At 32.0% G+C, this 144,179-nt stretch overlaps 12 protein-coding genes and 2 long non-coding RNA genes across 19 annotated transcripts; 5 read left to right on the forward strand and 9 right to left on the reverse strand.

Moving 5' to 3' along the window:
• Positions 1–15,837: 15,837 nt before the first annotated feature.
• On the reverse strand, positions 15,838–18,240 carry LOC107953556 (probable pectate lyase 18). The gene is made up of 4 exons (XM_016888896.2): positions 17,784–18,240; positions 16,959–17,699; positions 16,317–16,455; positions 15,838–16,239 (listed from the first exon to the last, which is right to left on the reverse strand). The coding sequence occupies exons 1-4, from the start codon at positions 17,885–17,887 to the stop codon at positions 16,018–16,020; spliced, it is 1,206 nt and encodes a 401-aa protein (XP_016744385.2). The 5' UTR covers positions 17,888–18,240; the 3' UTR covers positions 15,838–16,017.
• Positions 18,241–19,082: 842 nt separating this feature from the next.
• Positions 19,083–20,138, reverse strand: LOC121219338 (peptide methionine sulfoxide reductase). The gene is made up of 2 exons (XM_041097287.1): positions 19,571–20,138; positions 19,083–19,485 (listed from the first exon to the last, which is right to left on the reverse strand). Exons 1-2 carry the CDS (start codon positions 19,892–19,894, stop codon positions 19,231–19,233), a joined length of 579 nt encoding a protein of 192 aa, XP_040953221.1. The 5' UTR covers positions 19,895–20,138; the 3' UTR covers positions 19,083–19,230.
• Positions 20,139–32,389: 12,251 nt separating this feature from the next.
• LOC107953557 (peptide methionine sulfoxide reductase) lies at positions 32,390–33,499 on the reverse strand. Its single transcript, XM_016888897.2, has 2 exons — positions 32,972–33,499; positions 32,390–32,885 (listed from the first exon to the last, which is right to left on the reverse strand). The coding sequence occupies exons 1-2, from the start codon at positions 33,293–33,295 to the stop codon at positions 32,631–32,633; spliced, it is 579 nt and encodes a 192-aa protein (XP_016744386.2). The 5' UTR covers positions 33,296–33,499; the 3' UTR covers positions 32,390–32,630.
• A 1,667-nt stretch (positions 33,500–35,166) lies between these two features.
• Positions 35,167–39,715, reverse strand: LOC121219339 (alpha/beta hydrolase domain-containing protein 17B). 2 transcript variants are annotated; one of them, XM_041097288.1, is made up of 6 exons: positions 39,207–39,707; positions 38,215–38,251; positions 37,880–38,116; positions 37,744–37,791; positions 36,132–36,203; positions 35,167–36,041 (listed from the first exon to the last, which is right to left on the reverse strand). In XM_041097288.1, the coding sequence occupies exons 1-6, from the start codon at positions 39,506–39,508 to the stop codon at positions 35,478–35,480; spliced, it is 1,260 nt and encodes a 419-aa protein (XP_040953222.1). In that variant the 5' UTR covers positions 39,509–39,707; the 3' UTR covers positions 35,167–35,477. The 2 variants fall into 2 exon arrangements, with proteins under 2 accessions (XP_040953222.1, XP_040953223.1); XM_041097289.1 differs by lacking the exon at positions 36,132–36,203 and having other exon boundaries at positions 39,207–39,715.
• A 10,427-nt stretch (positions 39,716–50,142) lies between these two features.
• On the reverse strand, positions 50,143–51,025 carry LOC107953553 (uncharacterized). The gene has a single exon (XM_016888894.2). The coding sequence runs from the start codon at positions 50,768–50,770 to the stop codon at positions 50,348–50,350; it is 423 nt and encodes a 140-aa protein (XP_016744383.2). The 5' UTR covers positions 50,771–51,025; the 3' UTR covers positions 50,143–50,347.
• Positions 51,026–61,045: 10,020 nt separating this feature from the next.
• On the forward strand, positions 61,046–63,762 carry LOC121203594 (protein-L-isoaspartate O-methyltransferase 1). Its single transcript, XM_041097290.1, has 4 exons — positions 61,046–61,425; positions 62,589–62,859; positions 63,051–63,215; positions 63,363–63,762. The coding sequence occupies exons 1-4, from the start codon at positions 61,213–61,215 to the stop codon at positions 63,611–63,613; spliced, it is 900 nt and encodes a 299-aa protein (XP_040953224.1). The 5' UTR covers positions 61,046–61,212; the 3' UTR covers positions 63,614–63,762.
• A 120-nt stretch (positions 63,763–63,882) lies between these two features.
• Positions 63,883–67,167, reverse strand: LOC107953551 (28 kDa ribonucleoprotein, chloroplastic). Its single transcript, XM_016888892.2, has 4 exons — positions 66,532–67,167; positions 66,316–66,417; positions 64,399–64,680; positions 63,883–64,168 (listed from the first exon to the last, which is right to left on the reverse strand). Exons 1-4 carry the CDS (start codon positions 67,012–67,014, stop codon positions 64,103–64,105), a joined length of 933 nt encoding a protein of 310 aa, XP_016744381.2. The 5' UTR covers positions 67,015–67,167; the 3' UTR covers positions 63,883–64,102.
• A 9,589-nt stretch (positions 67,168–76,756) lies between these two features.
• On the forward strand, positions 76,757–77,107 carry LOC121219486 (uncharacterized). The gene has a single exon (XM_041097734.1). It carries the CDS (start codon positions 76,757–76,759, stop codon positions 77,105–77,107), a length of 351 nt encoding a protein of 116 aa, XP_040953668.1.
• A 6,171-nt stretch (positions 77,108–83,278) lies between these two features.
• Positions 83,279–86,025, forward strand: LOC121219340 (28 kDa ribonucleoprotein, chloroplastic). Its single transcript, XM_041097291.1, has 4 exons — positions 83,279–84,023; positions 84,136–84,237; positions 85,273–85,554; positions 85,784–86,025. The coding sequence occupies exons 1-4, from the start codon at positions 83,508–83,510 to the stop codon at positions 85,847–85,849; spliced, it is 966 nt and encodes a 321-aa protein (XP_040953225.1). The 5' UTR covers positions 83,279–83,507; the 3' UTR covers positions 85,850–86,025.
• A 164-nt stretch (positions 86,026–86,189) lies between these two features.
• Positions 86,190–89,582, reverse strand: LOC107926658 (cytochrome P450 71A9). Its single transcript, XM_016857551.2, has 2 exons — positions 88,441–89,582; positions 86,190–86,942 (listed from the first exon to the last, which is right to left on the reverse strand). Exons 1-2 carry the CDS (start codon positions 89,332–89,334, stop codon positions 86,334–86,336), a joined length of 1,503 nt encoding a protein of 500 aa, XP_016713040.2. The 5' UTR covers positions 89,335–89,582; the 3' UTR covers positions 86,190–86,333.
• Positions 89,583–95,523: 5,941 nt separating this feature from the next.
• LOC121219341 (uncharacterized) lies at positions 95,524–106,406 on the reverse strand. Of its 2 annotated transcripts, XR_005916023.1 has the most exons (4): positions 105,907–106,406; positions 105,527–105,802; positions 105,235–105,324; positions 95,524–95,760 (listed from the first exon to the last, which is right to left on the reverse strand). It is a non-coding gene; the product is annotated as an uncharacterized lncRNA (long non-coding RNA). The 2 variants fall into 2 exon arrangements; XR_005916022.1 differs by lacking the exon at positions 95,524–95,760 and having other exon boundaries at positions 105,144–105,324; positions 105,907–106,404.
• A 2,306-nt stretch (positions 106,407–108,712) lies between these two features.
• Positions 108,713–112,134, forward strand: LOC121219342 (serine/threonine-protein kinase AFC2). Of its 3 annotated transcripts, XM_041097292.1 has the most exons (12): positions 108,713–109,016; positions 109,534–109,747; positions 109,993–110,019; positions 110,131–110,284; positions 110,391–110,439; positions 110,534–110,648; positions 110,905–110,996; positions 111,129–111,285; positions 111,376–111,440; positions 111,537–111,634; positions 111,712–111,814; positions 111,892–112,134. In XM_041097292.1, the coding sequence occupies exons 1-12, from the start codon at positions 108,915–108,917 to the stop codon at positions 112,036–112,038; spliced, it is 1,323 nt and encodes a 440-aa protein (XP_040953226.1). In that variant the 5' UTR covers positions 108,713–108,914; the 3' UTR covers positions 112,039–112,134. The 3 variants fall into 3 exon arrangements, with proteins under 3 accessions (XP_040953226.1, XP_040953227.1, XP_040953228.1); XM_041097293.1 differs by lacking the exon at positions 109,534–109,747 and having other exon boundaries at positions 108,807–109,016; XM_041097294.1 differs by lacking the exons at positions 108,713–109,016; positions 110,391–110,439; positions 110,534–110,648 and having other exon boundaries at positions 109,535–109,747.
• Positions 112,135–113,831: 1,697 nt separating this feature from the next.
• Positions 113,832–119,645, forward strand: LOC107926621 (cytochrome P450 71A1). 2 transcript variants are annotated; one of them, XM_041097297.1, is made up of 3 exons: positions 113,856–114,209; positions 117,142–117,800; positions 118,807–119,645. In XM_041097297.1, exons 2-3 carry the CDS (start codon positions 117,189–117,191, stop codon positions 119,422–119,424), a joined length of 1,230 nt encoding a protein of 409 aa, XP_040953231.1. In that variant the 5' UTR covers positions 113,856–114,209; positions 117,142–117,188; the 3' UTR covers positions 119,425–119,645. The 2 variants fall into 2 exon arrangements, with proteins under 2 accessions (XP_040953229.1, XP_040953231.1); XM_041097295.1 differs by having other exon boundaries at positions 113,832–117,800.
• Positions 119,646–127,792: 8,147 nt separating this feature from the next.
• LOC121219343 (uncharacterized) lies at positions 127,793–134,161 on the reverse strand. Its single transcript, XR_005916024.1, has 3 exons — positions 134,029–134,161; positions 133,631–133,880; positions 127,793–127,847 (listed from the first exon to the last, which is right to left on the reverse strand). It is a non-coding gene; the product is annotated as an uncharacterized lncRNA (long non-coding RNA).
• Between the last annotated feature and the right edge of the window lie 10,018 nt (positions 134,162–144,179).

Genomic DNA, 144,179 nt, shown 5'->3' on the forward strand with positions numbered 1-144,179 from the left:
ATTGGCGGCACCAATGGTGCCAATACCATTGGCGGCACCACTTAATAATAGGGGGGTCGGTGGTGGGGGGGCAGAAGGAGAGGGAAAGAAAGAAAGAAAGAAGGAAAGAAAGAAAGGAGAGGAAAGAAAAAAAAAGAAGGAAAGAAAAGGAAAGGAGAAGAGAAAAAAAGAAAGAAAGAAGAAGAAGAAAAGGAAAAGAGAAGAAAAAAGAAAGAAAGAAGGAAAGAAAAGGAAAGGAGAAGAGAAAAAAAAAGAAGAAGAAGAGGGAAGGAAGGAAGGGAAAAAAAAGAAAAAAAAGTAATTTTATTTATAAATTTAATTTTTTTGTAATATTTGTGTAATTAAAATTTATGTTATGTATATTATAGTTATTTTATTATTTTATTTAGCATATATATTTTATGAAATATATTTAGAATGAAAAAATAATGGTATGTACATTCTAGGTTGATTAGGGATTTTTTTTATGAAATTTACTTAAGAATTTGAAATTAAAATTTTAAGAAAATAGCATTAAAAGTAAAATGACAAAGAAGTATGTTTAAGCAAAACATAAAATACGAAAAGAAAAAACGGGAATTGTATATTTATCGAAAATAATAAAATGCAGAAAAAATGTGAAAAATGCACATGTAATAGATTGAAATAATGTAAAATTATAAAATAAAAAATTACGATATTTAAAAAAATGCGGATAAAAAAATACGAACAAATGACCGAAGTAAGAGTGTATTAGTAAATTTTTTTAAAAAAATTCAGAAATAATTTATACAAATAATTGAAACAAAATGTACTGAAATAATATAAAATAATAAAATACGAAAATAATATAGTTTTATTGAAAGTAATAAAAATCGAAAAAATAATAATACGACTAAAGGGCAGAGGAAAGGGTTTATTGCGGGTTTATTGCGGGTTTTTTAGCAAAATATTTAAAAAAAACCAAAATATTATAAACTTTTTCTTTATTTACCAAAATAATAGAGAAAAAAAAGGGTGATGGAGGGAAAAAAAAGGCGGCACAAATATGTGGCTAATTACCTTTTAATCCCTCCTTATTTATTATTTTCTTTTATTCTCCCTTAACACACTAAATTAATAAATTTCAAACATGATGCACTGAAATAATGTAAAATTATAAAATACTAAGTTTATGATATTTTTTAAAGTAATAAAATGCGGAGAAAAAAATACGAACAAATGGCAGAAGTAAGAGTGTATTACTAACTTTTATAAAATTCAGAAATAATTAATACAAAATATTTCAAAGAAAATGTACTGAAATAATATAAAACAATAAAATACGAGAATAATATATTTTTGTTTAAAGTAATAAAAATCGGGAAAATAATACGAGCAAATGGCATGGGTAAGGGTTATTTTTTTACACCAAATTAATTTAAATAACACACTAGAGAAATAAATTTCAAACATTATGCAATGAAATAATGTAAAATTATAAAATTAGAAATTATGATATTTTTTAAAGTAATAAAATATGGAGAAAAAAAATACGAACAAATGGCAGAAGTAAGAGTGTATTACTAACTTTTATAAAATTCAGAAATAATTAATACAAAATATTTCAAAAAAATATACTGAAATAATATAAAACAATAAAATACGAGAATAATATATTTTTATTTAAAGTAATAAAAATCGAGAAAATAATACGAGCAAAGGGCAGGGGTAAGGCTTATTTTTTTACACCAATTTAATTTAAATAACATACTAGAGTAATAAATTTCAAACATTATGCACTGAAATAATGTAAAATTATAAAATTAGAAATTATGATATTTTTTAAAGTAATAAAATGCGGAGAAAAAAATACGAATAAATGGCCGAAATAAGATTTTTTTACTAACTTTTTTTTCAACTTGCAGGCATCGCAATGACTCGATTGATACGAAGAGATATTAGACACATATCTGATACGGTTTGCTGCTGACCCATTCTTGGCATCTGGTCGACTTGCTGCTGACCCATTCTTGGCATTAAAGTAGCCAGCCTGTAGAAAGTAGCAGAAAATACCGATGCAATCGGAAGATGACGTGTTTTCAACAAGACAGCGTTGATCCCCTCGACTAAATTTGTGGTTATGTGGCCATAACGAAAGCCCTCGTCAAAACTTTGAGCCCACTGCCACGGCTCCATTGTGCGCAACCATTGTCGGAAAGATGTGTTTGTCTGCCCCTCCATGTCACTCTCAAGTCGGATCATTCTTTGCCGAAAAATATGTGGCTCTAACTCGTACGCTGCATACGAAAAATAAGTTCTAGTAAGTCGATAACATCAAACATTACAACTTATATTGAAAAGATAAGGTTATCATTTACCCATTGCCACGACTTGTCTCTTCCAGTCTGCATTCTTATAATCTTTATGAAAGTTAGACGCAATGTGACGAATGCAGTAAACGGATCTCCACAGCACACCAGAACGCCTAATAGCTGCAATTAAACCCTTCCCTCTATCGGAGATAATGCAAATGTTATCGTTCCTAATAACATACCTCCGCAGGTTTGTGAGAAAGAATTCCCAATACTCCATGTTCTCTTTATCTACGAGAGCAAATGCTATCGGGAGCACGTTTCTATTACCGTATTGAACAACTGCAAGAAGCAGTATCTGTGTATATTTTCCATACAGGCAGGTCCCATCCACCTGCACAAGTGGCTTGCAGTGGGGAAATGCCCGCACACATGGATCGAACGTCCAGAACATCCGATGGAAAATCCTTTTTACCGGCTGTAATTGGTCATCCGGGCCGTAATATGGACTTGTCTGCAACTCAATCACAGTCCCCGATACGTACTCCCGCATAGCAGCTATCCAACCTTAAAGCTCGTTATACGACGAATCGTAATCCCCATACAGTTGCTCCATCGCCATCTACTTAGCTATCCATGCCTTCCGATATGAGACTCGATACTGGAATCGTGCTTGCATTTCCGCAATGAGTACCGAAACTTTAATGGTCGGCATGTCCTTCACCATTGGCATGATACACGTACAAATAGTTTTCGCATCAAGTTTTCTATGATCTTCTGTCATACGTGTTGATGTGCATGTATGAGGAACAACAAATTTTCGTATTTTCCACATCTGAGAACTTCTAATGAATGCGGCTCGTACCCGCCAATTGCAGCCTTCCGCCGCCTTCCAACACTCCCCAACATATATTGTCGGAGTAGACACAGAGACTTTATAATCCACCGATATCTTCATACTGTACCGTTTAATGGCATATACGCACTCTTCTTTACAGCTGAATCTCTGGCCTATGAATAACTCATCATCATCATATGTTACGGCCAGCCCGTGAGAATGAACTGTTTCAGGGTACTCCGGAAACTCAGCTACATACGCTGCGTCGGGGTCTATGAGCGACATTTGTGGCCCAGGATTATTGTGTATCACAATACCCGCATCTGCTCCCCGACCGAAGAAGCGTTAATGCCTTCATCGTTGTTGACATATTCATCGTCAATATCATCAGGTACATCGTCCACATCGGGATCAGCGTCACTATCGACCTCTTCATTCCAATGATCGCCACCACCTTCTTCTTCACCACCAACCATGTCAACATCGGGTGTAATATTCAGGTCGATACCCATCCCACCCATAGTTGATTCACTATCAACGTATGATATTGGAGTCACCATGTAATAGCCCGATTTTAGGCTTAGTCGGAACAGTGGTTTCGGGACCACAAATCCGACGAAAAAAAAATGTAATGGCTTGAATTTTCAGAGGTGTTGGAACGGTGATTCGAGATCATTAAATTCGACAAATGGGTAGAAAATATTATTAATTTAGTAAGTATAAGTTAAATATGAAGTTAGGAAAATTTTTGAAATAGTGAATAGTGCACTAGAAATAAATATTAAAATAATTAGAATCGAAATGAGGTATCAAGACCTCGGGGATTTTAAACTGAGCCATAAATATTTTTATAAATATTTATGGAGTGTTAAAAAGTTAGTATTAAAGTTTCGTTAAGAAATTTTAAAGTTCCGATAATTAATTGAACAAAAAGGACTAAACTGTAACAAATGCAAAATTTTGGGAAATGATTAAATAGCTTAAATGATAAAAGGAAGAGGGCTTAAAAAGCAAATAGACCCAAGGTCAATTTGGTCTGGACGGCAGAGGCATGAAATCAGCAAGAAAGTAAGGAGAATTAAGGGCAAAATTGGAAAATTGCAAAATTTGCTTAATAAAGTTAGGACCCAAGTGGAATTATCTAGATTTTCTCTTCATTTTTCTGAATTCTCATCAGCTAAAACACCATGGAAGGGCTTCTTCAAGCTGGTTCTTCATATTTTTATTACAAGTAAGTTCAATTCTTGACTATTTCTTGAAATTTTTGTATTTTTATGACTTTTACAACTAGGCCCACTTGTTAAATTCATTAGTTTTTGATTTTATGAAAGAAGTTGAAAGTTGATATGAATATGTGCTGGAAGTATATGATGATTTAGCATGAAATTAGAGCTTTAAATTGTTCATATGCTGATTTTATTGAAAGAATTGAATAGAAAGTGAATGTTTGGGACCTAATAGTAAAAGAGTTTGAAGATAGAGTTATATGTGGAAATTCTGAATTTCAATAGTTGTGTAACAACTTATAATGTCTAGTAAAGTACTAATTGAGAAAATTAGATTAATTGAGGGGTTAATTGAGAAAGGACCGAATTGTATAAACTGTGAAATTTGGGGCAAAATGGAAATCAACTAAAGCAGTTTTGGACAGCAGCAGTAGTGTAACTTTGAAAAATCACCAAAAATTGTAGAGATTGAATTAGAGGATGAATAAAATATGAAATTAAAGCTTATTGAGTCTAGTTTCTTATAAAAGAAATGATGTGAGCAATGGAATTGTAAATCATGAGATATAATAGATTTTGTGAGACAAGGTCAGAATGAATTCGGGTTCCCCTGTTCTGACTTTGGAAAATCATTAAAAATTGTACAGAAATTATTATGAGTTATAGTTTATATGGTTAGAATCCATAATGAGTCTATTTTTAGAAGAAACAAGCTAAAACATCATCCGAATTCTGTACAATGAGATAATTAATTTTTAGTGAAGAGTGGTCGGAACTGTCAGACAGCAAAACAGGGGAAACTTTAAAGAATAAACTGTACTATTTGGCTGAACCAAAAATTATGAAAATTTTATGGTATGAAGATATGTGAGTCTAGTTTCAGGGAAAATTAACGGATCTTAATTTGGAGCTCCATAGCTCCGGATAAAAATAATTTAGTGACTCTGACTCGGATAAACAGCTTTGAATATACATGTTAGTGAATATTGAAATTATGGTTAATGTTGTTTAAGTGTGTTATACACATTAAGGTTGTGGAATGGAGAGGAGGAGGAGGAAAATTGGGAAATATATGAATGATTCGTGTATAAATGGTCATATGTTTGATTATAACTCATAAACGATGAAATATGAATGATGCTTATTTTTGTGCATTATTGGTCATGGTTTCAGCTCATGTGTGAAAATAAAGTTTCATAGTATGTGTGTATGGTATATTCAGTATATGATTTGGCATGAAATAATACCATGAATGGTTTATGAATTAACACATGTTGGTAAGCCTGATATATGAATAAATGATCAAATTGAGCGGAACGCCGGATTTGAGTACTTCAGATCAAGTGATAAAGTGATAAGTGGTAGCTTTAGCTACACTTATCTGATCAAGTGACAAGTGGAAAGTGATAAGTAATAGCTTCGGCTATACTTATCTGATCAAGTGATAAAGTGATAAGTGATAGCTTCGGCTATACTTATCTGATCAAGTGACAAGTGGAAAGTGATAAGTAATAGCTTCGGCTATACTTATCTGATCAAGTGATAAAGTGATAAGTGATAGCTTCGGCTATACTTATCTGATCAAGTGACAAGTGAAAAGTGATAAGTGATAGCTTCGGCTATACTTATCTGAACAAGAGACAAAGTGATAAGTGATAGCTTTAGCTACACTTATCTGATCAAGAGACAAAGTGATAAGTGGCTGCACTTATCTGATCAAGAAACAAAGTGATAAGTGGCTACACTTATCTGATCAAGAAACAAAGTGATAGGTGGCTACACTTATCTGATCAGGGACAAGTGATAAGTGATCATACGTAAGACCATAGTTATACTATGGCAAAGTGAAAGTGAAGTACTCAATTTTCCGTGACCGTTCTCTAATTTGATTAAGGATGGTAAGTGACAAATGGGCCCAAAAGAATTAAAGTAAATGGATAAGTGGTAGTGTATTTATATCAGGACGATGTTGTTATTCAAACTAAAGTGATATTTTCATTGCTAAATTGAGAATTTCATAAATGTGTTATTGAATGGTATAATCAATAAACATTGAGTTAAATGGTAAATACGTATTAGTTTTGAATTTGATGTCATTGAATTGTACGTGAATTAAATGGAAATTTCTAGTGATATGATTTAAATTATGAGCATGAGAAATTGCGAATTGAATGAAATAGAAATGAAGCATTAAATTGCATGAGTATGTATCGGGTCTCGCAGGCCCTAATTATTATGATTATAATATTTTGAGGATATATTATGAAAAGTTATAGAAACATGTTAATTATTTTTGAAAGTTTTAATTTTGATGAAATTTTATAACTCGGTTAAATACGTTTACAAGTGTATGTGTTTTGGTAATGCCTCGTACCCTATTCCGGTGTTGGATACGGGTAAGGGGTGTTACACACCATCCGCGATTCTTCAGCCCCGTCTTATTCATCAGATGCATTAACATCTTCATTTTGCTCAATACCGACTAACTCAGCAAATAAGTGAATCGGTGCATTCTTTTCACTCCATTCCCACAGTAGAGATCGACCATTGTCTCCACGTCTTCGTCGTCTACAAGTTCCATTTTGACGAATTTGACCGGATTTGTCGAAACTGGAAACTTGTAGAAAATTTTTGATACCCTTCTCCCACAACGTCTATAGATTTTTGCATTAATCATTGCCTTCATTTCATCGAACGATACATTTCTATTAAATCTCATTGCTATTTGTTGCCGACATTCAAATACACATCCAACACTTGTTGTCAAGATGACTCCATCGAAATAAACGCATACAAGAAACTTAGCATCCATCTTCAATATTTAATCTGTCAAAAAAAAAACCAAAATCTCATAAAAATTCTCGAACGGTAACTAAATTACTTAAAAAAAATTTAATGTTTAACCACTAATCCTTATAACTAACACACTAATAATATTAATAATTTTATACGAAAAATAATACACACTAAAATTATTAATTTGGTAAATAAAAATAATAAGTAACCATAACAATAATACTAGTTTTTTGCTAACAATAATATTACTAAGTTACATCTTAATACATTAATAACATCTTAATATTAACAATAACAACAACAACAACAACAACAACAACAATAATAATAATAATAATAATACTAACTAATACTATTATTTTGAGTTTGATTAATCTTAATAACTAAACTAAAACAAAAAATATTACAAAATATACAAAATAATAACAACAAAAAAATCAAAATTTTTTTAAAAAATACCTTCTTTTTCTCTTCTATTCTCTTCTTTTCCGGAGCAACTCTTCTTATTCTTTTTTTTTTCTCCCTTCAGCTGGACAGATCTCAATATTTATAATACGAATAGTGCCGCCAATCAATATGGCACCATTGGTGTCGCCAATGGTATTGGCACCATTGGTGCCACCAATGGTTTTGGCACCTTTGGTGTCGCCAATCCCATTTGCGTGACCAATGTGCCGTCACATCGGTCAGATTTTTTTTGCAGGTTTTTTTTGTTTTTTTTTTATATATTTTGGTAAATAAAAAAAATTATATATATTTTGATAAATAAAAAAAATTATAATATTTTGATAAATTTTTATTTTTTTATAATATTTTTGTAAAAAACCCGGCACTTGATAAAAGTTCTAGCAACTCTTGGCATTACAATATGAGCTATATATAGCCACTGGCAATATCTCTATCAACAAATATCAACTAATTAACACAAGTTTTTCTTTTATATAATTATATAAATAAATTAAGAAATTATTACGTATTCTTAATCGATATTTTTAAAAAATAAACAGGAAATATTCTGATTTGTTAAATATTTTTTGTAAAATTAAAAGAACTTCAGGACTTAAATATCAAATAATGATATTTTAAATTATCATATTATCTCATGATTTATATATAATCTTTTCTTAAATTAAACGTCTCACATTTTTTAATTAATTTTAAAGTTAATATCGAGAGGCACCCAATTTGGTTGGTTGAATTTTGGTCATGACCAAACGTGAGGGGCATGGACAATATATATTTAAATACATATTTAAGTAGGTTAGGATCGAGATTTCATTTTGTGTGTGACAAGTTGAACTTTAGGTAAAGCTTAAATATTAAAAAAACAATTATATGACATAACGATATTTTTTAGTTTAAATATTTAGCATACAAAGAATAATTTCCTTTAATGATCCCCTATTAATTGACATGATTTTAAAATTAATTTAAATTTTTTTTTCTACTTTTAATAATTTTTAGAATATATTTAATTGACACGATCTTTTTGGAATTAAAAACGATTTTAAAAATATTAAAACAATTTATTTTAAATTTAATGTTACCATACAAGTACAATTTATACAAAAATAAATCAAATTAAAATATTATAATAATATTTTTAAAAATAAAATTAAAGAATTTTTTCAAGTTTAAATGTCATGTCAATTGTCACATCATTATTTTTTGTGCTAGTTATTATGTTAATATTTAACAGCCCATTAAGGAGCTTCAAAGAAAAATCATATTATAGAAGTTGAATTGACTAAACTTTTTTTCAATCTAAAATTAATTGAAAGATTAAAAAGATATAAATTTATTTTAAAGAAGCTAATCTCATTTTGTTTAATATATAAATATATACTATTTAAATATTTTCAAAAGGGATAAAATAATTTTTGGTCTTTGAATTTGGTAACTAGATCTATTTTAATTCTTGAATTTGAATTCTGTCAAAATTTAATGATGTAATTAGTGTTATTGGAGCAGATCAGACCGACCGAGAACTTATTGATATAACGATATGAACAAAAAAGTTAAATCAATTGATTAAAAAATTACATGAGATTGATAAAAATAAAAAAATCGAGAAAAAAATCAGCAGTTAAACAAGTTGAATCGATTTAATAAAATTTATATATATATTCTTTATACTTTAAATTATTTATTTAATTATTGTTAGCTCGACAATCAAATTAATTGAATAAGATGGATTAAAAATCGATAGTCTAGTTTATTCAATCACCTAAAATTTATATAATATTTTTTTAATTTTTAAATAATAATGTATTTTTTTTTTCAAAATATGAGGGGACTGCCCTGGTTATGGTCTGCGATTGCTGTCCAGCATGGGGCAGGGTTGAATTATTGGGAGCCTAAACATGAATTATATTTAGAAAGTGGTATTAACCTGACCTACACAAAAGGGTGTGTGGTTGGTCAAAAGGGCCAGGAAATGTGTTGAATTTTGTGCTTAAGATTACAAGGAACACACACTTAACATCCCCTTAGGACAGCTTCACCTTTCAATGCACCTGCCTCGGTAGCTCTTTCCCCACTTCTTTCATGACTTGTTTTAGTTATTTAAGAGTCTATTTGAGTGGGATTGGATCATTGATAAAGTGTTAAATAATGTATGTTGAATCGGTATGATTAGTTGGTACAATCAATTATTAAAAAGTTCATTAAAAATAAAAAAAATCAGTTCAATCGGTTTTTGACCTAATTCAATCATTTTATATCGATTTGTGCGTTAATTAATTCGACCTCGTTTTTTAAATCAATGTACCGACCAGCCCGATCCAATCCTAACAACCTTACGTATCTCATGATTTATTTGATTGAATTTGTATTTGATAAAAAAAAGTTGATCTTTTACTTTTAACGGCTATATATATATATAGTCTTGGTTTAACTTGTGTTCTTTGAAGCTTCAACTCTTACTCAGGTCAAGTTCAAGATTAATAAAGATCTGTTTAAATTTGTTTATATGATAAAATGAATTTGTCCTCATACTAATTTTAAATTCTATTTTTTATATTTGAATTCAAATATAAACAAATTCTTTTAATACTAATTAAAAAAATAAAAATTGATTAAACTTACGAATTACTTGAAGCAAGCATTAAAATTCTCAAATTTTGACATTCTCTATAGCTTGAGCCTATATTTAAATAAAACTATTTATCATGAAAATAAATCCAGAAAGCCACGAAATTTAACCTTAGCCCTTGCAAACCCTAATGGAGTTGGGCTTACAAAAGTTTTTAAACCCCGGAGGTCAATGGTTGAAATGAACCATTTATTCTACACCTAAGCCCTAACCAGCTGGGCTGATAGAAGCTATTTATGAAAATCAAGTGGAATATAACTATGGGTAAACTTCACCCAATTACATTTTAGTCATTCAACTTCAAAAAAATTACAAAATAGTCATTAAATTATTTGAAAGTTTTCATTTAAGTCACTGAATTATTTGAAAGTTTTTATTTAAGTTATTGGGCTGGTAATTTTTTTTAAAATAATCTGGCTGATGAGTTTCAAACAATGATTTGGCGATTGGTATAGTGGATTAGTACCCATCAACGAGTAAAAAAACATACCTTAAAATGTGAACAATCGAACCCTTGATCATTATCGTTCATAATTTCTCTATACTACAAACCAATAATAAAAGCAATGTTGCAATGGTGTCCCTTATGTGGAAGCCAACAGGACGTGATCAACATTTCAAATACAATAGGATTTAAAGGCAATATGTCTTTGTATGAGGTGTGACGTGATGGTTGTTTACCTCTTTCCTTAATTATGTGTTGGGGATTTTGATAATTACTTCTTTGAATAGAGCATTTGTAACGAGGGGATTAGTCATTGCTGTCGACGATAGATACAACGATTTCAACAAAAAAAAAGAAGCAACATTTTTATTTGTTTAACCAGAGGTCTCCTCACTTGTTTTATAGTTTGAGCCTAGTCTTATTTAGATTGGGGTGGTATTCAAGTAAAGCCTTCCCAAGAATATTGACGTCTGAATTCGAATTTGGTCCAAATACATGAAGAATAAGTTTGCTTACACTTCTTTATATTTGTTACTATATACTACCTAAAATTTTAAATAAAAAGATAATTATATTTTTATATTATTTATCATGTAATTTTTAATTATTTTATTTTTTAATTATAAAATTATATTCAAGTACTATAAAAATAATTTCTAGTTAATTTATATTTGACTTCAATTACGATTAAATATTTTAAACTTATATGTAATTCAATTATATATTAACTTTGACATAAATTTATTAAATTATTTCTATCTAAAACAGACTGATTTATCATTATTTATAAGGGTTTTGATAAAATTAAATAAATTTATTAAAATATAAAAGCAGAGGAATAAAGGATGTAAAAATGAATTCATCATAAGTTAATATATAATTCAATCAAAATTAATTTTAAAATGTTTAATGTGTATTTGCATAAAATGATTAAAAATAAATAAATAATAGAAAAATATAAAAAAACTACATATACTAACCTGGGGTTTTTTATAAAAATAATATAAAAAAATAAAAAATTATCAAAATGTTATACATTTTTTTATTTACCAAAAAATATATAATTTTTTTTATTTACCAAAATATATAAAAAAAACCAAAAAAACAAAAAAAAAACCTGGACCGATTTGACAGTTCCCTGGGTCAAGGGAACACTGTTGGCGGCACCAAACAAGGATTCCTTGTTGGCGGCACCAAACAAGGGTTCCCTGTTGGCGGCACCACTCGTGTTATATACACGAACTCTGTCCAGCTGAAACAAGAAAAATCAGAAGAAAAAGAAAAGAAAGAAGAGGTGCTGCGGAAAAAAAGAGAAAAAGAGAGAAAGAGAAGAGAAAAATCAGGTATTTTTTTAAAAATATTTGATTATGTTATTGTTATTGTTTTGTATAATTTGTATTTTTTTGTTTTAGTTTAGTTATTAAGATTAAAATCAATAAAACTCAAATTAATAGTTTTAGTTAGGGTTTTATTATCAAAATATTACAAAAAAATAAAAATTTTATATTATTATTATTATTATTATTATTATTATTATTAAGATGTTAGTTAGTATTATTGTTAGTAAAAAATTAGTATTATTTTTGTAGTTAGTTATTAATAATTTTAGTTAGTATTATTTTGTATATAAATTATTAATATTATTATTGTGTTAGTTATTAGGATTAGTGGTTAAATGGCTTTCATGTACAAAATTGAATATTGAAACATTAGTTTTTTTATTTAAGTTATTTATTATCCGTGCAAGATGTTTTACGAGATTTTATTTATTTTTTGACAGATTCAATATTGAAGATGGATGCTAAGTTTTTTGTATGCGTTTATTTCGACGGATTCATCTTAACAACAAGTGTTGGATGTGTATTTGAATGTCAGCAACAAATAGCAATGAGATTTAATAGAAATGTCTCGTTTGATGAAATGAAGGCAAGGATTAATGCAAAAATTTTAAGTTCCCCGTCTGGAGCGCACATTGCGTGTCTGGGAAAATGAGTTCCCCGTCTTGCCTGACCTATCAACGTGGGAGGTGCCTCTTACGACTTTTGAGCTTCTCCCAGACAGAGGGCTGCGGAGGAATCCGAGAGGTCGTCCGCAGTCAAGCAGAATCCGTAATGAAATGGACATCAGGGAGAAGTCTGACGGAAAGCGTTGTGGAATATGCAGGTTAAGTGGTCATAGTTGGAATAAATGCCCTAACCGAAACTTTCATGTTGGACAATCGTCCGGATCGGGTCGTAATTGACCTAATATTGTAAAATTTTTATGTGTAATTATAAAAAACTATACAAATGATTATGATTACATTGTATCCAAATTAAGTTATAAAATAGTATATGGCGTTTGGAATTATTAATATTATATCGAAAATTGAGGCATATAACCTTAAATTAAGCATTAATATAATGCAACTTTAAAATAATTAAATTGGTAAAAAGAAATTGAACAATAACCACAATAACTGAAAGTAGAATAATTAAATTGATACAAAAAAGTACAAACGTGTTAATGTACAAACATGTGCCATCCACCCCTAAAATTGATGGTTCGATGGTGTAGTCCTAGGGGTATACCTATTCGGAGGTTGACGGTCACGTTCTGGGTGCCCGCGACGACCGACATTATCATTTGGCGCAGATGGTGGTGTAGTAAAAACAGGTCCCTCGTTCGGCAGCGACGAACTTGATGCACCTGAGGGAGTCCCATAATGCTACGGATATGGGCCGGGCGAGTAGGATTCGAATAGTTCAAAGTCGTATGCATATTCTGACCCTGAGAAGCTCGGCAAATTGTCAGTGCCTGGCAATTCCGGATGATAGCTATCTGAATCGACAAACCCAGATTGTTCCGGATCTGGCTGGGGCTCCTGCTCGGGCTCTGGTGGTTCCGGAGAATAATATGCCATGGGATATGCATCACGCTCGGCCGATGTGGACGATCCCCCATTTGTTCGTATTTTTCTCTTCGCATTTTATTATTTTAAAAAATATCGTCATTTTAAATTTTATAATTTTATACTTTTTCAGTGCATTATGTTTACAATTTATTAAAGATATAATTTTTTTCACATTTTCTTACTTTCGGTGAATATATAATTTTCATTTTTTCTTTTCGTATTTTATGTTTTCTTAAATATATTTCTTTATCATTTTACTTTTAATGTTATTTTCCTAACAAAACTAATTTCAACATCCTAAGTCAATTTCATAAAAAAAATTCCTAATCAACATATAATGTACATACCATTAATTTTTTTCATGCTAAATATATCTCAAAAATTATATATCCTAAATAAATTAATAAAATACGTAAAATGTACTTAACATTATTTTTTAACACACAAATATTACAAAAATCTTAAATTAATAATAAAAATTACCTTTTTTTCTTTTTTTTCTTTCCTTCCTTCCCTCTTCTTCTTCTTTCTTTTTTTTTCTCTTCTCCTTTCCTTTTCTTTCCTTATTTTTCTTTCTTTCCTCCCCTTTCCTTTTCTTTCCTTCTTTTTCTTTCTTTCCTCTCCTTTCCTTTTCCTTCTTTTTCTTTCTTCTTCTTCCCCTCTCCTTCTTCCCCCCACCAACCGACCACCCTTAATATTTAAGGTGGTGCCGCCAACAAGGAATCCTTGTTTGGTGCCGCCAACAGTGTTCCCTTGATCCAGGGAACTGTCAAATCGGTCTAATTTTTTTTTTTTGTTTTTTTGATTTTTTTTATATATTTTGGTAAATAAAAAAATTATAACATTTTAGTAATTTTTTATTTTTTATATTATTTTTTGTAAAAAACCCTACTAACATGAGAATACATTATATTTAATGTATAAAAATATTATTCCTAATCATATAATAAAAATATATGAATAAAACTCCAGAAGTTCAATCCAATGTTTTTAAGTTGATAGTCGATGTTTTCAGACTGAATCAATCAATCAGTAGCAGGGCAGCAAATGTGCCCCTTGAGCCCCTCAAAACAAGACCATATACCCTAATCATATCCTATCTAAAGAGAAAACCAAAACATTATCATGTAATGGTGGATGATGCATGTGGGAGAGGTATAGGACATGATGGCACCATAGAGTCAAGGACTCATTGAGTGCCTCATTTAAATACGTAAATAAAGATATAAGAGGATAGTGGAACATGGGAAAGACAAGCATGCAATGCGAAGCAACCTTAGTCAAAGACAGTTCCATCAAAAGCTGTTCCAAACAATGCCTTTGCTTTTGTGTTTTCTTTCTTTATTTTGTCTTTTACATTTACTCTCTTTGAGAGGGAACCCCATGAAACTTCGACAAATGTTGGGAGTGTCTTTCCTTTGCCGTAAATTTCCTGTTAGTCCACGTCTTGGTGGAAGTGCTTTCTTCCTTCTCAGTTTTCAGGGTAAAAAGTGTACCAAAGGCATCCCATCGCCAATCTGCATATTTTATATTTCATTTGCATGTTAAACTGTTTTAAATAAATAAAAATTAATTATTTAATAAATATTAATATATAATACTTTAGATCGATATAATAGAAATATTAGATCAATTTGAAAATTTATATGAATTACAGATATAATTATATCAATAGATTAATAGTTGAATCATTAAAATATCAATCATAAAAAATTACACAAAATGGTGTAATGCTACTTTAATTTTACACTGATGTAAGTAAATTCCTCTCTAATATTTTATTTGTTACTTTGTAGATTTGGGTTGTAGATACTAAGTTATTAGTAAAAGTACCATAGAGACATTTGAATTAGAAGCTTAGATTGTATTTTGCTTTCTTTTACTTAAAAAAAGAATAAATTAATCTTTACATATTAGATCAAAGAATAGATTAATATTTTTATTTTATCGTTAAAAATTAATCCATATATATCAACATAAAATATATGTGATGCGACATGTTATTGTTTGATTATTTCGTTCAATTATTTTATTTTAGTGTACGGGCGTTACTTTAATTAGTGACAGTTGTGGCGGGTGAACTTTCCTACTCAAATCAATTCAAAACTACTTGGAATGGAAGGCTTTTCATATATGTGTACAGAAAAAATGCATTCTTTATTTTCCTTTGTCTTTAGTGTCGGCAATATTTACCGTATTTTTTCATGGTTTCCCACTTGGGGTTTATGGGAGAAAGAGAAAGATCAAAAGAACAGAGAGATTTAATGCAAAATAAAGTAAAAGATAGAGTTTATAGATATTTAAATATTATATCAACACATCTGCACTTGCTTTCTCAAAGTACTTGAGTAACAGGCCGAGGTTGTAATCATCGAACTCGAATTTAAAAAGAAAAATTCGAACTCATTTAATATATTTGAAGTTCGAATTTTAACATCTACAACTTTTACTATCAGCAACGAGAGCCTTTCTTGCAATTAAGTGCACCGGCATTAGTTGTTATCGTAGCGACATGCGATGATGGCCTAGCACCCAAGCTAGAGGCCTTGGCATAGCTTGAAGATGCACCAGCACCCGACCGTGTGAAAAACGCACCATTTACCATCAGATCGCCTTCCGATCTCCAGTTCCAGTTCTTCCATTCACTCTCAGGCGCATCTTCATGCTTGGTCACCTACATCAAATATGATTATTACAACCATAAGTCATCAAATCTCAATACATTCAAAGTATTAAAATGGGGTTACTCACCTCTTTGCTGAATATATCATTTGGTGCAGTAAATCTATTCCCTTGGCTGTTGATGGTTGGATTAGCACTCCCTCCAATTGCATACATTTCCCAATGGGTGTAGTCATTGTTCACCACATGGAAATACCCATGTCTACATCTGTAAATGTGTACTATAGAATTATGGTCCAGGGTGAATATTTGCTTAGACTCAAATTAAATATATCGAAAAAATGCTGTCACTAACCCAAACTAAAGTACAGCAAATATATGATAGGGTCTGAATTTAACTTTTTTTCATATTGGGACCTGAACTTTTTTTAGTTCAAGTTAAGCTTTGAATTTAACAATTATTCTCACATTAGGAGTTAAGCTAGGCAACCGTTTCCACATTGAAGGTTGAATTCTTTTTTTTTTTTTGTCTAAGTTAGTCCCTAAACCTGACAATTATTCTCATATGAGGCTTAAACTCTAAGGTTTTCAAGGATTAACTTCAAAAAAAAGTAAAAATCCCAATGTGAGAACAATTGACAAGTTCAGTATCTTGGATAATATAGGAACAATTGTAAAGTTTGGGGCCTAACTTGAACAAGAAAAAAATTCAGGCCCCAATGTGAGAAAATTTAACCCTATACAATAGGAGTACATATATTTTTGGGTTACCTTGGCATTCTTTGGATGAGCCCTTTACCGAAGTGATTAAAGGCAATGGTGACTTGCATGTTCTTGTCTTTCATATAGGAATCACTGTGCCCTAGTAACATAACTTTATCATGGTGAGTCATGTGGTTATTTGAAATGGTGATGGCAGTGGATCCATAAATAGCATCAATCAGACCATCCTTGCAGTTTGATAACGAGTTATGATCCACCCAAATATGGCTACCACCAAAGATGGACACACCATCACCATCTGATGTCGTTCGCCAACCGTAGTGCCGCGGGGAGTCCCTCACCATAGCATTCCCTCCTTGTTTGCAATCATGAATGTGCAATCCATGGATGATAATGTTGGTCACAAACTGAATGGTAATGCATGGACCCCCAGCAATGTGAACACTAGCACCTCTGCCATCAATTGTTTTGAAAGAGTTCATAATGAGTTCTTCCTTCAATTGAATGGTCATATCATGAGCGAACACGATCCACAACGGTTCGTCTTGAATCACAGCGTGTCTTAAAGTTCCAGGTTTTGGATTCACGGGATCATCATCACTAGAATCAGTGACAATGTAGAGTTTACCGTCTCTTCCACCAATGGCATTCTTGCCAAACCCGATTGCACAGTCGGCTAGCCTCCGTCTGTTCTTCTCCCAGTTAGGGTCACATCTCCAGCAATCATCTATGGGGTTACCAGTTGCACAAGAGAGATACTTAAGGTTCCTCCTAGACACATTAATGGCCCTGTCCAAAAACCAAAACAAAACAAAGATATGGTATTCATTATATCCACAATCACGATATATACAATGTGAACCGTTTGTTTACCTGTGAAGATCTTGAACTACAAGTTCAGGATCTTTAACCGGCGAAGAGGAAAAAAGAGGAAGAGAGGTGAAAAGGAAGAGAAGAGAAAGTGAAGGGATTGCCATTTTTTTGGTTGCGATGAAAATGGAGGGAGAGTTGAGCTTGAAAGGAGAAAATGGGTGATTTTATAAAGGGATTCAAAGCATGCTTCAATGGTGTGATTAAACTAAACATGTGGGCCCAATAAGCTTCGTGATTTCAGGTTTTATGGGATTCCACAGTTTGGGTAGTTTTTGGCCGTTAATTAACGTCCTCAATAAAGCTGCCCCCAAAACAGTAAAAAAAGTTACTCCTATAGTCCTATAAGCTTGTAGTGATGGGCAATCAAATCCAAGTACTAATAGAATATAGTAAAAAAGTCAATAGTATAGAGCACCACATTTCTGAAACTTTAAAAACCCGAAGTGATAAGACCAAAACTAACTCACCGTGTTCGGAACTAATGAGGATGCCCATTGTGCAGCCATAGGCACCTGGATTCAAAATGAGTGCTAGATATGAGTTTGTACATAACTTAAAGTGATTGTTTATGTGAGTACAAGAAAAGTTCATACCTATTCGCATGTTCGAATTTGTCTAACATAAGGATGGACTTGGTGGTATTGCAATGGAAGCATCGTATCCATCAAACTATTCATTCTAGCCACTGATTTCCGCATTGTTCACAATTTCAAATTTGGTTGCATTGCAACACAATCAATGATTCAATAACATTCACTTTCAAATTTTACCTGTTGCCAAGTTATATAAAGAAACCAATAAACCTAAGACTCCATTGGTATATATCTCTCTATTGAGGGCGAGTATCTGCTCACTCCCTCAGTAGAAGGTATTGTCCCTGTGGGGAGTTGTCTCCCATATTTTGAGGAGAGCCAAAAAGGGTTCATGGAGTTTAAGGATGAACATTTTGCATAACACTGACACCTTTCCTGTGAGCTTTCAAATCGTATCTCTTCCAGTCGAGGCAATTCCTAAATTCCGTGAATCCCTTTGGACTCTCTTCAGAAAATGGGAAACAAAACCCCCCACGAAAACAATACCCTCTGTTGTTGAGGGAGTGAGACACTCCCTAGCAAATACTTGCACTCAACAATCTCCATAACACAACAAAAGGCAACATGATAACTTGTCTATCAACGGACAAGAAGCTAAGTGCTCTGTCATAATAAAAGCTGAAAAAAGATGCATACTTTTAATATCACAAACATGCACAAAGGATGGAACTTGACAATGTTCTATCTGTTACAATGACACCTCAAATTAAAAAGAAACCAACAAACCCAGACTCCATTGATATATATATGTCTTCAGAACACAACAAAAGGAAAACATGATAACTTGTTTATTACCAGACAAGAAGCTTAAGTGCCATCATGATATTAAAAAAACATATTCAAAAGGGCTTTCTTCAGCCATAGCACCTAATGGGGTCAGTGCAACCTTTTTCAGCAGACTGTTTATCCCCTAAACCTCCACCTTTTTCCAAATATTGCTGATGGTACTCTTCCGCCTTATAAAAACGTTTCGCCGGAAGAATCTCAGTTACAATTTTCTTATCTTTTAACTCTAATTGCTTAGCTTCCATTGACTCTCTTGCAAGACGAGCTTGGTTTTCGTTATAGTAGTATATCCCTGATCTATATTGTGCTCCCACATCTCCACCCTGAAAAAAATTATAAAAAAAAGTACTCATTGATTGAGGTAAAAAGACGAACACTTAGTGTGAATTTTAAGCAAAGTCGAGATACCTGACGATTGAGAGTGGTGGGATCATGGCGGGACCAGAAAAGAGAGAGGAGATTAACGTAAGGGCAGATTTGAGGGTCGAATTGGACCCGAACCACCTCGACGTGGTTTGTTGAACCGGTGCATACCAGTTTGTAATTCGGGTCATGAACATGACCTTGGGAGTAGCCAACCGTTGTTTTGATTACACCTTCAACTCGTTGAAACGCTAATTCTACTCCCCAGAAACAACCGGCTCCAAACTGGGCTAATTCGTGAGATGGGTTAATTGGGCAGTCCTCGTCGGCGTCGAAAGCCGGGTTGTTGGTGTCGACGGTAGTGGCCATTTTTTAGTTTTGAAGCTATTTTTCTGCAGATATAGCAAGCAAAGTAACGTTCATTTTGTATTTATAAAGGGAGTTTTTTTGTTTGACTTTTCTGATGATGAACCTATCACGTTTTTCCAGCCAAATTCAAGGCCGCTAAACCTGAAACGATTTCTGGGGGAAAAAGAAAACCTTAAAATGAAAATCTATAATTAAATAATTGTGAATAATAAAAGCTTAACGCAATTATTTTCTGTCTTGCTATGAATCTCTGACGTTGATTGTGGATATTTAGTTTTACATTTATGCTAAGTTTATGTTTTGCATTAAATTATTCTTAACAATTTCATTTAAATTATTGGACTATTAAAATTATTATTGCATTTTTTTCTCTCTTTGCATCATTTGTACCAATCGAAAGGTCTTCTCCCCTCTCTTCTAACAGTTCAACTTTTAATGTCATAAATCTGCAAATTAAAATCCAAATAGCTTTATTCTTCGATATTTGACATTGACCATTAGATCGACCTGGACCTAAAGTATGTTTTTCTACTTGTTGATTGGTATTGATCCACTGCACCAATCGTTGAATCGTCACTTGGAGCTTGTTAGCTAGACTTAAAAAAAAAAAACTCAACAGCCTATTGAGTTAAATAAAAACTTTCGAAAAGTTTAAGAACTATTTTGTAATTTTTTAAAGTTAAGTGATTAAAACATAAATTTATTAATAGTTTACTGACATTGGGTGTAGTTTGTCCTTATTTTTTGTTAGATAAAGGTTGTATTAAAATATAAATAAATATTTTATATTTCTTATGTATTTTATATAATTTTAGATTTTTTAAAATATATTTTTAATATTGTTATTTTGAAGTTTCGTATGTTTTTTAGAATCAATACTTAATTGACAGATGTGTAAATGTTGATGATTAAATATGTTGAATTTATTAGAATTATGATCAAATTGATAAAATATGAAGAGTTAAATTTATTATTGTACCAATAAAAAAATGAAATCAATCTTTTGTTAACAATTGAATATCACAAACCAAAAAATCAAATTTAAAAAACTTTAGTGATTAAACATTTTTTTACTTATCTAGAAAATTAAAAAAAAATTAAAATTGAGTGATAAAAATAAAATATTTTCGTAAATAGATAACTATTCATGTAGTCTACCTAATTCATCAATATATATAAGAGGATTTCAATTATATTAGTCTTAAATTATATTTAATTTATATACTTTCAAAACTCCTCATATAATTAAAATTTCAGGAACTCGATAATTAGAATTTATTAATATAATTATATTTATTATACTTATAAAATTTTAAATTAATTTGATATTTTTATTATAATAGTTCAACATCTTATCAATTTTAAATTTTAAATTACGAATACAATTATATTTATAAATTTAATGATAAAATATTAATGGTAGGAAAAAAATGTGTAAATTAATTATAGGTTTACACTAACGTGAATGGATATAATATGTATGGTTTATATGAGAAGTGTCTATGGATATGAGGTGAGTAGCAACATAGTCCATATTGGCAACCTAAGTCAACACTACTAAATTTGTAAAGGTATACTTTGAAGGTTTTTGTATTAAGTGATACATTGTATTTTATTTCTGTATTGAGAGTTATATTGCATTTTGCTCATTTTACTAAAAAATGAATAAATTAGTCCCTATATGTTGATAAAAAAGAAGAAGCAAATTGATCTTTTCTATTAAATATTTTATCCATTTATATTGTTAAAAATTGATGTAGTTGATAGAATAATTAGATAGCAGTGTGCCACGTATAACTCAGGCTGATATATAAAAGACCTACAAAGACTAATTTTAAACAGTAAAAATTGGGGGGATTAATAGAAGTACCAACTTGCTCTTTGATCAAATGTATAGAGACTAATTTACTAATTTTTTAAGTAGAAGAATCAAAATACAATTCAAATCCTAATACACAGACATTCCTAATACTTTTATCACGTTAGTTAGAGGTTATATATGATAACAACATAAACAAATAACATCACTATACGTTTGTCTTGACATTTTTATTTTCCAGAATTATATTTAAAATAAAATATAATTATTAATATTTAAAATAAAATATAATTATTAAATATAATTATTTAACTTATTAATATTTTAAAATTTATTTAATTGAAATATATTTACTTAATATATTTCATAAAATATAGAAATTTGACAATAAATATATAAGTACAAAAAAATATTTTAAAAATATTAATAAATTCAAAATGATACACCAAAACACATTAATATCTATTGATACAGAGTTTCAATGAGAGTGGAGAAAGGGTCGTATAGAAGAAGGCCGATTCACCCACAACGAGTTGAAAAAACTGAGAATGGAGAGGACTTAGCCCCTTAGGATTTGTTGGGAGAGAAGGAGAGTCTCCCTTTATGTTGTGTTTTGGGGTATTTATAGGTAACTCATGGTTCCCGAATAGTCTCCTCTTAAAGAGATCGCACCCGTTAATAGTGAGTGGCCTAACAAAGAGTCCAATCAAATGGTTAAGGAAAGACGATCCCTTACCAAATTTAGCAAAATTTCAAAAGAAAAGCTCACCAAATTTGCTTGTATGACTTACGGAAATTGTGAATGAACCAAGGAAATTTTCTTTTCTTTCTCAAAGTATAAATGGTGGAGAAAAAAAATAAAAAGCTCAATCTTTGTTTTTCTCACTCACTAACCATACTTTACCAGATTAAATATTTATTAAATTAAATTTATAGGGTGTGCCTCGTATTTTTGGAGAAACAGATGATGCCATCGCAATGAGGAGGATCACGACGTTGCGACAATGCAACTCGGTACATCACGACGTGTTCTCTCATTTGGCAGACGCATTTTAAACTTCAAGCAAGACTTCTTCTCCTAGTTAGACTTTGATTATTCCAGAGATATTTCAGTATGATTAGAACTCTAATCTTAGCCTATTTAAAGGGGTCATTGTATTCTTATTTTGTGAGGCGAATCAGAAAAGGACTTTTCTTTGAGGGCAACAAAATGTAATCACATTTGAAGTTTTAATGGTAACTATGGAGAGAAATTTGTTTCCAAGTTAGAGTTTTGTTTTTGAGGTTTTAGGTAATGTACGTTTAGTACATTTATGTAATACCCCTATCAACAAGTTCTTGCAACTGTGTCTTTAACTCTTTTAATTCCGTAGGAGCCATACGATACGGAGCTATGGAGATTGGAGTAGTTCCCAGAATCAGATCTATAGAAAATTCCACTTCTCTTTCTGGTGGCAACCCTGGTAATTCCTCTGGAAACACATCAAAAAATTCACATACAACTGGCACTGCCTGTATCTTTGACTCGGATACCTTAGTGTCTAACACATATGCCAAATAAGCATCATACCCTTTTCTGATACACCTTTGAGCTATTATCACTGAAATCACATTAGATAATTCCTCTGTCTGATCAGATTTAATCCGAATCAATTCTCCATTCGGACACTTCAGAACAATATATTTCTGTTTACAGTTTACTACTGCATCATGCTGAGTTAGCCAATCCATACCCAATATCACATCGAACTCATCAAAAGGAAGTAACATCAAGTCAGCCGGAAAACAAATACATTTTACCATCAGTGGACAATTTTTACAAACTTTATCCACCATCACAAACTGACCCAGGGGGTTCGAGACTTTAACCACAAATTCAGTAGGTTCAACAGGTAAATTTTTAACAAGTGCAAGTTTAACACATATATATGAATGCGTAAAACCAGGATCAATCAATGCAGTAACATCAGTATCAAGTAAAGAAAATGTACCAGTAATAACATCGGGTGCTGAAGTATCTTCTCTAGCACGGATGGCATATGTCCTAGCAGGTGCTCGTGCCTCAGGCCTGTCTGCAGTATCTTTCGTAATTCCTCAACTACCACTGACATTACTAGATGGTCGAGATAGTCTACCCCTCAAAACTGGATTACTCGGCCTTGATGTCTATTCAGTTTCTTTTTCACCCCTTTCTGGACAATCTCTGAGGAAATGATCGAAAGAACCACATCGGTAACAGGCCCCGCTCTTTAATCGGCATTCACCAAAATGAAGTTTATTACAGTACTGACATCTCGGCTTAGGGGTGCCAACACTGCCAACACTGGTTACTGATGGAGTGGAAGGTCTTGGATTAGCGCGTTGAAAACCTCGCTCTCTACCCGAATGCCCAGTTGCTGAGGTAAAACGATCCTGGTATTTCTTCAATTTCTTTGAAGCAGAAAACTGGGATTTTTCCATCGATCTTTTACTGAAAACCCGAGCTTCTCTTTCAGCTTGTTTTTTTTCTTTGCTTAGTTCCTCTGCTTTATAAGCTCGCTCTGTAAGGGTAGCAAACTCTCGAATTTTAAGAATTCCAACCAGTAGCTTAATCTCTTCATTCAACCCTTCTTCAAATCGTTTGCATATTTCAGCCTCTGATTATACCCATTCCCGAGCATATTTACTCAATCGGACAAATTCTCTTTCATACTCAGATACCGATCTGTTGCCCTGTTTCAGCTCAAGAAATTCTTTTCTTTTCTGATCAAGGAACCTATGGCTGATATATTTCTTTTTAAATTCATTCTGAAAGAAATCCCAAGTAATTTCTTCTTTCAGAACCACCGAAGCTTTAGTGTTCCACCAATGATAAGCTGTGTCTTTTAGCAGTGAGACGGCACATTTCAGACATTCCTCTGGTGTGCAAGATAATTCCTCCAAAACCCGAATAGTATTCTCTAACCAAAACTCGGCCCGTTCGGGATCATCATCAACTACAGCTCTGAATTCTTCTGCCCCATATTTTCTGATTTTATCAACTGGAGCTTTCCCTTTTATGATAGATTCAGTACCTGTACCCTGTGAAATCTCGGGAACCAGTGGAGGAAGAGGAGGAGGAGCTTGAGCTTGCTGCACTACAGGGTTAGTTCTTATATACTATGCAAACCATTCATTCATCATTTGATAAAAGCCCATTTTAGCCTCTTCACTTTGGTCTATTGTCTCGGACCTTCAACTAGTAGTAGCTTCAACTTCTCTTTGTTCTGAAGCCGGAGTATGACTCCCGGCTTCCTCGGGTTGAGCTCGGTCGGTAGACATTTACTATAAGAAAATCACATTTCAAATGGTCAGGAAATATCACACTATCAATAATAATTTAAATGGCATGTATAGCTAATCTTATATTTGCTAGTCGGTCCGAGAACTGGCTAAACCGTAGCTCTGATACCAACAAATGCAATACCCCTACCCATAGTCGTCGCCGAAATAGGATACGAGGTATTACCAGATTTTATTGAATTTTTTTTTAAACCGAGACCAATCCAACACAACCAATTCATTCCAGAATATTTTTAAGATAGATTTACCGTATTCATAAGATAATCTTATCACATACCAAAACCAAAATTTGTTAGCCATACCGATGGCTAACCATACATTCATTTCACATTAACATCTACTTTACTAGCTTATACATGCCATTGATTTCCAAAATAAGTTTCTTTATATACCGAGATCTTGAGGCTGATAGTGTGATGCGTCTCCGACCAAATCCAACCTCCGAGCTCTTAACTCTATAAACAGGGGAAAAAGAAACAGGGTAAGCACTTTGTGCTTAGTAAGCTCATGTAACAAGAATTATACTTACCTACTATTTTCAATACAATGCAATAAACATTCATACATCCATTCAATACATTATTCCCCTATCATGCACAAACTCAACATTCAAATTAGTCCAATAATTTCCATGTATTAAAGATATTTATCATGATTGATGAGCTCATCAATTCCATGATTTTCCATTCCCTTGTTATTTTTCCATATTTATCCCGTTGAACTACTTGGAATTTCGATGGATTTTCAGGGGTACACCTAAGTGTACAAATCCGGGTCCGTCAATTCATATTCGTGTGCGCACATTTTCATTTCAGAGAGCACACTCCCGCGAACCTCATCATTACAGCGGGATTACCAGTCCAAGCTAAATCCCCTGTAATATAAACTCATAGAGTATTGTCAGGATTACCAGTCCAGGCTAAATCCCCTGCAACGACAATTACTCTAATGAGCTTGGATCTGAATTACCAGTCCAGGCTAAATTCAGACCTTAATTCGGATTACCCGTTCGGGCTAAATCCATTTTCCGTATATTCTTCGGGAGGGCTATATCAGGATAGGATCACCCGTCCTGGCTAGATCCTTTTTACCGTCAATTCCTTTTCAGAGATCCATCAAATTTTCCTTTCATTCAACCGGGATTTATTTCCTCTTTTCATCAAGAATATCGATACTTCATCAATTATCATACAATAAACATCCAAATCATATTCACATCAATAACAAACATTTCAAGCATTTAGGAATATAATTCAAGTTACACGAACTTACCTCGACAATTGTTCGTAAATAAAAATCTACTAATCCCGAACTTTTTCTTTTCCTCGATCTTGCTTCGTATTTGAATTTTTCGGATATAAATAAATAAATTTAATCATTAATCTAATACATTTCATGTTCATATGTAACTTTCTCTATAATTCCATTATTATTTATAGTGCATTCAAAGCTGTCTCACTGAGTCATAGTCACTAAATTATTTATATCTTGAGCTACAGAACTCCAAATTAAGATCCGTTAATTTTTCCTGAAACTAGACTCACATATCTTCTTACCATAAAAATTTCAGAATTTTTGGTTTAGCCAATAAGTACAGTTTATTCTTTAAAATTTCCCCTGTTTCACTGTATGATAATTCTGACCCCTCTTCACTAAAAATTAATTATCTCATTGTACAGAATTAGGATGACGCTTCCTTTATTTCTTCAGAAAATAGACTCATTAAGGATTCTAAGCATATAAATTATAACTCATAATCATTTTTTACAATTTTTAATGATTTTCTAAAGTCAAAACAGGAGAACTCGAATTCATTCTGACCATGTCTCACAAAATCTATTATATCTCATGATTTACAATTCCATTGCTTACACCGTTTCTTTTATAAGAAACTAGACTCGATAAGATTTAATTTCATATTTTATTCATCCTCTAACTCGATTTATACAATTTTTGGTGATTTTTCAAAGTTAGACTACTGCTGCTGTCTAAACTGTTTTAGTGCATGGTGTTAATTACCATTTTTCCCTAAGCTTTCAACAATGATAATTTCGTCCCTGCTCAATTAACCTCTCAATTGAGCTGATTTTTCTCAATCAACACTTTATTATATCACTTTAAACTACCTTATAACCTTTGGAAATAAGAATTTTAGCACTAAGCTTTAATTCCAAACTTTTTCACAATTAGGTCCTACAAATCAATTTCTATTGGAATTACCTAATAAAATCATCTCATAAACAAATTAAAGCTTCAATTTCATCCTATTTCCTCATAAAATTCCAGCACATATTCATATCAACTTTCAATATCATTCATAAAATCAAAAACTAATAAATTTAGTAATAGGACCTAGTTGTAAAAGTCTTAGAAACACAAAAATTACAAGAAAAAGGCAAGGATTAACTCACTTGGTGCAAAAATTATGAAAAACCAGCTTGAAGAAACCCTTATGACATTTTTGGCTGATGAGAATGCAGAAAAATAAAGAGAAATCTAGATAATTCCACTTTAGTCCTAACTTTTAAAGCAAATTTTGTAATATTCCAATTTTACCATTATTTCTTCAATTCTCCTGATCTTTCTCAGCTTATGCCGCCCAAAATATCTCCTTTTGGGGTTATTTACAATTTATGTCCCTCCTCATTTCACAATTGAGCTATTTAATCCTTCTAATAACTTTTACATCTTTTTCAATTTAGTCCTTTTCACTTAATTGACTACCCAAACATTAAAATTTTCTAACGAAATTTTAATACCATATTACTAACACTTCATAAATATTGATAAAAATATTTTTGACTCGGTTTTACGAGATCGAAGTCTCGATATCTTATTTTTACTTAATTTCTTCAATAATTTCTTTTTCTAACTAACCACTAAATCGGTAAAATTTTTCTATCGATATTTTCATACGATTTTTCCTATCATATCAATATTCATGCAAAAACATTAAAATAAATTTCTCTTTAAATCAGATTTGTGGTTACGAAACCACTATTCCGATAACATTGAATTTGGGCAATTACAATTTAGGTTTATTTTCTCCATATTATACTTTCGTTTTGTTTACTCATTTAATAATAATTCGATGCCTCCTTTTCCCGTGGTTTTTCCCTCTTTTAGGGTTTTCCATGTAAAATATTTGTGTTCGCTCTTCTCTATATTTTCTATTTCGTTGTTTATACAGGTCAATTCTCAACAAATTGGTATTAGAGCTACGGTTCAGCTTCCGCAGATTGACTGGTTTGGTGGCACAACAATGTTTTTGGATATCGAGAAGTTCAACGAACCAAAAATTTCAGTTTTTAATAGTTTCGGATAATTATGGAGGTAGATAATGTGGCTGAAGACAAGGGTGATGATTTGTTGTTCTCCACATAATCTGTTTGAAGGTGGAGTCGTGTCAAATGTTAGGCATGTGTCTAATTTAGAGAAGAATCTCATCCCTTTTTTATCTTTAAAGACTTAAATAGTTCGTAGAGTATTTGAGGCAAGGTTGGTCCCAGAGGGTTATAGTCAAGGTGGAGAGAGTTAATGCTTTCTCTCTTGTTTGGGTATTATTGGTCATTGTTGCATTATACAACTTCGATTTAAAGACTAGGAGTGTTTCCAAGTTCGAGCACAGTTTAGACTTGGTTGACATTTTGCAAAATTCAAGTTTGGCCCGTGACGGGGCATGGAAAAGGAGGCATGATAAATACGAGTCAATGTAGAGATTTGTAGGGTGTGCCTTATATTTTCGGATAAATAGATGAAGATGTCACAATGAGGAGGATCACGACGTCGTGATAACGCGACTTGAGATGTCACAATGAGGCAAAAATGACATCACGACGTGTTTTCCTATTTGGCAGCCGCATTTTAGGCTTCAAGTAGAACTTCTTCTCCCAGTCAGACCCTAATTATTCTAGGGATATTTTAGTATGATTAGAACTGTAATCTTAGTCTATTTAAATGGGTCATTGTATCCTTGTTTTGTAAGGCCAATTAGAAAAATTGTTTTTCTTTGAAGGCGACAAGATGTAGTCGCGTATAAAGTTTTGGTGAGAGTTTTAGTGGTAACTATGGAGAGAATTTTGTTCTTGCGTTAATGTTTTATTTTCAGGATTTTGGGTAATGTACGTTTAGTACATTTAGGTTTATTTTTCCATGTTGTACTATCGTTTTGTTTACTCATTAATGATAAGTCGATGCCTCCTTTACCAATGGTTTTTCCCTCTTTGAAGGTTTTCCATGTAAAAAATTTGTGTTCATTCTTCTCCACCTTTTTTATTTTGTTGTTTATACTATTTGATCCCCAATAAAATCAAATATATAAATCTAAAAGCTATGATTCATTCTTACAAAACCTAGTGGAAGTCACTAGAAGTCATTAACCTCATCCACTATCAACATTTAATCTATGGCTAAATTATATTTACGACCATGTCTAATTGCTTAATAAGGACTTGCTCAAAGTCTAAATCAAATATCCTTATATCTCTCGTCTTGTAATTTAGTCACTGTACTATATATAATAATTTAATCAAATTAGTTCTACTTAATAATTTTCCCCCACAATTCTATATTCAAAACGTAATTATTTGATCCTAATTTTTAGCGAACTCGATTTAGTAAATTTGACCTTAAAACCAAGTTTTTCGACATCGTTGAAAATTGAATTGTTACAAAAGTGGTGGGTTGTCAACTAAGAACAATGTTAGAGCCGATGTGAGAGATTTCAGGCCTAGGAAGGTGATGGATTAACAAGTACTGGCAGATACCCTTCCCTATATATCTTTTGGGGATTGTGTGGACCTAATTTATGTCATATGGTGTTAGGCTCTAAGACTAGGCTTCCGGTGAAAACAAATTTTGCCAAATTCTATCTTCAGAAATTGAGTGATGTAGGTTGCATGATATCATGAGGGTCTGGCATACTTAGGTATAACAATTGCCCCTTGAATGAAAGGTAGGTTAAAGTGGCTTAGGTTGAGTTGAATTTCTAAGCTTTAGAAGTTTTGATGAAGCCTAAAGGACTTTTAAAGCATCATGATTAATGTTTCTATCATTGTTCCTATGCATTAATTGTTCTTAGGCACCATTCATCTCTAATTGGGGTTTTTGGAAATAGCATCATTTCTTTGTCACATTTGATTCTTTATGAATCCAAAACCTTTATTTTCTTCTTATCTATACTTGACCTTTTTTCTTCTTTTTATTGTATTTTGTCAAGAGATTTCTTATCTTTTCATGCTTGATTGTTTGGAATTTCAAGTAAGAGATGTCTAGTAGTGAGTGAAGAACATTGTGTTCCACTATTAAAGTAGCTAAAACCATGATGTCTTAAACAACCTCATTGTAAAAATAAGTTCTCAATTCTGTTAGAAGCATATTGGGTAACTAAAGTTACAGCTAATAACAGAGGCTTCTATTTCCCTTTACACCTGTTTGAAGTGGGTTTTCATTTACTCCTCCATAATTGGTTTGTAGAGATGCTATGGTTATCAAGAAATTCTTAGCGTTTATCAATACTATATTTTTAGTTTGTCAAAGGTGTTGGAAACAACTTCTTCTGCCAACTTTAGTAACATGTCCACCTTTAATTTTGAAGGTTCTCCTGGTGTAGATTATTTCGTTCCATGGGGTAATCATAACCTTGAGGTGAACAAATTTTCAAAAAATCTTACTTTTTATCCCCCCACAAGTATATTCTTATAGAAAATAAGTTTGAAGATTTCCTCTTTCAATTAAATTCATCATCCTTTCATTTATAAGGCTTTTGCCTCATTTATTTGATGGAGGCTTTACCGAGGATCATATTCATAGTTTGAGATAAATTCATCATTTGAGATAAAAGTTACTGAGATTTATCTAAGTATGGTCCCAAAATAACTTTTAAAGATTTTACGTTGAAATTCGTAATCCAAATAGTGTGACTTCAAAAGAAGTTAGTTTGTTTGACAATATGTTAGAACTTTGGCCTTTGTCACATAACACATGACCTTTGAAGAGTGAAAACCACTTGAAGAGGAAAGGGAACATCTTTCTTTTGTTCGCCAATATGTATGTTATCACTTGAATATTGAACTTCCTTCTACATTGCCTAAAGGAGGAGAGAGGAACGTAGAGACCTTTTGATGTGGGTATGCGCGAACATAACTCATGTTTGTAGCATCTAATGTCCAAACTTCTTCCTTATTTGTAGAGTGCAACCCCTATTGATGTTTCTCGTGCTTTAGTCTTAGTAGAGCCTTGTCTTGAAATTATTGTTCTAAGTGAGGCCCAAGATATTGGCAATGTATGATAAAATATTAAGTTACACTTTATATTCATCTTGAATTACATTTTTATTGTAATTTAAATTAAGGTAAACTACTTAATTCATTATTCCAATTTTTCGGATATTTTCATTTTAATCATCTAAATAAAAAATATTTACAAATTAGTCACTGTTGTTAGAATCTTTTTCATTTTAGTCACCTAAACGTTAAATCCTTAACGGCAGTTGGCTATGCATGATGCATTATCATTTTTGAACATTTTTTACCCCCACTACTACTGCTCATCATCTTCTTCCCCTCCACACCACCCCTGCTTCCACCACATTTCAGAAACTTTAAAAACCTGAAGTGATAAGACCAAAACTAACTCACCGTGTTCGGAACTAATGAGGATGCCCATTGTGCAGCCATAGGCACCTGGATTCAAAATGAGGTGCTAGATATGAGTATGTACATAACTTAAAGTGAGTGTTTATGTGAGTACAAGAAAAGTTCATACCTATTCGCATGTTCGAATTTGTCTAACATAAGGATGGACTTGGTGGTATTGCAATGGAAGCATCGTATCTATCAAACTTTTCATTCTAGCCACTGATTTCCGCATTGTTCACAATTTCAAAATTGGTTGCATTGCAACACAATCAATGATTCAATTACATTCACTTTCAAATTTTACCTGTTGCCAAGTTATATAAAGAAACCAATAAACCTAAGACTCCATTGGTATATATATCTCTATTGAGGGCGAGTATCTGCTCACTCCCTCAATAGAAGGTATTGTCCCCATGGGGAGTTGTCTCCCATATTTTGAGGAGAGCCAAAAAGGGTCCATGGAGTTTAAGGATGAACATTTTGCATAATACTGACGCCTTTCCCGTGAGCTTGCAAATCGTATCTCTTCCAGTCGAGGCAATTCCTAAACTCTCTTCAGAAAATACAAAACCCCCCACAAAAACAATACCCTCTGATGTTGAGGGAGTGAGACGCTCCCTAGCAAATACTTGCACTCAACAATCTCCAGAACACAACAAAAGGCAACATGATAACTTGTCTATCAACGGACAAGAAGCTAAGTGCTCTGTCATAATAAAAGCTGAAAAAAGATGCAAACTTTTAATATCACAAACATGCACAAAGGATGGAACTTGACAATGTTCTATCTGTTACAATGACACTTCAAATTAAAAAGAACCCAACAAACCCAGACTCCATTGATATATATATGTCTTCAGAACACAACAAAAGGAAAACATGATAACTTGTTTATTACCAGACAAGAAGCTTAAGTGCCATCATGATATTAAAAAAAACATATTCAAAAGGGCTTTCTTCAGCCATAGCACCTAATGGGGTCAGTGCAACCCTTTTCAGCAGACTGTTTATCCCCTAAACCTCCACCTTTTTCCAAATATTGCTGATGGTACTCTTCCCCCTTATAAAAACGTTTCGCCGGAAGAATCTCAGTTACAATTTTCTTATCTTTTAACTCTAATTGCTTAGCTTCCATTGACTCTCTTGCAAGACGAGCTTGGTTTTCGTTATAGTAGTATATCCCTGATCTATATTGTGCTCCCACATCTCCACCCTGAAAAAAATTATAAAAAAAAAGTACTCATTGATTGAGGTAAAAAGACGAACACTTAGTGTGAATTTTAAGCAAAGTCGAGATACCTGACGATTGAGAGTGGTGGGATCATGGCGGGACCAGAAAAGAGAGAGGAGATTAACGTAAGGGCAGATTTGAGGGTCGAATTGGACCCGAACCACCTCGACGTGGTTTGTTGAACCGGTGCATACCAGTTTGTAATTCGGGTCATGAACATGACCTTGGGAGTAGCCAACCGTTGTTTTGATTACACCTTCAACTCGTTGAAACGCTAATTCTACTCCCCAGAAACAACCGGCTCCAAACTGGGCTAATTCGTGAGATGGGTTAATTGGGCAGTCCTCGTCGGCGTCGAAAGCCGGGTTGTTGGTGTCGACGGTAGTGGCCATTTTTTAGTTTTGAAGCTATTTTTCTGCAGATATAGCAAGCAAAGTAACGTTCATTTTGTATTTATAAAGGGAGTTTTTTGTTTGACTTTTCTGATGATGAACCTATCACGTTTTTCCAGCCAAATTCAAGGCCGCTAAGCCTTAAACGATTTGTGGGGGACAAAGAAAACCTCAGTCAACACTACTAAATTTGTAAAGGTATTTTGAATACTATTGTATTAAGTGTTAGATTATATTTTATTTCTGTATCGAGAGTCATATTACATTTTGCTCATTTTACTAAAAAATGGATAAATTAGTTCTTATATATTTGATAAAAAAAAAGTAAATTAATCTTTTCTATTAAATATTTTATCTATTTATATTGTTAAAAACTGATGTAGTTGATAGAATAATTAGATAGCAGCTTGCCACGTATAACTCAGGCTGACGTATAAAGACCTACAAAGACTAATTTTAAATAGTAAAAATTAGGGGATTAATAGAAGAACCAACTTGCTCTTTGATCAAATGTATAGGGACTAATTTACTAATTTTTTAAGTAGAAGAATCAAAATACAATTTAAATCCTAATACAAAGACCTTTCTAATACTTTTATCACGTTAGTTAGAGGTTATACATTTTTATTTTCCAAAATTATATTTAAAAAAATATAATTATTAAATTAAATTAAATTATTTAACTTATTAATATTTTAAAATTTATTTAATTGAAATATATTTACTTAATATATTTCATAAAATATAGAAATTGGACAAATATAAGTACAAAAAAATATTTTAAAAATATTAATAAATTCAAAATGATACACCAAAACACATTAATATCTATTGATACAAAGTATCAATGAGAGTGGAGAAAGGGTTGGCCAATTCACCACAACAGGATCGAGAGTTGAAAAATTGAGAATGGAGAGAACTTAGCCTCTTAGGATTTGTTGGGAGAGAAGGAGAGTCTCCCTTTATGTTGTGTTTTGGGGTATTTATAGGTAACTCATGGTTCTCTAATAGTCTCCTCTTACAAAGATCGCACCCGTTAATAGTGGGTGGCCTAACAAAGAGACCAATCAAATGTTGTGTTGGCAGTTGGCTATGCATGCCGCATTATCATTTTTGACCCCCACTACTACTGCTCATCATCTTCTTCCCCTCCACACCACCCCTGCTTCCACTATCGTTTGCTGCATTCTTCTTCAATGTTTCAATTTATAGTTGTTATTAACTAAACCGAGCCTTTCTACCCCAATAAACTCTTCCCTTCTCTCTACTATATTTTACCTTTTGTACAGGCAAAAATGCTGCAGGGCACGTACCCCTGTGCTAAATAGCAAGTATTATAATCTTCTCTGTTCTGAATGCACTTAATCTTTTATCAGATTTCATATCTGATGGAAGTACTCAGCATGTCAGATGTTTTTTACAGACTAATGTTGTAGTTTAATGGTTCAGAAAGTTCACCTTCATTCATTAAACAAGTGACAGAAAGAAAGCAGAGCGCAAACTGTATGATGCTCGAAAAATGATATATTGTATTGCATTCCTATTATCCAAGTTTGCAAAAAATCAAATCAAATACCATGGCTGAGGCAAAATGATATATTTTTGGCATAGAGGGGAAGAAGATGGTGAACAGTTGTAGTGGGGTAAAAAGATGGTCAAAAATATGATACGTAAAATTTTCTCTTAACACAATGATCAAATTGTAGGTATTTTTATTTAGGTAATTAAAATGAAAATGCCAAAAAAATTGGGTTACACCTTTAAACAATTGAAATCTGTAAATAAGTAATACATTATTATAAAATATTTTAGTTATTTTTATTACATGAAATAAATAGAGGGGAGTGACATACTAAACTAATATATAAAAATAAAACAAAAATAATATATTATTAAAACTTTGAAAAAGAGTACAAAACCCACAAATTTCTCATTCACCCCATACAGTGGTTAATTACAAGCTTTGAGATTTCCACAACAGAAACAAACAGATTTGATTCTTTCATTAAAGATCAAATGAGAACAAATCTCAAGAAAATGATAGCAAATTCTACACTCCACACTGTTAAACTGCAACTTTGAATAACAACATTCGAATTCTACAAACAATTAAGTTATTAGTGGAAATCAATCCCAATTCCCCCCTTCCACTTTGAACAAACTTTTACAAAAAGAAAAGCTTCTAATCTGCTCGGATTCTATCTAACCAATCAACACTTTTCCTTCCTTTTTCGAGCTGTTGATCGTTGCTTCTACTCGATTTATCATGGTATTCGACACTTCTCCGTGATCTCTCCATTCTTTCCATACAATCTAATGATACTTTAAGCTTTTCGAGCTTGTCAATGCTGTTAAATTTCGTATACTCATGAAACTTCAGTCTTGGGGGTCTATCAGTGCTTTTCCTCGGTTTCTCCCTGGTATCAGTGCTTTTCCTTGGTTTCTCCCTGGTATCGGTGCTTCTTCGTGGCTTGTCCCTTTGATCCATACTCCTCCTTGGTGGCTCATAATGGTCGGTGCTTTGCCTCAATTGTTCGATGCCATCTGTGCTTCTTCGAGAACCATTTCTTCGTGAAGGTGTTTTTTCGACTGTGGATATAAATTTCTTAACATGCCTAATGTACTCGGGGTAGAGTTCCAAATCACAGTGGTTTCCTCCTTTGACCCATAATGGTTCATACTTTTCTTGGCAAAGTTCCCACAGTTGCTTCCCGTGAGAGCAGTTGACCACATCGTCGTTAGTTCCCTGAATTTCAATGCTGGAAGTTAATATCCATTCCTGATATTCTTCGCAAGTTCATAATAGCCATGAATAAACTGAACCAATAGGCAATACCATGGAGGCCCTGGGACCAGTAGTCGGATTGCATTTTACCTCCTCTCCCCAAAAAAATGTGCAAATTAACCCCTGTACATTAGATCAAAGAGCAAATTGGTCCTTCTGTTAAAACTTTCACCCACTTTTATTGTTAAAAACTGGTGTGATAAATGAAATAACTAATTATATATGGCATGCCACATATACCTTATGTTGACGTATAGGGACCAGTTTTTAACAATAAAAATGAATAGAATTTTTAATAAAAGGACTAAATTGCTCTTTGATCTAATGTACAGGGACTAATTTGCCCATTTTTTGAGTGAGAGGGAGGCAAAATGCAAACCAACTACTAGTACAAGAGCCATGGTACTTATACCTAAATAAATATATGCATATACATACATACATACATACATACATACATACATACGTACATACATACATACATATGTGTATATATATTCACATTTAAAATTGTTTTCCCTAGCTGAATTGCATTTATCCAAAAGGAAGCCAGCGTCTATAGTTGTAAAAAATCAACAAATTTCATGGCTAAACAAATAAATGCATACATATATGTGTATATACATATTCACATTTAAAATTGTTTTCCCTAGCTGAAGTTGCAAGTACTTGTGCATTTAAAAGAATACAGTGTCTATAAATATATGTACTTATTCACATTTAAAATTGTTTTCCCTAGCTGAAGTTGCATGTACTTGTGCATTTAAAAGAATACAGTATCTATAAATATATGTATTTATTCACATTTAAAATTGTTTTCCCTAGCTGAATTACATGTACGTGTGCATTGAAAAGAATCCAGTGTCTATAGCTGTAAAAGATGAGCAAATTTCATAGCTAAATAAATGGTAAATGTACTTGAGAGGTCCCTCTATTATAGGGACCTGATCAAACTAGTCCTAGTATTAAATGGATCAATTTAGTCTCTGTACTATTAAAAAGAATCAAATAAGACCAAATTGGAATAGAGTTTAACATTAGTCCCTTGTACTAGGTGTCATATTGCAAATTGATCCTTTTTATTAAAAATTTCATTCATTTCTACTGTTAAAAATTGCAATGGCTGCCAAAATAACCAAATAGTGACACGTGGCATGCTACGTGTACCTCATGCTGAAATATAGGGACCAATTTTTAACAGTATAAATGGATGAAATTTTTAACAGAAAGATCAATTTACTCTTCGATCTAACGTATAGGGACTGATTTGCCCATTTTTTGAGTAAAGGAGACAAAATGCAATCCAGCTCCTAGTACAAAAGCCTTCATGATACTTTTACCAAAAAGACTTTGGTGTCTATAGCTGTAAAAGATAAGGAAATTTCATAGCTAGGTCATAACATTTTAAGTTGTGTAAGTCGTTCCTTTTCTATTTGTGAAAAAACATATAAGAACGAAACGAAGACAGTGAAGACACTAGAAATCTAAGTATTTATACACGATTGATCATCGCTGGTCAAACTGAAGAAAATCAACATGCCTAATGTAATGAGAAAATGCAAATGCAGATTTTTCGCACTTAATTAGAAATAACTCGAATAAGTAACATTCCTCCTAATGTTTCATGCATTAACAAATGCAAAATATAGAATTTCAGACTTACATGAATTATCAGCACAGGAGACTTAACCATCGAGATTTTGTCAATATTCTGCAAAAACAAACATGTAAATCAAGCTCATACACGTATGCACCCTTTTTACATTAGATAGAATAGAATAGAGAGCAAAATGTTGAACCTTGTAGATGTCGAACCAATATGTGCGTTTTACAGGATACATGACTCTTAAACCCGATAGTATAGGACTGTGCAGAACAACAGCTCTTAGTCGAGGTAAACGAGAAGCGAGATCTACGGTAGGACCACTTCCTACAGATTGACCGTAAAGGATGATGTTTTCTTGCTTGGCACCATAGCTCTCTTCAAGACACTTGTATGCAGCTTCGATGTCGGCATACGTATTATGCTCACTAGGCTAAAGAAAGCCGTATATATAATTCAGCGAGAGCTGTAAGATTTGACTAGTTGAGTCATGTAGTAAAGAGTAGAGTAGAGGATTCGAGCTATAATTACCTTTCCCGATGATTGTCCATAGCCAGAGTAATCATACCTGCAAAGATTTTATACATTATGTTCAAGATTTCAATATGTTACACTAATGGAGAAAATAACACCAGTTTCACGGAGACTGAAACAACAACACCGGTTTAACACAAAAACGAAGGATCCGTATTCTTCTATATTTCATGTCAACTATAACTTTACATATAACAATATCATGAAAGATGGTACTGCCTAGATAGAAAACATTTGCTTCCTCATGCATGACGAATATAACCACCGAGTTCTCTCATAAACAGTTCGAAATTACCGTTTTCCATTAAACCCTAGATTCAAAAATTCAATATATATGTCTATATAAATTCCTAAAAGATAAAGCAACAACCATGAAAGACTAAAAGATATGGATCCCTAATTGACACTATTGTACTAGAGCTTGCCCACTTATCCACCATTCGATCATCAATTTAACTGATAAACCAAAGTATAAGCATAACAACAAAGATTCCTTAAATACCACTATTTTGCACTATTGTTATGCAAACAGATCTGTAATAAGAAACCAAGAATAGTAGGAAGTCAAACTCCTAATTCAGTTCATCTTATGAACCAACCTAAAGTGGCATATCTCAAGCTCTCACTAAATGAAATAATTAGAACAAATCTAACCCTCAATCAAGGCAGTACAACAAAACCAAGAAAACCCCAAGACTATAAACACTTTAATCTTAAAACTTTTTTTTCCACAAAATATGGCCCCCAAAAACATCATGTATGTACAATAATCATCCACATCAAAAAAGTACAAGGAACAATAAATTTGATCTTATGAATAATCTAAAGTGGTATCTCAAGCTCATTAAAACTAAGAAAAAAACCCCAAGAATATCAACACTTTGATCTTAAAAATTATTAAATTCTTCCACAAAATTTTGACACCAAATCCATTAACATACACATAACGTACAAAATTTGTTCTTAAGTGAAAACTGAGAAAACCATACCCCATGAGATTGACTCTTAAATGGATGCTGAGTTCGATGAAAAGCTCATACATTTGACCAATATCAGCGGCGTTCCCATGTGAATAAAGCAGAGTGGAGGTAGCCATGGGGTTCCTAACGTAAACGGCAACGATTTCGTTACCACGGCGAGTCGGGATACGCAATACGTCGACGTTTTCACGGTGAGGGAAAGGGTCTAAAACTGAAATCCCGGTTGCTTCGTCTTTAACCAGCTTGTATGAAGGTGGGTTGGGTGGGAAAAACGCAAACTTTGCAGCCATTGATGACGTCACCCCACCCATAGTTTAAGATTTTACCTGTGAAAAAAAATCGGGTTGTTTTGGGTTTTTTTGGAATTAGAATCTAAAAGAAGAAGAAGAAGAAGAAGAAGGGGATGATGATGATGAACATTCCTTTGTAGTTTCGCTTTCAGAGGATGTTTCACACTCGCTGTCGACTCAGTAAATGTTCATATGTCATTGGTGATTGAGCTCAGTTTTTCTTTTCTTATTTCCCTGCTGTTAATCATATATTAATATAAGGCTTAATATGATATTTGGTACCTGAACTTGACATTTTTTCTAATTTGGTATCCAAAATTTTTTTGTTTCAATTTGGTACCTAAACTTAACACTTTTTCTTAAGTTGGTACTTAATCTTTAACCTAAACTTGACTCTTTTTCTTAAATTGGTACCTAATCTTTTTTTGTTCGATTTGGTATCTTTTTCTTAAATTGGTACCTAATCTTTTTTTGTTCGATTTGGTATTTGAACTTGTCAAACGTTTTATAAATTACTCCGATATGCTAACAATGTTATTTTGTTATGAGGTAGTAAAAATAATCAATGTATGACCGACATGTCTCAAATGATATGATATTTTTTTTGTATTTTATATGTTAAATTATTTTTAGTTTTATTTAATTATTTATTTTATTAATTGAAAATAATGATTTTCTTTTAATTTGGGTTTATAAAAATATTTTTTTTCTTATTTAATATGAATTCGTTTAGCATAGTTCAATACCTTTTTTTTACATGAATTTCCTCTAATACTGACAATATTTTTGTATCATAACAAAAAAATTAACACCGTTACTGTTTTGCATAATTTGTATAACATTTAATAAATTTATGTACCAAATTAGGAAAAAGTATGAAGTTCAGATACTAAACTAGGCTAAAAAAATTTAGGTACCAAGTTTAGGTACCAATTATTCTATTAAACCTTAATATAAAGGGAGTAATATAATTTTTTGCTACTAAACTTTACAATTAGGTCTGATTTGGTATTTATATATTTTTCAATGTTTTTAAAATTTAGATAGGTAGTTGAATAAATTAAATTACCAATTTAACTGCTAGTTCAATAGTTAATTAGTTAAAAATTAATAAACAAAAATTAAAATATTTATATATTGTCTTATTTTTCAGTTTTTTTATAAATTTTAAGAGTTCGCTTAAGAACTAGATCAAACCCTTTTTTTCAAACGGGTATCTATTCAACCAATTTAATCGGCTAATCTAGTTTAGTTCCAATAAAATTGTCTTTTTTTGGTCTACTTTGATACTTGGACTTGACAATAAAATCTACTTTGATCTATAAATTTAGATTATGTAAAAATATGATGACGTGTCACCATGAGATTATACAATGTCATCACCCAAAATAAGTGATGATATGGTAATCTTAAAGTGCTACATCATTATATTTTTTAAAAACTCAAGTTTAAGGGCTAAAGTGTACCTAATTACCAAATCTAGCCGCCGATTTGAACCTATTATTAAATTTAAATGTAAAAAATTATATTAAGCCTAATATTGTAAAATATATGAAAAAAATCACAAATAATTTACATATAATATAATTCAAGTCTAGAATTTCAAAGTTGTAAAATGTTGACCTTATCTTAAGTGAAGGATAATATTATCTTGTTAAAGTTATCTAATAAAATGAGACGATTAGTGGTTTGGTCTTTGTAGTGAGACATGAAGAGCCTAAATTAGCAATATCATAGAAAAAGAAAAAGGAGCAAAATAGGCAAAATTTTGGTATTTTCTTATGTGCAATAATAGAAAAATTAAAGGACTAAGGTGCAAAAGCAAAAAAAAAAAACTAAAAAAAATAATAATATGGGCGTTAGTGTCCAGGTTGTCCCAGTTTATTACTCGTGGCTCTATGATTTCAAGTTGAAGCAATTCCCCCAATGTTTTTGTTTTTTCATTTTTTAGTTAGGGGACCACCTTCTTAAAAATAATATCAAAATTACGTTACAAAATAATATATTTTATTTATTTAAAAAAAGTTAAATTAAAAAATATAATATATTAATAATATTATTAGTAAATTAATAAAATTTATAAATATAATTTTACTTATTAAATATTATTTTCATTTATTAAAATATATTGACGTAATATCTTGAATAAATTAATTTTATCAAAATTTGTGAAAACAAATTATTATAGAAAATTAAATCGGTAAAAAGGTAAAGCTAACCAAACGTTGTAAACCAGCTTATCTTTCGAAATAAAGTCTGATCTAATTCAACCTCAAATTTTAGTTGAAATACTTGTAAATACGTAAATAAAAAATATATAATAACGATTGATTTTTTATTTTTATTAATGAAAAAGTTGGGGAAAACACTTTAAATGTGAACAGTAATTGTGGACGGTTGAGATTGAAAGATGGATAATAATCACACATTAAAACCAAACAACCATATATTGGTAAGGGAGATTGTTGTGATTTTAATTGGTGGTGATTCAACCAATGGCTGTGATTTCCTTTCTTTATTACAAGATAGGACGTTAATTGTCATAATTCCATTCGCTACTTCAAATTGTTCTACCTTTTTTTAATAAATAAACTGTCCATTTATTTGATAATATTACTCTTCTACGTAACGTGTGTTGCACGTGAGCACACACATTTAATTATTTTCTATTTTTATTTAGAGGAAAAATATCAATTTTATACATAAAAATTAGTTTAATGTGCAATTTGATACATGAAACTTGATTTGTGGTTCATATGTATTTTTGGAACTTTGATTTTAATTCAGTAGCACACATTTAATTTAATTTTTTATTTGAACGGGTAGATGTTGGGTGAAGCAATGAGAATGAACGGTAGAAAGGTTTGTGTTTTTGAATCATGATAGTTGGTTTTGTATCAGTCCTAGTCATACTGACCTACGTGTATTGTTTCAATTCTCAACCAATACCAAGTAGTTAGGTTTCGGTTAAGATTTCGGTTAGTTTCAACCATTCCAATGTGTTTTGGTTGATATTGGCTTGTACTAGAACATACCAGTCTGTATTGATTGGCAATATTGTCTGAACTGGACTAGTTGGACTAAGAACCAACTAAGGTACCAATCTAGTTAAAGGTAAAAAATTGATTGACTCATGAACTACTACTGACCGACTAATTCAAGTTAAAAAGGTAGTTGAATCGGCTTTTCTATTTTTAATAATTTTTTTAAATTGCTCAGATTAAGAATCAGTAGTTTGACTGGTTTTATCACTGGTTCGGTTCCAAAAATATTGTTGGTTGATTCAACATTTTGTTATCTTAAACCTAACTTTTAATTTTTTATCTTAATTTTTTACTACATTTAAAATTAAACTACAATTATTAAATTAAGTTATTAAGTCTATTTAAAAATTTTAACAACTGTATTTTCATATAAATATGTTTATATGCATGTAATATTTGAGACTTGTTTGCATGTATATATAATATATAATTTATTAAATTAAAAATTAGACTATATATACATATATCTCAAAAACTTGATATGGTATACCAAAAGGTACTGGTATTGATTTGTATCAACACTAAGGCAAAATGATATTTTCATCGGTACGGTCCTTACTATCTTGTTTCGAAGGCAAAGTGAATCAATAGAAAAAAAAATTCTTGTAAAAAAAAAATTTTGGATTTAAAAATCCAAATTATTTGTTTGGATAACAAATAAAAAGTTGAATTTGAATTTGGATAAATCTAAGTATAATTTCATAAGAGTTAAATTTTGGGTTTCAAAATTTATTTTAAATCTGAGATTTTCAAAATCCAATTTTGATTAAAAAAATAAGAGAATTTTTTTGTTCCCTCTTCTTCCTCACTTCTTTCAAAACCTAAACAATAAATAAATAATTTTACAAATATACTATCAACAAAGCTCAAGGTTTTCAAAATTAGACCGATAGGCAAATTTGTCAAACCACCAATTTTCAGCTCAATTGGTTTGACCGATCCAATTGAATAAATTATTAAAAATAAAAAGTACTTAAAAGTAGATAAAATCGACTCGATCGGTTTGACTGTCGGTTCGACCAATCCCATCGCTTCACCTTGTTAACAAGTCAATTAGTTTGACCCCTTATTCTAAACTAGTACCCCGATCGATTCCCGATCCAATTGGTCTGACTGTTTGGTTCGGTCTGGTTTTGAAAACAGTGACGAAGCTTCATGCATTTAATTTAATACGGTATAAATATTCAAAAAAAATATTTATACCATAATTTCCACAATTTTAATTTACAAACCCCAGACTTTTAATTTATGATTTTCATAATTAGGCCACAAGTTTGTTGATCCAATCAGTTCGATCGATTCGATTGGTTTGTCCGATTCCATTAAATAAATCTTTAAAAATTATAAAAATAAAAAATAAAAAAGTTGGTTCAACCGCCCAAACAATCAGTTTGTACTTGTTCTCGGGTCAACCGGTCTAATGTATTTCTCCAAACCAGCATCCTGGCTGGTTCTCAGTCTAACTGATCGGTCTAGTCCGATTCAAATAACAATATTTAAAATCCTCCTAAACAATTAAAATTTAAAAATATATATAATAAGTTGAAATCCAAATCTAAATTTTGAATTATCCAAACAATGAATTTGGATTAATTCAAAATTTTGACCCAAACAAATAATTTGAAAATAACGAATTCAATAAATAATAAATTCCAAAGCTAAAATTTTAAAATTCAAATCCAAATGAATGAATTTTAAAATCCAAAAATTAACTCTAATAAAATTCAAATCTGTTTTTTTTTAATATCCCAACAAAAGATTTAGATTTGAAAATCTAGATCAAAATTTTTTCTCTCGAATCTTAGTTTCCAACAAGGGCAATTTATTATAAAATAATAATAAAGAAAATGGGAAATTGATGCATGCACAAATCTCAAATCTGGGGAAATATTGTTGGAAGTCCCATTCCCATTTACAAAGTCAAAGATGAAAGCATGACGCCGCCTATGATTGTGAGGACAGAGGAGTATTATGCTTAAACGTATGACATTTCCCTTCACCACTTTCATTTTTAATGTGTCATATAGAGGTACTTTGGATCCCATTTTTTTTATTATTAAATTCAAATTTCTTTTATTTTTAAATCATAAATTATATTATTTAGATTTTGAAGAATTCATGTCAAAGCCTAGATGGGGTCCTTATATTACTATATCATCATGATATCGTTAAATTTTATTATTAAATTACTGATAATTTAGATAAAATATATCATACTCAACTAATTTATTCGTGATCCAATTTGAGAAAATCAAAGATAATAATTCAAAGCATTCATGAAGATAGTAGGGTGTTGGAAATTGTTAATTGGTGACCTTTGCTTGAATCTCACTATATCCATTAACTTTTTCCATTGATGATTTCTAATTTGATGTATTCAATTGATGATTTTTGAATTTTTTAACCGTTCGTTATAATTCAGTTTGGTTCTCGATTTTTCAATATTAATTTTTTATTTTTAAACTTGTTTTAACAAAATAAATTTTGTTTTATAGCTTTTGAATATTATTGGACAAAATTTCAAATTCTTTTTCATAAATATTTCTAAAAAAACAATAATTTAAAAAAAATTATTTTAACTACTTTTAATATAAAATATTTATTTTTATATAATAAAAACTATATATTAATTATACATTATATACAAAATAGAATTTAATTCAATTTTTAAATTTACTTTATCATAAACCATTCAAATAGCTGGAATCAAATTGCTGAACCCTACCTCTGATGCGCCGCTAGTTCCACCCAGATGGAAACCAAACAGCGGGTCCTGGTGACAATGAATGCTTGTTATTCTAGGGGTATATATATGTTGGTTATCGCTCATTGTTTCAACATATTTGCTCCTTTCCTTCAATTATTTATATAGACAGAATATATAAAAAGGCAAACATTATCATGATATCTTTAAAAAATTAGTTAATAATTTTTAAATAAATTTAAAAATTATATCAAGATAGAATGAATTTGTATAAATGGGATGTTCAAATCCAAATGGACTTAATCAACTATTTATCCAGATTCATCCTAAACTTGAATTTTTAAATAATCTTTTGTTAATTGGTACTGTCTTGTTAGTATCCGTTGGTTGGCTCGGCAGTTGGTGATGGTCATGTCAAGAGTTTTGTTAAAAATTAATGCTCAAAGTCCGTTTAATGACTGATTTGGTCAATTTTGTAAGTTTAAAAGTTGAATTGGATATAAAAAATTTTGAGGAGTTTAATTAACTTTTTCCTAATAGTTCAACCCCATTCTTCTAAATTGATTTTTTAATAAAATTTCACATTTAATAAGAAAATAGTAAATGAATGTATGAAAAAATAAATATAATTTTAATTTTTAAAAAAATATTAATATAAATGATAAGAGTATTTTTACTTTTGAGAAGATGCTGATTTTTTAGGAGACAAATATTATTAAGCATTTAAGTTAAAATTATGATAACTTGTATAATAATTGATAGCATTTCAGTTTGAAATTATGATAACTCCTTTAATTATTAAAATGTATATTAATTGAAAACATAATAATTCTAGTTATGTAAATTACACAAGATATTAATAATAAATAACTTTTATACTTATAACTATCAAATTTTCAATACCATTTTATTATAATTATAATTTAAAATTTTAAAATTGTTATTATTTTCACTCTTCTTTATACAAAAAATTTCTATCAAGTGAAAACTTAAAAAAAAAAAAAAAAAATTTCTCCAAACCTTTGCTGCTTCTCATTTGTTTTGCTCAATGGCGATGTTAGTCTTTGAGTTGGCTACTGCTCTCCTTTTTCTCCCTCCCTCCCACCAACCCTCTTTTTCTTTTTTCTCCTCATTCACTTAATGTGCCTTCTCTGTTTTCAGTTTGCATATATATATATTATGTGGGTATTTTGTTGTCTTCTCAAGTTGTAATGGACAGATGACGGTGCTTATCGTCACTAAAACTCCACCGGCCACCTGCAGTTTCTCCTGGAAAGTGGGTGGCTCTTCGTCGGCTTCTTAATTTGTTTTTGTTTTGAGAGTATTTTAAAATAATAAATGATTTCATAAGTCGATTTGGACCCGTATTGCCTTAATTTTTATGTTTTTTTCATTGTTTAATAAGTTTTCATTTTTAGAAATTTTGTCTGCTATTGTAGCACATTTTTTAGTCTTACCTATACATGTAGTCTTGCCTCTTCAAATGATTTTAGGGATGGTTTTGTCGCCGTCCTCTCCAGTTTGGTGGATGCTTGGTTCTTTTGTTGATTTTTCTTGTCGCTTTGGACTATCTAAGGCTGGTTTTCTTATTGTGTTAGTTGCTTACAATTACTTTAGATCTGTCATGTTTGAGTTATGACAAAATCAGTTGTCAACAGGCTTTAATGTTCTATTAATACCGAGGTTAAAACTTTTGTTGTGTTGATAAAATTTATCCTTCACCATTGACAACAAATATTTGTTATTTTTTCTTTTAATTGAATTGTATAAATGAATTTTCCCGAAGTTTTAAAATTGTTTTGGTTTTCATGTTTCGCAACTTAGAATGTTTTAAATAGTTGTATAATAAAATCTTTAAAACTAATAAAATATTAAGTAATAATTACTTGGTTAAAAAATAATTAAGAAGATTTTGTGACGTATTAATATTATTGTAGTGAATAATGAAAAACATAATAATTAATTCATAATAAAGTAAGAAATTATGATAGATAAAACAATAATTAATAATTTCATCATTAAAATTTCTAAAAAAATTGCCTAAGCTAATAATAAGAATCATTTTCTTTTGTATATTTTCAAGTAACATCAATTTTAGATTCCAAATTATATCAATTTTCCAAGTAAATTGCATGTTTTTAAAATTGCAAGCCTTTTGAAATAATATTATTAATTTACTTTTATTGGAAATTTGGAATTAGTTTAAAGATAAGAACAAATATTGCTAGCCACTAAATATCAGTAAATTCGTGTTTTAGTTACTCAACTTAAAAAAAGTTACAAAATAATCATTAGACTATTTAAAAATTTTCAATTAAATCGCTAAACTATTCAAGAGTTTTTTTAAAAACAAAAAACTGATAAATGAGTTCCAAGCGATAATTCGACAATTGACCTGTAGATCAATACCCATCAACAAGTAAAAAAATCTTTAGATTCAAGTTGATTTGATGATTAGTTTTAAAGATAAAAAAATTTACTTGAATTTTATTTCGCAGATTCGTAATATTCAAAATTGTTTCATGAAAAAAAACTGAACTATAAAAGATGAAGAATAGTTTTTTATTGGTGCAAGTAGTATGAACAAAAAAAATGTTATACAACAATGACTCTAACTACTAATGACCTACATAAAAATTTTCAATTAGTTCAATGACCAGTTTGTAACATTTTGAAATTAGATGATCAAGATATAAATTTATTAATAATTTAGTAACTCTGAGTGCAATTTAACCTTCGAGTTTTTACTAATTTCACTTGATGAATCTGGTTCTATTAGCAGTCCAATTGTTGGATCCACCGAGTTCCAAACCGAACCAACTTGTCCGATTTAACCTCTGCTTTCCCAACAAGCACTTCTTTTAACTCTAACCTCGATCTCATCTCCTCTAAAGTTGCATTGTCGGCTTAGTATAGAAGGCAACGATAGATGGTGGGGATGTTGGTTGAGAGCCGAACTCGAACCTATCACCATTGCAAAAATTTCCCATTCATTTCCTCACATCAATTTCTTGAAGACAACTTCGGAGTTCGATCATTCCAACAAAGCTATTCTCAAACAATGGTCTAGAGGCTTGGAATCATTCTTACTAGGACTAGAATTAGAGACAACACAACTTCAAATCCGTCATTCCAAATAACTAATTGTAGGTGAACTGATACTTCTACAATTTTAAGCTGCTCAGACACTTCATTAAGCTTTCGATACATCGGATGAGAATATCACACTCTAAATATAAGGAAAAACCAAACATATCTGTCAGATGCTTGCACTTGAGTTCGAGTAACAAAGTGTACGTTGCCTAAAACCAAGTAAAAATATCATGAAAGCCTTTGTACGAAAAGTTAAATTAAATTTTGCCTCCTCTACTAAAAAAATGAACAAATTAGCCCATGTAAGTTAGACCAAAGAATAAACCGGTCTTTCTGTTAAAATTTCCATCTATTTTTACGGTTAAAAACTAGACTTTGTACATCAATATGAGATAGACATGGCACACCATGTCACTGTCTGATTATTCTATTAATCACATCAGTTTTAACAGTATAAATTGATGAAATTTTTAACAAAAACAATCAATTTGCTTTTTGATCTAATGTACAGGAACTAATTTGCTCATTTTTTGGGTAGAGAAGACAAAATCTAGTCTGACTCCTACTACAGGGGCCTACATGGTACTTTTACCCCCAAAACTACCAATGCACATTCAACAAAGACCATCTTCATTCCTACTCAAAGATTCAATAGGCATTGGTCCTTGTTGATAACAAAATCTAAACATCCCTATAGCTTAGCATAAACACATTTCATCAAAAGTTGACAACAAAATATCATATTATGAAAAGCATAGTGAGTGAGATCCATATAAAGAAATAAGACCATAGTATGAAAGATATCAGAACAACAACAACAATATTTGAGAATCATATAAACTTCTTGCTCTTTCCCTATGAACATCTACACATCCTACCATAGCAACAACCAGTCCATTCAAAAGTCAATAATTTGACAACAGAATATCAGTAACACAAAGCACATATGTAAATCAAAGCAAGTAAGATTCGTATATAGAATAAGACAAACTTGAGACCCTTATTACGAAAAATATAAGACAATCTTAGAGAATGATTTTGCTAATATACTCTTGTTTCTCTTTCCTAGTGAACATCTAAACATGCTTATTATAGCAACACTAATTTCATTCAAATGTCGATAATTTGACAGCAGAATATCACTGACAGTAAAAATACCACGGAGGCTCCTATTCTAGGAATAGGATTGCATTTTGCCCCTCTACCAAAAAAAAGGGCAAATTAGTCGTGTACTTTAGATCAAAGAAAAAATTGGTCATTTCTATTAAAACATTTATCAGTTTCTACTATTAAAAACTGACATGGCTAACGAAATTACCAAATAGTTACACATGGCATCCATGGGTACCTTATGTTGAAGCATAAGGGCCAGTTTTTAACAATAAAAATGAATGAAATTTTTAACAAAATGACTAGTTTGCTCTTTGTTCTAACCTATAGGGATGCAATCTGACCTATAGTACAAGGGCCTCCATGATACTTTTACCTATCATTGACACAAGGAATATATGCAAATCTACACATCCTTACCATAGCAACATCAAGTTCATTCAAAAGTTGAAAAATTGACAACAGAATATCATTGTCACATACATGTAAATCAACTCAAGACCCTCATATTATGGAAAAACATTAGAAAACAACAATATTTGAGCATCATTTTGCCTAATATACACTTGTTCGTCTATGTTCAACCCTAGTACTTTGTCTAATAAAGAATAAATCTCACCAATAAACCACTTCCATAGTTATCCTATGACATAAAGCAAAGCTCCCAACACATATAGACAACCAAGTGAACTCCTACCACAAAGTAAGCAAAGCTCTTGTTGATTTTCAAGATTCAATTCAGCTAGTTTATTGTCAATCCATTCCATTCATCACATTCAAGTTTTGTTCACTAAAATCTGATAAAAATTTAATCCAACATCCATTAATTCCAAAATCTTTGAATATATGAAAAAAATCAAAGGAAATAATACAACTTCCCCATGAAATTTTTGCCATAGGAAAAAAAGCCTATGTCTTTCTTCTCAGACGCTTCCTTAGCTTCTTGTACTTATGCTTATTCATCTTCTTCTTCCTCTTCTTCTTCACACTATCAGCCCAAATTTCAGTCTCTGTTGTCCCTTCGTCCACTTCCATTGCCATTAATGAATCAAACCCAGATAAGCTAATGGGGTTTAACAAATACCCAAAAGGGAAATTGGGGTAAAACTTCGAAGGTTCAGTAAAGTTGCCATCTTTTGGGGATTTGGGATCGAGGAAAAAACTTGGGTGGTTGAGGAAATCAGGTTTGGTTGATGCAAAATCATGGAGTTGATTGGGAATAAGTGAAGGAGTGAGTTTCGGGAGTGGGTTTTGAAGTTGTGGGGCATTGAAAGAGAGGATGAGTCCTTGAGTGGATCTGGTTTTGAAGAGTTTATGGATGAGATTCGCCATTGTAGCATAGAAGGAAGGTGAAAGAAGTGAACTTTGAACTCAAAAAGAGTGAGTTTGATGTCTGGTTCGAAGCGGTCGTCAAAAAAGGTTTGAGGAAGAAGGGCGCTCGAGAGTTTTGGGGGTTTCTAAGGTTTAACATACTGTGCAAGAGATATAAAACGATGTCGTATTGATTAAAAGGGTTAAAAAATAAGACTGACGCTCTACCACTGAGCTATAAGGGCGTCATGTCTCTTTTGTGAAGTGTTATTATTATTCTTGTATATTGTTTTTGTTTCAAACAGTCTTTTAACAATTGGGAGCCATCCAAGTTCATCTCATCGATCTGTTGTTATTGGAATATCCAATCTTATAGTGAGTCCAAGATTGAACATTTGAATCCTTAATGACATGATATTTCCGAACCCTACCACTCTTGCAAAGATGCATTGCACGAAGAGAATGTTCCAAGGATTCATCACAATCACTGCGAAGTGGACAATAACTCGTTGTGATAAAATTTTGACATTAGTTCGTCTTTTCCACCAAAGAAAGAGAAGGATCTGTTAGATATTACCAGCCAAGAATCACGGGTCTTTAAGAAATTTCGAAGAGAATCTGTGTGGTTGTCGCATCATATGCCCATGTGATGGCAGTATTATTCCTTATTCCTAGCTCATACGTCTTTTCCTAAATTACAGACATCCTTTCATGCCACTATTCCCTTCTAGATCCAAGAGTCAGAGGGTTTTGTTTTCATGGTTATACGTTCCTGATGCCTTCAAAGTTTTAGCTATAGCTGTGTTGGGTACTGTCATAATCCTCTAGGTTTGATTCACCAGTAGAGCTTCGTTCATCAAAATTGTATGTCAAATACATAACCACCCTCTCGTATAGGTCTACTCAATGTATTCCAACTACATAGAAGGCTTCCAGCATCAAATCAATCTTTATACAAATATAAAAGGGGGCTTTAAAACAGGAGAACATCTAGAGGTGTAAGGCCGCAAGCGTCGCCTTCATAAGCATGAATCTTTCTCCTTGTGGCAGACATTCACAAACACAGCCTAACAGAGTAGCTTATCACCTAAATCATAAAACACAATGGCTAAATTAAAAAACCCTATATACACCAACGTAATAACTTATTTTCTTCATTTCATTATCCAAACGAAGACTATATCAGTCAACAAACCAAAAACTCATCCTTCTTTCCCTCTCTATTGTTCTACTTCTCCGCAATACACTAATAAGAACAACTCTTGCAGTCACTGGAGGATCAAATCAACTAAAGAAACAACAAGAACCCCTAAACCATACCCATAGTATTTGTACCCAAACAAACCTCCTAACCGGATTGTCATTTGACTAAGAAGTTCTTAAGGCAGTTGATGATGGAAATTTTGGGATATTTCGAAACAACCAAACCTCACTCTTTGAGAAAAACAGTGACAATCTTATTTATGATCATTATATTTTATTAGACTTAAGTTAGAATGTAGTGTAAATTGATGATTTCCTTACATGTGATATATTTTATTCATTTTTTAGAGTAAATTATATTTAGTCAAGTCCAAATTAATTAAAATTCTTTTAAAGTTATTTTTGACTAAGCAAAGTTCACTTATCTTTATTATTTTTAGATAGTAAAAATCATATATATACCATGGTTCACTGTAACTCGATACAAATTTTAAAAACTCTATTATTTTCCTCTCGCTTATTCCATTTTGAGATTGGTGAGTATTTTTCTATTGTAATCTATTATTGATTCTTGCTCTCGTTTTATAATTGAAAAGCTTGTTAAATCCTGTGAGATACGTTATACAGTAAAATATCCTTAATAATGTCCAACACACCTCAAACTATTCAACTCGTATTCCTACTTTATCAACTTGGTGCAATATTTTCCAAACAACTAAAAATCGACAATAGCAGACCAAAATTGTATTGGCTACATACATTCTTGTTGTTGATTGAGACTTTTCTTGTAACACCCCTAACCCATATCCGTCGTCAGAATAGGGTTTCAAAGCATTACAGAAGTTTATCGATCAAACAGACAGAATTCTCAAACATTTCATATCATCAAAACAAGTCATCAAAGTATCATTTTAATCCAAATTATAAACATACCAAATCCAAATCAATTTGCCTAGTTCATGAGCATTTAAACATAGAATTAAATTCACATACACCTATCTAGATTTAGTTCAATTTATCATGCCATAATATGACTTCAAAAAGAAACACATATTTATATGTATAAAACCAACCAATATTAAACTTATAATTTCATTTACATTCAATCCACAAAATAACTATTATTTAGACACCCTAGGTACATGCCGACACAAAAGATAGACATCACCACATTTGAGTTCGAGAGCGTTGTTGGATGCTGAACTGGCGATCAAAATTGAAGTACCTAATTTGCGCACGGAAAACAAAACCGTACGTTAAGTAAAACTCAGTGGTATTTCTATAATCCGAATATTTAAAGTCAAGATAATATAATATACATATTTTAATTATAAGCATGTTTGAATATTTAAGACCACATTTATTCATACAATGGCATTAGCCATTCAATATTCAATTCATAAATACATCATTTCATACCATTCTCAAATCTCATCACTTGCTATATAATAGCTTTTCACAATTTAATATATATCATTTAAACAATAATATTATTCAATCCATATCCAATTCATGAATACGTAATTCATGTGTCTCATTTTTATATTTCAGTTCACTATCCCATTTTCATTCACATACAATATCATCCAATATCAATCATAGTACTATTTTATTTAATTACTGATGTGATCCTGATCGCATCATGTAATGTCACAACCCAACGCCGTCGAGATTGGCCTAAACACGAGGGCCCCAAGTGCAAGATGAAGCTAATTTTTAGCTCATTTGAATTTCTTTTCGTGTGGTTCATCTCACTGAGCTTTGTTTAGCTCGTTTCCAGCTCAATGGGATCGTTTTGCTCAATTTGAGTTTATTTTAATTCTTCTGATTTCATTTGCTGAAATAAATTGAATAAGTTAGTTTATTTATTTAATTCAGCTCAAATAAGTGTTAGTAAATTAATATGTTTAAATCTGAACATCTTTAATAATTTTTTTAGTTTAATTGATTGTGTTTTATTTATTACATCTATTTAATATGCTGAATTTATTAATGTTTTTTATTAGTTTCAGCCGAATTAAAGAGTAGTATTAAATGTGTCTTAAGTTCTTTAAAAGTGACGAATTTATTGTTGTTTTTATTGTCCAGCCAAAATTAATATGTTAATTAACTTGTTTGTTTCATGCATGAGTTAATTATGTATTAAAGGAGGCTGCCGAATTTAATGAGGTTTAATTTATGTCTTGACCGAATTTATTTTGTGTCTGCAGGTAATTAATTCAGCTGGAAACAACTACTTAATGGCAAAGGAGACATGCATTTAAGTTGTTGTTCTACATGCAAGGAACGGAATTTAATGTAAAGCATAGACATGCATTTAAGGTGATGTTCAACAGCAGCAATAAAGAAGGTGTTGGCCGAATTTAATGTAAAGCATAGACATGTATTTAAGGTGCTGTTGGGCATGCAAGAGTCGGCCATTCAATGAGATGCTGGAATGCATTAAAGTGGCTGGCCGAATTCAATGTACAGCAGAACACGTTTTAAAGGAGTTGTCCAGCATGCAAGGGAAGTCCATTAATTAGCTGCTGAAAAGAGAATACATGAAGCATTAAAAGTGCTATTTTCGTGAACATCAAAGGGCTGCTGGTTGGTATTTTCAAGTAGCCATTCGGCCAACAACATGCTTGGCGTTTCCTCTCTTCAAGGCTGAACTTTACACTACCCAAAGAAGCTGTTTTGTGTGCCAAGACGTCACTAATGCTGCTGCTGATCATTAGGATTCTCAAGGCTGATTTAATGAAGAGAATTTAAGTCATTATCTACTAAAAACGTTGAACTCTTCCAGCCTTAGAAATCAACTCATTTGTTCAACTGAATTGGGACTTTAAGCTGCTGCCCATTACCATTTCCAAGGCCTAGAATATTTCAAAAAGCATTGAGCTTAGTTATTAAGATATTTCAGCTTATTAATTTAGCTCAATTAAATCTGTTTATTGTGACTATTCGGTTGGGCACTTCTTAGACTATAAATAGTTTGTTTGTAATCATTTTCGGGTTAGACAATATACTTTTGAATCTTATATGATATATGATTACTTTGTGAGTTTGTTTTCAACTCTCATTGTTCTCCAAAGACTCGTCTGACTTATCAAGTAACCCTTGTGGCGTCAACCGTCTTTCTATCCGAACTTATCACTTTAATCCCAAAAGTGTGGCGTTCAAGTTATACCGAGGTTCCTATCATCTTTGATAGTGGGTCAAGGTTCCATTTTATTCGTTTTCCATCCATACAACATTTAACCTTTCCTAAGTATTCGTATAAGTCTCGGGTTAACACACTTATATTGTGTTGGTTCAACTTGAATACTTGGTTTTCATTCACCTATCATCCTCAATACATTTCATAACCCCTTTTGAACTAAATTTGAGCCTTTATCTCTTCTTTCTTAACCTATTTCGTCCACCCTCGAGTATTACTCCAATTCACGATCGGGCACATCTACGACTCGACTCTCCTTCCCGAGCCGGGGCATATCAATTACCCCTATTAACACGACTTGAACTCGGACGGATACACGGATCCAACCAACACACCAGTTTGGCACCCAATGTCTCATTGAATAAATCTGAAGTAATAACTGCGCCCAGCGCTATATAAAATTGACAACTAGTGTCTCATCAGTTAAACCGTAGTAAATTGGTACCTAGTGCCTCATTGACTCAAAGTCGAAGAAATCCCTAAACTCTTCCAATCCTATGGCATGCCATCTATATCCGACTCAGCCCGATACAGTTAATAGGGTTTAATTTCACTTTCCAAATACTACCAATATTCAAATATCATATTTGCACATATATATTCATTTCAATTCAAATAATCAATATATTCATAATATATATATCAATTCAATCCATTCAATCAACTTTTAATTCAATTCACTGTCAAAGTGCCAAATACTTACCTCAACACTTACCATATGCATTAAATAAAAAATACAACAATTAATAACTAGTTTCGGATTATAGAAATACAAACCAGGAATTTTGAGCTATTCGACGTCAACTTTATCTTTCCTCTTTTTAGTCGAGAATTCCAGTACAACGTTAGCTACGAAATTAAAAAAATTAAAACTCATCAATACAACAAAATTCAATTTCATATTGAATATTTCAAGTTTTATTCAATATTTGCCTAAATTCCAATTTAGTCCCTAAACCGAGACTAATTTTTATTATTCACAATTAATTCTATATTTTCCTACAATTTTCACTTTAAACTAAATTTAACTCCTTGTTTTCACTTAAATCCCTAAATTTCAAAATTTTCACAATTTAGTCCATATTGCTCAAAATTTACAATTCATTCTACAATTTAATCCTTTTTCATTTCTCACTTAAAAATATATCAATTTAATCCCTAATACTAAAATTATTCAACATTAACGACACTTAAAAACTCAATAATTGCTAAAATTTCGACATGGGTCGGGTAGTACTTAACACCGGGATTTCAAAAACATAAAAATTATAAGAAAAAGGGGACTAAATTGACTAACCAATTGAACTTGAAACTTTGAAACCCCTAAGCCGTGGGTTCTTCTTTCTTTCTCTTTTTCTTTTTCTTTCTTTCTATTTCGTTTTGCTTTTCTCTTTCTTTTTTTATTATTACTATAATATATATTTACTTAAATATTAAGTAAACTTATTTTATTATAATATATATTAAATTTATAAATATCTTAACTTATGCCGCCTCATTAAAGAGTAATGACATAATTGCTTCTTTAGTCTCTTTAATTTTTTTAAATTTATAATTCAACTTTCACCTTATATGCAATTTAGTCCTTATACCTAATTACTCTTAATTTGAGCAAATTCACTTAACCGAAACCTAATTAACTACACAACTAGCTTCGAGTCCAATTTATGGGAACGGAGTCTCAAGAATGTACTTTCTGACACCTCTAACTATCAAGTCGTTACATTTCTTCCCCTTTATTTATTTGTTTTTGCATGACCCTAAACCAAAGGAAGAAAAAAAGGAAATGAAATAAAATGGTTATAGTTTAAACTAAGCACCAAATTTAATTTTGTTATATCCCAACCTCAATTTGGATCTAGTTGGACTCTTTATTGGGTCACTTAAGGCTCAACAAGTGGTATATTTGGGTAGGAACCTTTACTTACCTATAAAATACCTCAATGATCAACATATTAGGGGACTCCTCTCCACTCAAAACTCTAATACACTAAGTATTTATTCTGAGTCCCTCTACATTTCTGACACTCGACTCTAGAATGGGTGAATCGACCTTCTTCAACAATGTCCCCTCCCCTCCTTCTCCATGTCCGTTGATATTGTAATACCCAATTTTAGCCCAGACCCTAGGGGTGTTCATTTGGTTAACCGACCGGTTAATCGACCCGAAATAACATTAACCGAATTAACCGACCTTTCAAAATTTATAACCGTTAACCGAACCGAATTTTTTTCGGTTAATTCGGTCGGTTAACCAAAAATTATATGTTTTTTTATTTTTGGTTAAAAATTAACCGAATTACCCGAATTAACTGAATTGAATCACTACATAATTAAATTATTTTTAGACTTTTAGACTCTAGTTTTAGTTTTAGTTTTAGAATTTTATTTTTATTTATTAAATTATTTATAATTTTTATGATTGGGTTGGGTTGAGTAATTGGGTTGGGTTGAATACTTGAGTTTGGATTGGGTTTAGGTGAATAGTAGGCCTATTTATATATTATAATTTTATTTATTAATTTTTTCGGTTAAACCAAAAAAATTCGGTTAACCAACCGGTTTCGAACCGAATTAACCGTTAACCGAAAAATCAAAAAATAATTAACCGACCCCCGACCGAAAAAATTCGGTTAACCGAGCGATTAACCGAATTCAGTCGGTTAACCGAATTTTTTTAATTTTACCTGAATTTTGCACACCCCTACCGGGTCCGCAATTAAAATAGACCAAACAAATAAAAAAAAGTCCAATAGCAACAAAACACAGTGTAAAAATAGAGAAAAATAAAAAATAAGTTGTATTTTTGGGCTATAAAAAGAGCCCGATTTTCTGTTTTACAGGGGGAATTCGGTATTCATAAAAAAGGGAGGAAATCAATATAAAGGGGAAAATCAGTGTAAAGAGAAAAAATCAATGTAAAGGGAGGAAGAAAGAAATAAAAAAGTTTTAAAGAAGGTGATTTTTTCACTTTTTCTTCTATATTTTTTCGTTACGTTTTTACTTTTCTATTTTTTTTATTAATCTTATATGAAAAAGAAAAGAAGAGTTAGGAGATGAGAAATCTACCTGGCTTTGCCTACTCCGTCGCAATCGGAGTTGGGCAGAGTTTCAGATCGCTGAAGCGGCAGAGGGCAGAGAGGGTTTAGTTTTTTTCCTGATAGTTAATGTAAATAAAAAGTGTTCTGATTTTAGGGTTTTAAGTGGCTTTTATATTGTGCATAAAATGGCACCGTTTAGGGCCTATTTCAGTGGCTCTAAAACGGTGCTGTATTGGCCGTTTAGCCTCAGTAACCTGCTCGGTGACCCGACTCAGGGAAGGATCCGCGCGTTTTGTAAAGCTTCGGAAAATTGCGCAAACAGTCCCTTTTCTTTCGCAGGGTATTTCAAATCGATTCTTTTATTTCATTTAAATTTGGCCACGCTTTTTAAGTTTCATTCCAATTTGATCCGTGTCAAGATGCTGCGTTTTGAGGGAAGGGAATATTTCCCATTCGGTCCCCATGTTATCCGCGAGTCATATTTTGGCCCTCATTTTTGTTTTTTTCTCATTTTTTCTTTTAATTTTGCTTTAAATTCAATTTAGTCCTCATTAGTTTGATTTAATTTGTTTGGGTTTTATTTATTTAAGTATTGATTATTATGCTGTTTTTTTAATTTTAAATCTGATATTATTTGATTGTTTATACTTATTATCATTAAATTAATCATTAATATTATCTAAGTTTATTGTATATTATTATTTTAGATTTATCATGTTTTATTATTTGTAATTTATCATGTATATTTATTTCAAATTTATCATTAATATTTTTAAATTTATTATACTATTATTTTGGATTTATCACGCATGATTATTCTAGAATTATCATCAAAATTTTTAAATTTTTAAATTTTATATGTATTATTATTTCAAGTTTAATATTATTTATTGTAAATTATCCAATTCATTTCAAATTGTAGATATTATTTGTATTAAATTGTACATTCATATATATATATATTTTTTAATTCATGTATTGTTTTAAACTTCATCCATATACATACTATTTATTTTGAATTATACATAATACTTATTTTTTTAATTATTTTTCTATATAATATATATTCTAATTTTTCTTCATACTTCATTTGCTGAAATATTTTTGTATATTGTGTTTTATTAGTTGTTTTAAACAATTTATTAAATGATTTATTTCAATTCATTTTATGTATTCATTTTATCTTAAATTGATTTGCATAATAGATTTTTTTAGCCTATTACTTACTTCATGTTGTTTTATTTATGTACCCTTTCTTTGGAATTAAGTTTATTTTATATATTATTTCGAGTTCGATAATTATTATGTGTGTTTGGCGTTTGTACGCGCATATTGTTTAGTATTCTGCCCATGTATATTATTCCATGTTCATACATTTGCTTTTCAGTTCCGAACATTACATCATAGTTAAAATTTTCGATTTATTTGCCAAAAATTGATTATTTCATTTCTTTTCATTTCGAATAAATCAAATTTATATCATTGTTAATATTGCATTAAACCTTCGCTTTGATCCAATTTCGTAAAAAAGGGAAAATGAAGTTTGCAATATGTCGTCTTTGGAACGATGAGAAATCGTGCTCTAACTTACGGGGTTTCGATTTTCTCATCGAACTAAAACGACTAAACATTTTAGTTTTCAAATGCACAAAGTTTCAATAAAGATTTTTAAAAGGTTAGCTTATGCTCGGGAATTCAAACGTTGCATCCTAACTTACGGGATACGACATCTTGTTGCCTCGAGATGAGAAACCCTTTCACATTCATTCAAATCTATCCAAGCATTGTTTTAAAATATGGCATTAATAAAAGGGGAATCGTTTCCAATCTTTTCAAAATTTTGACGTCCGACTTTAAGACATTAATAAATCAATTCGGTACCAATTTTGGGCGTTACGATGGTGCTAACCCTTCCTCGTGCGTAACCGACTCCCGAACCTATTTTCTCAAAATTCGTAGACCTAAAATCATTTTCAAGGTGATCCGATCACACCTCAATAAAAGATCGGTGACGACTCCATTTTTTCGTTTTAAAAGTCGACCCCGTTTTTTCAAAATAAAAATAGTTTCGACAGATATCATGTATTAATAAATTAAAAAAATATTAAAAATAAAACAAAAACAATGAGGTTGAAACTATTTCTTTATGTGAAAACTATGAAAATACATGGACGGTATAGTTATGGTTAGCTCCCATTAAGGTTTTAACAATAGAGTGAATAAAAATCTTTAAATATTGATTTGTTGATTTTTTTTTATTTGCAATGTAATGTGAATCATATGTTAATTTACATAAATTTTAGGTTTTAAGGCCCAAATCAATAGCTCAAGAAAATTGAATCAATCAATATTTTTATTTGAAACGTAAAAAAAGTACTATGGAGACTCTCACAATTAAATAGCAGTTTGCTCATTCATCTAAAAAGAGAGGTGAATTTGTTCATGTATGTTAGATTAAAAAATAAATTAGTCATTTTGTTAAAAATTTCATTTATTTCTACTATTAAAAATTGATCTTTGTACGTTAGCCTGACATACCCAAGACATGTCACGTGTTACTATTTAATTATTTCTTCAGGCACGATAAATTTTAATTGTATAAATAGATAAAATCTTTAAATGAAAGAACTAATTTAGCTTTTCATTTAATGCATATGAATTAATTTATCTATTTTTAAAATAAAAAGGACAAAATGTAATATAAATTTTAATACGGATACTCCACCATACTTCTTTAGTACGATGTTATCAAATCAAACCAAATTAATTAGTTAAATTGAAAATAACTGATTTGATTTCGATTCGCGATATTTTAAATCAATAAAAAAACATACTTATAATTTTTTTATTAATCCAGTTGTAATAATATTGGTTTATCCGTATATTAAGAGAGCAGAGCTGGACAAGTGTAAAAAGCTTAAGCGCTGCAATGGATGAAAGTGGGAGAAAGGGCGAGAATGGAATAGAATTGGAATAAACAAAAAAGTAAAAGCTAAAATTAAAATTAAAATGCTAAAATGATGAATCTATCCACGATGATAGCGTATGGATACCGCCATTGTACGCCACCAATAAAGCAACTCTTAAACTACACTACCTTCCTTCATCTTCACCATCACCATCACCATCACCATCACCATCTTCAAGGCCGCCCTCTTTCCTTTAACAGTCTTAATCTCCCTAACCTCAATCTCCTTCTCACGGGTAATTGTCTCTTCTTCAGGATGCAGGTACCCTTTTCTTTTCTCTCTATTGGACTTATTTTTAATAGTTTACAAACAGTTCTTCCATTTTTTGCGCTCTGGGTTGCTTTTCTTTTTCCTTTCTTATGATTGATAATGGGAAATTGGGTTTTTGTTTCTTTTCTTTTTTGTTTATTTACTTAATTTTTGGTTTTGGGTTTTCTAGAAATGATGAATTTGTTGATGTTTTGGTAAAAGTTTATGGGCAAAGCTTGATTGTCAGTGAATTATGAAGAGAACCTTGTTAAAGAACTATGATGATATTGTGTCTCTAGAAATGAGTTGTTTGCACTGGAACATTTTTGGACTTTATTATAATATAGTAGGTTCAATTGGGTTTTTCATTTCCTTTTTCTCTTTGTTGATGTATTTTGGACTTATAATAATTTGGGTATTGAATCAACATAATATACAATCTGATGGATAAGGTGATGATTTCAAATGTTGGATTATACTATCTGATGGATAAGGTAATGAAAGAGGGAGATTGTACTTCTACTTAAAAAAAGGGCAAATTAATCCCTAATAATTAGATTAAAGCGCAAATTGATTATTTTTGTTAAAAATTTCATCCATCTTAAAAACTGGTGTGGCTGATAAAATAATCTAACAATGAGACGTGTCTCATGCTGATGTACAAGAAATAGTTTTTAATAGTAAAAATAGATGAAATTTTTAATAGAAGAGCTAGCTTGCTCTTGATTCAACATACATAAGCTAATTTGCCCATTTTTTTAGTAGAGGGGTAAAAACGCAATTTGACTCCTAGTACAAGAGTCTCCACGGTGCTTTTACCATCAATACATTATAAAAAGCATAAGCTTCAAGTAGTTCCTGGTAAAGTTTGGTATTCGAGTAGCATACCGATGCTATGTTCCGCTGGCCATTTCTGATGGGGCCTATATTGGTAATAACTTAACATGTCTGGATTTTGAATTGCTGTATTTGTGGCCATAGGTGTTTTGATTCAGTGGTTGTAATGTAGGAACAGCTCTTCATGATAGAGTTTTTCATTGTTTTTGTTTCGGTATTTCATTTCTTTCTAGTGAGGTGGTTTTTTTTTTTCCGATAATTTGAGAGATGTTTTTGTTGTTTTCTTTTGTCTAATTCAGTAGTGATTTGTGCCTAATATTTCTTTCGATAATTTGTAGCGCTTTTGGATCGGAAATGGGATCAACAAAAACAAACAAATGGTGGAGCATTTGCAGCGTTACGGAGTGATTTCGTCAATGAAAGTAGCTGAAGTAATGGAGACTATCGATAGGGCATTATTTGTACCGGATGGGGCTTCGGCTTATGCTGATAGTCCAATGGCAATAGGTTACAATGCCACCATTTCAGCACCGCATATGCATGCTACCTGCCTTCAATTATTGGAGCAAAATTTGCAGCCCGGCATGCACGCTTTAGATGTTGGCTCAGGTCTCTTTGCATTCCACAATTCTTCAACTCCATCATGTCATTTCTGCACTTCAATTTCTTCTTATGTGTATAACTCTGTTGGAATGCTGGATTCAAATGAACTACACGTATTCTCTTGGGATTTATTCCGACTCAATGGCCATTGAGAAAAAAAGGCATATTTTAATTCTGGTTATGCATTTGTTATGTAGGAACTGGATACTTGACTGCTTGTTTTGCGATAATGGTTGGACCACAGGGTCGGGCTGTTGGTGTTGAACATATTCCTGAATTGGTTGCTTCTTCTATAAAAAACATAGAAAAAAGCGCTGCTGCTCCACTGTTGAAAGAAGGTTCTCTCTCGGTGCATGCTGGCGGTATGTACAGAAGAACTTACCATGTGTTCTTATGGTTTTATGCTCTATTGTTTAAATGGAAGCGAGTCTGTTGTTGAAATATGTTTGATACTTGATCTTTTATTGAATGCTTATGACTGATGCTTCGACCTTGTACATTTACCGTAGATGGAAGGCAAGGGTGGCCAGAATGTGCACCCTATGATGCTATACATGTCGGGGCAGCAGCACCGGAAATACCACAGGCTCTCCTTGATCAATTAAAGCCAGGTGGCCGAATGGTGATTCCCGTAGGAAACATGTTCCAAGACTTGAAAGTAGTGGACAAGAATATGGACGGTTCAATTAGCATTCGAAGTGAGACTTCTGTCCGTTATGTTCCTTTAACCAGTCGTGATGCTCAGTTGAGAGGTTACTGAGATTGGAAACATAACAATTACTTTAGCTTGTTTGAAAGTCCAGTTGTGAAAGCCGATTATTCTTGAACCCAGTACTGTACAGAATATCCTAGTTATTTATCGCATTTTCCTCCTTTTGTAAATGCAATAGCTTTTTTTTCCTGTTTCAAGTTTGTTCTTGTTATTATGTGCAAAAATTGCAAAAATGGATCTTTACATGTATCGGATTACATGTTTGTTTGCGTTAAAATGACTAATAGAGATCTTACAATGTTTTTCTGCTAATAAAATTTTGAGCAAACAAACCTTTTAAAACGATGGTTTCATAACAATGGATACATATATTTTATTCCTTACAAAATATAATAAAATTAAAAATTGAACCTTAAAAAAAGGGAAAAATAGGACAAGTTATTTTAGAAAAATGAAAAATGAAAAATGAAAAAAGAAAAAAGAAAAAGAAAAAGAAAAGCAAACAGCAGTAGATCATGTATCTAAATCATTTCAACATCAAAAGAATCCTCGCCTTGGTCTTTCCTCTGCAACATTTACTCTTATTGCTCTTCCATCCAGACTCTGCAATGATCGGAAATGTGTTTAAGCTATGCTACTCGAACTTGGGTGTAAGTTTTGGATACAGTTACGTATTTAGAAGACCAAATCTTAATATGGGTTGGAAACGAATGTTAAAAAATGAAGAGTCAAAGCAAGTACTGATATGCATGTGATATGGTGTTGGTTCCGGATTTAAGGAAAACTATGACCAAACAATCTAGGAAAAGTTGTAGAGGAAACACAGATAATACCTGTCCATCGAGAGCTGCAATGGCATCATTCAATTCAGTTTCTGAGGACATAGTCACGAAACCAAAACCACGGGATCGGCCTGTCTCCCTATCATAGACTACACGAGCCTCAACTACCTTACCATGTTCACTAAAGACTTGCTCTAGTCGAGCATTATCAACAGCCCATGGAAGGTTACCTACATAAACTCTAAAAGCACGTTCAAAAACACGAGGGGGTCGGTCGAGACGTGATCCTCTAGGAGCAGCCTTATTAACAGTCAAGAGCCTTCCATTAAGGTCCTGTTTAAAAACAGGGAAGCAACAATGACTTAAGCACAAGCACCAGATACAGCTTTCGAGTTCAACATCAATCAACAAAGAAAAGAAAATTGGATAGAACAATCTCCTATGACATAAAAAAGAAAACTCAGAGCTTAGTTTAGCTGGTTATACGGCAAACTCTAAGAAGTGCCAGACTCAAATCCCAGATTTAACTTGGTTCATGCAAGCATTTAATAATGGCTACCAAATCAAACAAGCAAAAAGCAAATACTTCACAACTTACGAGAATTTTGGTTCACAACAACAGTTAAATCTAAAAAAAAAATAAGTAAAATCAACAATGACCAACTAGTGTTCTTCCACTTGATGTTCAACTGTATTTATGAAATGTATGTTGAATGGAGGTTTTAAAAGGTTAGAAAATGTCAACTGTTGCAGTCCCGACTGATGGATCTTGTCACAGGACAATTCACAAGCAAACCATCTATCTTAGCAGGGCTCTTTCCCTGATTTCTACTTCCTCGCGAATGACCTATGATGAACAAGTTGAAATCGTCGAAGGGAATTCTAGACCTTAGACTCGTTAAGAGAGAGCCTTAAGCCTCTTAAAATTGAATTAAATGGACTTAATTTTATTGTTGCCTCTTAAATATAAGTTATATAGGTTTAATGGAAAGAGACAAAGAAAAGTTCAAGAAATCCAATGATTAGCAACCTAATGAAATTCACCACCAAATAGCAAAGGTAAAAGTTGGTTAAAATATACTCTATACTTGAATAAAGTTTGAGATTTAGTCCTATACTTGAAAATAAAATCATCTTACTATCCCGATCTAAAAATTCTAATCCAATATTTTCTATCAAAACCAGCTAGCGTGGCATATTGATTAGGTTGCCCTCATATCATGTGGCACATGATTGACAGAAAATAAATTGCCTCAATATTAATGATCAGATTAGGATTTTTACATTGAAATAGTAAAAGGGTTTAATTTTTAACCTTTTTATGTACAGAGACTAGATCTCAAACTTTACAAAAGTACAGGAACAAGCGGCATATTTTGGCCGTAAAAGTTAATACAAGTCAAAAGAAAGACGTAAATGGGGCAATCAGTCATTCTACACTACTAACAGGCAATTCCTGCTATGCCCCTTCTACACTACTAGCATGCAATTCGTACTATCTAGGTACAGGGTGAACACCCTTGGCCAATCAGCCAAAAGCTGGAGTTCATGTCCAATACTCATGTTAGACACTATGGGATACACTTCATATACATTAAAAAATACTTTATAAAAAATCAAATATACTTTAGTCATACACATACAAGTATCCAAGATAAGTTGCTCGTATCTTCAATTTTCTTTTAAATGTACGTGTTCAACACTCATGTTGGTTGCATATCCTGACATGCTATAGGATAAGGCACTCCAAATATAATTCTTTTTATCATGGGATCCAGTGTCATCTAGGTGACAAATTGGAGCTTTAACCACGGCTCTAAACAAGTCTTGACACTCCAAATATCAATTAAACATACCCTTAACACACATATCTATATACTAACCTATTTGTTTATATTTACTATCACAGATATTAATCCAGAAATAGGAAAATCTAAGCCAAAAAATAAGTAAAATAAAAGAACTTACATAACGATTAAATTGTTCAACAGCCTTCTCAGCTTCCTCAATTGAACTCATTGTTACAAACCCAAAGCCACGACTTTGCTCAGTGTCTCTATTGTAAATAACCTGCAATCAGAATTAAACAACATTTTCAATAATTTTATGACCTAAAAAGCCCACAAAAAACAGAAGAATTTGAAACAATTTAAAAGCAGGAAAAAAGAGATTTTTCTCTTAAACCTCAGCAATTTCCACAGTTCCTGCTTTCTCAAAAAGCATAGCTAAACTTTGACTATCAACATCAGAAGCCAAATTCCCAACAAACAATTTAGCTTCCTCAGAGGGTTCAGAACCCTCTTCTTCTGAATCCCCACTTTGCTCTTCAAAAACAGAATCCTCGCCTTCAGGTCCATCACTTTCATCGTTTTCCCATTTCGCTTCAATGCCACTTTCCTCGTCATCGATGGTGATGGTGGCGTCATTTTCTTCCTCTTGTTGAGCCCAATCTGATGTTTGGGCAACAAAGGAAACTAGAGAAGAGAAATGGGTTTTGGTTTTGAGGGTCAAAGAGGTTGAAGAATGGGAAGATGAGAGCAAAAGATTGATGCGTTTTGGGGGAAAGGAGAGGATAGATGGGGATTTGGAACAAGTGGTGAATAGTGAAGGGATACAAACGAGGCAACATGAGTCCGCCATGGATATGGGTTTGGTTATTGAAGACATTTTAATTGATTGAAGAAAGGGAAGATGGGGGAGAGTGAAGGAGAGGGTTTAAGAAGAAGATGAAATTGAGAGGATAAGGGATGGCAGGCGAGAGAGACGAGGAGAGGGTTTATCGAAAATAAAAAGGTAAACTACTTCATGTCATGTGAGTAAATTTAACTTAAAAAACTAATACTTTTAAATTTTAAAATTTTTTGTAATTTTTAATTGGTATAATAACAATATTTTTAAATTTTTTTATTATTTGAACTTGATTTTATATAAAAATTATAAAAAATAAAAAATATATAATTTTTAAAAAAAAATCTCAAATAGGTTATTGAAGAACTAATTTGTATGGGAAATAAAAAAAATTATCATTCAATAGAATCCAATAACAAATTTTAAAAAATTTTAAAAAAAAGTTAGATCATTAAATGTTTCTTGAAATCGAATTAGTAATATCTTCGAGTCAATTTTCATGCTTTTAAAAAATATCAATAATTGATATTACAAAAGCTTGTGAAATTAACTTTTATACCATTTTTAGTAACATAATACAAAATATACGACAAAAATGCCTTATTTAGACTCAATTCAAAATGTCTCACTTGAATTTGGCAATAATAATAATTTAGATTTACGAATCCAAATTCTTTGTTGGATAACAAATAAAAAGTTGAGTTTGAATTTAGGCAAATCTAAGTCGAATTGTATAGGAGTTAAATTTTTTTATTTCAAATTTCATTTTAAAACTTGAAAATTTCAAGATACAAGATTGATTAAAAAGATATAAGAAATTTTTTGTTTTCTCTTCTTTCAAGGTTTCTTCAAAACCCAAACAATAAATAATTATTTTTACTTCTAATATATCATCAGCAAAGCTTAAGGTTTTCAAAATTAGACCGATAGACGAATTGGTCAGACCATTGGTACCTAATTCAACCAATTCAATCGATTCGGCATGTTCAATTGAATAAATTATTAAAAATAGATAAAATCGGTTCAAATGATTCGATTGTTGATTTGGCCAATTCAATCATTGGTTCAATCAATTCACGAGTCAATTAATTTGACCGCTTATTCCAAACTGGTGTCCCTACCAATTCCCGATCCAACCTAGTTGTTTACATGTATGATATCAATATAGTATATATTTGTACAACAATTTAGGTCATAATATTTTGCAATTTTGATCTCAAATTGTATGAAGATTTTTTTTCATATTATTGTTGTTATTACTAATACTATAATATCCATGTCTATATAAAAGTTTATATCAATTCAGTTATAAAAAAAATCGAAAATAATTTTTGATAAATATATTTTTTTAAAAATTGGTTTAACCGATTCACTGCCCAATAAACTGGTCTATACTGGTACTCAGTTCAACCAGTCTAATGCCTTTCTCCAAATCAATACCCTAGCTGATTCTCAGTTTGATTGATCGGTTCAGTCTGATTCAAACAACAATTGTAACATCCCGTTTTCAATGAAATCGGAATAATGGTTTCGAGACCACAAATCCAAATCAGGAAGAAAATTTATTTTAATATTATTGCATGGTCTGCATTATGATAGGAGAGACGTATGAAAATTTTGATAAGAAAATTTTACTGATTTCATGTTTAATTGTTAGTAAGGACCAAATAGCATAAAGTGCAAAAGTTGAATTCTAGTAGCTAGAGGGATTAAATAGCTATGTAATTCAAAATTTGAGGTCCTTATAAGGCAAATAGTCCATTAAGAGAAGTTAGTAGATATTTATGATGATTCATCCATGGAAATTTAAGGAAAAAAAAGGACTAAATTGGAAAGTGGGAAAAATAAAAGATGATAGTTAATTAAAAGATAAAAATATCATTTTATATCATCATCTTCCCCAAAATTTTCTATGGAAACCCTAGCTAAGAGAGAGAACTTCAAGCAAGCTTAATTGGGTAAGTAATCATCTCATGTTTTTAGAAAAATTTACATTTCCGATATCGTAATAACTTAATCTATCTATTTTGGAGATCAATTTGCAAAGTTATCAAAGTATTAAAATTTTTCCATGGATGAGTATACTGAAATTTTGAAATTTATGGTAGAAAATGAAAGGTTGTTGATAGATAAACAACTTTTGCAAATGAAATTTTCATGAAATTGTGATTTAGGGATTTAATTAAAAAGATGTAAAATTCATGGAAAAATTTTGAATTTTGTGAAATACATGGACTGTTATTGTTATATGAAAAATTCAGCTAGGCTTGGAATAATGATTAAATTGCTTTCATTTTTCGAGCCTAGGGACAGAATCGTCATTTTTTAAAAGTATAGGGGTAAAATGGTAATTTTACCTAGGATGTGAATTGGATTGAATTGAATATGAAATGTGTTAAATTGATGTTAAATTCATTTATATAGATCCGGAAAGATCAAATAAAGAGTTAGATCGAGGAAAATAAAAAGTATCGGATTAGTAGATTTCCGTATACAAGCAAGTGACGAGGTAAGTTCATGTAACTAAAATTGTGTACATTTATAGGTTTGAATTAAATGTTATATATGTGAATTGAATAATTGCCATGTATATGAAATTGATTAAATATCCAAAAATGTTTGATAAATGTTAAGTTCCGTTTGAACAAATGAAAATCGATGGATACAAGTTTCTAGTATTGGTTGTAGTCCTGCATATGTTGCGGACACAACACAGCTCGAAAGAGCGTTCCGTTATTAGCCCTCTCGAGCTTCCCGTTATATTGTTCCTGCGAGCTTCCCATTAATAGCTCTTCGGAGCATACCGATTGGTTGTGATCCTACATGTGTTGTGGACACACCACAGCTCTTATGAGCTTCACGATTATGGCTTTTTGTGAGCTTCCCGATAAGGCTCACTTGAACTTCCCGATATTAAGCTATCCGGAGATTCCTGTTAATGATTCTTTGGAGCTACCCGATATTGGCTCGCATGAGCTTCCTGAATATGGCTCTTATGAGCTTCCTGAATATGGCTCTTATGAGTTTCCTGAATATGGCTATTATGAGCTTCCCATTATAAAGCTCGGATAAGCTACCCTTTTTATGGCTCACATGAGCTTCCTGTTATATGGCTCGAGAGAGTGCTTCCCATTTAAGTGTTCTTATGAAGACTCCTGAATATGAATTGATGAATTACAAATTCGTACACTTCATGTGTACTATCCGATGTCCATCGATATTTCATAAGGTTTAACGAGCAAAGTTCTGATATAAGTTAAGATAAGGTCTGAATGAATTGATAATTGTATCTACCTGAAAATATATGGAAATGTTTATACGATGAGCTCATCTCTGTTACTTACTTGAAATGCATTTGAAATATATGACTAACTTGCTTGAGGATGTATATGTGTTAGGTTATTGATTAATTTGATTTGGATGTACTTTGTATGCATATTTTAAATGAATATGAATGGTAAGTCAATTTCCCGTTATACGAACTTATTAAGCATAATATGCTTACTCTGTTTTATTTCTTTTGTTTTATAGTACTCGGAAGCTCGTGAAGGTTGGAACTTAGTCGAAGACACATCACACTATCCTTCGGACTTCTCGGTATATAAAGCAAGCTAGTTTTTAGTATGATGGCATGTATAAGTTAAGTTAGACATAATGATGGAATATTTTGGTTGTAACTAGCCATTGGAATGGCTAATGTAAGACTTATTTTGATGTAATTATATAAGGCCTTAACAAGTTTGATGTGTGATAAACGATGGGAAGTATACAAACCTATTGATGAATGGTTTTGAATTAGCATAATTGATAAAGTATGCCTATAAGCATAAACGTGTTTTTGGTAGGTTTAACACTTGAACATATGAGATAATATGTCATGCATAAAATTTGGTATTGACATTGATTTGAGGGTTATGAATTGGCTTGTGAATGTGTTTGGATGATTTTGTAGGTGAAAGGCAAATTGGGTGAGAAAAGTGGCTTGAAAATGACCTATTTTTCGTCCACACGGGCAGAGACGCGGGAGTGTGTCTTAGTCGTGTGTGACACACGGCCATGTGCACTGGCGTGTGGTTTGGCCGTGTGTCTCCTGCACCTAATTTTTGAATATTAAATTGTCCACACGACCTAGCACACGGGCGTGTGCTTGGCCGTGTGACCCAAGTCAGAGAATTACACGGGTATAGACACGGGTTGGGACACAGTCGTGTGCCTCACATCAAATGTCCACACGACTTGGGACACGGGCATGTCATTTGGCTGTGTGAGCCACATGGCCTGGCCACACGGGCGTGTGTCCCCTGCACTTAAGAAAAGTTTTGAAATTTCGTGAAAAATTCTCTGAGTACTCGATTTAGTCCCGACTTGTTTCAAATGCAAAATTTGGGCTTCGAGGGTCCATTTAAGGGACAACATAATTGAATATGATTGTTTTCGGATATGAATAGTAAATGACATGAATTAATTGTATTTATTCTATAAACACCGGCAATGCTTCGTAACCCTGTTCCGACGACGGATATGGGTTAGGGGTATTACAACAATGTTCAAAATCCTCCTCAATAATTAAATTAAAAAATATATTTTCAAAGCTTAGAATTAGTTGAAATCCAAATCGAAATTTCAATTATCCAAAAAATGAATTTGAATTAATTTAAAATCTTGAATTTTAAATATTTTAATTTCCAAACAAAAAAATTGGAAATAATAAATTCATAAATCATAAATTTCAAAGTTAAAATTTTGAAATTTAAATTTATAATCCAAAATTTTCAAAATCCAAATTGTAAAAACAAATTCTATTTTGAATAGCAATGTCAAGAAATAAAAGAGTTAAAAGAACATAGAACCAATAATTTTGCTTAATGTTTTTTTTTCCATGTTCTTTTAAAGAATAAGAATTTGATATTTTATACAGATGATAGAGGGAGAAAATTTGGAGGGTTTAAATAATTTTCCCTCATTTTATCTAATTTTGAAAAAAAATTCTATTTTTATTTAATTTTTAATTTTAGAATTTTCTAAACTTTTAAAAATAATTTCAATTTTTTAACATTTTATATATAATCAGTATCAAATTGATAGAAAGTATAAAAACTAAGACTAAAATTGTTATTATACTAATAAAAGAAGTGCCACCTAACACTTGGGTGACAAAAAAACAATTTTGAAAACATTAGTAACAAAATTATAAATTTTTTTTAGTTAAGTGAATAAAACGAATTACCTATAATTTAGTGGCTAATAATGTAATTTATCCAAATAAAAACTAAAAAATGATATAAATAATCTGTAAATATGGCGAATGGGAGAAGTTTCTTGAACAAGTCATTTTTTCGCCCCTCATAATTGTGGGTTTAAATATTTTGAAGAAAAAATCCAATAAATAAAAGAAATACATTAGTATTGAAGTTTGTTATTATTTTTTACGTAAATCAAACAATTAATATGCTTTCAAAGAAAATAGACTTGAACGAGTTTGTAGGGAAGTCGAAGGTCTTGAGTTTACATGAAGGTGTTAGTTTTGATTTTCAAGTGTTTTAATATAATAAAATAATTATTTAATCAAATTTATTAAACTACTTCCCTAACTTTTGTAAAAAAAATTTCAAGTAATTCTAAATTCATTTGAAAGACTTCGAAAATTTTACAAGTCTTAAAAGCCTCCCAAAAAGTCTTTCAAAGTGTTTTAGGCAAACCTTGAACTTATGTTCCCATACACTCCATAGGTATCGGAACTTATCGAGCCAAAATGAAATCAACAAGCTACTGACTTCATAGGTATCGAATCCCATGAGCAAAAGTGTTGATACCCACATAGGTATCGGAACTTATCCCCTAATGGTTTGATACACAACAAGTCAATGATCATTTTCGACCAACCAGACATATCAAACCCCCATCTCAGATGTATTAGACCCTAACCAAGATGTATTGGAACGTATCCCCATGTCTTGATATGTATGGGTCCAACAATCATATTATTTAATTTAGGTATCAACACCTAAGAGTTATGTCCTAGAATATAAGGCATTGCAATTGCATTTAATGTCTAAATTGATGGCTCCAACGGCTTTTAATTCCTTCCAACCACTCCAAATGGCTACAAATCAATGACGGAGTATAAATATGGTTTAAAAATACAAGATGAAGACAAGAAACAAGTTTACAAAGTTATTTGTGCAAAAATTCAATCATTTTTTTATAGTTCTTATTTTACACTTGTACACACTTGGGGTTTTATTTTTTTTTCACTATTTCAAGTGTTGTAATTTGTTTGAATGGACTCGAATTATTGTAAATTAGCCTTTGAGAGGTATTCATTGTTTTAATTTCATTTCTAAAACTTGTGAGAGTATTCTTAACGTTTTAGGTAGAAAACCTTGAAGGAAGTATCTCTATCTTGCTTATTGGAAAAGATAGTATTATAAAGATTAAACATTGTCCTTAAAAGGTTTTAAATTAGTAAATTTTGGAAATACTTAGTTGTGGAAAGCCAAGATAGTAGACGTAGGCAATTTGGGCCAAACCACTCTAAATCATTGTGTCATTTTATTTGCCAATCTTGCTTCAAAATTTTAATCACTAATTCATACCCTCTCTTGGTGCATTTGAGCTTTACGATTGGTATCAAAGCTAGATCTCTAAAGTGATTTATCCATCAAGAGACATAATCTTAAAAGAGCTCATGTACTACAATCATGGAGAACCATCACCAAGAAGTTTCCACCATGAGGGATGTGTGTTTGAAGCTTTGAGCAAAACTCCACAATGTTGGGAGAAGGTCATTCTAGCATGAGACCTCCACTATTCAATGACACTAATTACTCATATTAGAGGGCAAGAATGAAGTTAATCATCCAAGCTAATGATTATAAGGTGTGAATCACAAATGGGTTATCCATCCCCAAGAAAAGAGTTGATGGCACTATAGTCAACAAAGAAAAAGATGAATAGGATGAAGTTGATATCAATATGGTGTGATTGAATGCCAGGGCCATGCACACTCAATTTTGTGCACTAAGCTCCAATGAATATAATAGAGTTTCTTTATGTGACAATGCTGAGGAGATGTCACACATGAGGGGACAAGTAGGGTCAAGGAGTCCAAGATAAGCCTTCTCACCTTCAACTATGAATTGTTCAAGGCCAAGTCAAACGAAGGAATTAAAGAGATGTCTAGTTGCTTTACCAATATTATCAATGGTCTTAAGGCACTTAGGAAGACCTATGACAACAAAGAGATGGTGAAGAAGATGTTGAATAGCCTTTTAAAATCATGGAAAGCTAAGGTGACGACTATAGAGGAGTTAAAAGACCTTAACACTCTTTCTTTTCATAAGCTCATTGGGTCTCTCTTGAGACTAAGGATGCTCCAAAAAAGTGGGTGTGACATTTAAATCAACAACTTTAGAAGATGGTAATTCTAGTGATGATTTGGAAAATGATGAGAAGATGGCTATGTTTGCTAAAAAAATCAAGAAATTCATTAAGTTCAACAAAGCCAAAACACCTTAAAGAATAGAATTCACCAAAGGAGAGTCAAGCAAGAAAGAAAATGACCCAATCATTTGTTACGAATGCAAGAAGGAAAAAATCACATAAATGAAATTTACATGTATTTGCATGTATTATAACCCCCGCCTAAAATTATATATGTATGTGTGCATGGGTAAACTACACCTAAGGTCATTAAGCTATTAGTAAGTTTACATTTTGGTCACTCAATTTCAAATAGTTACATAACGGTCTCAAAACTATTCAAAAATTTTCATTTAAGTCACTTAGTTGTTATGTTTTTTTAAAGTTTGGCTAGTGAGCTTTAAGTGACGGTTCGACGATTGGTACGGTGGACTAATACTCATCGACGAGTAGAAGAACATACCTTAGATCCAAGTTGATTTGACAGTCAATGTTGGAGATTGAAGAAGAAAGTTGTTTCGATTTTGATTTGCAGATTCATATGGTATTCAAAGTTGTTTCATGAAAAAATTGAACTATAGAAAAGAAGAGGAATAAGAGCTTTCGATTGGTGCAGACAATACGAACAGAGAAGGTCATAAAATAACTTAGTGACCATTTTGTAACTTTTTGAAGTTGAACAACAAAAATATAAACTCATTACGAGTTTAGTGACCTTCATGTAGTTTAACCTATAATACTATTATAATGATATTTTTGTCTATTCATACTTTTATATAATCTTTAAACAAAATAGCCGATAAACATTATTGGTAAACTACATTGCAGGTCACCTAACTCTACTTGAATTTTGTTTTTGATCACCTAACTTTTAAAACTTTTAAAATTGTCACTCAACTAATCAAGATTGTTTTTTTGGTCCATTTTTGTTAAGTGTCGTTAAGTGTTTGACAGGAAGGTGACGTGACAATTCAAAAATTGGTATTATAACAAATTTAGCTCTCAACTTTTACATATTGGATTGATTTAGTCATAATTTTAAAAAATCAACCCTCAAAATTTACAAATAATCTCAATTTGGTCCTAATTCTAAAAATATAAAAGAAATATATAAAAATACATAAATATTTTCAAAAAATATACAATAAATTTAAAATAAGAGATGGTTTTTGAAAAATAATAATAAATTTAGAAAAAATGCCTGCAAAGTCTTCACTTTCTTGATACCATTTTCTTAAAATATTCAAAATTAAAAAAAAATCCTCATAAATATTCAAATAAATTATATGTGGATTGTTGTACATGTTATCATGTTTTAAAATTTAATGTTTTAATTAGTATTTTTATTAAAAAAACAAAATTTTGACTTTTTTTTTAAAGTTGATGGTCAAATTTACCATTATTTTATAAGATTAAAAACAAAATTAACTTAAAAAAGTAATAAGGACTAAATTAATAAAAACTGTAATCATTGAAAATAAAAAATGAAATCATACCAAAAGATATTGTGCAAAATAATATACTCACCAAACCTTTAAAACGCCGACAAGAATGGTTAGATGGAAACAAACTATTGGTAGCGGCTACCAACAATATTTATAAATAACGTGGACGTAAAGTTGTAGTATTATCTTTAACTACCATTTTACCAACAAATTCCAGCTTCCCTTTTGCCTTTATTGTACTCAACTCCTTTTTCCATCGGTGAGTCTTGGTTCTCAGTTCAGCTTAAATTTAATTTTTAATATTTAATATAATTCCTTTTTTTAATCTTTTTATATTTATAAATGAAGGACCCAATTTATTTATATATTTTTAAAAAATGACATATTATATTTGTTTAACGTATAGTTATTTTATATTTTATTAAACTTTTAAACATATTCAACTTTATTTACATTAATTTTCTCATCATAATATATATATATATAAAAGTAAAAAACCAACATATTATAAAATTAAAAATTAAGTCTGAGTTGCTTTACAATTACAACAATTAGGAAAGCGTTGATTTGAGCGTGTATTTTATTTTGATTTAAGGATTTAAGGAATTTATGTGTTTGTATAAAAAAAATGAAATAAATTGAGTCAAGTTCGATTTATATTTTAAATAAATCTAATATTTTTATCAAAATTTATTTCTAAAGTCTAATATTTTTATTCAAATATTTGATAATAAATAACTTTATCATCTATACACATGAAAAATATACACACTACGACACTTAAAAAACACTAAAAAGCAATGAAAAAAGAACATTAAATCCTGTGAAGGAAAAGCAAACCCAACACTTTCTCCTTCACAGGCTCATCCTAAACCTACCCTATATTTACTTACTGTGAACTTACTACTTATGTAATGGCTTCCATCCCCAAGTTTTCTTATCACAGGTTGAAGAACGAAGAGTGTAGTTTTAATGAAGCCGAAGAAGAAAAAGCAATACAATTCAAGCAGACCTCAAGGAAATGGCAGAGACCGAGGTTCAAGAGGTTCGCCATTAGAAGCCGACCAAAGCTTCGAATCCCCGGGTTAACAAGGTTCTTGAGAAAAAGACGCAGGGTGTTGTCGAGGCTTAAGCTTTCATGGAGGAAAGCTTTGAACAGGTTGAAGCATGGGCAAGCTCATATGAACGATTTGTTTGGTGGGAATTTCTTGGTTCTACAAGTTAACCATACTCCGTTTACAACTGGGAAGAAGAAGCCATTGTAGGGATCATAATACGTTTCCTTCTTACTTTTTTTGGGGGAATAGGCTTCCCTCAGAGAAATCTTATATTTCAAGTATTTTCTTTTAGGTAGTTGATCCAAATCTTAGCAAGTATTGTTCGTGTGTCGAAGTTTTGTCAGCTTTATATAATTCACGAAGAAGGCATCTTGGTTGATGAATATTAATACCTACAATACTTGAGGTAAGTGTTAGTATTAAGTGTGCGAATAGTAATGCAGATTAAGCTCAAGTGATACCATATTTACAAATAAGTTACATATACGATCTCGGTAGATGCTTCAAGCTACGATGCGCCCAAACACCTTTCATTATTCACACCAATATTAATATCTGTTATTAGTTTTGTAGGTGCTAATCTTCACCAACTGATGCACCCCTCTATGAATTGTACATAACTCTTTGTAAAAATTAAGAATAAAATCTCAATGCGAAGATAAACCGATCCAAATTAACTGTTCAAAAAAACACTTCGAAAACCAAATCTTGAAGAGTTGATTCTCCTCTACAACTCTCTATATGTTTTTAATTTTGCTTCTTAAATATTGTATAATATGATATGAAATTAATGTCTGATGTATGATGGGCTTTTTATGTTTTGTAATTTGAATTGTCTAGAAAACCTTACAGTATAATAAATGTATTGGGTTTATATTACTTCTATACACATATGTATAGTTTATTAGTGCGGGCGTGGATGTTCTTATTTGGACATTTTGTTTGGGCTACCGACTCCATTGACATCCCTAATAACATTACCTAATCTAAAATTTATTGGATAAGCATAAATCAATGATATTTAAAGATTTAAAACACATAAACAATTAGAAACTTAAAATAAATATTTTTATGGTTTTCAAATCAATTAAAATCAAATGAAAAGATAATAAATTTTATTTTATTTTTTAAAGATTTTGAAGTCGAACGAATCAAAATCTAACATTTTTGAGAATTTGGAATATATAAGATCTTGTTTTAGTTTTTGCATTTTCTCTGCAATTTACTATGTAGAAAATATGATATAAGTTGCAGTTGCATATTTTATGAAAATAAAAATTTATAATTTTTTAAGTTATAAAGTAAAATAAATTAATAATTTGGACTATAATTATTATTTTTCAAAAAATTATATTTAATTTAAGTTCGGGTCACTTCGAATTATTTATTAAATCATTTTGAGTTTAAACCTTTTCGAGTTTGAATTAATTTTGGATTGAATCAATTTCAAGTTCAAATGGGGCGACAAGTTAGAAATTAAATTTACTGACTGCTATCAAATACATACTCATATTAATAACTATCGATCACTTTTTTTTTTTTACTTCCTATAATGGAGGAAAACACTTCAGATTACAACATAACTAGGCTACTCCTTGAGACCCCATCGCTGTCATTCTTGAAAGCAGCAATAACTTGTGGCGGGGGTGTGTCGAAGACTTGCAAACCAAGCTGATGATGCCTTGCGACTGCAGCTAAACAATCAGCAACAATATTTTCTTCTCTGTGGTAGTGTTGCACTCGGACTTCCCATGGCTTTTGAAGTAAATGTTTTATTTGCCGAAAAACTCCTAAGGGATGATTTCCATCATAGCCTTTAATCACCCTAACAGTAGCTAGGTTATCCAATTCTAAGATCACCTTCGTTGCGCCAAGGGACCAAGCATGGTGGAGGCCATCCAGGGCTCCCCGGAGTTCCGCATCAAACACTGAACATTGCCTATCTTACGACCATAGCACCTTATCCATTCGTCAGTAGCAATTCTTGTATCAATCTCTCTTGCACCACCCGAGTTAAACTTAAGCCACCCTTCCGACGGACGCTCCTAGCATATCTCTCGATTTATCCAATTCACTGTATCAACACCAATTGCATTATGTTACAAGAGAGCTGTGCAAATCTCTTGGCACATCCTCTTGCTTGCCTCCGAAATAGTTTCAGATTCAATACGTGTCTCATTAAAAATCTAGTTTTCTTTTTTGCTGGAAGTCCATAAGTTCTGGCACAAAATTCCAAAGAGAATATCCCAATGTTCATCCTGTTTTGCAAAATAGTAACAACCCATTCCATGATATTCATTGACATGAACTCCTCTACTTTCTAGGCTTTAACCACGTTGACCCAAATAGATAAGGCAAGGAGACACCACCTCATTACATGCCTAACATCTTCTTCTTGGTTGGTACTCCATGGGCAATGTGGATCTATTGTCGTGCTCTTCTTCATCTGTTCCTTGTTAGTTATCAATTTATTCTTGCAAATCATCCATAAAAAAGTTTTTACTTGAGCACCTTTATGTTCCCATATCCATCTCCATCTTTTGTCCATTGCTAATTAACGATTCCTTGTGAGCATTGCATAGGCCGACTTCGTTGAAAAGTTAAACTTTCTATCTTCTCTCCATCTATAGAAATTTTCACATAGGTCATTTGCAAAAAATAAAGGAGAGATGAAAAGATCATTTCTTGCAAGCTTGAATGGCTTCCACGTACCTTGCAACACTTTACTAGAAATGGGCGGACCTAAACGTTTCATGTATAACACAAAGAGATAAGGCGAGAGAGATCTCTTTGTCGAATCCCGCGTGTTGGTTTAAAATTTTCAGAAAATCCACTATTTCAAATGATCTGCATATAACAATACGTAACACAATGCATGATTACATCCAGCAGGTTACTAAGAATCCCAACATCCATAAATGTATCTCTGATAAAATCTCAATCTAGCATGTCAGAGGTTTTTTCAAGGTCTATCTTGATCACCATGTCCGACCTTCGTCCTCATCAAATGGATGATTTCTTGTGTTATTATTATATTGTCGTGGATATTCCTCTCAGGGACAAAACTAGTTTGATTTGGCAATACCATATTCCGGTAAGAAAGGATTTAGATGATTAATAATCACCTTAGCAACAGTTTTATACAATACCATGCAGAGGCTGATCGGTCGAAATTGTTTGACTGTCTCAGGCCTGTCTGTCGACTTTTGGTATCAACACCAAGAGAGTCCAATTAACCAACCATCCGGTTATCCACCTGCCATAATCTTTTTAACGAAATCACAAACACTAGACCCAACTGTATCCCGTTTTTTTTTGGAAAAAGGATGCATTGAGTCCCATCAATCCCTGGGGCTTTTGAAGGCTGCATTTCAAATATCACTTTTCTGATCTCCTCATCCAACACTGTTTCTTGTAAACACTCGAGTACGACCTCAGAGAGTTCATGAAAGGATCCTCTTAGGCTGTAATCATGCCGTAGGTTGTCATCTTTAGTAAAGAGTTTACCATAGAAATTAACCGCATGTTACTTTAATTCATCCTAATCCTCACTCCAGACTAAACCAGAAATTTTAGGAGCCCTTATTGTATTCCATCGCCTCCTATTGACGGTGCTTATATGAAAAAAATTAGTATTTCTGTCTCCCTCAGCTAGCCACTGCGACTGTGATTTTTGTCTCCATAAGCTTTCCCCTTTTCTGAGAACCTCATCAAATTCTTCCTTTAAAATAACCTCTAAGTCAGCTAGGAAACAAGAATACTATTTTTCTTGGGCTTTGTCAATGCCTGCTAATCTTTTCAGAAGAACCTGCTTTCTAGGATCAATACACCCGAAAACCTCCTTGTACAACCCTGAACTTTAGCGCAGAACTCATTTACATTCCTTACCACATCCCCAGCCGTATGCCATACTGATGTAAGGAACTCCTTAAAAGCTTCACAATATCTAACCGTATGCCAGTCAAAAGAAGATTTCAAGAAGTTCCATGGGTTGTCTCGGGCAATATCTAACCGTGGTACCATGGACACCAAGCTTCACAACCACGTAGCCGTTCCCGATGAAAGTGGTAACCTGGATTAGGTTATCAGGGCTTTTGGCAACGATGTATAAGACAAGCTCATTAAAAGGGATTGGTGAGATGATTGGCTCGATGATAATGATTGGTTATAAAACTGATAACCGTGGACGGGGGAGATTTGCAAAGATGACAATTAACATAGATCTAAGTAAACCTCTAATCTTGAAAGCCATTAATAAAGGTAAAGTTTAGATAGTTGAAGACGAAGTGTTGCCAAAGGCATGCTTTCAATGTTGGAGGTCTGGTCAGGACACGTTGGAAAATATGAAATCGACAATTTGGTGTTGGAGGAAGTGTCCGCTCCTGCACCCACCAAATTTGTATAAAAACAATTTTAATATTTAAGGTGTTTGAAATTTATTAAACTGATTATTTAGACTATACTGATTATATGAACTTGAGGAATTATGTACGGGTGATTGGGTTCAATAATATTACCTTTATCAAATATTTTGAATTAAGGAAGTCGGAGGATTGAATTACTAAAAACTTAGTTGCCAAGTTTTTTTTCTTTTAATCTTGTTCACTATAATTATATTGTATTCAACTTATATAGTGGATGTTTTATATGGATTGTAATAGATCTTTTTATACAAGCAAGTTTCTATAAATACTATATAATTAGAGACTTGTAAAGATTTATGTAAAACCTTATTGATAGTAAAAGCTTCGTACTACGGTTTACTTGCTGAATACAATGAGTGAATTTAGTGGTAAGAATATCGAGTCTTCAAAGCATGAGGGTGATGGATTTATCATGGGTGTGATTGAGTAGGTTAATTTGGTGCAAGTGTTGAAAAGAGTGAATATTTCTCACGTTAGATTTTACAAACATAGGGAAACCAAATTGCATAAACAATCTTCTTGTATTCTATTTGTTTACTATTTGCCGTTTGGTGCTTGAAGGAGTGCCCATTACCTTACGTGCCAATTTAATTGTGCAGCTTCTGTTCTTAGCAATGACTGAATCGTTAACAAGATAATTTCGCTTTAGTTCAAAAAACAGAAAAGGAAGAAATTGTAATACCAGAATCCACCATGGCTATAGTGAAGAAAAATAACTCTGGAAAAGATCAATTTGGACATTGGATGCTGGTTGATAGGCGAGGAAAACATAATGGAAGAAAAGGAAAGGAATTTTGAGACTCATCATTAAACTTAATCTCGTGAAACATTATTAGTCTGTCTTTGTTCACTAAAAGAAAATCAAATTAAGTCATTGATCGCAAAAAAAAACTTTAGAACAAATACAAATGGTTGATACTAAATGGAGAAAAGAGAAAAAGAAAGGGAAAAGATGAGGAGGAAAATAAAGAAATAAAAGGAAAGGAGAAGAAAAGAAAAAGTATAAAGACTAGTCATGTAATTGGACTTAAAATTTTCGTTATTGTGATATATAGCTCGTAGACGTTGAAAAAAAATTAGTTTATTTGCATCAAGCTTTCGAGGGGCTCATTCAAGACTTACTCGAATATTACTCAACAAAGAATAAGAGCTTTGGTTTCAGCTCATCGGGATAGAGATAGGAAAAAAAAGGGATTTTCGTCGTTTGTGGATCACTCGAATAAATGCAGTAATTCACGGAGTAGGGGTATCCTATAGTTATAGTAGATTAATACACAATCTGTACAGGAATACTTGCACAAATAGCTATCTCAAATAGGAATTGTCTTTATATAATTTCCAACGAGATTAGAAAATAAGGAGATCGGAAGGAATCTAACGAAATGCTTTAAATGAAATAGGGTTCCCTCGAGAATGAACTCGGAGAAGGTAGAGTAGAAATTAATATGATAAAAAATTCTTATTCTGATAAGGTTCTGATAAGGTCATCAAAACAAGATGAGCGAAGGCGCTCAATAAAAAAAAGATTTTTTCCCCAACCGAATTTGATTCTTTTGAAAGGGTAAGTCTATTTATTTCTGGTTCTAAGAGCAGTAGTTCTAGTGGTTGACTCGTTTCTTTCAAATTGTTTCTCATTATTAAGAAAGGGTAACAAAGATAAAATACGAGCTTGTTTTATAGCAATAGTAATTGATTATTGTTGTTTTAAGGTTAATCTATTTACTCGTCTAGATAATATTTTTTCTTGTTCACTAATAAATCGACTAATTAAACTCATGTTTCTATAATCAATTTGATCCCCCGATTGGATACGATTTTATTATTATAAATTATTCAGTGATCAAAATATTACAAATAAATAACATTAGCGACCATTTCATAACAAATCATATATTTATCTATAATTTACTTTAAAAAATATTCCTAAAAATTCAAGGCCTTGAACTGAAACATCGAAAAGCCCATAAAAATCATCAAAGAAACCCACAACTACTAGGGCCTGTTTAAGGAACTTCCACCATTTGCCATATTTACAGATAATTTATACCATTTTCTTTTAGTTTTTATTTATTTTCTATAAACCCTCTGCTCGTCTCTCCCGCCTACCATCCCTTATCCTTTCAATTTCATCTTCTTCATAAACCCTCTCCTTCAGTTTCCTCCAGCTTCCCTTTCTTCAATCAATGAAAATGTCTTCTATAACCAAATCCATATCCATGGCGGACTCATGTTGCCTCGTTTGTATCCCTTCACTCTTAACCACTTGTTCCAAATCCCCATCCCTACTCTCCTTTCCCCCAAAACCAATCAATCTTTTCCTCTCATCTTCCCATTCTTCAACCTCTTTGACCCTCAAAACCAGAACCCATTTCTCTTCTCTAGTTTCCTTTGTTGCCCAAACATCAGATTGGGCTCAACAAGGGGAAGAAAATGACACCACCATCACCATCGATGAGGATGAAAGTGAAACTGAAGGGGGGGAATCGAAATGGGAAAACGATGAAAATGATGGAGCTGAAGCAATTTGGGGAACTGAAGGTGAGGATGCTGGTTTTGAAGAACAAAGTGGTGATTCAGAAGAAGAGGGTTCTGAACCTTCTGAGGAAGCTAAATTGTTTGTTGGGAATTTGCCTTTCGATGTTGATAGTCAAAGTCTAGCTATGCTTTTTGAGAAAGCAGGAACTGTGGAAATTGCTGAGGTTTAAGAGAAAATCCTTTTTTTTTCTGCTTTTAAATTGTTTCAAATTCTTCTGTTTTTGGGTTTTTAGGTCATGAAAATGTTGAAAATATTTTGTTTAATTCTGATTGCAGGTTATTTACAATAGAGACACTGAGCAAAGTCGTGGCTTTGGGTTCGTAACAATGAGTTCAATTGAGGAAGCTGAGAAGGCTGTTGAACAATTTAATCGTTATGTAAGTTCTTTTGTTTTACTTTTTTTTTTTGGCTTAGATTTTCATGTTTCTGGAATAATATCTATGATAGTAAATATAAGGAAATAGGTTATTATATAGATATGTGTGTCATGGATGGTTAAAGCTCCAGTCGACGTGGGATCTCCCTTAATATCCTATACCATATCGGGATATGCGACCAACATGAGTGTTGGACACATATTTAAAAGAAAATTGAAAATACGAGCAACATAGCTTGGATACTTGTATGTGTATGACTAAAGTATATTTGATTTTTTATTAAGTTTTTATAATGTATATGAAGTGTATCCCATAGTGTTTTAACATGAGCGTTGGACATGAACTCTAGCTTTTGGCCGATTGGCCAAGGGTGTTCACCTTGTACCTACAACACCGTAGGATCAAATAGTAGGAACAGCATGTTAGTAGTGTAGAGGGGGCTTTGATTTGCTCCTGCCTGTGGTGTTCGAGTTATATACCAAAAAAAAAAGTGTTGGACTTTCAATTTTTTTTTAAAGAAAAGAAAAATGAAGAATCAGAGTAACATAGCCAATGACCGATTGCCCCATTTACATCTTTCTTTTGACTCGTATTAGCTTTTATGGCCAAAATATGCCGCTTGTTCCTATGCTTTTGTAAACTTTAAGATCTAGTCCTTGTACTTAAAAAAGGTTAAAAATTAAACCCTTTTACTATATCAATTTAAAAATCCTAATCTGACCATTAATATTGAGGCATTTTAGTTTCTGTCAATCGTATGCCACATGATATGAGGGCAGCCTAATCAATATCCTACATTGGCAAATTTTGTTAGAAAATATAAATGATGTTAATAATTGGATTAGAATTTTTAGATCAGGAAAGTAAGATGATTTAGTTTTCAAGTAAAGGACTAAATCTCAAACTTCATTGAAGTACAGAGATTGAGGGTATATTTTAATCAACTTTTACTTTGATTTGTTGATTGATGTTAAACTCTAAAGTGGAATTTGGTGCTTGTGCTTAAATCATTGTTGCTTTCTTGTTTTTAAATAGGACCTTAATGGAAGGCTCTTGACTGTTAATAAGGCTGCTCCTAGAGGATCGCGTGTCGACCAACCTCCTCGTGTTTTTGAACGTGCTTTTAGAGTCTATGTAGGTAATCTTCCATGGGATGTTGATAATGCTCGACTGGAGCAAGTGTTCAGTGAACATGGTAAGGTAGTCGAGGCTCGTGTAGTCTATGATAGGGAGACAGGCCGATCCCGTGGTTTCGGTTTCGTGACTATGTCTTCGGAAACTGAATTGAATGATGCCATTGCTGCTCTTGACGGACAGGTATTATTACTGTTCCCTCTAAAATTTTTGCTATATTGTTGGTCATAGTTTTCCATAAATCCCGAAGCAACATCATATCATATGCATAGAAGTAATTGCTTCGACTCTTCATTTTTTAACATTCGTATCCAACCCATATTAAGATATCATCTTCTAAATACATAACTGTATTCCATACTTACACCCAAGTTCGAGTAACATAGCTTAAACACGTTTCGAATTGTTGCAGAGTTTGGATGGAAGAGCAATAAGAGTAAACGTTGCAGAGGAAAGACCAAGGCGAGGCTTCTTTTGATGTTGAAAGGATTTAGATACATGATCTACTGCTGTTTGCTTTTTCCTTTTCATTTTTCCCAAATAACTTGTCCTATTTTTCCCCCTTTTTTAAGGTTAAATTTACAGTTTTTAGTATATTTGTAAGGAATATATATTTTATCCATTGTTATGAAACCATCATTTAGAAAAGGTCTACTTTTGCTTGTTTTATCTGAATCAATACTAGAATAACACTTTGCGTTTTTTCCTTTCCTAGATATGGATTGTCACGCAAATTACCATGTCGCTACCTTTAAAATTTTTCGGTCAGAGAAAGTAGATGTTAAATACAAATTGACATATATTTTTTTCTAATTCACTAACTTGAACTATTGATTATTTCATTTCAACATTTAAATAAAATGATAAATGTACTTGAGCGTACTTAAATTTACATTCTCCTTTACTGATAATAATATTGAGTTAAAACTCAAAAGACAAATTTATTAATACAAAGTAAGGAATTACACAACCCTAATAGGTACCAAACAAAGAGGAGTTTTCTTGAATACTGTGATCCCTAATTCTTCTTCCATATCCACGTCCTCAACACTCATTCCTTCAGGCAATTCCCAATCAAACCGATATAAGAAGTTTGCCACCATGAGCTGAAGAAGCATAATTGCGAAACTCATCCCTGGACAACCTCTTCGTCCTACTCCAAAAGGCAAAAACTCCAAATGTTGCCCTTTGAAATCAACTGAACTTTTCATGAATCTATCGGGTTGAAAGTCATGAGGGTTTTCCCAATATTTCGGATCAGTTCCAATTGATTTCGCATTGATGATAACCCTTGTTTTGGCCGGGATCTCGTAATCTCCGACAACACAGTCCTCAGTTGTTTCTCGGGGGACCAATAGAGGAGCTGGTGGGTGGAGCCTAAGTGTCTCTTTTATGACTGAGTGTAAGTAATGTAGTTTGGGAATGTCACTTTCTTCAATTTTGTCTCTTCCATTGCCAACTTTTCGTACCTCATATTTCACCTTCTCCATTGATGGTGGATTTCTTATCAATTCGGTGAAGGTCCAAACCAGACTTGATGCTGTCGTATCAGTCCCCGCTATGAACATGTCCTGAAATCATTTCAACTCAATAATAACTGATAGACATATACTACTGCCAAAGTTCTTCACAAGTGTAATACTTGGATTAAAACACATGTTCGATTTGGGTGAAAAATAAAATTATGTAACAGATATATATATATATATATATATGAAAAAAAAAACATAAATAATAAACATGATGTTGGGATTTTGGTTGAATCATAAAGTACAAATATTAAATTTTATATAGAGGCTTGAGCTCAAATCCTATTATGTATATATTTATTCTATATAAAAGACATGAACTGATAAAAAACCATAATCAAAATAATACAATTTTATTTTGTAAAATAATATATTTTTATGATTACTCAACTGAATTGATATTAAATTAACTTGTGATACTAACTCGATTAGATACTTAATATATAATATGGATATAAAATATATCTTAAAATTCCAATAATATATATTTATATATAGCATTATCATATATTTCAGACCTCTTCGTAAGTATACATTTTAGATACATACATGAAACGACGATAGGAGCTTTGAAATATATGAATATCTCTAATCTCAGCTTAAATTTTATTTATATTTATAGATGAGTAGCTCATGTATACTTTTTCAAAACACATGTCATTTTAATAAAATATATTCAATATATTCAACTTATTTCACTTTCTTATATTTACAATTATATTAAATATTTAGTATTTGTTATTTTGTATATAAAAGGCGGTGGTCAAATCAGCCAGATCATTGATTTTTGGTTTAATTATTTTTGTCTAATTTAATCAAATAAATCATTAAAAATTCATAAAAAATTTATAAGCTAGAGAAAATATTTCAACAAGTTTGCGCGTCAATCAATCTAACCCTCTAATCAAACCGGTACCCCAATCAATTTTTGGTCCAGCCGAACAATCCAATATTATTTAAACAAAATTAAAAAAAGAATAATTTAATAATATAGTTGGTGCCCGGACAAAAACACTCTCGTATTAATATTATTACTTTCCATATAAGAGAATATTTTAATAATATCCCAACTAATTTGGTGTCTTAGTTAGGAAAAGAGATTGTATGAAACTGTGATTCCACGTGATCTCTATCCCTTTCCAATAGGAGAATTACGAATTAGATTTTTTTTCGCATGATTTTCAACTTTTTTTCTTCTGACAAAATTTAAATCCAACTAAAAATGCTAAAAATCGGGAGAAAAAATTTGATTTGTCATTTTTCTATTGGAAAGGGATAGAGATGATGTGGAATCACAATTCCATACAATCATTTCTCCTTAGTTAGGGGGTTAATATAACTATAAGTATAAGTAAATAATACTATCAAAAAACAATAAAAAATTGCTTATATAACCCCTTTAAAATTTTAAAAATCACAAGTTATGATCGGGTATTTATCTACTCTAAAATTAACTTGAGTTTAAATCATCTTTTATGTATATAAATAAATAAATACCATATATAATGAATTTTGGCAAGAAGCATGTTATATAGCATACCGTGAGGACACCCTTGATTTGCTGATTGTTAAGAGTGATAAGTTGACGTGCATCCTTTTGCAACCGAAGAAGAACATCAACAATGTCTTCATGGTTAGCTTTAGTTCTTGTCGGAGCAACATGATCGGCAATTACTTCATCGTACAACTTGTCAAGTTCTTCGAAGTTCTTTTCAACTCTTGTTTCCATACCATTCAACTTATTCACCCACCACATCCACGGAAAGTAATCCGACACAACAAATTCTCCCACCAGATGCTGAACTTCATGCAACACCCTGTCGAATCTGTTCGTACCACCGTCACCTCCGCCACCGTATTTTTTACCAAATGTAACGCGACATACAACGTGGTTCGCTAACAAAAGTGATAGTTTTTTAAGATTTACAGGGGCTGATGACGAGGAAGCTATATCAATATGATTCAACATTGCTGCAACTTCTTCTTCTCTTATAGTTCGAAACGATTGGACCCTCTTTGAACTAAGAAGTTCCGTTATTGCTATCTTCCTCATTTCCCTCCATAATTCACCATAAGGAGCGAAAGTTATACCGTTATATTCATAACTTAGCTTCTTCGCAACGTATAAATTAGTAGGTCGACCAGAGAAGGCAAGATCATGGCCGCCGCCGGGGCCTTTGAAGATCGCCATTGCAGCATCTGCGGAAGAGATAACCAGTGTTGGAACGGCACCGAGTTGCAGAAACATCATCGGCCCATATTGTTGGGAGAGTCTTTGAATGGATTTATGGGATGAGTCACCGAGTTGGTGTAGGTTGCCTATAATAGGGAGCTTCCATGGACCAGGAGGAAGCCTTCTTGTTCGAGCTTTGTACTGAAACACCATTAGTGTGAAAGCAATGAATGAAAGCGTTAGGATAAAATGAAAATCCATGGAGTAAGATTTCTTAAAAATGAGTTTTGGAGTTTGGCACGCGTATTTAAAATGTTAGAAAATTGGCACTATGTTCGTGACCGTCGAATCTTCAGTGGTAAATAGCAAATTGGAAATGTAGAACCAATCAATTTGTGCAGTTCATAAACTATAGTGGGCACAAACCAATGCCAATATGATGGAAATTGAGATATTTTTAAACCGATGTCAATATCATAGAAAATTGAGATAATATTAGAATGGTGTGAACCAAAATCAATTAAATAAAATATATTTTCTTTTTAAAAGATTTAGTATTTATTAGTATAATATATTTAACATTTATTAGCATAGTTTATTTGATTATTAATTTAGCCTATAAATAAGTTTTTTGTAACTTTAAAAAATACACTTATTAGAGATTAAAACTTGTAACATATTTAAAGAATTTTGTGTTTACGTTGTTGACACCATTTTTTTTATGAAAACGGGGTCAACTTGGGTTTTGACGAAAACGAAAAAAAACGGGAGTCGCCACCAATCCTTTTAATGAGGTGTGATTGGATCACCTCAAAAAGTGATTGTTTTTAATAAACGATTTGATTTTATTAAAACAACAAGTTTGGTCCACGAAATTCAGAAAAACGGGTTCGGGAGTCGATTACGCACGAGGAAGGATTAGCACCCTCGATACGCCCAAAATTGGTACCTAGTTGATTATTTAATGTCTTAGTGTCGAAAAACTGAAAACTTTAAATAAATTTAAAATACGATCCTAAAAAAAACTCGAATAGCATAGATTAAAATTCAAGAGGATATTTGGCAATTTGGTTAAACGAGAAATCGAAACCCAGCACCTTAGGGCACGTTCCTCAAATTTCCAAACGCAAAACATTACCTTATTTTGTAATTTTTGAAAGGATATTTAGCTATTTGGTTGAACGAGAAATCGAAACCCAGCACCTTAGGGCACGTTCCTCGAATTTCCAAACACAAAACATTGCCTTATTTTAAAAAATTAAAAGGATATTAAGCTATTTGGTTAAACGAGAAAAATCGACACCCAGCACCTTAGGGCACGTTTTCTCGAATTTCCAAACGCAAAACATTGCCTCAATTAGAAACATTTTCCTTTTTGAAATATGGTATTTATATGCATAATGGAATAATGAATAAAATGATGTGACTAAAATAATATGAGCAAAAACAAATAATAAATAAATAAATAAACCTAATTCATCATGTATGTACAATAACAAATAAATAAATAAATAAACTAAAACATAAAAATGGGCATATGAATAAATAAACAAATGAACATTAAGTAAAACAAAAATAATAATAATAATAAAAGAAGAAGAAAAAATTTGATCCAAATTATAAAATATATAAAAACATTCATATACATATAAGGAAAATTATTTGTATTTGTGCTTATAAAATATGAAAACATCCATATATTTATGTTTTAAAGTTATTAAATATGTAAAACTCATATAGGTATATACATATACGTATGGATATGTGTATGTATATAAAAGGACAAAAGCAGAGATATTAATATATGTATATGCGTAAGGAAAATATACATGGATCTATATGCATATAAATTATAAAATGTAAAATATATATATATATGGGTACATGCGTATGTATATAAAAGGTACATATATATATAATGTTAAAAAAATGGACGCATAAACCATAGAGAAAAATAAATAAATAAATAAATAAATAATAACAAAGATAACCACAATAATAACAATAGTTAATTTAATGGTAATAAAAATCATAACAAAAAATTTACATTAACAAATAAACAAAACAGTAGGATGAAATCAAAAGTAAAATGAAATTACAGGGTAAAAACTGAAATAAAAAAAAAACAAGAAAGATTAAAATGGAAATGCACGTAAATATCAGGGACCAAACGGATAATAAGACCGTTATTAGGACACGTGTTCGTTACCCAGTACGCCGGAGGGCTAGGGATGAAATCGAAAGAGAAATAAAAGTTCGGGACAAAATTGAAATAACATAAAATTAAACAAAAGGGAGCAAACTAAAAAGAAAATAAACGTGGAAGGACCGAAATCGCAAATAGACCCTCAGGTACGAAAACACGCGGACCTTCATTGGGTCGGGGGTCGGCCTGATCCATGTCAAAACGACGCCGTTTTTGGACTATTGTTGCTAGCCAAAACGACGCCGTACCAGAAGGCTATATAAGCCTAAAAAATCTAAAAAAAATCATTTTCCTTCTTCCTTAAAAAAAAAACAGAGAATCTCTCTATTCCCTTTCTCTTCTCCGGCCAAGGGGTCAGTTGTGGACCACCGTGCTAGTCGCCGATTACCGGCGCCGGCGCCGCCGTAGGCGGCGGTCGGAAGTAAAAAAGTCAGTTTTTTTTAAACCCTGTTTCAAAAAGCCTTTCATAAATCAAGTCCTTAAAGCCCTAAGGCCGAGAGAGGGAACCTAAAAAATGAAACGCCTTCCTCGTCCGTTCTCAACGATTCGGACTCCGGCGACGCTACAACCGCAACGATTCAGGTAAATTTCGTTTATTACTTCTTTAGTTTATTAACTGTAAATGAAAAGAATGAGCAAGAACAGATCGAATTAAAAAAACTAAAATATCACCTTTAAACTGATTTTTTTTTCTTTCTATTTCTTCAATCCAATTTTTTTTAAAAAAAAAATCCCCCCTTTACATGTTCTTAGTTTCGGCTTTTAAAGCCGATTTACATGAAATCCCTAGTCTATGCCTATGCCTGTCTCACTTGCCTTGATTTGTTTGCAGGGATCAACGCACGTGGATGGAAGTGACGGTGGCAGTTGGCGGTGGTTGCTGGCAGAGCAGGTGGGTAGAAGACCAAAAGTCAGAAGACCCTAGGAGCGGCGCCTAGGGTTTTCTGTTTTCTGCTAGGGTTTTCTGTTTCCTTTTTTTGGTTGGGCCATTTGGGCTATTTAAGTTAGTTGGGTATTGAAAGTTTGGGTTTAATTTGTTTTGGGTTTGTATTAGTTTTGATGGGCTTTGGGCTGGGGGTTTATTACTGGGCCCGGGCAAAATGGCCTGCAACATACGTTTTAAGAATTTTTTGTTTTTCAGGTTTTTCGAAGTTTAGTTTTTTATCTCCATCTTTTGTACTCTTCGTTCTTCTGTTATTATAGTAAAATTATGTTTGCTCGTGTTTTTTTATCTCTTTGTAGGATATTTTTCACATTAAATTTGTGTGTTCAATTTCTCAATTTATTCTACTATTTTTTTATACTTATTGCTTAATCGAATCCTGACAATAATAAAACAGATAGTTTCAAATCAAGTTAGTGTATAGACTCTCAGGATAAATTAAAACAAATGAGATGATGTGATGTTTCGGAAAGCATATGAAGATATTTTTACAATGTAGGGTAGAGATCCTTCCATCTTTGTATCATAATGTCTATTGACTTTTTTTTTGGAATTGAAGACCCAAACTACTCTCATCCTGTGGAAACATTTGAATATTCCAATGATCCCCGATTTATACATGGAGAAAAGAAACGATAGTATTTTTATATTTGCCATTATAGTAAAATTATATTTGTCCGTGATAAAATTATTAAAATATTAAACATTGGTGTGAGGGAAAGGACCATTGTTATTCGCTTTTTCAATTATTTTCTTGTTCTTCAAATTATGAGTAAGTACATCTCCATTCTAACTTTAGGCTAATAATTAATCTAGTGTTTAATTGGTGAGACTTCGAAATTGCACTTATACTCGTTAATTCTCTAATTTAGGAGGTAATTATACGTAACACTAACAGCCGTGGTTCATGAATGTTTTCGGTAATGATAGCAATCAACAAATTCATTGAATCTCGCTCATGATGTGGTTGATGGGTCCAGGTTATTGATAAGAACGACAATACTAATATTTGGTCGTCTATCTTCTCAAGGTTTTTTCTTGGACTGATTGTGTATTTGGCAAGGGGTTCTCTCTTAGTGTTTTCCAGCTATCTTATTACTACAGCTCTTTGCCAATCAATTCTCCATCTATTATTTGTTCTTTTTGTTGAATACTTGTATCAATATTGCAATCGTCCAAATTTCCAAGTAGACACAAATGAATGGAAATTGAGAAAAAATCAAACTGATGTCAATATCATGGAAGTGTGAAATCAATGTGGAGTTCAAAATATGAATGAAAACAAATGTGATGGAGCATGGTTTTGGAAAGCATAAAGCTATCTAGAGATCCTTCCATTCCTGGATGACTGAAAAAGATATGGTCGGTTGGGGGTAAAATCTACTTTTTGAAATTGAGATAAATATATTTTATTTCCATGAAAAATTAATATTTTTTAATAATAATAATTATATCAATATATAATAAATATATACTTAGATTTTCTGCTTGAATGTATTATTCAACATTGGAAATTACCTAAACAATTATAAAATTGTAATAATAAATAATAGAAATTTATTGTTGTAAATAGGAGATTTTTATAAATTTATATTATAATAGTAATTAAAAATAGCATAAATTAAATTAAAATAATAAAAACGTACAATTATAAAATGAAACTTTCACATAAGACAATAGTAGGACAATGAAAAGTGGTCTAGGGTGAGTTTATAATTAATTTAGTTCAATATGCATAATAAACTAAATAAATGTGTGATGAAATAATATCGTAATTTTACCTTATTATAGATTAAAATGATCTTACATCTTTCTCTAGTAACATTGACATTTGGGTATGACCTGAAATTTCCTCTTCGAAAAACCATTACTTTAATATACTGTTATTTTTTAAATTTCCTCTTCGAGAAATCATTACTTTAATACTCTATTATTTTTTAGACACTTTAAACTTACCAATGCTAATAATCTCCATTTTGAGGTGATATTATTTAGATGCTATTTATACTATTATAACTTAATTTTAATTAGTATAAAACCGTAAAAAATAATTATATGATAATTGATTTAAAATAATATCTATTATATTAATAATTAATTAATATATCCAATTATGTATTTCAAATAAATAAATATTCTATGAAAAATAAAATAAAATTATTATTTATATAATTTTATCTATTATTAGTAATTAATTAATACTACTTATTCTTATTCTTATTCTTAATATATTGAATTTAACTTCAACTTAACTATACAATTTTGTTACGTATTTATGGTCACCAACCTGAAACCCAGATAAAATTTGGATTGCCTACCTGCGAACCGATTGGGCCCTACCAGTTGGGTGCGTGAAGGTCTTGTAGTGGGGGTTCATCAGGAGGGTTCGCAAGGGAAATTTGCAATCCCAGTTCCCATGTGGGGGCTACGAAAGTTCAGCAAACAGACCAGAGCAGTACATGTGTCCAATATGCATAAATATTCCATGAACAATAACCATATGTATAAATATTTGATTATCCCCTTCAATAAGATAAGACAGAAAAACACTCAACACATTTATATACTCATATAACATTATAAAAAATTGACTAATGCATTAATATTACCTATCCAAATTTTTTTAGAAAATAATGATTGATGTTAACTTTGCAAATAATTAAGATTGAATTCATATATTTCATAAAAAATTGAATTCACATTTTTTTTAAAATCCATAAAAACTAAAAGGATTTTCTACTTTGTATGTATGAATTGTTAATATTGATGTAGCATTTTTTTCTATTTATATTTATTTCACTACAACAAAATTGTTGCTTAATTCCTATAAGTAAAAAAAAAAAATCTGTCAATATAAGGTCCAAAGACTTATACCGACGGTCGAATGGGTTACCTGACAAAATTTTATCAGTTGCTATAGGGATGTGTCGGTATAGGTTTTTAGCGACGGCTAGAATTTGTTTGTATATACCTTTTGTTTTATACAACGATCATTCCGTCAGTAAAGACTGTTTTCAATGTCCACTTCCACCATAACTTTATAAACGGTTTAATCCGTCCGTAAGTTATTATATCATATACTGACGGTTTCAAAGCGGTTTCCGTCAGTAAAACTCATTTTGGGATTTTTATTTTTGTAATCTATTATTGATATATAATAAAAATCTGTCAGTAAAGACCAAATCTGTAATTTTTCTTCATTACTATTGCCTTATACTGGCAGTATCTACTATTGGCATAGATTTAAAAATTGAAATAAAATATCTAAATTGTATTTAATTAATTTTAAAATATTATTCATAATTAAATTAATTGTTGATATGATAGTAATTATATAAAGAATATTAAATGCAATATACAATTAAATTGTTCATATAATGATGAAAATATTGTCTCGTAACCAATTTCACAAAGTTAAGATGAATATAAAAGACAAACCATAAATCACGAATGTAACAAACTAGGTGACATCTCTTTTCTCGATACCTCATACCTCACAAAACAAATTTGTACATCAGGCAACGTTTAGCTTATTTTCCTGCATCAAATGTAATAACAAGTCAAAGCATTACTTATTTGCCGTGTAATTTATTATAGTATATGTTTGTGCATGATACAAACTTTGTCTCCATTAGTATTAAATACGGAGAATTTGAGCAAAAGAAAAATACAAAGAGATGGATGGGTTGGAGAGCACGTATTACTAAATAGTTTCCAACTTTCATTGCTAGCTTTGGTGTACAGAGGGCAAGGCGTCATAAAATATTGGAACCTGTTTTTTTTATCCAATGAAATGCAATCAAGTGCATCGAAGACTAAAAATGGAACATATTTCTATGATCGATTCAATCTGATATTACTATGAGAGGAACACAGATAAAATGATTCATCTCAAAAATAAAAAAAAAAAAGTAAAGGGGAAGACAAAGTCAACACCATTAAACAAACAACCATATTTAAATAAGAATCAATAATTTTAAAATTGAATTTATATGCTAGCATTGGGACAAGGTGCTACATATTCACTACTTTAAGATTGCCACTACCCTCACCAAGGCATGAAAGGCTACTCAATAAAGAAACATGCAAGGTAAAGATATATATTCTATATGATACAAAATAGATATAAATTTGTCTAGAGAATCAGAAACCAAAAGCAATATGTTGAATTACACACATATATATAAATACAAAATAAGACCCAATTCAAGGAATACAGCTCCACAACTCTAGGCATCTGAGATCAGGGCATCCATAAGCTAGACTCATCACTCCTATATCACCAACACTATCACACCATCCAACATTTTAGCATACCAATTAGTTATAAACTTTACAATCCTGTCATTCGGGCTTTGGAAAGTCCTACGCTTTTGTCTCACCACAACTTTTGGCAACTCTAAATATTTTTCAACATTTGTTATGCATATTACTTTTAACGATTGCGTCACCAGATTTTTTTTCTTGTATTGTACTGTTTGAGCTAAAGAAAGTTTCTGATTTTTCCAAATTAATGCACTATCCAGATTATTTTTCGTATTCTTGCAAAATTTCTTTTAGCCTATTTACCCCCTATTTGTGGCCTCACCGAACAAAATGCAATCATCTGCAAATAGTAAATGCGTAATCGTTGGTCTTCTTCTACTTGCCCTCATGCCTTTTATTCTTTTTTCTCTTTTCGTTATCTTCATCAAAGTCAACAACCCCTCTCCACAAATTAGAAACAAATACGGACTTAGCAGATCCCCTTGTCTAAGACCCCTTGTTGGTTTGAAGCTTTCCCTCTCTTTTCTATTGATATAGACTGAGTAAGAAACTAAAAAGACGCACTTCATAATAAAATCCACCCATGCCTTCTCAAATCCCATCTTTAACATCATATATGCCAAAAACCCTCATTTAACCCTATCATATGCCTTGCTCATATCTAGTTTCAGTGCAAAAGATCCCTTCTTGCCCAATCTCTTCTGCTTTAGAGTATGTAGGATTTCATATGCCAGTAGAACATTGTCCATGATTATTCTACCCGGGATAAACACACTCTGTGCCTTTTCAATACAATTATTAAGGACCCAACAAAATCTATTAGCCACTACTTTTTATATAGTTTTGTATAGAACCAAGCATAAACTAATAGGTCTAAAATCTTTCAAGCTATATTCATATATTGTAGAGATTCTCTATCTTTTGACACGATTTTTCTCTGTCACGTTTTTTCTTCTAGACTATTTCCTGTTTTTATTTTCTTTAATTTCCTATTTTTGGTAACTTGCTTGTCTTTTTTCGTAGGAAGAAAATGGAGGATTCAATTGCAGGTATTTCATTGGATGATGAAGAGGAAGAAAGCATTCAACTGGAGGTGGAAAGACTAGTTAAGAGATCTCGTATGTGAACTGTTTAGTGGGAGTATTTCTTACTTCCAGTGTTATGCATTTTCAAGCAATGCGATCAACTTTGGCAAGTGTTTGGCATCCAATAGGGGGTGTTTCAATCTCAGATCTGGGAAGGGAGAGATATTTATTTCGTTTTTATTATAAAGTGGATGTGGAGAGAGTTATGAAGAATGAGACATGGAATTTTAATTCCCATTTACTAATTCTACATCGATTGAAGACGGGAGAGGATCCTTTAACTGTTCAATTATATTGGGTGGATTTCTGGCTACTAATACATGATCTCCCTCTTGGTTTTATGGCAGATACTGTTTCTCATCAGTTGGGAAATTTTATTGGGGAATTTATTGAGTATGACACTGGTGCAACTCAACTGGGATATAAACGCATCATGAGAATTAGGGTGAGGGTGGATGTTAAAAAGCCTCTTAAGAGAAAGAAGAGGATTGCGCTGAAAAATGTTGAATTAGTTTATGTTCGTTTTGAGTACGAAAAATTGACTCTATTTTGATTTCTATGTGGCAAATTAGGACATGGTGAAAGTTTTTGCCTAATTAGAGCTATTCAGCCACAGCCAAAATATGTCTTTAATTGGGATATTTCTCTGCGTGCTCAACCAAGGAAGAAACTGTCATGGAAGAGCAAGTGGTTAATGGAAGACGATGGGGGAAACCTTCTATTTTTGGCAACATGTTGTTAACGGGGGAAAAAAGGAATGTAGGGATTCTGAAATCAAATTCAGTGAATAAATGCGAGAATTGGGGTTCTATCCCAAAATATTATGTTTCTGTAAAAGATAAAGGAAAGTCTACTTTTGCTCTAGGCCCATTAAAACTTGGGGAAATGGATCAACATCATGATGGATTTGATGAGGAAATGGTAGCCTATGAGGAAGCGAGTAGTCCAATAACACATAGTGATGGACTTAAACGACCTCGCGTACAATTTAATGTTTCACGAGTTTCTGGAAATGATAATTCAAATGAAACTTTTGGTACTTCATTGCAGGTACAAAATACTAAAAGATCGGCAGGCCTTGCTAAGCAGGCCAGCCGAGAGTAATGAAACTCCTAAGCTAGAATGTTCAGGGTTTAGGGAGGCCTCGAACTGTTAATCGTCTCTGGTGTATGCTAAGAAACATAAATCCCACGGTGGTGTTTTTAATTTAAACGAAGCTTTAGAGTTGTAATATGGAAAAGGTCAGGCGTAAGTGTGGTTTTCCTAATGGAATAGATGTTGATTCGGATGAAAGAAGTGGGGGTTTATCTTTAGGTTGGAACAGTGATTGTAAGATTACTCTTCGATCTTTTTCAAAAAGGCACATCGATGTTATGATTGATAAGGACTTGGAAGGGAAAACTTGGAGATGTACGGGGTTCTACGGAGTGCTAGAGGAGACTATGCGTGAAGCATCTTGGAACTTGTTACGAACATTGAATGACTCCTCACATATTCCTTGGGTTGTTATAGGGGATTTCAATGAAATTGTTTTTTCAACTGAAAAGAAAGGCGGGCTTCCAAGGAGGGAAAGGCAAATGTGTAGATTTTGGAATGTTATGGAAGGTTGTTCTCTCACCGATCTTAGTTATAGTGGGCAGTGGTTCACTTGGGAAAAAGGTCGTACAAGAATTAATAATATTCGAGAATGCCTAGATAGAAGTTTTGCGAATTCGACTTGGTGGGATTTATTTTCGAATTTTAAGTTATCTCATTTGTCACACGCGTTTTTAGATCATTGTCCTTTGTTACTTAATTCAAATTTTGGAAATCAACGTCCAAAGCAGTGACATTTTAGATGTAACACCCCAAATCCAGTCTAAATGTTATGACTGAATCTGGCGATGTCACATTGTAATAGACCGGGCGGCCAGGCCGGCCCGAAATATAGGAGGGTTCGGGTAAAAATATAGGCCTGAAATATGGGCTTGGGCAAAAAAATGAGGCCCGTTTAAAAAACAGGCCGGGCCTCGGGCACCACTTTTTTACCCGGGCCTGGCTCGGCCCGGCCCGAATATAATAAATATATTTTTTAATTTTTTAATTTTAAAATACTTTTAAAATAATTTTTTTTATTTTTTTATTTTTGAAATAATTTTTTAATGTTTATTTTTAAAATGGGCCAGGCGGGCTGGGCTCGGGCTTATGATATTTTTCTCGGGCGGGCCTGGGCAAAATTTCAGGCCCATATTTTGGGCCCGGCCCGTCGGCTCGCCCGAAATATGGGAAAGTTCGGGTAAAAATATAGGCCCGAAATATGGGCTTGGGCAAAAAAATGAAGCCCGTTTAAAAAATGGGCCGGGCCTTAGGCACCACTTTTTTGGCCCGGGCCCGGCCCGGCCCGACCCAAATATAATAAATATATATTTTTTATTTTTTAATTTTTAATTTTAAAATACTTTTAAAATAATTTTTTTATTTTTTTAAAATAATTTTTTAATGTTTATTTTAAAAATGGGCCGGGCTGGGCTCGGGCTTATGATATTTTTCCCGGGCCGGGCCTGGGCAAAATTTCAGGCCCATATTTCGGGCCGGGCCGGGCATGGACAAGTCTACATTGTAACACCCCTTACCCATATTCAACGTCGGAATAGGGTACGAGGCATTACCAGAACACATTATAACTCTATTCAAATTTAAATTGAATGTGGCGTAATCCATAGTCTACAGTGTTTAAATTTAATGTGGCGTAATCCAGCCACAACTTGGCCAAAGCCTAAGCATACACACCAAACATGCTAGCCAAATAAACATATAGTATAAGCATTATAAGCATGGATAAGCACCACATTTATTTATGTATCAAACTTATCAAAATGAGTTAATTCATAAACCATTTTTGACATTGGTACATACCAAATCATATACCAAGTATACCACATACACATACTATGAAACTTTATTTTCTCACATGAACTTTAACTATAACTAATAATGCACAATTATAAACATCATTTCTTTTTAATCGTTTATCGATTATAATCGAGCATATGGCCAATTATACACAAATAATTCATATGTTCTTCCAATTTTCCTCCTCCTCCTCTCCATTCCACATCCTTAATATGTATAACACACTTAAACAACATTAACTACAATTTCACTATTCACTCACATGTATATTCAAAGTTGTCTATTCGAGTCAGAGTCACTAAATTATTTTTACCCGAAGCTATAGAACATAAAATTAAGATTCGTAAATTTTCCCCAAAACTAGATTCAATATGCTCTTACCATAAAATTTTCATAATTTTTGGTTTAGCCAAATAGTACAGTTTATTCTTTAAATTTTCCCCTATTTCACTACTCGACAGTTCTGACCTCTCTTCACTAAAAATTAATTATCTCATTGTACAGAATTTGGATATTGTTTCCGTTTGTTTCTCTTGAAAATAGATTCACTAAAGATTCTAAACATATAAATTTTATCCCATAATTATTTTTTTACAATTTTTGAAAATTTTCCAAAGTCAGAACAGGGGATTCCAAACTCATTCTGACTCTGTCTAACTAAACTTCAAATATCTCAAAAATATATAACTCTTTTGCTTGCTCTGTTTCTTTTATGTGAAAATAGACTCATTCATCTTCAATTTCATATATTATTCAGCCTCTAATTTAATCTCCACTATTTTTGGTAATTTTTCAAAGTCACACAACTATTGCTGTCTAAATTGTTTTATTGCTAAATGTACTCTTTCATAATTTCACTTTTTCACTTTCAATCACAATTCAATTCAAAATTCACTTTTCTATTTCTAAGTCGATATTCAATTCAATTCTACACCTATATTCATTATTCAATTACAATTAGTCAATTTCCTGATGAACACTTCGGAATAATAACAGATACTGGTGGATTCAGCACATAGCAACCACCTTATTAATCAATGATGTCCGGTGGAATCAGCACATAGCACCCACCTTACTAATCAACGATGTTTGGTTTACATAGTAGCCTGCACATAGTACTACACATGTGAACATTACCATCCGATACACGTAGTAGCCTGCACATAGTACTACACACCTGATCGTAACTATCCGGTACGCATAGTAGCTTGCACATAGTGCTACACATGCGACCTATCATTCCAGTACACGTAGTAGCTTGCACATAGTACTACACACGTGACCATCACTTTCACTTTTACATAGTGGCCTACACACAATCCGTGCCACACATGTGATCATTTCTGTCACTTCATTCGTATCCCTTTTTATTCCAAAGGTTCATTCGGGAATTTTTCACTTTTTCTCACTTTTCTTTTAATCGATCAATTTCAATTTCTCGTCTTTCTTGATTTATAACAATACATTTAACTTATATAACCTTCACATTATTCATTCCACTCCAAAATCATACTTTTGAAAAATTATGTTTTTACCCCTAAAGTTTCACAAAATTATAATTTTGCCCCTAGGCTCGTAAAATAATTTTTATTCAATTTCCTTGCATTTTAGGCCTAGCTGAACCATTTTCATAACTATAGCAGTCCACGATACTCACTTATTCACACACTTGTGACATATTTTATAACTTTTACAAATTAATCCTTTTAGGCATTTTCATCGAAAATTACTTAGTACAATTTGTTTATCACACTCCAAACATTCATATTCTTCCATAAAACATCAAAATACATGCATATCATTAATTGGTAAATTTAACCCTAGTTCAAAATAATGGTAAAAATAGGTAAATCTTGTTACGAGGATTTTAAAAACGTAAAAATCATTAAAAACGGGGATAGAACAGACTTACAATCAAGCTTGGAATCTTGAAAACCCTAGCCATGGTTTCTCCATGCAATTTTCGGCCTAGAGGTTGAAGATGGACAAAAATTGGCTTTTAATTTTGTTTTTAATTCATTTTAATAACTAAATGACCAAAATGCCCTTAATGAAAAACTTTGGAAACATGCCTAACCATACCAATTTTTGTCCACCAACTTAACCAATGGTCTAATTACCATATAAAGACCTCCAATTTAAAATTTCATAACAATTGGACACCTCTAACATATAGAACTCAACTTTTGCACTTTTTACAATTTAGTCCTTTTGACTAAATTGAGTGCCCAAACGTCAAAATTTTCGAACGAAATTTTCACAAAATCATTTTGTGAAATCGTAGACCGTAAAAATATAATGAAAATATTTTTTTTCTTGTCAAATTTGTGGTCCTGAAACCACTATTCCGGTTAGCCCCAAATTCGGGCTGTTACATTAGATTTGAAACAACGTGGCTGTTGGAGGAATCGTGTGAAATGGAGGAAATGGGCCTTGAGAAATGGTTCCATAAAATTAAAAATAAGAAGTCTCTAACGAGGAAATATTTGAAACAACAGTTGCTTAAATTGAATGAAGCTATTCCCATGGATGAAATATTGGGAGAAATTATGGAGACTAAACTAGCGCTTAACATAGAGGCTAATAGAAAGGAGCTTTATTGGGAGTAGAGAGCTAGAGCGAATTGGCTGAAAAATGGGGATAGAAACACAAATTTTTTTCATCAATCGGCAACGGATCGTCGACGAAGAAATAGGGTAGAGGAGCTGGTGGATGGTACGGGTAATATTCATAAGAGCAATGTTGATTTATTAGTGTTGGCCACAAATTATTTTAATAACTTATTTACATCGAAAGGTGTTTGAAATTTAAATTCTAGTTTAGAAGGTGTCGAGCCATGTATATCTCAATTGATGAACGAGGATCTTAAGAGGGATTTTACTTATGAAGAGGTGTGTTTGGCTTTAAAAGCTATGAGCCCTTTAAAAGCTTCTGGGGAGGACGGTTTAGGGGCGGTTTTTATCAAAGGTTTTGGCATATTGTGGGTAAAGAGGTGGTAGATTTTTGCATTGAGACGTCCCATGGGCTTCATAACACTGCTGAAATAAACAGTACAAGAATTGTCTTGATCCCCAAGGCTAGTTCTCCTCGTTTCATGACTCATTTTAGGTCTATTAGTCTTTGTAATATTTTATATAAAATTATTTCAAAGATGCTAGAAAATAGGCTTCAAAAGGTCCTTCATATTTGCATTGACGAAGCACAAAGTACTTTTGTTTCGAGAAGACTTATTACCGATAACATCATAGCAGCATATGAAATTTTTCACTTAATGAAGAGAAAACGGGTAGGGAGAGAGGGATCATTTGCCTTAAAACTTGACATGAGTAAGGCATATGACCGGGTTGAATGGTTTTTTGTGCAAGTTATGCTTCAAAGGATAGGTTTCTCAGATCAATGAGTCGAGAAAGTCAGGCGTTGTGTGACCTCGGTCTCTTACTCTGTGGTTATGAATGGGGAGGTGGGTAATTCATTTCTCCCATCAAGGGGACCCTATTAGTCCCTATTTATTTCTTATTTGTGGAAAAGGTTTGTCTGCTCTTCTTCGGATGGCAGCTACAAGGGGTGTTCTTAATGGTTTTCATATAAATAGGCACGCTCATCGGGTTACCCACTTGTTTTTCGCCGATGATAGCCTTATTTTTTGAGATGCAACAGTTGATAGGGCTAAAGCATTTAAAGAAAATTTAGAGGTTTATGCCCAGAGTTCGGGTCAAGAAATTAATTTCGACAAGTCTGAGGTCTTCTTCAGCTCAAATGTCAATCAGAATAAAAGAGAAGTGTGTCAAATTTTGGGGGTTAATTGGAGCATTAATCTGAAAAAATATCTCGGTCTTCCAGCAATGGTGGGGCGTAATAAGAAAAGGGCTTTTAAGGAGCTTAAAGAAAGGTTAATCAAGAGGGTATCCAAATGGAGCTCGAGATTACTTTCTATGGGTGGGAGGGAAGTTCTTATTAGAGTTGTACTTCAGGCTATTCCTTTGTATGGCATGAATTGTTTCTTGCCGCCGTCGTCTGTTTACAAAGAACTGGAAGCTGTCATATCCCATTTCTGGTGGCAAAAGAAAGCTGAAAGAAAAGGTCTTTATTGGTGTTCGTGGAAAGAGTTGTCTGTGCCAAAAGAAGAGGGGGAATAGGGTTTCGAGACTTGTCCAAGTTCAGTATTGCACTACTAGTGAAGCAGGGCTGACGTCTAATGGAAAACCCGGGTTCGCTAACAGCGTGTTTACTTAGAGCAAAATATTTTAATGGATCAAATTTCATGGATGCTTCTCTAGGAGCGAATCCATCACTTGTATGGAAAAGTATCTGGTGTGCAAAAGGACTCTTAGGCTCTGATTTGAAACGGAAGATTGGATCTAGAACATCTGTGTCAATATGGCAAGATTATTGGTTGCCAGGGAAAGATCAATTACTTATTTCTACAGGTAGGGTGGCTGGAATGAAATGTGTGTCTGATTTGATTTTGCAGAATCCTAATAATTGGAATAGAGACCTTATTTATTCAACCTTTACAATGGAAGAAGCTGATCAAATTGTGAGTCTTCCTATTCCTATTACAAATCAATCTGATAAAGTAGTTTGGTCTAACGAAAACTCAGGTATCTATTCTGTGAAAAGCATATATAAAATGCTATTGGATCCCCCAAATGTGAATTTAAATGAGCAAAAGCTATTCAAGCAAATATGGAGCTTAATGTGTCCTTCAAAAATTCGCATCTTAATCTAGAAATTTGCAAAAATTTATGTTCCTACTTATCAGAACTTACATTTTAGGAGATTAATCACTGATCACAAATGTTCGTGTTACCGATAACTTTGTGAATCCTCTACCCATGTTGTTCATGATTGTTTGTTTGCTGCACAAGTTTGGTCCAAATTAAATTTTCAGTGGCCGAGTTCAATGGCAAATTCAAATTTTAATGAGTGGTTGAACTGGCTTTTGGAGAATTCAGCCAGTAACAGAAAAGATGAGATTGCTATTACAATTTGGGCACTTTGGTTTTCTCGAAACAAATATGTCCATTAGAAAAAGATGTAAAGTACAAAAGAAGTTGTTACCTTCATTAGGGGTTTTGGTATGGAATATCAGGGTAGCGCATCGACTTTGAAACATCCTAAACCGCGATCCATGGTAAAATGGATGCCCCATTCGCAAGGGTGGGTGAAAACTAATGTCGATGCGCTACTTTCTGTTGCAAAAAAAATGCAGTTTCAGGTTTCATCATAAGAAATGAGGAAAGCTTTATAATGGGTTTGGGGTTTAAAAGGCATAACCTAGTTCGATCGATGGTGATTGCTGAAGTGACTGCAGTACTGCATGGGCTCCAATTTGCACTGGATTTGGGATTCACAAACGTCATTCTTGAGAGCGATTCAAAGCTGGCTATTCAGAACATACAACAAACAAGCAAAGATTACTCAGAATCCAAACCATTCACCTGGAATGCGAAGAATTTGGCAAGGAACTTTTCTTCTTGTCGATTTCAATTCGTTACTGATAAGGAAATGGGGCAGCGCATGCAATGGCTGTTGAACGTTTTAGAACTGATGAGGATTCGTTTTGGGTTGAAGACGTGCCATTGAAAGTCTTGGAAGTAGCTGATTCTGATTGACGATTCAGTCGACCACCATAATTCATTTTCTGTGAAGTCGATTGGGTTGAGAAACTTGGTAATCTGGTTGTCTATCTCAACTTGCTTCCTCTTCTGGTTGACTCTTTGCTGAAATTTGGAAGATTTAACCATTTATTCTTAGGGGAGTTCAGATTTGCAAAGAGCTTGGAAGACTGTAGAAATGAGAAGACAATTTCTTGTTTTGTGGCCTATTGCTTTTTTGGTTTTCTATTTTTTGTTTTCCTGTTATTTGGTTTTTCCTTTTGTTTTTTCCTTTGGGGTTGTTGTAAACTTCTCTGATTTGGTCTTTTAGGCCCAAGTATTAAACGAACTTTATTTCAAAAAATTTTTTTTCTTTCAAGCTATTTGGACTTGAACTTTTTGATATTAACACTATGAGGGTAGAGTTTATATTTTCCATAAACTTACCTCTATTTAGTACATTGAGACAGTACTCGCTCACATCTCTTCTTATAATGTGAAACATTTTTAAACAACATTATTTTTTAAATAGTTTTAATTTATAAAATTATTTTTAAATATACATCTAAAATTTAGCCAAAATTTACCTAGTTTAAGCAAAAAATTAATGTTAACATTTATCATATGGTAAAAATCAAATGAATATTAAAATATTCTTTTATACTTTTAATATTTACCTATATCATAAGATAATTTTACAAACATGACTAATATTATTTAAACATAAAAATAGTTACTCATAAATTTAAATACGATTAATAGTTACTTACCAATATTTAAAATAAATCAATCATATAAATACTAATAATATTATTTAAAGTAAATCATAAAAATACTTAATCATGCTTAAGATATCAATAACAATTCATATTATCATGGCTTTTGTCCATACTTTCGTGGTTTTTGTTTTGTCTACTATGTTCTATCTAAAAGTCGTGGTTGCTTTAATTTTTAGTTTTTAGTTATTTTTTAATCATGTTTTGATATATATACATATATATATGAGATTTGCCAAGGTAACGGTGTCACCATATTTATTGAGAACCATTATTACAGGGCATTATCATGATAAAACACAATGATGATATTTATAAAATTGGATTCTAAAATGATGAGAAGGAGGATAGGTCATTTGAAACTTGGCCTTTTGTGCATCGCTTATGCAGTAGGTCACTTAGGGCCCTTGGTAATGGTCTCCTAGTTGATCGAAATTTATCATTAGATTAGTCTGATGATGGCATGATTTGAATGCAATTTTCAACAAATTGATCAATGTGATGCATCTTTGGTTTGTTTTTAAATTTTTCTAGTGTTATGACTACTATTAATTTGCAAACATAATATTTATGTATGAGTTTGTAGGTCATATTTATTGTTTGTACTATATGTTATGTCTTGTAACAGCATACTCTATGACCAAACGAATTCCTTTGCAAAACTAGATTACCTAACTCTCCACAAACCTCCCATTTGGGTTATGCTTTAGACTCTAAGTTTATGCAAGGAAGAAATATTAATGGTAAAGCATTAATCATGAATTGCGACATCACCTAGAGAGAAGGGAGTGAAGATGAAGATGGAGGAAAGAGGAAAATATAATAGCAATTAACAATTTAATTTAATATTATATTATATTAAAAAATTTTATTATCATTAAAAATTTACGTGTCAACTCTTAATTGGTTGAAGAATTTTTTTTAACGGAAATAACGATAGGGGCTTATAATGGTGACGAAATTCTAATTTTAAGTATATGGTTTTACAAAAACAAAATTTAGTTAACTAACTAAAAAAATGATATAATTTAAAAGCTACTTATTCAATTAAGCCTAAATTTTTATAATTAAATGACTAAAAAAGATTTAATTTGTAGTTGAAACAAATTGTTATCTATAGGAAATCGTTTTGGATTCACATCCTTATTTTAAAAATCCAACTCAAAATAATCGTATACTTTACAGGAGATAAACATAGATATTGTGAAGGGTTGGTCAGGCCGGACAAGGTATCTAGACCAATGTTTCAAGTTCGGATTCAATTTGAAAATTGAGTTTACTTTTTTGTCTAAGTTCGATCCAATTTAAGAAAGGTAAACTCGAGCCCAATTTGGCTCATTCATATTTGACTTTTTTAGATTAATTTTATTTAAAATAATTTTTTAAAATATAAAATACTAAATGCACTAAAAATGTTAAAATAAAAGTTTTTTTATTATATTAAAAATACTACCATAAATTTAATAATGTTTTATTATATTAAAAACTACAAATAAATATAATAAATATGTTTATTTAAAATTTTATATTTTGAGTTGGGTTGTTTTAATTGGTTAAAATTTTTTCTTTAGGTTTTGGAAAAATGAATTTAAGTATTGTTGAGTTAATGATTTAGTGTAATTATTAATATATATAATTAATATAATATTTTTATATAATATTATATATCCAGATTAAATCGAGTTTAGATAAAAAAATCTTATTCAAAATTCGACCGATATAAAAAACGGACATCAAATTTTATTCAACTTCTCTTTTAAATATTATATTTTTATTTAAATATTTTAATTTTTCGAATTAGCTTTCGGACTTGACTGTGCGGCCCATATCACAATATTAGAAGGATCGCACATTCACATGGCATATTCCGTCAATCCAACGGTAAATCTCTTGACACGTGTACGGCAAGATAGCATCACAACCGCCTCGGTCCCTTTAGTTGTTAGGTTAAAAACTCGGGTACGGTGAGCGAAACCTTATCCTGAAGAAAGGGGGAAAAAATATTAATTTTCAATTTTTTATCATTTTCTCGGGAAAAAGAAAGAATTTTCTTTTCTAGATCTAGTCTTTACGATCATGGAGATGGAGAGCGTGACGGAGTTTCCTCATACGCATATGGATCGGCGACCTAGAAAGCGGCCGCGATTGGGATGGGATGTAACTCAGTTGCCGCCGCAGGTATCGCCTTTGTTCTTTGATTTTCTTTTCCTAAATCTGGTTAATATTTACCCTATATGTAGAGTTTTCCAATTTACGAATCTGTTCTGTAAAGATTAACATGCTCTTTTTAAGGATTTTGCCTTAGATCTGCTATTATTTGATTTGTTCTTTTTTCCTTTGTTAATTTGTATGTTTTATCATTCAGTTTAACCATCAATTTATCTTATTTTTAAGAAGAAATTCGTGTCTTAGGGATTTATCCCTCAATTTGTAAGATTCCAAGGGCATCGGAAAGATAGAACAAATTCATCAATATGTTATATTTTGTGTTGCACGAGTCTTTATTATGATAATTTTTGGGATAAATAATTACTTTTTAAGCCTTTTTTAGATATTATATACTGTTTCTCTTTTGTTTTTTCTTATGGAATTTTTGGTAGGTAAGAATAAGGGATTTTAAGGTGATTGGGGATGATAAAAAAGTGTTGAATTTTTTTATCTTTTAGTGGTACAATGAATGGATGGCTGTGTGTAGGCTCAGGTAGGAATGTTTTATTCACAAGAGATTTGGAATGTGACAAGCGTTGCTTCTACTGCAAAAGCACCCTCAGATTGTGCTAGTACTATTACTACTAGTTCTTCTGTAGTTCTAAATGGTGGAGTTGCTCGAAACGGTTCTCCCCCGTGGCGAGAAGATGACAAAGATGGGCATTACATGTTTGAGCTTGGAGATAATTTAACCTCTCGCTGTAATTTCACTTTTACCATCACAAGCTTATATTCATTGATAAATTGCCTTGAAAACCATAAAGCAAAATGTTTGAATTGGTATTTGGTGAATAGGATGATTGTATTTCTGGATTTGATTGTAGGTTAAACTCTCAATGGTTTAGTGATAATTAGCATTTTCTTTATTGTTCTAAGGAGTTTTTAACACATTTTTGTTAGTTATTTAGTACTTTTGTTTCTAATTATCCTTTCTTTACGGTTGCAGATAAGATACAGAGTAAAATGGGTGAAGGTATACCTTAGTGAACATATTGCGTCTTTTGTTTACCTATGGTTTGGTTCAATATATATATGCCATTTCATCTTAGTAGGCATCTCTTTCCTGACCTCCATCCTTTTACAGGTACTTTTGGTCAGGTTTTAGAATGCTGGGATAGAGAGAGGAAGGAGATGGTTGCTATCAAAATTGTTCGTGGAATTAAGAAATATCATGAAGCAGCCATGATAGAAATTGAGATGCTGCAACAGCTTGGGAAACATGATAAAGGTGGCAATCGGTGAGTTATCCACTGCATTAAAATTATATTTCGCTAGAGCCACCAACTTTATAACAGACTTTTTGAAGTTCTTTTTGCAATGGTTAAATGCGTTCATTCCTTGCAGTTGTGTGCAAATACGGAACTGGTTTGACTATCGTAACCATATCTGTATTGTAAGTATATGATTGATTTGTGATGGATTGCTTTCCCCACTGACCAATAATTTGGGGGTTAAAACTTGTGAATGAATTTAAATGGTTTCAACAGGTGTTTGAGAAGCTTGGACCAAGCTTATACGATTTTCTACGGAATAACAATTATCGCTCATTTCCGATTGATCTTGTCCGCGACATTGGCAGACAACTATTGGAATGTGTAGCATGTGTGTAATAATTACTAAGCTAGTATCTCTGCCTATCCTTCTTATGTTGCCATTTTTAAGTTATCATTATCTCGACTGCTAAACCTTAATATAAAATGAAATCATTAGGTTCTATGAATGCCTTCTGTTAGCTATTAGAGGTGTCTGAAGTCTTTTCCTTTGAAAGCATTTGCATTGATGTTTATTAGAATGGTACCAATTGTTGTGCTTATTCTGTCACTGGTTTCTTATAGTTTGCTCTTGTTAATATTTGCAGTCATGCATGATTTGCGTCTGATACATACGGACTTGAAACCAGAAAATATTCTTCTTGTCTCTCCAGAGTGTGTCAAAGTTCCTGATTACAAGGTATTTTCCTTTAGTTGAAACCTTCATCTTTCTTTGCAGCAAGAGTTACTGGTGTAAAATCCCTATCTGTGATGTATTACATCTGTCTGTCATTTCTTGGGCTAATTATTTATATTATTTTTATGCTGCCAGGGTACATCAAGATTTCCAAAAGGTAGTTCTTACTTTAAAAGGTTGCCAAAATCAAGTGCCATTAAGGTAATAGATTTTGGTAGCACTACTTATGAGCGTCAAGATCAGTCTTACATTGTGTCAACACGACATTATCGTGCTCCAGAGGTTATTCTTGGTATGCATTTTCAGGTTATTATGGCTCACGTATCAATGGTTTTAGAAAATGGTCACATGATCATTAAATTTTTTATATCGGATTTTATAGGACTGGGATGGAGTTACCCTTGTGACATATGGAGTGTTGGCTGCATCTTAGTTGAATTATGCACGGTATTTCAGGAAAACCGATTCATTGTATTGTGGTTTTGTAAGATTGCAAAATGATATATGAGCAGAGCACTTATACAACAGTTGATATTCCGACAGGGTGAGGCATTGTTTCAAACACATGAGAATCTGGAGCACCTTGCCATGATGGAGCGGGTGTTGGGTCCACTACATCAGCACATGTTGAAGAGAGTAGAGTGCGTGGATTCTTTAGTTTTTCATTTTCCCCCTTTGTCTTATTGAAGTTTATTAACATGTAGTTTGTGGGTTCCAGTCGACATGCGGAGAAGTATGTTAGAAGTGGTAGACTGGATTGGCCAGATGGTGCTGCATCAAGGGAGAGTATGAGAGCTGTTCTTAAGCTACCTCGTCTTCAGGTATGGTTTTGTTTCGGGCGAGCGTCACGATTGGTGGTGGGTTATGTTGGTCTAATAGGCTTGTGCAATGATTGCAGAACTTGATAATGCAGCATGTGGACCATTCGGCTGGGGATCTAATCCATCTATTGCAGGGGTTGCTTAGGTATGACCCTATTGATAGGCTCACTGCTCGTGAAGCTCTAAGGCATCCGTTTTTTAGCGGGGACAAGTTTAGGCGATGAGCGTGCGATATGCTTCACTTTGTAAATTGTATCAAACATTCAGTTACATGAAAAATTGTATCATTAGTTGGATTGAATATACCTTTTTATAAATTATACTGCCCATGTCGTTTTTTCAATGCATCTCTGAGGGCAATTGACACTTGAAAAAAGTGTTGCAACATGATATTTTAAAATTAAAACAAATAATTTAAGATTAAATATCAATTGATCTAAAATTTAAATACATTTTATATGGTTATGCTTTTGAGCTTCCAAATGCAAAATTAAATAAAGCAGCTGAATTTTCTATAAAACACTCAAAAGTGAGTTGACTCAAATGAGACTTACAATGTCAAAAACACTTCCGAAAATTCGAGGAGCTTCAAAATTTTGAGGTAATTATTATTTGGGCTCGAAATATTGGTTTATAGTAATGTGCAAAAGATACCAGGACATAGATTAAACAGTTGATCGTTAAATCCTATCAATCTTGCTTAATTAGTTGTTAACGACTATTGAATTAGCTATTATGATGCTTATGTGATGATCCATGGCAGTAACGACTACCAATAAGGTCATTATGGATTCAATTTTTTTTAAATTATATATTATAAAAATAATACAAAAATGAGTAAAGGCAGTTTCTTGATATTTTTGCAACCCAAAGATAAGCTTGATTTCACATCTAAAACGTGGATTTATTATATATTTTATTGAAATCCATTGCATGATTAAAAAGTTTATATTTATTTTATTATTTATACTAAATAAATTTATTATATATTTCGTTTTTTATTTTACATGGAAGTTAAGCGTGGGCATAGAAAATACTTCAATCACCAATGCCATGATTAGCAAATTGGATAAAAAGAACTTCAAAAATTTATAGAAAGAAAAGCAAAAATCACCCTTTCTTTTTGAATCATAATTATTATAGTCCTCCTTCAAAACCCAACAAAATTGGAAAATGACCAAAGCAATAATGGTGAGAAATCATGATTCCTACTTTTTCCTAATAATGGAAGCCAAGGTTAAAAAAACATAATATTAAATTTAGCTGTTAACGTTTTATTTTTGTTAATTTGACTCTTTTTTTTAGTTAAATTTGATCGTTAACTTTTTAAAAGAGTTTAATTACTTTTTTTAACAAAATGTTGACTAAAATATTAATTTTTTAACTATGAAAGTGCGGCAACCCACGTGACATCTACATGTACTTCATGTAAACATGACATTACTTGTCATATATGTAACGTCAATAAATAATTTAAAAATTAAAAAAAGTCATAAAGTTCATAACATTTTTTTAAAAAAAACATAAAAGTACATGTAGATTGCCATATGGGCTACTATGTTTAAAATTTTAACATTTTAGTTAGTATTTTTATTAAAAAACTTGAGTACTCAAGACCCAGAATCTTTGCCTTTGTCAATTGTGCTGATCCATTTAATTTTTAGATTTTAAAATTCAGGTCCAACTATTATTAAAATTAAATTCAAGTTCATTACAACTTCATTTTTTAGTTATATTGCTACCAAGTAATTTTTTTTATTCCAAAATATCAAAAAAAAAGTTAACAATTGAACTTGAATTCTGAAATATAAGAGATTAAATTCCTAAAAATAAAAATATATATACTAAATTTCAAATTTGCAAAGAGTACAAGAAACTTTGATATATTTTAACCTATAACAAAAACTCCTTTAACAATTTATGTAAACAAAAGCTTAATAGGTGATTTACGATGCCAAAAAAATTTAAGGAAATTGAGATAAATTATAAAATTTGGGAGTTTTTTTTTTTTTGAAATAATTAAGATTGGGCTTTATTAATAAAAAATATTGTAACAAAACTTATAAACCTATTATCCTAGGAAAACCCGACCCAAAACAGATGGCCAAGGTTGAAATAAATATCTAGATATTAAAAGAGAGATTTCTAAACCTACATTAAATGCACTGACCTATTGCCCAATCAAAATTTGCTGAAATCTGTCATCTCGTCTTCCCATCATTTCATTTCCAGTTTGACGATTTTTCTTTCAAAACTTCTTCTGAATCGTTTCACTTTCTTTAGTTTTGAAGCTTTCTTCCTTCCTTTCCTCATCTCTTGGCATTTCTTAGTCTGGTTCGTGCAACCGATCATATCTTCTTTGATCTTTGGCATACTCAGGGACCTCCATTTCTAGGTAAACCTCCTCTTTTCTAAAATTTGGGAGTTTAAACCTAAAAATCTTGCATTAAAAATGCTTAAATTAAATTATCAATTTTTAAAAGGGTTAAAATTATATATATATTTCATTTAACCAAAGGTGAAAAATTACTAAATTGATTTTTTTTTTTTAAATTTGAGGAGTAACTATAAAACATTTTTCCCATTTAACCAACTGGAGGGCCAAGCTCTTGCCATGTCACTTGCTCCTCTTATCCATCTATATTCTATAATACATATAAAAAAACGAATTTGGAGACACTTTTGAACGGATAAAAATATTATTTATTTTTCATTATATTACTAAATTAAGTTTAAAAAGAACTATAATTTAATTTAAAATTATTAGTTAAAAACTTGTGTTAATTTTAAAATAGAGTTATTTAAGCATCTTAATTGTCACTCAATTAATATATCAATTAAAATTAAAGTTTAGCTTTATAAATAACATTTAGTAGTTAAGTATATTTAATGAAGTAGCAACTAGTAAAAAACCGAGATTATTAGTGTTAATAATTTAGAATTGTATAAAAAAGAGAGGTAACATCAAATTTTATTCGAATAACAATGGCAGCAAAAAGTAATTGAAGGTAATATAATATTATGATTTTTTTTTTTACATTTTTATGTAAGTTGTTTATACTATGTGAAGCAATCATTAGGTTTGTTTTGAAAAGCTAACAAATTTCAACAATTATTTGTATTCACTGTATTTATTAATTTAATGTAAATATATTTTATATTTATCATGAAATCTTATCATAATCGTTGCTTGTTATTTTACCCTTTTTTTTATATAGTCCAAATTTGTATATTATTTAAAAATTAATGATAGGTAACAATAATTAAAAATGCATTGTATGTAACATTAGAAACTAATAATTTAAAAGAAATACCATTTCATAATTGATAAAAATAATCTAACATCTCTTAAAATATATTTATCAAGTAAAATTCAAGTTAAAGAGAGAGAGAGAGAGAGAATTATACATTTATTATTGATCTATTTTATTTTATTTATTTTCCTCCATTTTTAATTACTAAATAATGAAAATTTAACCACCTTAAAATTACATTGGACTACTATAAAATTGAATTATATTTGATTTTAAACTTATGTTTAATTCAGTTATATATTAAAATTAAGATAAATTCATTAAATCATTTTTATCTAAAATCAATTACAAATATTTAAAAGGTTTTAATCGAAATAAATTTCTTAAAATAAAAAATAAAATTATTTGAAAGTTAATATATAAAATTGAAATAAAATTAAGTCTAAAATATTTAACATAGTTAAAATATATATATAATTACTTACTAAATAAACAGGTAAACCAATGTTTATATATAGATGTAGGAGGATTTGTTTGGGAAGTAAGAAGCCCCTTTGACATCTCTTCATTTGCAAATAAATCTCGGTGTGAAAACATAGAGACAAAGGGCTGATCTTTAAATAAGAAAAAGAGTGGATCCGCAGGATCCCAAATGAATTGGCTTATTCGAAAAAAGCCTTGTTCTTTGGAGGATCTATCTTGTGCCTGGTACTACATGGTTCCACTCTGCAAAAACGCCGAATCATTCTCTTGAAGCTCATCCTTTTCATCATAAATGATCCGCTTGCCCCGAAATGGCCCGGCCCAATAGGGAAATCCTAATTCATTGGGCCTTTCGATACAATCAAATAGAAAGCCCCAATGGCGCATATCCTAGGAGCCCAAACTATGTGATTGAATAAATCCTCCTCTATCTGTTACGGGTCGAATACTCCTTCTCCTTTCTCTTCTTCAAACTCTAATTCGTATTTTTCATAGAGATTTCTCATCAACGATAGAACAAGATCCATTTTGCATAATATATAAGGGATTCCCCTCATCTTTGTTTTTTTTTTTTGTGAATTACTATAACAAGGCAAAACCCGAACAATCAACGCGACTAGTACGATTCGAACCTAGATCACACTTGGTGCAATAATCATTCTTAACTATTAGGCCATCACATGGAATTCAATTGATTCATCTTTTTGAATATTTTCTCGTATTACGTAAATATAATATAAAGTAAATGATGGAATCAAACATATGAAAATTAATTTAATTGAACCCATGAAGTCGATTATTTAAAAAAAAACAAGTTTGATTAAATTGGTATTTTAATTCCGGAAATACAATACATGATGAATTTCAATATTCCTATGATTTTGTTTTATTTAAACATTGAACTCAACTACATCAAAACCTACAAAATTCCAAACTACATTCTCAAACAAACAGATAATACATAATGGGAATCTTTGATAAAAAGATGCTATTGAGAAATGAATATTTTGTAAAGGTCAGTTTTAAGTCTTGTGGATAAAAAAAAAACAATATTTATATAATTTTGATTTTGGTTTTGGGATTCAACTTGATTCTACTTTAAACTTAAATGTAACTACAAGCTAATAAAAAACATCAAGAACTGAATTTGGATAGAAAATCCAATGACTACAAGACAACAGAAAACCTCACGAGTTTGAGATAACTTAACCTAAAAATCTAAAAATATCCGAGTCATGCTAAATTGATGGAATTCTTTATTGCAAAAAGAATAAAATAAATAAAAATTGATGGTTGACTGGGGTTTTTCTTATTTAGTTCATAACTTGATCTGCAAAAAATTGGAGATACCACCATTAATGGAGCTCATCAATGAAAATAAACTTTACAACCCATTGTTTCTCTCTCTCATCCTCTTTATTTTCTCCTTTTTACTTTGGCTTAAACTATCAAAACACAAATTACAGAATTTGCCTCCTTCTCCCCCAAAGTTACCAATCATTGGCCACCTTCATAAACTTGTGAAACTCCCCCACCGATCCCTTCGAGACCTTTCACTAAAATATGGGTCCTTAATGTTTCTTAATTTAGGTCAAAATCCAACCCTAGTTGTATCATCAGCTGACTCCTTGAAAGAAATGGTGAAAAACTATGATGTTGTTTTCATGAACAAGCCAAACACCACTGCTGCAAATATCTTGTTTTATGGGTGCAAAGATTTGGGGTTTTCACCGTACGGAGATTATTGGAGACAAGTTAGGAAACTTTGTGTTCTTGAGTTACTAAGTGCTCGAAGAGTTCAATCGTTTCAGTTCGTAAGAGAAGAAGAAGTTGATGCTATAATAAGGAAAATCCATGAGGCTGCTGTTAATGGTGATGTTGTTGATTTAACCAAGATGTTAATGGCGGTCTCGAGTAACATTGTTTCCCGATGTGTTATTAGTCGTAAAGCTGAAGACGATAATGGCGGAATTCATTTTGGAGAGTTAACGAGGAGGGTTATGGTTCTTTTCACCACCTTGTGTTTTGGTGATTTTTGGCCGTCTTTGAAATGGTTGGATTATGTAACTGGGTTTATTTCACGATTGAAATCAACTTTTTGGGAATTGGATTTGTTTTTTGATCAGGTAATTGATGAACATAAGGAAAAGGAAGCCATTGATGAAACGAAAGACTTCCTTTCTATCATTTTGCAACTTCAAAAAGATGGCTTGGATCTCACTCAAGACAACATCAAAGCAATCTTACTGGTTTTTTTTTCTTTAACTCTCTTCTTCTCATTTCTTCATGTTTTATCGATTAAACAAAAATATTAAATTTAAGGATGAATTCATGCAAAATAATTAGGATAATTTTAAAATATGACCTCAGAAACTTGAGTTTCAATAAAAATATGGTTAAGCTATTTTATCAAATCCCTATGGCTATGATATTTAAGAAGGCTTGAAACTCATAACATGGATTTGTACAAAAAACAGATAAATTAAATCTGGACCTGGCCCAACCTTTTTTCTCATTTTATAATATGCTTATTTTTATTAAAAAGGGGGGGGGTATATTATGCAGTTTGTATCATAAACTAATTCAATTTAGGTTTGGTTACACTTCAACTTTAATTTCTCATAATTTTATGAAAACTGAGAAGTTACCCAGTAAACGTATTAACTTCAACAGTTGATTTCTGCTAATTTATTGCATATAGATAGTGGCAGATTTTGGAATTGAGTTTTGGGAGGCCTAATTTTAAGAGTTTAATAAGAAATTTTTTTTAAAAAAATTGGGATCTAATTAAAATTTTTGTGAGATCAATGAGAATTTTTAAAAATTTTAAGAGAGCTCAATTAAAATTTTAAAAAAGTCCAAAATTATAATAAGAATTTTTAAAAATTTGAGAGGTACTGTTTAAAAATTTCTAAAAATTTTAAGAGAGAAATAAAAAATTTTCAAAATTTAGGTGAGGAGCCATGCCCTCTAGGCCACCATAACAGTCCGCCTCTGCATATAGATCATTGAACTACTGGATTTTGCTAATTTTGTGCATATAAATCGATGAAGTATTGATTTCTAGGTCAATGTTTTTATTGATCAAATTTTATTAAATTAAAGTAGAGAGATTAACCTTTTAATTTTCATAAAATAAAAGGATAAAATTCATAATTAAATCTTAAATATTATAAAACGTAATAAAATTGATTAAGAATTAAACAACAAAATATGAATAGTTTTATTTTTGTTTTGAAAATTTTGGTTTTTCAGGACATGTTTGCTGGAGGAACTGAAACAACATCCACAACAGCAGAATGGGCAATGTCCGAATTGTTGAAAAAACCAGACGTGTTGAAAAAAGTTGAACAAGATGTACGAAAAGTGGCGAAAAACAAACAGAAAATCGAATTAAACGACCTAAATCAAATGAAATACTTGAAATGTGTGATCAAAGAAACATTAAGGCTTCATCCCCCAGTTGTTTTCTTGGTCCGTCGAGGAACATCGGAAGCCGTTAAACTAGGAAAGTACGACATTCCACCCAACACTACAGTTTTCATCAATGTGTGGGCGATTCAAAGGGACCCGATATGGTGGGAAAACCCCGAAGAGTTCATCCCGGAAAGATTTGAGAACTCCAGGGTTGATTTTAAGGGTCAAGATTTTCAGTTCATCCCGTTCGGGTGCGGGAGAAGGGATTGTCCTGGGATGCCATTTGCGATTGCATCGCTTGAATATTTGGTTGCAAATCTTTTGTTTAGGTTTGATTGGAAGTTGGGTGATGGTGAAACTTCGGAGACTTTGGATTTGATTGAAAACTATGGGCTTACTGTTAATAAGAAAGTTCCTCTTCGTGTTATGCCCACCATATTTCATCCATCTACTTAGCCATTTTTCATCTCATCTCTTTTCTCTACTTTTGTTTTATCTTCTTCGTTACAACACAACTACTTTTCTATCCCATGCCATATTTCATATAGATTTCGACTTCATTAAAAACAATTCACATTTTCTAATCGAATCGAGTTTTATTCACTCTTATCTTATATTGTTATTTGTTGTAAAAAGTTGTTGCATTTAAAAGCTTTTACTTTTATCTATGGGTTAAATCACTTTTTGAGGTCTGAACTTGACAACTACTCTCACATTGGGGTCTAAACTTTATTTTTGTCCAAGTCAGTCACTGAACATGGCAATTGTTCTCACGTTCGGGGCCTAAACATGAGGTTAGCATTTAGGCTTAGCTTGGTAGAGTAAAAAGAAAATTGGAAGAGTAGAAAAATAGAATGATAAAAAAAATATAAATTCCCTTTTCATGGTGTGTTTGGTAGGAAATGTGGAAAATTTTAAAGAAAAAATAATTTTCTTTCCATTCATTATTTGGTAGAATTGAAAAATGAGAGGAAAGAAAATGTATAATTTTGAATTAACATACATCCCTTCCTTATTTTCTCTCTTCTTATCATTCCAATTTGGAATGATTTGTTTTCGTGCATTAGGCAAAAAAATGATCATCTATTATATTTTCTTTTCTCTCACTTTTCTTCCTTATCAAGCACACTCAAAATTTATTTTCTTTCTGTTTTTCTTTTCTCTCATTTCATCATTTCACTTTTCTACTCAATCAAGCACACCCCTAGGTAGAACTAGTGTAACACCCCTATACCCAGTCCGACCATATAAACCTGGTATACGACTATTATTTTGGTGTCAAAGCGATTTTGGCTAAACACTGTGTAATTTAAACATTTACCTGTTAAAAATAGAACGTCGGTAATGACAATGCATCGCAAAGAAAAGGAGAGAAAAAAATAAAGAACACACAGATTTTACCTGGAAACCCTTTCGGGAAAAAATTTACGGGCAGAGGAGAAAATAATTTACTATATCGAATTCGAATGATTATAGGAGGAGTTTCGACTTCATCTATTTATAGGTTGAAAAAATCTAATTCTAATCAAAGTCAAATATATTATGTTAATAAATGTTAAATATATTATACTTATAAATACTAAATCTTCTAGAAAGAATATATATTTTGTTTAACTTGACTTGCAAGCAATCTCTTAGAATTTGGGTCACACAACTCTAACAATCTCTACCATGACACGAATTCTTAATGAAGAAGTTTTTCACCTCTTCCATAAAACCCCTTAAGGGTTTAACTTCAGCAATGAACACCAACCAAGTCTAAGCAATGCTCAAACTTGGTTATAGGAAGTGACTTAGTCATCATATCTGCTGGATTTTCATGAGTACTAATTTTGCTCACAACAATATCACCACAATCAATAATATCACGAACAAAATGATATCGAACATCAATGTGTTTTGTTCTTTCATGAAACATTTAATCTTTGGTAAGGAAGATGACACTCTGATTGCCACAAAATATTGTACTGATTTGAAGGTCTTTATTGAGTTCACTAAATAGTCCATTCAAACAAATAGCTTTTTTACAGCCTCAGTAATCGCTATGTATTCAGCTTCAGTGGTAGACAAAGCGACTGTAGTTTGCAAAGTGACTTTCCAACTAATTGCACAACCTTCGATTGTAAAGACATAACCTGTGAGAGATCTTCTTCTATCAAGGTCTCCAGCAAAATCAGCATCAACATACCCAATAACTCTATCTCTAGTTCTTCCAAACTATAAACAAACATTAGTAGCACCTCGTAAGTATCTTAAAATCGACTAAACTGCTTTTCAATGTTCTTTACGAAGATTCATTATGTATCTGCTAACTGCACTGACTGCATATGATAAATCTGGACGTGAACAAATCATAGCATACATGAGAGATCCCACTGCACTAGAGTATGAAACATGTGACATGTACTCAATCTCATCATCTGATTGTGGAGACAAAGCCGGTGAAAGTCTGAAATGGGCTGCTAAATGAGTACTAACAAGCTTAACACTCTGCATATTGAACCTGCAAAAAACTTTCTCAATGTACCCCTTCTAACTAAGGTACAATTTACTTAATTTTCTATCTCTGAGAATCTCCATACCAAGTATCTTCTTTGCTGGTTCCAAATCATTCATCTCAAATTCTTTACTTAGTTGGGCTTTGACCTTTCTTATCTCTTTATTTATCTTTTGCTGCTATCAACATGTCATCAACATAAAAGAGCAGATACACAAAAAAACCATACTGTTTTTCTTAAAGTAAACACAACTGTCAAAACTACTTTTTTTTTAAATTATAAGAATTCATAATGGAATCAAACCTCTTGTACCACTATCTTGGTGACTGTTTCAAACTGTAAAGGGACTTTTTCAGCAAGCAAACATAGTATTCTTTTTTTGAGACTGTAAAACCCTCTGGTTGCTGCATGTAAATATCCTTCTTAAGTTTTCCATGCAAAAATACAATTTTTGCATCTAACTGCTTAAGCTCCAAATCATGCATGACCATAGTACCAAGCAAAACTCGAATCGAACCATGCTTCACAATTGGAGGGAACACATCTGCGAAGTCCACTCCTGGAATTTGACTGTAACCCTTTGCAACAAGCATTGCTTTATATCTGGGTTCTTCAACTTCTAGAGTCCCTTCTTTCTTTTTAAACACACATTTACAACAAACAACATTTTTACCTTTAAAAAGTTTCACAAGATCCCATGTTCTGTTTTTGTGGAGTGATTTCATCTCCTCTTGCATAGCAAATATCCACTTTTCTAAGTCTTCACAGCTAACCGCCTTAGAATAATTAGATGGCTATTGGTTTACATCTATATTTTCAGCCACATTTAAAGTATAAGCAACTAGATCAGCCTCGGCATAATTCTTTGAAGGTTTAATTTCTCTTCTAGTTTTGTTTTTGGCAATAGAGTATTGTGGTAAAGAAGCAACTCTATTCTGAATTTTTGTACTGGCTTGAGAAGTCGACTCTGTTGTAGATTTTAGATTAATCTGATGCTCCACCTACTTTTGATTTTCTTTATTGAAAGAGTCTTTAAGAGATAAGTTAGGTAGCATAGCAGTTTCATCAAAAACAACATCTCTGCTAATCACAATTATTCTATTTTCAGGACATCATAACTTATACCATTTTACACCAACTTTATAACCAAGAAAAACACATTTAATGGATCTCGGTTCCAATTTTTCATTATCAGCATGAGCATACGCAGAACACCCAAAGATATTTAAATCAGAATAGTCAACAGAATTACCAGACCATACCTCTTGTGGAGTCTTTTTCTCAATGGCAACAGATGGAGATCGGTTGATCAAAAAATATGCAGTAGAGGCTGCTTCGGTCCAAAACGACTTTGGTAAGTTGGCATTTGACAACATACATTGGACATTCTTCCATGATCGTTTTGTTCATTCGTTCTGTAACCCCGTTTTGTTGTGGAGTACGACAAACTATCAAGTGTCTCACGATCCCTTCTGACTTGCACAGTTTATTAAACTCATCAGAACAGAACTCTAAGTCATTATTTGTACGGAGGTATTTTATTTATTTTCCTGTCTGTTTTTCAATCATAGTTTTTCAAAACTTAAATGTGAAAAACACATCACTTTTCTGCTTCAAGAAGAACGCCCAAACTTTTCTGGAAAAATCATCAATAAAAGTTAACATATAATTAGCTCCACCTCTCGAAGGCACTCTGGATGACCCCCACAGATCAAAATGAATATACTCCAATGTTCCCTTCGTGTTATAGATTCCTCTAGTGAATCGAACTCTCTTTTGCTTCTAAAAAACGTAGTGCTCACAGAACTTTAGTTTGTAAATTCCTTGCCCATCAAGAAGTCCTCTTTTGCTCAATTCTGTCATGTCATTCTCACTAATATGTCCTAGGTGCATATGCCAAAGTTTAGTAATATCATCATCTAACAAGTAAGAGGATGCGACAGCTACATCACCAGTAACAGTAGATGTAATACCCCCTACCCGTATTCATCGCTGGAATAGGGTACGAGGCATTACCAGATTTTACCGAATTAATTTTCCGTTATTACGAGTTAAATACTATTCATTAATCGAAACATGTCATGAAGTCCCTTGGATGGGCCTCCGAAGTCCAAAACATACATCGAGACTAAAGTGAGATTAAATCAAAACCATAAGAAATTTTTTTATGAACTCAATATAACCCTTTCATAAATTTTTAACCTTCCATGCAATTTTAAACTGAGACTAATCTAAACCAACCAATCCATTTCAACAGATTTTCAAGATAGATTCAAACATATCCATAAAATAACCTCATCACATACCAAAACCAAGATTTGTTAGCCATACCAATGGCTAACCTTACATTCATTTCACATTAGCATTTACTTTATTAGCTTATACATGCCATTGATTTCCAAAATAAAGTTTCTTTATATACTGAAATCTTGAGGTTGATAGTGTGATGCGTCTTCGACTAAATCCAACCTCTGAGCTCTTAACACTACAAAACAGGGGAAAAGGAAACAGGGTAAGCACTTTGTGCTTAGTAAGCTCATGTAACAAGAATTATAGTTACCTAATATTTTCAATACAATGCAATAAACATTCATACATCCATTCAATGCATTATTCCCCTAACATGTACAAACTCAACATTCAAGTTAGTTCAATAATTTTCATGTATCAATAATATATATACCATGATTTGATGAGCTCATCAATACCATGATTTCTATTCCCTTGCTATTTTTCCATATTTATCCCGTTGAATTTCTCGAAATTTTGATGGATTTTCAGAGGTACACTTTAGTGTACAAATCCGAGTCCGTTAATTCATATTCATGTGCGCACATTTCCTTTTCAGAGAGCACACTCCCTCGAACCTCATCCTTACAGCGGGATTACCAGTCCAGGCTAAATCCCCTATAATATAAACTCATAAAGTATTGTTGGGATTACCAGTCCAAGCTAAATCCCTTGCAATGCCAATTACTCTAATGAGCTTGGATTTGAATTACTAGTCCAGGCTAAATTCAAAACCTGATTCGGATTACCCGTTCGGGCTAAATCTATTTTCCACATATTCTTCGGGAGGGCTATATCAGGATAGGATCACCCGTCCAGGCTAGATCCTTTTTACCGTCAATTCCTTTTTAGAGATCCATCGAATTTTCCTTCTATTCAACCGGGATTTCTTCCCATTTTTATCAAATATATCAATGTCTAATCAATTTTCATACAATGAACATTCAAATCATATTCACATCAATAACAAACATTTCAAGCATTTAAGAATATAATTCAAGTTACACGAACTTACCTCGATACTTGTTCGTATGCAAAAATCTACTAATCCCGAACTTTTTCTTTTCCTCGATCTAGCATCGTATTTTAATTTTCTGGATATAAATAAATAAATTTAATCATTAATTTAATACATTTCATGTTCATATGTAACATTTTCTCTAATTTCATTATTATTTATAATTCATTTAGAGCTGTCTTCTTGAGTCATAATCACTAAATTATTTATATCTTGAGCTACGGAACTCCAAATTAAGATCCGATAATTTTCCCCAAAATTAGACTCATATATCTTCTTACCATAAAATTTTCAAAATTTTTGGTTTAGCCAATAAGTACAGTTTATTCTTTAAAGTCATCCCTATTTTGCTATCTAACAGTTTTGACCCTTCTTCACTAAAAATTAATTATCTCCTTTTACAGGATTCAGATGATGTTCTCGTTTATTTCTTTTTAAAATACACTCATTAAAGATTTTAAAATTATAAATTTAATCCTCTAATTATTTTTTTCCAATTTTTTATGATTTTCCAAAGTCAGAACAGGGGAACCCGAAATCATTCTGACCTTTTCTCACAAAACCTATTATATCTCATGATTTACAATTTCATTGCTTACACCGTTTCTTTTATAAGAAACTAGACTTAATAAACTTTAATTTTATATTTTATTCATCCTCTAATTCGATCTCTAGTATTTTTTTGTGATTTTTAAAAGTTAAACTACTGCTGCTGTCCAAAACTGTTTTAGTGCAAAGTGTTGATTTCCATTTTACCCCAAATTTCAAAGTTCATACAATTCAGTCCTTACTCAATTAACCCCTCAATTAAGCTAATTTTTATAAATTAATACTTTACCTAAACATTATAAGTTATTTCAAAACTATTGAAATTTAGAATTTCCACATAAAACCCTAACTTCAAACTCTTTTACAATTAGGTCTTAAACATTCACTTTCTATTCAATTCTTTCAATAAAATCGGCATATAAACAATTTAAAGCTCTAATTCCATGGTAAATCATCATATACTTGCAGCACATATTCATAGAAACTTTCAATTTCATTCATAAAATCTAAAACTAATGAATTCAACAAGTGGACCTAGTTGTAAAAGTCACAAAAATACAAAAATTTCAAGAAATAACCAAGAATTGAACTTATTTGCAGTAAAAATATGAAAAACCAGCTTAAGGAAACCTTCTATGGTGTTTTTGATGATGAGAATGCAAAAAAATTAAGATAAATCTAGATAATTCCACTTTAATCCTAACTTTATTAAGTAAATTTTGCAATATTCCAATTTTACCCTTAATTCTCCTTATTTTCTTGTTGATTTCATGCTCTTGCCGTCTAACCCAGATAGATCTTGGGTCTATTTGGCTTTTAAGCCCTCTTTCTTTTATCATTTAAGCTATTTAATCATTTCTCATAATTTTGCATTTGTTACAATTTAGTCCTTTTTGTTCAATTAACAATCGAAACTTTAAAATTTCTTGACAAAACTTTATTACTAACTTATTAACACTCCATAAATATTTATAAGAATATTTATGGCTCAATTAAAAATCTCCAAGGTCTCGATACCTTATTTTTTATTCTAATTATTTTAATATTTATTTCTAGTACACTATTCACTATTTCAAAAATCTTTCTAACTTCACATTTAACTTATACTCACTAAATTACTAATATTTTCTACTCACTTGTTAGATTTAGTGATCTCGAATCACCGTTCCGACACCACCGAAAATTCAGGCCATTACAGTAGAACCTTGCAAAACATATAACTTGACAGTCTTTCTCTGCCCTTTCATCACAACGGGAGAACCTTTGAAAATCTTAAAAACCCCACTTTTAGCTGTGTATTTGTACCCTTTTGAATCAAGAGTACTTAACAAAATTAAATTTCTCTTCAATTCTGGAATATGTCGTACGTCACTAAGTGTTCTGACAACGACATCAAACATCTTAACTTTAATTGTTCCAACACCTGCAATTCTACATAAAACATTATTTCCCATCGAAACAACACCTTCAGACACTGTTTCGTAAGTTGTAAACCAATCTCGATTGGGACTTATGTGAAGGTGCAGCCCGAATCAAGGATCCACTCATTGCTCACTTTAGAATTGTTTACAGAAGCGATGTAACACCCCGTACCCGAGACCGTTGCCGGAGTCGGACACGAGGGGTTCACAGACTAAATTCGCTTACTATCGCAGTCCATTTTAAAATTTTCCAGACAGTTGGCTAACTGCGACACTGTCACCTTAAAAATCATATCTTGAGTTTCACAACTCGAAAATCAGTTTCGTAATTTTTCCCTGAAACTAGACTCATATGCCCATCTACATATTTTTTTCTAGAATTTTTGGTCGGGCCAATTAGTACAGTTTATTAGTCAAAGTCTCCCATGTTACAGGGATCGACTACACTGACCTTTGCGCATTACGACTTGGATATCTCCCTGCACAAAGCTTCAATACTGATGCCGTTTGTTTCTATAGAAACTAGACTCAGAGAGGAATCTATACATATATGGCATGACTCCTAATTATCTCTGTTTAATTTATAATGAATTTTCAAAGTTGGAACAGGGAATCCAGAAACCGTTCTGGCCCTGTCTCACGAGAACTTGAATATCTCTTAACATACTGTCCATATGATCGTTTCGTTACTTTCCTATGAAAATAGGTTCATCAAGGTTCGTTTACATAATTTATTCATTATTTAATTCCAATCCTACTATTTTTAGTGATTTTCCAAATCTACATCACTGCTGCTGCCAGCATCTGCCTTTAAGGTAGACTTTACCTATTTCATAGTTTCCATGATTCAACTAGCCCTTTTAGCATGAATAGCACAAATTATGATAGTGATTAACCATTCCATACCAAATGATTATAACATTATGCTCAAACATATATAAGCCATTTTCGCATGGCTATATACATTAACCAAAATATTCTTCCGCCACTAGTCTATTTTATACATGCCATAAGATAATCCAAAACATAGCAGTACCAAACAGTGGATAGTGATAGTGTGACTAGTTGCTGACGATCCCCGAGCCTGTAGCTTCGCAATGAGATCTATAAAACAGAGGAAACAGAGTAAACGGAGTAAGCATTACAATGCTTAGTAAGTTTTAAGCAGTGTCAACAGATAACAATCAAATTATAACATAGTTGTTCGTATTTTTATTTCACTCTTCCTTCGGGCATACCATCCCTTTACCGAATATGCACATCTCATCATATACAATAGGCAGATAAACTTTCACATAAAAGTGAGCTCATGTGACATAGATATATCGTATGATTTCACATAACCTCTCACTCTGATCTGATGTCACATAATCATAGGAATAGTCTCATAGATTGCTCTCGTATGCGTCACATAACTACCTTATGATTTAGTGCAAATCAAGCTCACATATAAACTTGGAGTACATACCTGTTTAACCTTTCGCATTGAATATATTTATACGCAATTCTTATTACGAAGTCTTACCCGGACATAATCTCCACACGAAGTTATCGGGTCTTACCCGGACAAAATCCCCACACGTAGTCATCGGGTCTTTAGAGCTCGGATATAGTACGAGCACGAAGCTTACGGACATTAATCAGTGATAATATTCTCGCATAAAGCCTGCGGGGTTTTAACCCGGATATAGTACTGACACAAATGCCCTTCGGGACTTATCACATTCATCACATCGGCCATTAGGCCCTATCACATATATATACACTTTCACATTCATCACATCGGCCATTAGGCCTTATCACATATATATACACTTTCACATTCATCACATCGGCCATTAGGCCTTATCACATATATACACTTTCACATTCATCACATCGGCCATTAGGCCTTATCACATATATACACTTTCACATTCATCACATCGGCCATTAGGCATTATCACATATATACACTTTCACATTCATCACATCGGCCATTAGGCCTTATCACATATATACACTTTCACATTCATCACATCGGCCATTAGGCCATACTATCATTTCATATTCGAATACTCATAAACTTACAATATCACGATTTAGAATTCAAGTATGGGTTTAATCAATAGCTTGTGAGCAACTAAAACAAGTTTATCAAGGTTCACAACATAATCTCAAATTCAGCACAAGCTGTTTTTCCTGAGCAATAGTCACTAAATTATTTATGACTGGAGCTACAAAACTCCAAATCACTTTCCGTTAATTTTTCCTGAATATAGACTCGTATATCTTCCATCCATAAAATTTCCAGAATTTTAGGTTTGGCCAATCAATACCATATTTTTCTTAAAGTTTCCCCTATTTCACTGTTTGACTAATCTGACCACTCTTCACTACGAATCAAATTTCTCATTTTACAGAATTAAAAATGCGTTGTATTTGATTTCATTTGAAACTAGACTCATTAAGGAGTCTAAGCATATAAATTTTATCTTATAACCATTTTTGTACAATTTATAATGATTTTCTAAAAACAGAACAGGGGATTTCGGAGTCATTCTGACACCGTCTCACACAACTTTAAATATCTCATTATCGGAAATTCCTTTGGTTACACGGTTTCTTTTATAAGAAACTAGACTCACTAAGATTTAATTTCATGTCTCATTCAGCCTCTAATTCAACTCCATAAATTTATGGTGATTTTCTAAAGTCACGTTACTGCTGCTGTCCGAAGCAGACTATTTCAAATTACCCTTAAATTCCCAAGCTCAAACACTTAAGAACTTACCATTTGAGCTTAGAACATATCATGGCCACATCATATCTTACTAAATCAACTCATCATGTCCTATTATAATTGAATTTACTCAACGTTTAAACACTTAAAACTTACCTCGGAAGTTGCCGAACGATTACGACGGCTCTTCGATCACTTTTTTCCTTTCCCTTATCCAACTTTGATCCTCTAGGCTCTTGAGCTAAATCAAACAAATTTACTTCTCAATCAAACACATATATATGGCAACCATATACATTTCAAAAACCAATTCGTTCGTATCATTTGTCCATATATTAGCTTTTAGCATATTTGGTCATTAGAGTGACCTATTTAACTTTCAAGCATTCATTTCTAATTTTAATTAAACAATGCCGAATGCCATTAGCTACTAATGCCACACACACACATGTGCATAAAATTCATCCATACATAACCTCTAGCTCATTCGGTCATTCATCTCTCAAACCTATCAAAGTTTCATGTCGAACTTCCCTGGCCGAATACACATATAAGCACATAATGCACATTTAAATTTTTTTTTTTATTTACTTCATGATACATTCGGCCTTGGCAACAATTTCATTAGAAATCCCTATTAGCCACTTCATCAATCAATTATATCATCTACTTAATATTTCATAACTTATCATGCTAGCTGAATATTATTTATTCAAGTTCATCATCTTCATATTCGGCATTAGCATCAAATATAATAGCCCATTTCTTCCCACTTTGAATCTATGCATCCATTTAATCATAGTTTGTTCAAGCACTCATACAACAAGATTCATCCAATTTAACAAGAAACAAAAACTTTATTCCTCCATAGCTACAATGGCCGAAAGATCTAGACATCTCAATACCGAAATTTCTAACATGGGTTGCCTAAAGAATTTGGTAGGGAGTTCAAATTTATCTAGCATTTCAAGTAACTTAACACATCCATATAACTAACATGCTAATAGTCTCAAGGCTTCAACTAAAACTTTTGAAGCCTCTTAGTCGAATACTAACTCTCTAATAATCCCAAATCCATCCATGAGATAGTTAGAATTTAGACTAATCATCCAAGGGATGTATGAACTTTCAAAGCAACACTAAACATACCTTAATCTAGTGAGCCTTCATAGCCGATTTTTCTCCAAGCTCATTCCCTTCCTTTCTTTCTTCTATTCGGCCAAAGATGTTCAAGGATGAACACTTTTTTTTTCTTTGTTTCCTTTCTTCCATTCACGGCAAAGGGGGGGCATGGATGAGACCATTTTTTTTTTCATCACTCCATCTTTTTGCATTACTTTAATCCTAACCCTTTTTTTTTTATTCTTTCTAACATAACTCACTAACACAACATGTTTGCAACATGTTTCCACCCATAGCATGGCCGGCCACTATGCTTTAATTTTGGGTAATTTGACATGCAAACCCATCATTTCACAACATGCATTATTAGGCCACTTTACATTTGCCTAGCACATTTCCAAATTTTCTCACATAAGTCCTATTTGATAAAATTCACTTACTATTAACAAAATTCAAACATGAAATTTTCACACATGCATATGTACATATAATGAGCATCAACTATGACGGTTAATTATCTTTATGACTCGGTTTAGTGGTCCCGAAACCACTTTCCGACTAGGGTCACTTTAGGGGTGTCACAAGCGACTAGAAGTTCACCATCGCTATAGCCTTCTACATCATCAGCTTTACCAGAATTTTCTGGTTGTTTTCCATTTTGATTCGCAGCCTCCCTTTTGATCTTGTACTGTAGCTTATAGCACTCAGATTTAATGTGCCCTTTCTTCTTGCAGAAGTTACAAGTTTTACCCTTGTTTGAAGACTTCGATCTACCCTTAGATTTACTGCGAGATTCCGTTTCTGTGTCTTTCTACGATCATTATCATCATTCTGATATTGTCTCCTACGAACAATTAGACCCTCTCCCTAAGAGTCAGTTTTAACCACAAGATGCTTCATCTTATCATACGAGGTTAAAGAATCATAAACCTCATCAACTGTGAGAGACTTGCGACTATATAAAATCGTATCTCTAAAGGTTGAATAAGACGGGGGAAACGAACAAAGTAGAATCAACCCTAGATCATCCTTATCATACTGAACCTCCATGGCCTCTAAGTTTAAGAGAATTTCTTTAAACACTGTTAAGTGTTCATGCACAGACGCACCTTCCTCCAAAAGATGAGCATACAAACGTTGTTTCATATGCAGCTTGCTAGTTAGAGTTTTCGACATACATATTTGTTCTAACCTCTTCCATAATCCAGCGACGATCTTCTCTTTCATCATATCCTGTAAAATTCCGTTAGACAAATGCAGATGTAACTGTGTTAACGCCTTTTGATCCTTGCACTTCTTCTCTTCATCCGTCAATGTTGAAGGCATCTTATCTACCCCTAGTAGGATTTCCTCTAAGTCCATCTGTGCAAGAACTGTTTGCATCTTTATCTGCCACAACGCGAATATGGTGTTGCGATCCAATAACATAATTTCATACTTTAAAGACGTCATTACCGTGATTGAGATGAACAACCCGAAAGCTCGAATACCAATTTGTTAAAAATAGAACGTCAGTAATGACAATATATCGCAAAGAAAAAGAGAGAGAAACAAAGAACACACATATTTTACGTGTAAACCCTTTCGAGAAAAAACCACGGGTAGAGAAAAAGATAATTCACTATGTCAAATTCGAATGATTACAAGAGGAGTTTTGACTTCATTTATTTATAGGTTAAAAAATCTAATTCTAATAAAAGTCAAATATACTATGTTAATAAATGCTAAATATATTTTACTCATAAATACTAAATCTTCTAGAAAGAATATATGTTTTGTTTAACTTGACTTGCAAGCAATCTATTAGAATTTGGGTCACACAACTCTAACATTACCCATAGCGTTTTAACTCAAAAATTATTATAAACATCTGGGGTCATTAATGGATGTTCGATTGAATTTGGAAATGATTTAAAAATTATGTTTACTCAAAATAGGGGTCAAGTATCTATATTTAAACAAAAGGTATCTATAGCTCTGTACAAAATAGCAAAAAACTTGGAGGATTAAGAGACATTGCTCAAAGATTGCACAATCCCTTTTCAAATAGCTTAAGGCCTCTATTTATAGTGAATGAGCATAAACTTTGAAATGACAACAAATTGAAGAAAAATGTGTCCCCAACTAAAGTAATTGTTAGTTAAAGAAGCGACATCACATCAATAACCAACAATCATACCTTTTAAAGACATTGTTTTGTGTCTCAAAATAACCATAGAGAGGTCATTAATCCTACAACGGTTAACCAAAATGACAAGTGGTTATTGTTATACACTTCAACTTCACTTTAAAAACTACAACCCATCGCCTCAAAATTATAGCCTTAGAGAAGCTCACTTCGTAAACTTCTTTTCAACTGAGGGGGCAATTGTTATTGTGGTAGTCTATACCGTATTGGTTGGTATGTACCATTTCAATGCTAAACTAGTATCTAGTCTATGTTTCATCCCAATCAAAATTTTAGTGTGTTTAGGTCAAATCAATGTGTTTCAAGCTATTTTGGTCAAATACCGACTTATACTAGAGCATACCAACTCATACCAGTTAATAGAAAATTTTAATATTTTAACCAATTTCACAAAAGGGTTTATACCCTAACACGAGTCTAAATTAAACTCGATTAAAATAATAATAATGATAATAGAGATCCACTCTAAACCGTTCTTTCTCTTATGAATACTATCTCTTATTCTAAAATCAATGGGAGAGAATGAGTATCATTACCAATTAATCTACAAAAATATCATTCAAAACTTTCATATTTAGTGGTGTATGGCATCACCATAATCTACTCCGACAATTTATATATCTCAATTATTATAATAAATATAAAATATTAGTTATAGAACACTACAAACATGATTCTTTTTAATGCATTATTAAACAAACAAGTGAATGATTGCAGAGCAAGAGACTGCGCACTTACTGTCCCATTGAGAAATTGAGTCAAACAGGATGATTTAGATTCTACCACTCATTATTTTTATATACATATAGTGAGGACCTTTTTAGAAAAAAAATGTTGTAGAAAAGCAAAAGGTACCTTTTCCAATGGCAAAATGATTCGTATTGTTCGGCTGGAAATTAGAAGGAAGAAACAAAATCCATATTGGATTCGGCTTAGAGCATCCATCCAAGTGACTAAAGAAACAAAATTGAAATACAACTTAAAGTGTGAGGAAGTTGGCCATCTTTTCCTCCTTCCTTGCTTTCAAAATACCTACATTCCAACCTCTTTAATCCATTTGTTGTTGCCATATGCCCCACCATTAACAAAGCCTCACATCTTAGTCCTATAAACATTTAATAAAACTATTTAACATTAAAAGATTCAAAAATCATAAGGGCAATATTTCAAAACTGTAGCAATTTTAGGATCCAACTCTTGGGTTAACTAAATCAAGTTTTCGAAATTCCAAAAACGGGTTCAAAACGGCTTACCAATTTAAAGAATGAAGCTTGACCGAAAGTTTGGTTTTTCATCAATGCAGAATCAGTGGAGAGGAGATGGTAGGGAAAAAGATGAGTAAAAGGGATAAACTTTTTTTATTTACTTAGTATTTATATCTTATTAATTTGATTAATTAGAGATAAAATAATCCTTAATTGTTTTAATTTAATTGATGAAAATATAAATTTGTGTTGTTTATCTCTTAATTAATTTAAAAAATTACCATCTTGTTTTTACTCGCTTCACCTTTTCAAAGGGTAAGAAGATTCCAATAAATGAGAAACAAAATTAGATATTTATAGTAAAAAGTAAGATATTTTTATATTAAAAGAGTAGTGTTTTATGTGTAATTATAATTAAATTTTGAATCCTTCAATAAATAATAGATATTATTTTTATAATATGTCATGTTAATAAATACTTTAAAAATTATAAAAATATTCAAAAAAAAATAAAACTTATAAAAATTTAATAATTTAGCATGAAGTAAATGTGGAATTCTATGCAGGGGCAGCGTTAGGAAGCTGACAAAGGCCCTAGTGTGATAGCCCGAAATAGGGCCTAATCGGAATAGTGGTTTTGTAACCACAAATCCGAAGTGAAATAGTTTAATTTTATAAATTTTTATTAGTTACTGATTGATTGAAATATTGTGTGAAAATATGGATAGGAAATTTTAATGTTTTAGTGCTTAATTGAATTTTTAGGACTAAATTGAGAAAAATGCAAAGTGTGTCTAATTAGTGATTAAATGACTTAATTGAATTATTGCATGAAATTGGAAGTGTTTATGTGGCAATTAGACCATAAATTAGTGTTATGGACACAAAAGGGTATTTCTAGAAAAATATCTAAGTAATGGGTCAAGGGCATTTTTGTCCAAATTGGGTAAAAGACAAAATAAAGAGAAAATAAGTGTCCATCTTCTTCAAAAAAATCAGAAGCTTGCTGCCGAAAGTTTCAGGTTACCATAGTTAAGGGTTTTGATTTTCCTAAGCTCAATTGTAAGTGATTTCTTGCCCCGTTTTTAATTATTTTCGTATTTTTATGCTTATTGAAGCTTGAATTTCATGTTTCTACTATTTAATTTAAATGAAATTAAAGTTTAAAAATTGACCCATTCATGATATAATTGTAAATTGATTAGTGATGTTAGATAATGAATGTTTGAAGTGTTAATTACAAGTTTTACTAGATGAATTTCAATGAAAAATGTTGAAAAAGGGCTAAATTGTGAAAGATGGTAAAGTGTGCATAAAGTTGTGATTTTGTGAAATTGAGGCCCGTTATGAGCATGAAATATGATTTAGTGAAGTTTGAAATTTAAGAATTTAGAGAATTTTATTTTTACGAGCTTAGGGACAAAAGTGGAATTTTTGAAAAGTTATGGGAAAAAATGTAAATGTGTCAAAATGTTGTGTATGAATTGTATTTGAATGGAATATTGATAAAATGTATTAAATTGTGTTAATATAGATCAAGAAAGAAGAAATAGTGCAAGTGATCAGGGAAAAGAGAAAGTTATCGACTAAATTACAAAAATAGTCGTTTTGCATCCAAGGTAAGTTATATGTAAATAATAGTTATATTTGTATAAATTGTGAATTATATTTGATATGTGGATTAATATTGAATGTGGAAGGAAAGTTGTTCATGAATTATTCAAGTGATAAAGTGTTGAAAATAAAGTGTTAAGTGTAAATTCCCGGTTGAACTTAGGAATAGAATTGGATACAAGTGACATGTCACTAGAGACCAGTGTTACAGTGTTACAGTGAGTCCCGGGTGCTGGGTGATCTAGCATGTGTTGCAGACACCTGACAGCTTGTGTGAGCAGACCCGTGGACATTTCCAGTGTTATTGATCAGTGGTAGCTTCGGCTACATTTCAGTGGTAGCTTTGGCTACATCCAGTGGTAGCTTCGGCTACATATCAGTGTGGCACTTATGTGCTAAATCTCTACGTATCCGTGTATATTCCAAGTGTTCAACGGGATTAATAATGAATTAAAGTGAATATGAAATGTTAAGTGTGAAAATGTATATGCAAGTGATTGAAATTGCTAAGAAATGTTTTGATTAGTTATATGTTAAAAGTGTTAATTATTAATTGAGTAATTATTGTTTACATGTAACTTACTAAGCTATTTATAGCTTACACATCTCTTTCTTTCCTTTGTTTTATAGTGATTTGAACTTGATCGAATAGTGGACCGTCGGAGCTCGTATCACACTATCATAACCATCTCGGTATTATGTGCTTTTCAAAATGTTTAAACTATGGCATGTATAGAGTCTTAATCATTTTGAGCATGTCCAAATGATATGGCTAATGTTAGCTATTGAAGTAGTTATTAAAGAATATGTTTTGGAGTTATGTATGTTTAAATGGTAACTAATTCAAAGAAGAAGTTTCTTTGACAGCAGCAGTGACGTGAATGTGAAAAATCACCATAAATAGTAGAAATGGAATTAGAGGGTGAATGATATATAGAATTAAAGCTCATCAAGTATATTTTTACATGAAAGAAACGGTGTAGGCAAAGGAATTTTATATTTTGAGATATTTAAATTTTAGTGAGACAGGGTCAGAATGGTTTTTGAAGTCCCCTGTTCTAACTTTAGAAAATCATTATAAATTGTACAGAAATAATTATAGGTCATAATTTATATGTTCAGATTCCTTAGTGAGTCTATTTTCAAAATAAATTAATTGTAACCTTATATGAATTCTGTACAATTAGATATTTGATTTTTAGCGCCAAGAGGTCAGATCTGTCGAGCTGTGAAACAGGGGATACTTTAATGAATAAACTGTACTAATGTGCTAAGTCAAAAATTCTGAAAATTTTATGGTAAGTAGGAATATGAGTATAGTTTCACGGAAAATTTACATATTTAAATTTTGAATTTCGTAACTCAAGTTATAATTAAATTAGTGACAGTTGCGCAGGTGGACAGTGTTGTTATGAACAGTGAATTTAATTTTAAAAGCAAATTTTTATGCTCCGAATCGGTAAGTTAAATTGGATGACATCTCGTACTCGATTCCGGAGACGGTCTCGGGTAAGGGGTGTTACACCTAGCCTTCATAAAATAGAAAATTTTTCTTTTATCATCTTTATAATTTATAAAAAATTTAAATTATTAATAGTAAAATTGTCTTTTGACACCAAAATGATAATAATTCGATTTAATTTTTTAAAAATTATAAAAATATAGATTATTAAAATGGTGAAATTGCATTTTTACTATTATAAAAATATACAACTTATTTCGACCCCCCAAAAAAAATTTGGCTTTGCCTTTGTTGCCATGTCTAAAATTTAACATTTTAGTCGATATTTTCATTAAAAAAATCTTTTTGAAATTTGATGATTAAATTCGATTTTTTTTAAAAGGTTTATGATTAAATTTAGCTATAACACCTTGATATTGCCATGATTTAACCTTCCCATTAATTTTCTTTTGGGTAAACTATCAAAATAGTCACTTTTGTTAACCTCAGGTTACATTTTAGTCACTTATGTTTGAAATGTTACGTTTTAATCACTTACATTATCGTGTTGTAACATTTTAGTCATTGAGTCGATAATTGTCGTTAGCAATGTAACAGTAAGCAGATGTGGCACATTAAATCATCATTTCAAAAATTTTAGGTTAATTTATACAACCAGTCTCCATATTATTTTGTTTTGAGCAATTTAATTTTTTATATTGTTTTAACTTTTTTTTATTTATTTTCCTTTCTCTTATGCTTCTCCCTTTGTTTTTCTCCCTTTTTCCATTTATTTTAACATGGTTTTTCTATGTTTTCCATTTGTTAAAAGTAGTCTTTATACTTGTATTTTAAAAAAAAAACAAATTAATTTTTCTCAAGTGAGGTGAGCTTGTGGACTAGTTTTAACAAATGGAAAACATAAAAAAACAACGTTAAAAGAAATGGAGAAGGGGGAAAAAAGAGGAAGAAGCATAAGAGAATGGAAAAAAAAGTTAAAAGAACATAAAAGAAAAAAATTAAATTGCTCAAAATGAAAAAAAAATAAGGACCAATTGTAGAATTTAACCTAAAACTTTTGTTTGAAATGATAATTTAACGTGCCATGTCAGCATACCGTTACACCGTTAACGAAAATTAATGGCTTAGTGACTAAAATGTTACAACAAGATAATATAAGTGACTAAAATGTAACATTTCAAACATAAGTGACTAAAATATAACCTAAAAAAATAAAAGTGACCATTTTAATAATTTACCCTTTTCTTTTTTGGGGTCATAATTTGGGGGTTGGGGGGGGGGAGTTTGTGGGTTAGTTTTAATGGAGGCTTAAAATGTTGAAAGATCTCTTTAGATGCCAAAGCTATACAAGATGCATTTGACCACTTTTATATACGTGCACCATCCTCAATCAAGCAATAAATACATTGGAATCATTTGTCTTATCCTGTCAACAACTTTCACAAGAATAACGGAAAAGTAAATCAATTACCTCTGACTTTTAAAAAAATTAAAGTGGCATAATTAGGATAAATTTACTATAGAATTGCATTTTTATTTTTTCTATTAAAAATAAATAAATTAGTCCACTCAGAATAATTTGATCATTCTGTTAAAAATTTTATTTATTTCTACAATAAAAATCTGGCCCTTGTATATCAGCATGAGATACATGTAGCACACCACATGTAACTGTTCGATTATTTTATCAGCTATGTCATTTTTTAACAGTAGAAATAGATGAAAATTTTAATAGAAAATATTGGTTTACTCTTTAATATAACATACAATGATTAATTTACCCATTTTTTTAAAGTACATGAGACAAAATGCAATCTAACTCTTAGTACATGGGCCTCCATGGTATTTTTACTCAAAATACTATAGGTAGAATTAAACATTAATAACGCTAAACAAAACTTATATATAACATGATTTAAGTTAAATATAAATTTGGACAGAATCCACATATGATTAAATAGCATGAGACTCTAATCTAGATGTTTAAAATTTTAAAATCTCAATCTTTACCAAAAGTTCCAAGGCCTCTGACAATATGATTCTTTTTAGGGTAAACTACACTCAAGATCATTATATCATTAGTAAGTTTACGTTTTGGTCACTTCAAAACATTATAAATGATCATTGAACTATTCGAAAGTTTTCATTCATTTAAGTTACTGAACTGTTAAAACTGCTATTGCATGGCCTTCTTTGTTCTTATTACTTGCACCAACCGAAAGCTCTCATTTCCCTTCTCTTCTATAGTTCGATTTTTTTATGAAACAACTTTGAATGTCATAAATCTGCGAACCAAAATCCAAATAGCTTTCTTCTTTGATTTCTGACAATAACTATCAGATCAACTTGAATCTAAAGTATGTTATACTTGTCAATGATTACTGATCCATCGTACCATCATCAATTCGTCGCTTGGAGCTCACTAGCCAAACTTTTTTTTTTAAAAAGGAACTTAACTGCCTAGTGACTTAAATAAATACTTTTGAATAGTTTAGTAACTATTTTGTAACTTTTAAAAGTTAAATGACCAAAATATAAGAATGCGTGGATCTAGGGTCAATCAATGCATACACAATAGCATCAAAAAGATACAATGTACCAGCTATTACGTCCGGAGCCGTAGCTTTCTCCCTCGCTCGAATAGCATAAGTACGTGCAGGTGCCCTAGCCTTTGACTGAGCAGCAGAATCTTTCATACCTGAACGAACAGTCCTAGCGGCACTATTTTGGCCTGAACGTTTACTTTTTCGGGAAGTGGTCATATGTTTCTCTTTTTGCTCTTCTTCCTCTCTTTGGAACTGAGAGTAGTCTCGAATAAAATGATCGGTGGCCCTACATTTATAACAAGCCCCTACTTTACCTCTACATTCACCCAGATGATATTTCCACAATATTTGCATTTGGGCCTAAAAACATTCTGTACACTGCTTACACTGACCGCAAGTCTAATAGTTGCCCTGGAATCTTGTTGAGTCGCCTTATTCTTATTTGATCGTTTTGGCATTGGAGTGGATCGACCAAAATTATCTCTAGACTTTTTAGCCGGAATTGTTGGAAATGACTTAGAGGAGCTTCTTTTGTAAGATTCTTTATTCCTCTTGTCTCTCTGCATTTTTCGGTTATATACCTCTTCCATTTTCTGAGCACGATTTGATAGAACGACAAATTCTCATATTTCTGTACCTTTAATCATCATTCTGATTTCATCATTCAATCATTCCTCAAACCGAATACACATTTCTTCTTCGATTGGCACAATTTCTCGGGCATATCTACTGAGGTATACAAATTCCCTTTCGTACTCGGCTACCGATCAATTATCTTATTGCAATTCAAGAAATTTCCTCCTCTTTTTATCCAAATATCTCCTACCAACATTTTTTTTAAATTCACTTTGGAAAAATTCTCAAGTGATTTTCTTTTTTGGCACCACGACCACTATAGTCATCCACCAATTATAAGCTTATTCTTTTAGTAGCGGCACAACACATCTCAAATAATCTTCGGGAGAACAAGCCATTTCTTCAAAAACTCTTATTGTGTTCTAAAGCCAATACTCAGCTTTGATAGGATCATCATCTGATCTACCCCTGAATTCTTCGGCCCCACACTTCCTAAGTTTTTCTATCGGAGTACGTTTACTTGATTCAGTTAACGAAGGAGGTGGAGGTGCAATCGGAGACTCCACAGGTGGTACAGTAGGGGGAGGAGGTTGTTGAGCCTGATTTCTCTCTTGCATAAATTCATTAAACAATTTATTCATAAATCCAAAGAACATGTTTTTAAATTCTTGTTCTTAAGTCGGAGGAATTGGGATGTTACTACTTGTCCAATGTTCAGATGTCTATACTCTACTATTGGCCTCATCATGTTTAACATGTTCAGATCTAGCTGACATATTTACAATTTATAGGAAAAACAAGGGTTAGATCGGACCATACACATCACACTATCACAAATTTATATGGCATGTATTTCTAGATACTTTACACACTACATTCGTTCCGAGAATCGACTAAACCAAAGCTCTGATACCAATGAATGTAACACCCCTGGCCCTTATCCATCGCCGGAATATGGTTGCAAAGTATTACTGAACTTTACGGATTAAATACTAACGTTTCACAATATTTAACATACACATCAAGAACCAATAAAATACTCATATTGACCCTTATATAGGCCCTCGAGGCCCAATATACACCTTAGAAGTGAATCGGAACTAAACTGGATACTCGAGAAATTTTTCTCAAAATCTCAAAAATTTTTCTTAAGAGCAGAGGACACATGCCCGTGTGGCCGACTGTGTGGGTCACACGGCCAGATGACACGCCCATGTCTTAGTCCGTATGGGCATTCGATATGAGGCATACGATTGTGTTCCAGCCCATGTCCATACCCGTGTAACTCTTTGTGTAACACCCCTTAACCCCGAACCGTCGCCGGAACAGAATTACGAGGCATTACCGGACATATCGAACGATTTACAACAATTCTTAAATAAATAACCAATATATTAAAATAATTCATAAAATTTATTAGTTTGTTTACCAAATGACTTCATTTTTTTTATAAAAATTTCGGCAGCATTTCTGCTTATTTTTACATAAAACCCCCTGCAAATTAAAACCATATAGTTCCCAAATATCACCAATTCAACCAATTCATTTCACATTCACATTTTCTATTCTAAATACTTCTAATCAAACTCAATCTACACAATATCAATTTAAAATTTAACAATGTACTAATTAGATAAAATAGATAGACTTCTTTCATTAAAATCCATAAACTTTTAATACTAACATTTTTAACCATTATATAATAAAACATAATAACCTTTATACACAATCTATGTACATGCCACCTTTACCAAAGGAAAAATACATCACCAAGTTTTGCCGAAGCCGGGATTAATCTGGATGCTGAACCGGGACCTTTGACTTCTATTGACCTGCGCACGGAAACAACCGTACGCTGAGTAATTCATACTCAGTGGTATTACCATAATTCAAATTATAACAATAATGTACATGTAATGCATAAATCGTATATACAATTTAAATTAAATATTTCAACAATAGCAATTCATCAACCAATATCGTATATCCACAATTTGAGTTTGAATAATTCACGAACCTTAGGTTCATTTCTCAATCTCATTTCACATTTCAATTCACAATTCAACTTTTTCATATCATTTCAATAGCTCGTTTGACCAACTCGTTCGGTTTATCATTTCATCATTTACCCTATTAACAAAACTCGGACTTTGGCGGATACACGGATCCAACCAAACACACCAGAATGGCACCCAGTGCCTCATCGGATAGTTCGAAGCAATAGTTGACACCCAGTGTCTCATCGGCAAAGCCGAAGAAAGTTGGTACCCAGTACCTCATCGAATCTATCCGAAGAAATATAGTGACACCCAGTGTCTCATCGACTCGAGGTCGAAGTATCCCTGAACTCTTCCAATCCTATGGCATGCCAACTATATCCGACTCAGCCCGACTAGTTAATAGGGTATTTAAATCACATATATTCTCAATTCAATTACAATTTTTCACATTTTCAATTCAATCATTTTTCCACCTTTCAATCAATAATTATTTCACAACTTCACACATTTTCACAACTCAATACATTTCCATACAATTTAATACCATTCACAATTCGATTCAAATTCATTTCCCGCTTTCAATCAACAAACAATTCAAATATTATTTCATATCAACTATTCAATTTAATTCCCACTCATACTAATAATAATAATACTAATATTAATACTTACCTCACATTTCATTTACTAGACACATAAATTAAAATTTAACATTTAAAAATAAATAATTTGAATTATAGTAATACAAACCGTTATTCTCCCGTTTTAGTCCTCGATAACTTTCTCCTTTCCTTTTGACGCCGATGCCTCGGGTTCTTTGTTAGCTACGAAAATAATAATAATTTGTAATATTAATTACAGCACTAATTATAATTATAATAAATAATTGAATTTCTATTCAATTTCTTCCTAATTCTCAATTTAATCCTAACTAAATTCACTTACTTTCCTAATTCAATTCACACTCTATTTCTATTCAAATTTCATCCAAACTAAAATTTAACTATCAAAATTTCAGCATATTTTGCTAATTTCGAATTTCCCTCAATTTAGTCCCTAAAACATAAAACTTATAGTTTCTTTTACAATTTAATCCCTTTTTCAATTCTAACTTAAAATTCCTTCAAGTTAATCCCTAATTCATCTCTTTTGTTCAACATAAACTATACTTGAAAACCTATGAACTTACAAAATATCAACTTAATTCCATCAAAACTTTGTTTTAAAGCTTTTAGAACATTAGAATTAAGAGAAAAGGGCTAATTTGACTTACCAATTTAAATTTCAAGCTTCAAAAACCCTATTTTCCCTATTTTCTTCTTTTTCTTCTTTCTCCCCTGTTTCTCCCCTGTTTCGTCTCTTCTATTCTGTTTCTTTCCTTTCTTTTGCTTTGTTTTTATTTATTTTACTTTATATTATATTAATTAATTATAAGTATTACAAATGTATGTATTTTATTAGTACTCTTGCATTAATTCATCACCATACACTTGTCTCAATCTAACTAATTTATCAATAAAAATCTCATAATATTATTATTTAATTAACAATTATCTTTTACTTAATTTTCAAGTAAATAAATAAATGTAATACACTTGTATTTTATTTTTACCACACACTTGGCAAAATCATAATTTATTATTACCCAAAAATCTTATACTAATTATTTAATTATTAAATATCTTTTAATTTAATAATAACTAATAACTAATAATAAATAATAAATATCTTATACTAATTAATAAGCAAATTAAATCTATAAACTACAAATATATACATACTTTAATTACACATGTATTACTTTATCATGTCTTTATTTTAATTTATTTAATAATAATAGTAATAATATATTTAATATTTTATAATTAATTGTCATAAAAATCTAAGATTTTTATGCACATTTGCCGCCTCATGTAATAAAATAGGCTTAATTACCTATTTAGTCCCTTATGATTTCTTTTAATCTATAATTATGCTTTCACTCTTTATTCAATTTAATCC

This window comes from Gossypium hirsutum, chromosome D07, assembly GCF_007990345.1.
Source record: "Gossypium hirsutum isolate 1008001.06 chromosome D07, Gossypium_hirsutum_v2.1, whole genome shotgun sequence".
Classification (NCBI taxonomy): domain Eukaryota; kingdom Viridiplantae; phylum Streptophyta; class Magnoliopsida; order Malvales; family Malvaceae; genus Gossypium; species Gossypium hirsutum.

Bases quoted from the DNA above. Each gene is read 5' to 3' on its own strand.
- LOC107953556 (XM_016888896.2), bottom strand. From the start codon at position 17,887: ATGGCAATCCCTTCACTTTCTCTTCTCTTCCTTTTCACCTCTCTTCCT. The intron at 17,700-17,783 runs GTAAACAAACGG...GTTTTTGGACAG, and splicing joins GTAGTTCAAGATCTTCACAG to GGCCATTAATGTGTCTAGGA. The intron at 16,240-16,316 runs GTGAGTAACCCC...TATTTGATGTAG, and splicing joins ATGATATATTCAGCAAAGAG to GTGACCAAGCATGAAGATGC.
- LOC121219338 (XM_041097287.1), bottom strand. From the start codon at position 19,894: ATGGCCACTACCGTCGACACCAACAACCCGGCTTTCGACGCCGACGAG. The intron at 19,486-19,570 runs GTATCTCGACTT...AATTTTTTTCAG, and splicing joins CCACCACTCTCAATCGTCAG to GGTGGAGATGTGGGAGCACA.
- LOC107953557 (XM_016888897.2), bottom strand. From the start codon at position 33,295: ATGGCCACTACCGTCGACACCAACAACCCGGCTTTCGACGCCGACGAG. The intron at 32,886-32,971 runs GTATCTCGACTT...AATTTTTTTCAG, and splicing joins CCACCACTCTCAATCGTCAG to GGTGGAGATGTGGGAGCACA.
- LOC121219339 (XM_041097288.1), bottom strand. From the start codon at position 39,508: ATGGGTGGGGTGACGTCATCAATGGCTGCAAAGTTTGCGTTTTTCCCA. The intron at 38,252-39,206 runs GTATGGTTTTCT...AAATCTTTGCAG, and splicing joins TTAAGAGTCAATCTCATGGG to GTATGATTACTCTGGCTATG. The intron at 37,792-37,879 runs GTTCAACATTTT...TTGTTTTTGCAG, and splicing joins ATTGGTTCGACATCTACAAG to AATATTGACAAAATCTCGAT.
- LOC107953553 (XM_016888894.2), bottom strand. From the start codon at position 50,770: ATGGCGAATCTCATCCATAAACTCTTCAAAACCAGATCCACTCAAGGA.
- LOC121203594 (XM_041097290.1), top strand. From the start codon at position 61,213: ATGATGAATCTATCCACGATGATAGCGTATGGATACCGCCATTGTACG. The intron at 61,426-62,588 runs GTACCCTTTTCT...GATAATTTGTAG, and splicing joins GTCTCTTCTTCAGGATGCAG to CGCTTTTGGATCGGAAATGG. The intron at 62,860-63,050 runs GTCTCTTTGCAT...TTTGTTATGTAG, and splicing joins CGCTTTAGATGTTGGCTCAG to GAACTGGATACTTGACTGCT.
- LOC107953551 (XM_016888892.2), bottom strand. From the start codon at position 67,014: ATGTCTTCAATAACCAAACCCATATCCATGGCGGACTCATGTTGCCTC. The intron at 66,418-66,531 runs GTTTAAGAGAAA...TTCTGATTGCAG, and splicing joins GAACTGTGGAAATTGCTGAG to GTTATTTACAATAGAGACAC. The intron at 64,681-66,315 runs GTAAGTTCTTTT...GTTTTTAAACAG, and splicing joins TTGAACAATTTAATCGTTAT to GACCTTAATGGAAGGCTCTT.
- LOC121219486 (XM_041097734.1), top strand. From the start codon at position 76,757: ATGGCTTCCATCCCCAAGTTTTCTTATCACAGGTTGAAGAACGAAGAG.
- LOC121219340 (XM_041097291.1), top strand. From the start codon at position 83,508: ATGAAAATGTCTTCTATAACCAAATCCATATCCATGGCGGACTCATGT. The intron at 84,024-84,135 runs GTTTAAGAGAAA...TTCTGATTGCAG, and splicing joins GAACTGTGGAAATTGCTGAG to GTTATTTACAATAGAGACAC. The intron at 84,238-85,272 runs GTAAGTTCTTTT...GTTTTTAAATAG, and splicing joins TTGAACAATTTAATCGTTAT to GACCTTAATGGAAGGCTCTT.
- LOC107926658 (XM_016857551.2), bottom strand. From the start codon at position 89,334: ATGGATTTTCATTTTATCCTAACGCTTTCATTCATTGCTTTCACACTA. The intron at 86,943-88,440 runs GTATGCTATATA...AAATGATTTCAG, and splicing joins AAATCAAGGGTGTCCTCACG to GACATGTTCATAGCGGGGAC.
- LOC121219342 (XM_041097292.1), top strand. From the start codon at position 108,915: ATGGAGATGGAGAGCGTGACGGAGTTTCCTCATACGCATATGGATCGG. The intron at 110,649-110,904 runs GTGTGTAATAAT...TAATATTTGCAG, and splicing joins ACTATTGGAATGTGTAGCAT to TCATGCATGATTTGCGTCTG. The intron at 111,286-111,375 runs GTATGCATTTTC...CGGATTTTATAG, and splicing joins TGCTCCAGAGGTTATTCTTG to GACTGGGATGGAGTTACCCT.
- LOC107926621 (XM_041097295.1), top strand. From the start codon at position 116,841: ATGGTTGACTGGGGTTTTTCTTATTTAGTTCATAACTTGATCTGCAAA. The intron at 117,801-118,806 runs GTTTTTTTTTCT...TTGGTTTTTCAG, and splicing joins ACATCAAAGCAATCTTACTG to GACATGTTTGCTGGAGGAAC.